Source organism: Pseudopipra pipra, chromosome 1, assembly GCF_036250125.1.
Source record: "Pseudopipra pipra isolate bDixPip1 chromosome 1, bDixPip1.hap1, whole genome shotgun sequence".
Taxonomy (NCBI): Eukaryota; Metazoa; Chordata; class Aves; order Passeriformes; family Pipridae; genus Pseudopipra; species Pseudopipra pipra.
Genome location: NC_087549.1, coordinates 60,194,473 through 60,338,651, shown reverse-complemented (window position 1 = coordinate 60,338,651; position 144,179 = coordinate 60,194,473). Strand labels below are relative to the sequence as shown.

At 40.8% G+C, this 144,179-nt stretch overlaps 1 protein-coding gene and 1 long non-coding RNA gene across 3 annotated transcripts; one reads left to right on the top strand and one right to left on the bottom strand.

Moving 5' to 3' along the window:
* The first annotated feature begins 31,776 nt into the window (after window positions 1-31,776).
* ZNF516 (zinc finger protein 516) lies at window positions 31,777-129,913 on the top strand. Of its 2 annotated transcripts, XR_010431291.1 has the most exons (7): window positions 31,777-31,903; window positions 74,024-76,037; window positions 115,854-117,323; window positions 122,079-122,183; window positions 123,074-123,141; window positions 123,506-123,736; window positions 129,626-129,725. XR_010431291.1 is itself a non-coding variant. In XM_064658231.1 (6 exons), exons 2-6 carry the CDS (start codon window positions 74,141-74,143, stop codon window positions 129,683-129,685), a joined length of 3,600 nt encoding a protein of 1,199 aa, XP_064514301.1. In that variant the 5' UTR covers window positions 31,777-31,903; window positions 74,024-74,140; the 3' UTR covers window positions 129,686-129,913. The 2 variants fall into 2 exon arrangements, 1 of the variants encoding a protein (XP_064514301.1); XM_064658231.1 differs by lacking the exon at window positions 123,506-123,736 and having other exon boundaries at window positions 129,626-129,913.
* On the bottom strand, window positions 73,948-75,884 carry LOC135415849 (uncharacterized). Its single transcript, XR_010431300.1, has 3 exons — window positions 75,800-75,884; window positions 74,208-74,368; window positions 73,948-74,080 (listed from the first exon to the last, which is right to left on the bottom strand). It is a non-coding gene; the product is annotated as an uncharacterized LOC135415849 (long non-coding RNA).
* Window positions 129,914-144,179: the final 14,266 nt, after the last annotated feature.

Genomic DNA, 144,179 nt, shown 5'->3' with positions numbered 1-144,179 from the left:
TTACATTTGTAAAATTAGTATCTGAGAAAGATTTTGGAATGTCTTCAAACTGGGAAACTAATAAGAGATTTTTTTTCTGGTTTGTTTTGGGGGTTTTTTTGAGTTAATACTTCTGGAAATGAATTATTCATAATTTCTTCAATGCTTGAAAAGATAAAGAATATCCTTTTAGCTTTGTAGATATGGGACAGCAAAATATCTACTAGTATGGAAACAAAAATTTACCTGCTTTCTTATTGTTTTCAGAATCTGTGTGACACCTGCATATCAGATAAAAATCCATTCAGATATGCAAAGATTATCTTCGTAGGAGATAATGTATCATTATGCAAGATATAATAGAAAATACAACACTTTTTACAGCATTTTAAAACTAACTGGAAAATGTAATAGTGAACTTAAGTGCAACTTTACATCAGATTATGTTTTTTCCTAACATCAATTGAAACACTAGGGAAAAGGTTTACTTTTTAATTGCTTTCTTTAGCTTTTTACAGTAATTTTCTGCAGAAGACTCATTTTCTGAGAGCTTATTTTTATAAAAAAATTATCTTGTGTTTTAACATTCATACTAACAATAAAATTAGGCTAAATTCAGATGGTTAATTTCTAATTATCATTACTTCAGACAGTATGAGGATGCAGATTTAGTACTCATAGCCTCAAAGAATGTGTGCAGCTGGTAAAAGGGAAAAAAAGAAGGCAATATACTGTGAAGGGTAATGCAAGAAACAGAAAAGGAACTGCATAATGACTGTGGTTTTACTTAGCAAAGATGTGTGCAAACAGTTGCTGTTGGCTTTTACTTTGAATACCTGTTCTGGGTGTGTTGGAAGCTTTGGATATTTCTCTAAAAATCAAAGCAAAACAAAGTTTATATTGGGTGTAGTTGAGTTATGGTCTCAGTTTTGCTCTGAAAAGCAAATTATCACACATTATGCATTATTTCAGTGTAAATATGCATTGGCTGAGATGAATCTGAGTGAATCTTACTATGTATCTATTCTGAATTTCAAGGTTATAGTGAAGAAACAAACCAAGGTACTCTGAAGCATCGTGACATCTCTGACCAAGGGAACTGCTTACCGTTGATGCTGAATATGCCCTTATCATATATACAAGTTATAAATCTTTCTGTATATGTGCAGCAGAGATAGAGATAAATATCATGCTTTCTATTTCTTAGAGGTATGGACTTTATTTGAATGCATATTGAGCTCTCTGGATGAAAGTCACTTCAGACATAAGGAGCAAAAGTCATTGAACAGAAGGCAAGACACACAAGTCTGGGATTCTGCTCCCATCCCTGCTTCTGATTCACTTCTGGCCCAAAATTAGTAATTTTGTATCCTAAGACATTTTTCTTAACTGTTTAATGAACATTTATGATATTTGACTACATATTAGAGGTACCTTAAGGCCACAGGATGGAAGCACTAAGTTTTATTTTAAGTGTAATTTATTAAATGTCAAGTCTTCTATTGAACATTAAACAGTGCTCAATGAACTCCTGGTAGAACAGGGCTAGCGAGCAAGGCTGGAATAGGACATCTGGAATACTAAATAGACATGATGAATTAAGAGGAAATCTAGATTAAAACTGAGGTAGACAAAAAGAAGGAAAAACATAGAAGAGACAGGGGAAAGGAACTGAGAAAAAAAAAATGCCTGGGGAGATGGGAATAGGAAATGAGAAACACACATCCTTGTAAAGTGTAATCCTTGCAGGATAGTGCTACCCATACATTAAGTTATTATTGTGGAATCACTTTTGAAAACAAGGTAGATCCTTATGGTAGGCACCTATCCAAAGAAAACCACAAGTGCCTCATCATCTTTCTGATGTTTCGCCATTAGCTTCAGCAGGTGAGATGCAGGTGAGACATTTCAGGTCACACACTAATGGGGCTGAAATCCCACCTAGACCAACAATGGGCAGCCAGTATGAAAAAGTTCACATTGTCATGGCCTATTTCTGTGGATCAGGTTTGAATGATGAATTTTTAAAAGTAGAATAGTAAATTTGGATTTCACTGTACATATTTGGATAGCTTTAAACTAATCTACTGGTTCATGCTAATTAGGTTCAGGTCTTTGCCTATATGATACTCTTCTTGTGGGTAAGATCAATAATAATTGATGAGAATATGAGAGTTAAAATTTACATATACTGACTCCAGAATTTTCTCCAGAGTGAAACAATAATATTATGCTTTACTACAGCCTAACCCAGACTATTATTTCCTATTCCACCAAATTATAAGGTTTATAGAGCTATCGTCAAGAAGGAGAAGTAGACATGAATATGTAAATTGGCTATCAGGCACAGAATAAACCATATTTTGTCTTCCAGTAAACACTTAAGCCTCAAACCATCCGATTATCACCAACAGGGAAAAATGTGAAGTTCTTGACAACTTAGTAAAAGCATCTGGCAAAGGATGGAGATTTTTAATTTTTAATTTAAAGACCAACTATCATTCTTACTAAAAATATCTCGAAACAATCAGGTGATCTTCAACACTCCAGATGGGTTAAAGTTTTCCACTGAAAGCTTTTACCAATCTGCAGTAATCTGTCATGACTCTGCTCAATATGAGTAGTGTGGATGAAAAATGTGTGGCTTATTGGTTCACACACAGAATGTGTAAATAAGGAAGCAGAGAGGAATGTGTGCGTATGTGTTTTTATCAAACTTTCCTTGTTCCATACAAAAAGATTATGGTCTTGAATATGGCATGCAGCCCTAGTGAAGTAAAATGCCTAGGGTTCATTTCCTAGGAACCCAATCACTTACTTATTTCCTACCTTTGTCTATGTAGGGTCCAAATCTGCCTCTTTGAGCAACACACTAAAAGTAAGTTTATATTTGCTACTTCCAGCAATCTCAGATGAAGGAGAATGTTATTGCTCCTCAGACTTTATTGTACACAAGTCAAGATCTGCTTTCATATAAATAACAGTGGCAAAACCATGGCCTCAGTCATTTTTTTCTCTTAGCGTCCCTTTCCTTTTCATAGAAATACTATAGAATAACTCAGGTTGGAAAGGACCCTTCTTTTTCTATCCTGAAGTTAAAACTGTGTGTCCATACATATACCTGAGAAACATTTCTTATTAAATCCTGTCCATCAAGTCACGGTTCATTTCCATTGTTTAAGACAATTTTGAAGACAATGCTTGTCTCTGCATTAATTTAATTGACAAATCATTAGAATGACATATGTTAATTTAAAAGTAAGGAATATGAACTAGATGTATTTTTAACTTAGCTTATACATCTAGAATGTGCCACATTAAGAAAGGCTTTTTTAGATCTCAGAGAGAATTTTTAAACCTAGATTAGATGCCAAAACCTGTATTTTGGCCCTGGAAGAAAAAGCTGAGGACCTATTTGTTCTGTTACTTCAATTCAGGATGACAAGTTCTCCTAAGATGTAGGATAATTCTGTTTGGGTATCCAACCACTGGTTTAGGATGTGAGCATTCAGCATCCTGGGCACAGTTGTGTTAGGAAGACCTGTAAACAATTTAAGGAGCACTGGGGTTTGTCTTACAGCTTTAGGGAAAAGCTGATGTATCATACCCTGCAGGAGGCCAGGGCACCAAGTACATGCTGGCGGGCTGGGTGTCAGTAGTAGAGGCTGAACTCTACTGTGTCAAGGATGAAGGCAATGAGCCTGGTGCAAATGCAGATTTTTGCTGGGTATAAGGGATGATTTCTGCCTTAACAAGAGCACCTCTTCATGATTATCAAGGGAGCTTATAAAGCCTTGATCGCAAGCTAAAAATCCGGGTGTCTTTCCCTTGTGAATCAGGTTCTTAGAAGGGAGAATTCACTACTCTGCCTAAATGCTTCATTCAGAATCATGTGTTCTTAGGGGTGCTTGTTCCCTGCCCATTCCCTGCTTGTTTCTTACTCTCCACACTTGATTTAAGGACACAGTGCTTACGCCCCTTAGGAGAGTAGGAATTAAGCACTGAGATACCTGTCAAAGCCTATCCTTCTGTCTCCTGACTTTCACAGGCACTCAGTGAGCGAAAATGCCCTTCCCTGCCACAAACGGTGCGATGCCAGGGAAGGCACGAGGGATGTTTTGAGAGTGGACTTTCCTTGGACTTTCCCATGGACTTGCCTTCACTAAAAGGCATCATTCTTCATGCCATTTCAGCAATGGGCAGGCTTTTCCTCCCTGTGAACTTCTGAATGTCTAGTCTTTACTTAACGATAAGGGACTAGTGCAGTAATCAAAGCATGGAAAAAGTAGAAGAGTTAAGGGAGAGGTATCATTAAAGCTCACTAGGAATTGAGATTTGAACTTTCTTTTTAATTTAAAAAACAAGCCAAAGAGTGTTTCAGAGAGTGAAAACAGTCTTATCCCTGAAGATGCTTGAAGAATGTACTAGAAAAATAGCCAAAAAAAGATCTTCCATTTCCAAGCTATGCCTTTCTGTGACCCTTACTTGAAATCTGTTTTCAGTCTCCGGGTCAAATCCCTGGTACTGACAGATAGACTTTCTTGGTGTACATCATGACTGACACCAGACAGAGGAGGTGGAGAGAGACAGGAAAACCTATGGTCACTGCCTGGGGCCTCTATCAATGCAGAAGAAAAAGTTATGGCCATAACCTTGGGAAAGTTTTGCTTCTGTTGTCCCAAAGGGCTAGGTATTTTGTTAAATAAATAGGAGTTAAGCACATGCATTTTTTAATATCCTGAGAATTCAGTACATGTTGCAATGACATGAAAGTGGGAATATTGGCAATTTTTTTTTGTACTAGAATTCCACCTGCACACAGAACAATAGCAAGTCCATATCCTCTAACATCTGCTCAGGACGGGTGATGATGTTATGAATCATGATGGATACTCAGTCTCTGTCTGCTAACTCACACTTTAAGCGGCTTTTCCACAGTCTGAAGAAGTGTCTACATAATGGATTGCATAATTTCTACTATTTCTTTTTTTCGTGTGACTAATACGACTTGGAAATCACCTTTGTTACACAATATACCAATCATAATGTTGACTCTATTGTTTCCTCGGTAAATATGAAATAAGAAGATCTAGTTTCCTCTGGTTGAAGTTGTGCACTATAGCTCTTAGGGACTAAGTTTCCTTCTATATTTTGTAAAGTGTCTTCTATAAGAGAAAAGAGATTGTAGCTGCAGATTGCAGATACTGCCATAATAGAAATAACTAAATGTAATTCTTAATGGGAATTCTACTCAAGGAAAATCTGAAAATGAGTAGTTTATGATCTAGACTGTATTAATGCTAAAGTTATAGATTAGAATATAAATATGTTGATAATATTTTTGTCATTAGACAAAGCAAATACATATATCTTCACCTTCACTTTTCAGTGAATTTTTAGGGAAAGAATCAAGTGTGAGAGACTTAAATTTTGTATTTCTTACATTAAAAAAAAACCCAACACAACAAACAAACAAGCTGTGTGGGATCAGTGAGGATTCTTCCTGTTGCTCCATCCATTTTCTTCACTTTCAGTGGTATAACAGTATGAGTTTGTAGGAATGTGCTTTGTAAGTGGAACATTTTTCTAATAGTTAAGTTCATGGAACTAGTTAAAAAGCATGAAATTCTGCTGCATAAATTATCATTGACAATGTGGTTTATTTTTATTTGGCAGTTGAAATTTTAATGTAGTGTTCTGCTGAAATTCTGAGATTCAGTCAAGTTTTAACAAGTTACTGCTAGGAGATTGCATTATTTTTTATGTACTTGTTATTAAAATTCTTGATAAATGTTGCAAAGGTTCTACCTGTGAGCTGTTTTTCACTTTCAAGCTGATATTAAATACTTGCCACCAGAGCTGCATTTTTGATGGCGATTTGTCACATGGTATTATTTTTGCTCCTAGAGCGAATGAATGCAACCTTCACCAGGTTCCTTATCTGAAGCCTTTTGAGAAGTACATTTCAAAACGAAAGTCATCAGTATGTATGTGCATAATATTTTCCATAAAGATATACTAGTAGTATTTTCTTGCATGAATGTTTTTGACAAGGGGATGCCAAGACTTTCAGTATGGGTAAAATGGATACATATTTTAATACTGAGCAAAATTTAATAGAAAAAGTTTTTGTTCATCCAACTGTGTTCTGTTTCAGTCAGCATTTATCCAAGAAAATCTACTCAGGAGCCTTAGAAAAGCCCACAGACAAGATTCCTATGACTCACAGTGGCTTTTGGCCAAGCCATCCAGGCTGGGAAGATGGGAAGATCAGACCCAGCCAGCATGGGTTTAGGAAGGGCAGGTCCTGTCTGACCAACCTGATCTCCTTTTATGATCAGGTGACCCACCTGGTGGATGAAGGGAAGGCAGTGGAAGTGGTCTACCTGCACTTCAGCAAAGCCTTTGACACTGTCTCCCACAGCATTCTCCTGAAAAAGCTGGCAGCCCACAGCTTGGTCAGGGGCACTCTCTGCTGGGTTAGGAACTGGCTGGAGGGCCGGGCCCAGAGAGTGGTGGTAAACAGTGCTGCATCCAGTTGGCAACTGGTCACTAGTGGTGTCCCCCAGGGATCAGTGTTGGGCCCAGTTCTGTTTAATATCTTTACTGATCATTTAGATGAGGGGATTGAGTCCACCATCAGCAAATTTGCAGATGACACTAAGTTAGGGGGGAGTGTTGATCTGCTGGAAGGCAGCAGGGCTCTGCAGAGGGACCTGGACAAGCTGGAGAGTTTGGCTGATTTCAACGGGATGAGGTTCAACAAGGCCAAGTGCCAGGTCCTGCACTTTGGCCACAACAACCCCCTGCAGCGCTACAGGCTGGGGACAGAGTGGCTGGAGAGCAGCCAGGCAGAAAGGGACCTGGGAGTTTGGATTGACAGGAAGCTGAACGTGAGCCAGCAGTGTGCCCAGGTGGCCAAGAAGGCCAATGGCATCCTGGCCTGGATCAGGAACAGTGTGGCCAACAGGTCCAGGGAAGTGATTCTTCCCCTGTACTCAGCGCTGGTGAGGCCACACCCGGAGTACTGTGTCCAGTTCTGGGCCCCTCAGTTCAGGGAGGATATTGAGGTGCTGGACCAGGTCCAGAGAAGAGCCACAAGGCTGGTGAGGGGACTTGAGCACAAGTCCTGTGAGGAGAGGCTGAGGGAGTTGGGGTTGTTCAGCCTGGAGAAGAGGAGGCTCAGAGGAGACCTCATCACTCTCTGCAACTACCTGAAAGGAGGTTGTAGGCAGAGGAGATAGGTCTCTTTTCCCAGGCAACTATCAGCAAGACAAGAAGCCATGGTCTTAAGCTGTGCCAGGGGAGGTTTAGGTCAGATATTAGGAAGAAATTCTTTACAGAAAGGGTGATCAGGCATTGGAATGGGCTGCCCAGGGAAGTGGTGGATTCTCCATCCCTGAAGGTTTTTAAGATGAGACTGGATGTGGCACTTAGTGCCATGGTCTAGTAACCATGGTGGTAGTGGATCAAGGGTTGGACTTGATGATCTCAGAGGTCCCTTCCAACCCAGCTGATTCTATGATTCTACGAGTCTATGATTCTAGGAATGCTGGGGGCTCTGAGATGCTTGTCCTCAGAGCATGTGAAGGTACAATTTTAAATCTGAAGGGGAAAAAGATGAATTTTTCTAACTTTTCTCTGGCATGCTTTCCCAAGTCTTAAGCTAACAATGTGCTTGCAATTCTGGTTGCAGTTGTTGTTTAGGGGTTATATGAACCCCAGTGCATTTCTTGCATGCAGTGCTGTTTGCTGTCTTTAAAACATCAAGAAGTCAGTATGGTGGCATTGTGCAGCCTCCATGTGTGCCAGTCTGACCCTAGGCCCTCCAGCCAACTGCTGTTATGGGAGATGCTTGCACACAGATGCTTGTGCACGCAGTTGTCCAAAATGAATGTAAAAAGGTGTTCAGTAATTCTATGAATATGGGCCTGACCCATCCCCTCTGCCGGTTCCTCTGAGCAGAGGAACATTTCTTCAAGCTTTTCTAGTGGTTCTGTGTAATCAACCTTAGGTCACTGCGCTCAACCCTCAGTAGGAATTTGCAGATGTAGATTAAAGGGTTTGGTGGTCAAACTTTTTGAAAGGGACTACCAAGAAAAGAAATCTCCCCAGTGGTTCTTCCCTGGTCACGTAAATGGTCATGCAATTTTAACCATCCTAAGAACCCAGAGGGAATATGATTGGTGCTCTCCATGACTCCAGTCACCCTTTCACACTGCGGTTTCCATGAAAAATCAACTTAAACAAAGATGGCTGTTCCCAGGACGGACTTCTGGGAGTGCAGACTGCAGTCATAGAAGTAGCTGCCCATGAGTCATTTCTCTTGCCTGTTATGCTGGCTGGACCCAGGGGCTTTCTGTGTTATTCTGGGAGGGTGGGCGGCTGGCCAGGGGAGTCTGACTGAGAGAGGAGCGTGAAAAAGCCTGCAGCATCTTTTTGCATGAGGATCTGCTGCTAATATCTGACCCATTCCTGTAAATTTTCTTAATATGTGAACACAGTTAAAGCTTCATCTATAGGTTTCGTATATGCGGCAGCTAGGAAAGGGTTGACTGTCAGGTTCGAGTTTGATTCGAGGGAGGAGTGGGATCTGAAAACTATAGATGCTGTTTTAAAGCTTTTCTCCAGTAATGATGATAATGAATGATGTAAGCCATTCCTTCGGACTGATGATTAATCCTAATGAATATGTTGCATATGTATGTTTCACAGCTGTCATTAAGCTTCCATTTTAACTACTCTTCCCCTTTCCCTACTCCCACCCATGCCTGCAATCTGCAAACTCTTATTCCCTGTAGGTATTTTGATAGAGAAACAGACAGGTAACGATCCCGATGTCAGACTGCAAGCCATGCAACTGTCAGTTCATATTGTGTCTGACAGCCATTGACAGCTTGCTTCTTCAATTTTACTAAGATTAATATTCTTCACATGTTTTATTTATATTTACTGATCTTGCTGCAGTGAATTTTTAAAGAGACGTTTTAATGTTAAAATCCCCTGTTAAAAATCAAATCTGCATTTTCTTCAAAATTTGGGTTTACATTTTCATCAACATTGCTTGTGGAATTTTCACACGTTGCTAATGGCATGATCACATGTATGATGCTTTATTCATGCAGTGGTCAATAAGGCTTATTCGGACAAACCCCCAGGATCATTACCCTGGGAACCCCCTCATCCTTGGAAACATATCCACATATGGTTAACTTGATGCAAGGCAGTAGTTCCACAGAAGACAACTGCTCGGATGCATAGAATTATTCACATGTGCAATCATTTGAAAGATTCAATTTCTATAAGAGTAACATTGTCATCAGAGTAGTGCTACTGAGCTTCAAAGTATTCATATGAGCAAATGATTATAAGATTAGACTTAGAGCTCTCTGTTAAAACTCTTGTACTGTTCCGCCTGTTTGAGGTGGCTCACTATGTCTCTAGATGCCTGAATTGAAATAGAAACACATTGGGATGCTGAAATTGTAAATACAATGGTGGAAATTTCACTTAGGCCAAAAGAATTTTAAACATGAAATATAGAAATAGTTGGAAATTTGGGAAAAAAAATTATGAACATTTTTATACATATTGCAATAGGCTATTTAATTTATATGAAAATAATGTTGGAAAAATGTAAAATTTGTATCTATGTCTATAAATATATAATTTTACATTCTTTAAATACAAAGACAAAAGCTGAAACTCAATTTCTATGGCACACCTGCTTTAAAAGGCACTTATCAAAATCCCCACCTCCTTACTCAAGGATTTTTATCATGTGTCCTGTCTGAGTGCAGGCTGACTAATTTGACCCAATTTAGGGAAATCCAGATCCCCATCCTGACATGTTTATGAATCAGAAACTTTCTACTTGGAAAATTTCAGGAATACTTTTAACCTCTCTGATCTTTCAAATTGCATGTCTTTTAACTTCATAAATTAGCCAATTCTGACCTCATCTAGCCATGAGATGACAGCGGTGGTTTATCTCTTTTTTCATTCCTTTCTCTCCAAATCTGCATCAACATGTTTTTCCTATTGCCATGGCAATAGAGCAGAGAAATGCAACAAGCCAACTGCATGTAAAAAAGTTTGCACAAAGACAGAATTGCGAACCAAACAAGAGGCATTGCTGATACATGGTTCTTGCAGGGATATTAGTGGTGGTGGAGAATCCCTTTTTATCTTCCCTCATTACCAATCAAAGTGAAAATACAAACGGGGAGAAATGAGACATATTAGGATTCCACAACAGTTATAGGAGGGAAAATCAGCATCAAGCAAGACTACAGGAGCATGGAAGTGTGACATTTCATTCAGATCATATGGACCTCCGGCAGCCTCTAATGGAAATATGGGTGATTTAGCACTTCTTCACTGAAAAGAACCCTGCCCTGGACCTTAGAGAGAGGGCATATTGTTAATGAAGAAACAGTGGCACAAACATTCAAGGGCACAGAAAAATCAATGAATCAGTGAAAAGCCCCTCCATTTAGCCTAATAATTCTCTTCATATGCTTACATGTGGAATGAAGGATAATTTGTCCTTCAGTGACAAATCAAGACCACTTTTTTCCCCAATAATAGTAATAAAGTAGTTAAAACAGAGATGGTTTTGATTTTTCCTGAAGTAAGTGGCAAAATTAGATGACCAAGCTGTAGCTTCTTACCTTTTTTGGCTTGGTTTCATTTACATTTAGTTCATTAATTATTTTTTAGGGAAAAAAGGTTTGTCTTATTTTCAGCAAAAGGAATGCTGATCGTTCTCCTAGGGATATTATAAGAATGTCAAGGAAAGCCATAAATATTTTATAAAGACTGATAATAGAGTTTTCTGTGCTAAGGAAAAGTCAATGATTTTTGAAAAGGGATACATAATGATTTTCTGACTAACTGCAAAAATGAGACGGCAGTAATTTTAATATTAGCTAATAAATATTGACATTAGTATTTCAATGAGTGTAATCAGGCTTTGGTTGGATATGGAAAGTCATTATTTTTTCATCAGTACTATTATAAAAGCTGGACTATTTCCACCATAGATATTAAACAATCTTTGCAGGAAGCCCCAGTAACTTCTCAGAATAAATCCAGTAAGACTATGCAAGAAAGAACATATGCTCTCTGCATCATATTGCAAGTTCATCTATTTTGCTGACTGAGTTAAAAACAACATTGTTCAACAGGCATCCTCATACAAAAGCAGTCTTTATGCAAAATGGTTTGGTTAAAATCACAGCATTGGGCATATAGGTAACCTTATGTCTTCAGCATACTTTACCTTGTTGTATTTCACAGCTATTCAAACTTACTGATTAGGGGCAAAAAAAGACCCATAAAATACCCAGGGGTCACCCAGAGTCTGAAATGTCAGCTGTTATTCGTGCTAGTAGCCTATTACTGCAGAGACAGTCAGAAAGTCACTATTCTGTGATGACTTTTGAGTTTTTCAAAAGCTTTTAGTCCAAAAGTTACCACCCCTCCATCAAAACCCAAATCCCAAATTGGTTTCAGAACTGCTGCATTTCTGGTGAAGGATACCCTTGGGATACCTGGTATTTGATGAATTAAAAATGACATCATTCTTGTGGCTTTAGGGCTGATAATTATGGTCTGCTGAGAACACACAGCAGTGAATGGTGGCAGAGGGGAGTGAGCTGAAACCAAGCTCTTAGGTTAGAAGTTCATTTATCTGTAACAAACAGACCAGATTTTAAAATTGACTTGTTTTTTCAGTGCATACAGTTTTCAAAAGTAGATTTTAGATCAGTGATACTATTTCCTCACAAAACAGCCCTACTTTCCAAGTAATGTATTTTTTAGGGCAGCACATCCCTTTCCTTGGTTGCCCACTCTTCAAAAGCCTCTCCTACTTGACCACAGCTGTCAAGCAAGCTGGACTGGGGAAGAGAACTGGCTGAAAAATAGCCCATTTGGGATAATCTTTATCTGGATTCATTTCTTGATCCAGGTGAAATTTTCTGAAATAAATCATGAGAGTGGGAAAACAGAAGGTGGCTGGTATAAGAAACACTGCTTGCTGATGGGCAGTGATGCCCCTTTCTCTGTGAGTGCTACCATGCCACCCTCACCTTGGACTTGATGACGTATTTCCAGACCTTGCCCTTTTGATGGCCCTGGTGCTCCCCTGACCTCTTAGTGACTTAATTTAAAGTCTCAAGCCAGCTGAAAAGTAACAGAGGAAAAAAAAAAAAAAGAAAAAGAAGGTAATTTGTTCAAATTGGCTCAATAACGGGTCGGATAAGCAGCAGTGCTAATGTACTTCTGTGCATCAGCAACATGTGGCATGGCCCAGGGAAGAGGGAGAACTCTCACTAGCTCGACTGATTTAAACTGTCTTGAAACTGCTCCCTGGATATTTTCCCAGGGGCTGTGTAATAGCAAGAGGAGCATTTCTGCATTGCAATGTTTAGTCCTGGCTAATTTTAAAACATAGTGTAAAAAGGCTTCCTTTCTTTAAAAGCATGGGTTTTGTGACCCTTTCTTTTATAAATATACATGCACACGCAAAGTATAAATTAATCCGGAAAATGTGTTGATTTATAAGTGGAGGGAACAGAGGGAAGAGGAAATCTAAATAACCTCTTTTAGTCTTGGCCATATCAAGAATGCCAAGTCTGGCTTTCCCCTTCTTGTGGATGAGGAGTTTGGAAGCTTTTGAGGGAGGGAATGGGATTTTCTTATGAGCTTTTTCACAGTTTAGATGAACTGAGATTGATACTGGAATTTTAAGGAAGGTTTTTTCCTCCTATATGATTTTGCATGCTGAAGTTTAACAGCTGTTGCAAGCAAGAAGAAAACATATTTTTCCCACTACATCTTTTCATTCCACCAGATGAACTGACTTTCTTTGGCATTATTTCTTTTTAAGAAAATTCAAAAATCCAGGCAGTTATATTTAACCCAGATAGAACTCTGCTGATTCAAAATTACATTAAAACAAAGGTCAGATTTGACCAAACCATTTAATTGCTCATGACCCCATTATTTCCTGTCTCCTTTTCCTCTCCCTGTTAACTAGTTGCCCATTGTTTCACTCGAGGTTGAAGTTAGATTTACTGACTGGCAAATACAAGGATTTCTCTTTTGCCCCTTTGCCCCATTCTCTGATTTAAAAAAAAAAAAACAGGAGAGGAGATGGAGGAAGAGAGAAGCCTCAGAAGGGTTTGTTTGTTTGTTTCTTTGTTTCCCAGTCTCCCTATAGGTTGCCGGTGTTATACCATGACTTTTTAGGAAAAATGTGAATACAAACCAATCGATTCCCTTCAGCTCCACAGGACTGCATTTTCCTGGGACAATACAAACATCCAATTGCCCTGTGAACTCTCCCATCTGATTTTATTATATTTTTTTCCCTGTGCTATCGCTTATCATAATTTTTATATATATTTTTCCTCATGTTTTATTTTTGCTGTCAGCTAGAGCAACAAACAGGCTTTTATTACCTGTGAGCCACACGCAGGGGAGCAGGAGTGGGCAGTGGGCAGCACCCGGCACGCAATCTCCCCTACTGTATTACCAGGCCCTCTATGCCACAATGGGATTCACTCCCTAAAGAGATAAAGTTCTCACTGGGTCATCCTCCCCCTTCAGACTTTGCACTGACGTGAGTGCAGGCATTTTCTTTAGTTTATGACTGTGCTAACAGAGACTGTGGGGGACATGCTGGGTCAGCACGTCCTGTAACTCCTCTGGCTGGCAGAGCCTATCTCAGGGGCTGCTGTCATCCCCAGAATGTCTCACTCAGCCACAGAGGGGCTATGGTTGGTTTTGGTTGTGGCAAATTCCTTTACCAAGAGATTTCCCACCGCAGAGGCCCCCTTTGTGGATTTATATCTTCATAAGATAGTACCAACTGGGATTGTGTCTGACCCATTATTTATATCCAAACATCAGTAACCCATGCTTGCACATCCTCTGCTATGTTGTGATTGCAGAAGTGGTGTCTGAACCCTGGTTTAGGGAATTTGAAATGCATCCATTAAATTGCAGCCTTTGCTGAACCTGTCAAGAAGGGTTTCTGCCCCAAATGGAAACTGTCCAAAAAATTATGCATGGCCATTTTAAAGTTATACAAGGTCAGAAAATACAAACAAAACAAAACAAAACAAAAGCAGGGCAATTGAATGGCCGCAGGACAAAACTGTGAGCTAGGAGAGACCATTCCCTTCAATTATGCCCACTTAGCCACATGAAATCAGGGCAGTGGTGAGTTGTGCAGGGTTGAGATGGGGGGTCATCCCCTGAGCCACAGAAGTTTAGATTCCAGTTTCCTAAGTGTTTTCAATCCTGACATCATTTTAGACTAATAGCTAGAGTTTAAATAAAATACTTCATTGAACTAGGTGGGTATGTGAAATGGTTCTTTTTTTTCCTGCTACTCTGGTGAAAAGCTGGGGGACAGGTGGGGGTTCAAAGCCATTCAGTGCTCACATTAGCCCATGCTGTTGCCTGCACTAGCAGGCAAGTGTCCCAATATCAAAGGCCATCCCTTTTGTTCTGCAAACACTAGCCACAACTGTGTTGAGGACAAAGTGAAATACCAAGCATCCTCTGATTAATAAGTGTTTTTTTTTAAGTTTCATGCACTAATGAATTATGGGGTTGGCTGGGAGAGGGTTACAATTGCAACCTTTGCTGGATCTGTTTTCTGGGATACTTCAAACGAATAAATCTCCAGAGCCAGCAGCAGCTTCTCACTCCTTGTAGCCCTGCTTTCCTCACTGCAGACCCCAAACCGGCCCTCTGACATATATTGAGGCTCTTAGTTCTAAGTGGTTTTCCCCTTCGTTAGTTGAATTCTAAGATCAGTTTATCTCTGCTCACTGGATTAGCAAAAATTTTTTTGTCTTGTTGTGAGCTGCACTTTTTCTGATTTGGAATTTTAAGTGCCCAACAAGCAATTTGGAAAAGAAATATTAAGGTTTATTGGCTCTGACTGTGAAATCAAAGCAATCATGAGGACAAAGTCTTATCGATGAAACTTGATAAACACAAGGTCTAATTTTTCATTTAAGTGAATTCTGAAAATGTTTTGCAGAAAGTTTAAAAATCCCTCATGTCTCTATCTAAAAACACGTCTCCAGAGAAAATTCTCTCAAACCACAGAAAATAGCCACATCATTTAGAACCTATGGTTTTAATTTCCACAAGGAATGACAACCATTTTGCAACCTGAAGGCATTTTGGAGCCACTGTAAACCAGAAACACCAAGATGTTAAAAATTAAGGCTCCAAGCCCCAGTACAAACTGCCTCTTTGTGTACCTATTGCAGCACAAACAATAGCTTGTGTTGGGAAAACATCACTCCCCCTCTGTCCAGGGAAGCCTGGAAGACATAGCTGCAGTAAGGCATGAAAAGAGTGGACTTTGGCTATAGTCCTATTGTTACCTCCCTGCTGCTTACGGAAGGTAACTCCCTGGCCAGGATTTAGAATATGCTGGTTTCTCCTGGTGTAACTTGATGAAAAACTTTTCAGGAAGGCTGCCAGCAACCTTCTTTCCCCTTTCCCTTGCCAATACTTTATCTTGGCCATGGTCTCTTACTGATTTGTCCTGCCATTCAGTGAAATGAGTGAGAGAGTTAAATCCCTGCGAAAATCATAATTTATTCTTGTATTTCCTATCGTTTTGTCTATTTTACCATTTCTGTGTGGTTTTTGTGTCCAGGGGATCATCCAGCCTCCTGCTCAACCAAGACAGTAGTGCAGGAGGGACACAGGAAGAACAAGTTGCTGGCAAGGGTAAGAAATGGCATAGGCTAGCTAAAGCATCCTTTGGACCACCAGGTGCCAGGTAACAGCTTTAGTCCATTTGGTGACCACAGCCTGCTATGGTTATTATATATATTCATATTTATCAGCATGTCTGCAAACACCAATTCTCTGCTGAACTGTCCCTAATTTACACCAAAGCAATACGAATGCAGTATGTCTGCCGAACGGAACGCTGCTGCCTGACTGCTGTTTTGACTTGCGTTGCACAGCTGTGAATACAAGGTAGAAGGCAGTGAAAAATTAGGAAGAGAATAGCTAAGGATGTTATTAACAGTGTCTGTGAAGTTAATTTAAATTTAGCTTATGTTTGTCAAGAGTCATTAATGATAGATTGCTTTGCATTCTTCAAAATGGGAAGGGGGGGGAATATTATCCAAGTAAATTGACACTGTTATCAAAACAACAAAAGAAATCCCTGGAGGCCATTTACAAGCTGTTGGAACCAGGTTTCCCAAATAACGTTAATATTCTTCCCTATTAGTGTGTTACAGCATGTATGCAAAGATAGAAGCAATAAAAATAGAAGACACAAAAGTCACTTATATGTGATGTGCTGTGTATTCCTCTTTCTCTTCTTCCTCTGCTGCTCGGAGTACTTATATACATGTGCTGCTCTGATGTGACTCCTTTCAAAGGAATAATTGCAGACAACAGACTTCACTCTTTGCTTTATTGGCAGCTTAAGGCACTCAAGCACTGTAAGGATTAAGTCTTATATCTTGAGGGACACCTTTCTGTTTCGTGTGCTTGGGAAAGCTAGTGGTTATTAGAGAAGTATGAGCAGGTGTGTGACTCCCTTAAATATGAAAGATTTTTCTGAATGACTTAGTGCTTATTTTATTTTTGTGTGTCTTGATTTTCTTTTAAGTTACTCTCAAAACCTTTTCCTCCCAGGTACTCTAAGAAAGGTGCAATGTTCTCCAAGTGTCACCTTAATTGAACGCCTCCTCCCCGTGCTCCGCTCCTTGGACGCAGTGCTGCCTATCACTGCAGAACATAATAGACAAATGCTTCTTTTTACACCATGTTTAAAGTGCATTTTCCATTTACATGAGTATATAAAATTTTCTAAACAAATAGTTTAGTTTTGTATAGATAGGATGCTGCAATTCAAAAAATTACCATACAATTCGTAAGGCCAAGTATCACAAGCATGTTATTAATCTCCTAATGAAAACATCTGATCTGCTCCATGCTTCACTGTAGAAATCCCTGTCTTTTTTCTCTTTTACTTTATACTAAGTGCAGGTAGCAGATTGTTTTGGCCTATTGGAAACAATTAAATCAAAGTCTGTGGGGCTTTCTACAGCTGTATTTAATAGACAAGGGCAGACTCCTTCCCGCTGGTTAAATCAGTTGCTGTGATGCACAGCTACTTTTATTTTTGTGTTAAAGTGAGATTTTGAAACCTTAAAAACAAATGATGGATTTGGTACAGGAAAAATACTTGCTTATAAATCAGCATGAATGTAGTGCCCTGTATTTACTTCATGGTGTGTATCTAAATTTCTATTTTGAGTCAGGGATTTACCCTGATATATTAATCTATGTTTAGTGAGAGAAGAAACTCATGCTACCTGTTTCAACAGTGAATTTGCATTAAATAAGATGGGTAAGAGGAAAGCTGAATACCCCATTTGCACATTAAAAGCTGATCATTAATCCTATATTTTAACTCTACAACTGTCAGAAGCTATTATTTCCCAAAGAGCCTGACAGTTCAAGGGATAAACTGGAGTGGGTCCCATTATAAAGGTCTATGAATAGACGTCAGAATAGTTTGCGCATCAAACCCCAAAGGCTATTAAATGTGATACTTTAAGAATCAATTTGTAGCTAAATTAAAATGAAGGGATGTGAATCCTAGGTCAGATTTTAATAAAGCAGAAAATTTAACATATAGAGAGGCATTTTAAATACAATTAGATAGATGCAAAGATTTTAAAAAAATATGTATTATAAAGCATAAAATAAGCCCCAGCATTGATTTTCAGCCTAGAGCTTGAAAAACTGTGCCACAGCAATGAGATCAAACAAGGAGAGGTGCTGAAATGCTGCTTTCAAAATTATGTTTTCAAGTGACTCTAGAGTCGATCAATAAGAGAGCTGATAGCTTATGAGCCTGTGAGACAAGTCAACAAACGCAATGCAAGAAAAGAGGACCAAAGAGCTGTCTTTGTACAAAAAAATTAGTTTCCAACAGGACATCCTGCTGAGTTTTATCTGAGTTCATTAGGCTTGAAGTCTGAGATCTGCTAATTCCACATGAAAAGTTCCAGACATTTGCAAAACCAAATCAAATGTGATGCTGTACTTAAGCTTGTTAAGAAGTTGAAGTTAACACTAAAACCTGCTTAAATAGGCGCTCAGGAAATAACGCTGCAAAAGCTGTGCCATACTCACCCTTTCAGCAAGCCAAAAGAAATCATGTAAGCTCTGTGCAATTCTTGTGAGGTTTTTAAGCACAGCACTAGATTGGCCCTCCAAAAAATAAACGCTGAGAGAAGAATATGATTCCCCAGTATGTTACTTCTGGTTTCCCCCTAGGGGTCTCAAATGAAGTCAGGGAATCAGGCCCAACATATACAATTACAAGGGCAAGAGTGCAGAAAGACTGACAGCCTCACTGTACTGGGAACAACTTTGTTATCTCTCATTTATTTCTACAATTTCTTGCTCTTAGGTAGTTTTTATCCTGAAGTCCTCGAAACAGGATGTGCCTTAAAAATTATGTCTTAAGCTATGCTCTGAAAGTTAATAGTTATTTATTATTCAAAGTAGGCTACTGAAACAAGATCTCATAAAAATGAAATGGTTCATTTCCATAGCTGAAAATGGAGCTCCTCGCATACTGAAGCTGGAAGAAGTGAAGACAAAGAGAAGTTTATTGTAGACAGTTCCCCTTGATTGTTCTGTTAAAAGCCTGCTGAGACATGAAGGAAACTCCAGAAAGTCCCTCACTTCGTACTTCACTGGTTATCACAGATTTTAATATTCCAGAGGGAATAGCTGAAAGCTCTATGCTGTGGGTTGACCATAATGTCTAGTAAATCATTGTCTCTGATAACTTCAGATTAGCTATTCCTGCCTCTTTTATATTAAATGCAATTAACTATTAACCACTGCAAGATCCACCATTATTTTATTATTTTGAATTGGAGGCAAGCTGCCTATAGACACTAGATGTGTGAATGAATAAATTAAAGGAACTAGGTTCTTTACTGTATTCTTAAGTTGTGTAGACAAAATAATGTAGAAAGTGCCAATACTGAGGATGTCTGTTCACTTAGACCCTTATGTGTGTGCTTTATGGTATCATCTTTAATTGCACAGCCACATAATAATTTTAGTCAAATGCTTCTCTCAAAAACGAATAATTAAATTTCTCGTGAGATTTTCTGTAGTGACCAGTTCTGCAATATTTGAACACTTCATGAGCATAAATTAATTTATCTCCCTCTTGGCAGTTGCTGTTGGAACTCATCCCAATGTTACTGCTCTGAGTTCTTAGTATAGTGAAATTTTGGCTTTGCCCCTGTAATGTATCCTAGAATAATATATTCAAGTATGGAATAGTGAGGACACTAGTCTATAACTGAGGACGTGGCATATGTAGTTCAGTTGGCGCTGCCAGCTGTGAGAAACCTGAGCATTCCCAGTTACAGCAGAATCTTCTTAGAATTTAGTGACTCCAATTGAAGAGGTAGTGATGGAGCATGTGCAAACTGTGATTTTTTCACAGACTTATAACACAGCCAAATGTATAATAAGAATAGCCCTAGCAAAGCCCTAGCATAGGGAGACTTCAAATTTTTCAGACTCTGGCTTCAAATTGTGGAGGTGCTAGAACAATTCCCAGAGAATATCCAGAATGTTTATTGATGGGTAAAACAACCAGGTTTCTGTTTCACAAAAAGCTAAACAGTTTTGGCTGAAATTTCCATTAGAATTTGAGCCTAAATTAGATGCTACATGAAATTACAGCAGAAATAGCTAAATACTAATAAAATTTAGCTGTCTGTGAAAGGCTTATAAAGGTAAAGTGTCAGGCAATTTTTCCTTTTCACATTGCATCTACACAAATGTAACAATCTCATTACACATAATGCTGTGCATGTGATATGAGTGTGTATGTGCCATGTGGGTGCAAACATACTTGTGCAAATGTATGCAAAGATCAAACGTTTTGTCATGTTCAAGATCATCACCTATAGATAGTCACCGTGTGTAATTCAGGATCAGTTATGCAAGCACACAAGCCTGCTGCTCGTGAGCCATTCAGCAACGCTACCTCCAACTGCAGTCAGAACAGGACAGTCAGGATTACAATCTTATTAAAGGAGAATAGATTCAGAAATCATGTCCTACTTTTGTTAAATGCACCACTAGTAGGTTACACGGCTTGTTCACGATTTGAAGTGCTAGTTATGTGTCTGGCTCGCAGAAATTATTTGCTTCATTTGAGAAATTCTAAATGTTACCATTAACAGAATTTTCTAGGTTAGGCCCATAAATCCAGATATATATTAAAAAAAACAAGCTTGTGTTTATCATCTGTAAGAAGTTCTTGTTGTCTTCTTTTACAAGTGTAACCATCACAAGAGGAAACAATCCAGTTCAGCAGCCGCCTCAGCAGGAAAGCTGACTGCCAGGTGCATGAAGTGTAAGGATATCTGCGTTAGCTATGTACGCACCAAAGGTTTGATTTGCATTAAAACAGTGCTGAGTTGGAGGAAAAAGAATGAGAGAGGATAGGTGGGCACCTACACCACCACCACTTCTCTGCCTGCTGAAAAGGTTTGGGTTTCATGGCAGAAGCACAAATACAGAATGGAGCTAAATAATTAAAGTCTGGCATTATTGGCCAAAGTAATTTCTTATTATCAGGAGAGTACTTTTTTTTTTTTGTGCTTAACAGACAAAGCTCATTTTGAAAATTTAGGTGCATTAAAGCATTCTAGCATTTTTTCTAGTCTTGGCAAAACTTATATTACCTTGAGAAAAAAAAATTACCCAACACCACTGAGCACATGGGCTTATCTGCAACCTAATACTGTTATTGTAAGGGTTTGTATAGCGCACTTCCTGCCTTTAGGCTTACACAACAGGATATTTAAATTACAAAGACAATGAAGAAACGAGGCAAAATGCTCTTGATATTAAAAATGTTCTAGTTGTTCTAATTCCCCATGAAATGACTCCCAGAATTAATGAGTAAATACAAGGTCACTCCTGGAGTCGCACTGCTTAACAAACTGCAGGCAAATTAAAGGCAGCAAGCAGGCAGGTTCAGGGTTTATCAGCTGTCCCACTATGCTGTGAAAAACGTATAACTTACAAGTATAATGGCAGCCACTACCCTTTACTACTGTTAACAGTCTGTCACTGTTTCCATTGTTAACTTGTTCTTCAGGGTTTAATATCTCACCTGTATCAAATTGCATCAGGTCAAAACTTGGCACACAGGTGTGTCTGGATGCTGGATGGTACTTTTTCTTTTTTTTTAAACAACAAAGTTATTTTATAACTCAGCTGGGCTGAGGAATAACCTCTTTTTTTAATTTTATTTTTTCCTTTCAGGCACTGTTTATTCACTTACTAAATCTGAACACAAACAAAAGTTTAATTTTTTACTGAAAAATCCCCTAAATATAATTCAATTGGCCCATTGAATCTTTTGGTTTGTATTCAGTTTGTGTTGATGGAGCTATTTTTATCTTAGAGGTCTTTAGCTGAGTGGGCGTTTCTTGTCTTATGCTTTCCTGATCTACCACCTCGGACTACTGGAAGAAAATGAATTAACCCATACTGGATTGCATCAGACCTTGTTTTTTTCTCTAGTTTGTCTTTGGGACAGACTATCTGTTCTATTCAAAGTATACTTACTCTCTTTTAGCTGTGCGACTGACTCACTCCGATTGCACAGTCAACTCAAGGAAGGTGCAAAAATGCTTTTAGGAGAGATTGATGAATTGATATAACCCTTGCTGTGCTCTGTGTTAGGTACAAATCACAGAATCACAGAAGCTCCTGAGCAGGAAGGGACCCATATGGATCATCAAGTCCATTTCCTGGCCCTGCACAGCACAGCCTCAGCAATCCCACAAGCTACCTGAGAGCGTTGTCCAAACTCCTTGAGCTCAGGTAGGTTTGAGGCCATGACCACTGCCCTGGGGAGCCTCTTCCAGTGTCCGACCGCCCTCTGGGAGAAGAACCTTTTCCTAATATCCAGCCTAAACCTCCTCTGACACAGCTCCATGCTGATTTTGCTGAATTCTTTTCACTGCATTCTGAGGCCAGTCAAAACACAATTCCAAACACAGGTACCAAGCATGACTTGTGCCATGGTTTGCTCTGCCAGGGTCAGCAAAAGACTCAGGGTATTTCGTTACGGCAGTAGTGAGTGCAGCTCTCTAAAAGTACTGACCCATTTTGCAGCTATGAGAAAATGAGGCTCAGAGAAAAAAACTGGCTTATGCAACAAGTGAGTAGTGTCCTTCCCAAACCCAGTATATACAGCTGCAATGGGGATCAGATCCAGCACAGTGCTTTGTGAGCATGGGAGAGATGTGTTAAACTAGCTCAGTTGGTTAGAGCATGGTGCTAATAACGCCAAGGGTGTGGGTTTGATCCCTGTATGAGCCATTCACTTAAGAGTTGGACTCAAGGGTACTTGTGTGTCCCTTCCAAATCAGAATATTCTGTGATATAATTCCTGCATCCCCTGCTGCAGCAGACTGCAGATGATACCCAGGGAGAGGGGACCATGGCACACATTGTCCTGCTGGCAGGTAGGTGCAGATGCAGCTGCGGTCAGCCAGTAATGCTTGGGACACAGCCACATCAGCTCTGCTGGGTGGTGCAGTTCTTCCTCTCTCCTCATTTACCTGCACGGTGATGGGCTCTTTGACCAGGTCTGCCCCTGTGCTGGGACCCAAGCTGCATGGGGTGAAAAGAGGACAAGTCTTACAAACCTTGGGTAAAGACTGAGTATCCACTCGTGAGCAGCTCGACTGAAATTCAACTTAGATTAATAGTAGGAGTTCTAAACCCTTTCTGCATTAGCGATGAAAAAAATGTTTTAGTACATGGATGAATGTAACTTATTCATGGGTTTATAAGCCCAAAGGTCAGGGAGTGGAGGACTCTGCAATAGCTGTGATGGTTACATTCTTCCATTCATATCTCTGATTAAGTTTAAGTGTAAAACTCATGGAATTTCCCATTAACTGTACATCTGAGGAAGCTGCTGAATGCACTTATGCAAGCCCAGATAAGAAATTTAAGTTATACAAACTAGTCACATATCGCCTCGCTTTTGATAAAGCAGGAGAAGGACAGAAGGATTGTATGTGTGCTAAATAAACGACATTAGATGAAGTAATGCCTTTTTTGGACATTTTCCACTTTGCATTTGGAAGTCATGAGCATCTGGAAAACCACATTTTTCTGAAATATAGTGGGAAGTGATTAAATAAGAATGTTGCTGTCAGTCTCTTGCGTGCAAATCTTGCAGGGTCTGGAAATTACCAGTGAACTTTGGAGAGAATTTTACCCTTAATATGGACTAAACACGTTCGGTAGTCAAGGAGAAAACACTTGGCTATCAACCAAGCAAATACTTCCCTTTAAAAATGTTCTAGTGAGCAAGTGAAAAATGAGGTCATTCATGCAAGTGTCACATTAACCAGCACTTTTTAATGACCAGATTATGGCTACTACGCCTGCTCTACAGCAGAACGGTGTGGACTCAGTAGAAAATACTTGAATATACAGTTAATGTAGTTATATAATCCTCGCAGAAGCACTTGTGAATGAAATAAGGAGTGTACTGTTAATACTCTGCCAAGTTGCTTCCTCCAAAAAGCAGAGGTGGGAATACAGTAGGCTTCAGGAACAGATGTTGGTGGCTAGGGGTCTGCAAATCTAGCCAGCTTTGTCCCAGGTCCTACAGCAGAGCTCCTGGCTGTGATCTCACAAGCCACTCATCTTTGGTTCCTACAGCTTAGGGCAGCAGTTCATGTTCAGCTGTTCACACCAGCTTCCAGTTGCTGGCCTTGCACGGACTTGGCACTGGGACCACCATAACATTTGTTGGGGTTACAAGGCAAGTAAGCACTGCCAGAATGCTCCTGGCCTCTCTTCACAGTCCATTGACCCCTTCTTCCAACTTATGCCTTATGCTGTCTCTCCTGTGGACTACAGACATAGAGATGCTTGTGTCATGTTAGTTCTAACTAGTGGAGCCTTCAGGGAGTTAATACCAAATGCTTAACCCAACTCTTTTCAATTCTGTAACAAAATCTAACAAAAAAACAAACACACATTTTAGGCTTAGTGACAGCAAATGCAGTTGACAGTACACACTTATATGCATTCTTCTTCTCTGGAGAGACAAAACGTTGGCTTGGACAATACCGACAGCGTCATTCTGCGAGCATTTTTGGCAGTGTTGTTACCACACTTATTTTGCAATCTCTTATTTTTATTACCCAAAGTCCTATTTAAATAAATAGGATCCTGGACTCGTTAGTGATAGAGGGATTTGGCATGAAATGTTCTCATGTCTTAGGGAAAAATATGTGGAGTATTACACAGCAACATACTTCATATCAATAAAAGTATGACAAGTGGTGCATCTTGCATTGCAAGAACATTGTCATACTAGTGACAATGTGAAATGCAGATCTGCTGCATTTGACTTTATAAAGCATAACCCTTTTATTATATGAAGCACCCAGGAGCAAACAGGGTGCTCGTGCCATTGATATTAATGCGATCCTTTGCAATAAAAACAGTACTCGGAATCTTTTGCACAGCAGAAGGAATCTGAGAGTTGCTGGCATATGCGATAACTTTTTTATTGAGTGAATACATCTCTGCTTTTGTCAGAGAGGCAAATGAAAATGCAAATAGAAGAAAAAAAAATAGACAGGTGTTCCTCCACAAGAACATTCAAAGTGAAGAAATATCTTCCAAATAGCCTGTTCTCTTCAGGAAGCTAGATAAGTGTTTTAGAATAAAAGTGCTGCTTATTCCTGAATGAGGCACCCACATAGGGAGCTGCTTTAGTTTGGTTATTCTGCAAACAATTCCGATAGCAAAAGCTCTGCCAGCCGGCTTCCTTGGAGAGGAGGGGGGAGGAGGTCTTCACTACATTAGGAGCCTTTTGTTGGTCTGATATGGCTATATTCCCTGTCACACTGGTGTTCAGCAGGGTTTCCGGGATAAAATAGAAATCCAAATAGAAATCCAAATACCCCTTTCTGTCTACTTGAAAGTTTGTTCTGATTTGAACAGAATTTGTGTACTTACCGGACAATTGAATAGTGTAGTTTAACACTCGACCTTTTCTGCGCTCGTTTTAAAACACCGAGGGGGGAAAAGCAAAGGGGATTATACTGTAGGAAACAGAGAAGCAAAAGTGTATTGCATATGACTAAAATATCTTCAAATCCTTGCCACAGAAGTTTCTCAAAACCTCTCCCTCTCTAAGTAAGGTCTTTGTTGACATGAGTGCCTTGCTTGTTACTGAATGCTCCAGGTTTATTGGCTTTGCAGTTTAACAGGGAAAAAGGCAAATGCCTCATAAAGTCTGTAGCGGACCAACTTCCCTACTCACTTCTCTCTTTCAAACCCAATGAAAACAACAAACTAGAAGCCTCCTGCAAATTTTTGTTAAAAGTTGGAATAATTTTATGCTGATAATTTTATGCTAATGATCTTGGGTGTTTGTTTCAGCCTCTTTCTCTCAGTAGTATGAGTTCATTTGGTTGATTTGGGGATCCAAATGTGAAAAAAAGAATCATGAATTTTGTGTGATTTATGGAGGAATTAGAAAAGTAGCCAATTTGGCATAAAATTGTTCAGGAGAGAAAAATGGTCTATCAGCAATGAAAGAAATAGTAGGAAGTTTTTGGAAGAGTTCCTGTTCTCAAAATAATTTTCCCCAAAATTGTGCACATTTATTATGAATTATACTGTTGCAAACTACTGCAGTTTCAGATGTAATCATTGTACTTTTACTCATCTTTTATTTATGCCGGTTCAGAAATACAGGCTGGCGTACAGAGTTTTAGTAGTAGCAGATACACAGCAACATCTTAGCTGCATACCCTGATCTAGTATTTCCTGATTTGACTTTAGGATGCAGGCACTAGTATGCTATAACTAGGCTAATGACACACATTTCAGATTTGAATGAGATCCAGAAGGTGGAAAAAAGGTTTGGGAGCTTCCGAATGCTGAGTTTTTGTCTGGCTCACTGAAGGCACTGGCAAACTTTTCCTCCAGCCTGTGTAGATGGACCTCAGTATAGGTTGGATCATCTCTGCAGTGAGGCAATTTAGCCTCTAAAGCATCTTTATTTCTTATCTACGAGTTCTCTCGTGCTTTCAGCAAAGCAAATATCTGGTGCTGGTTAACTTTTACTGTTTTTTCTGCTGCTGGTCATTGCAGATCCACATCCTAGTGCTTACGGCGTATTATGTTACAACCAACCAACTAACTTCCTCTCAAACATGTTACTTCTACTCTGTTGCTCATGATATTGATGGCTATTTTGACCTCTGCAGTTCTCTAATTACTGATGCCTTAAAATAGTACACATCAGGTAAAATATTCTCTTTTTGAAGTTCCTTTTTCCTCGCATGCCTGAGCTGAAAGACCACATAAACTAAGATTATTCAACCACTTTAGACTACTGCACAGAATGTCAAGGGAAATTTTGTTAGCGAAAACAAGTGACTGTTTTGTTCCACTTTTACTTTTGAGGTATTTTTTACTCAGCAGAAGATAGTACAACGATGTATTTACCGTGCCGTTCCAGAAATCATTTAAATTCTTCTCCTTACTAAACTCCAGAAACGAACATTTGTGAAACTATTTTTTTCTGTAGTCCTTTATTTCGAGTTTGTGGAACAACACCAAATAACATGTAATTTAGAGCTAGCAACCAGTTTCCCCAGTTTTATCAAGAGGCGCATTCGCTGTAACATCAGAGGTCATTTTTAGCTATTGTACCTCTTTGTCTGGTCCAGTTAGAAAAGCGCACAAGCACTCCAGTACTATCAGTTATGCTTGGAGGAACATAAGAAGGGCGAGGGGGAGGGGATGGAAGGCGACACAAACTCAGAAATAGCCCGTTTTTTTTGCTTTGAGAGAGCACAGCCTGCTAACAGCCAGGTCCAGCCTGTCAGAAAATCAGTATACTGAAGTATTACTATCAGTAGACAGCATGGAAAAACCCGGCCCACAGATATATGCCCTCCCAATGATCTCTGTCTCAAAGAAAAAAAAAAACAAACCTTAAAGTGGCATCCTTATAGAATTTGTCTTCCTTGAAATTGATTCTACATTGTGGCCTAGTTCTTTTTTATTTCTGAACCTATTATGGGCCACATCTGTGGAAGTCTGTATCAACTATTCTGAAACCAGCTGCTGCTGAGATTCTTTCAGTTAAGCTGAAATTAAGAACAGGTTTGTGGGCTCCCTACCTGCTGTGAAGCCGTGATGTAGTTTATAAAATTACATATGGGTGAGAAAATCTGACTGCCAGGGCTGGAAAAGTTGGTACATTTAGCAGAAACCTAAAATAACTGTGTACACTGAGGCTATACTTTGCAATATTAACTTTTTCTGCTCTCTTCCTCAGTGTCATTGTAAAAGCAATATTGAATAATTCAATGTATAAAAAACGTGGGTTTGATAGGATCAAAGCACAAATATCAAAATCAGGCTATATCCTAGCAACTGTGTTGATGGTGGGGGCAAATATGAAAGACATTAGAGTTAAAAATGTTGATTCTTCAAGAAAGGTCTCCAGATTATTTCTGCCATGAGGAAAAGCTTCTTACATACCATAAATGAGATGATGGAGACAAACACCAGTCATCTTTTGGCATTAATGCAATTGCATGATAGCAAGGGGACAACTTCTATGAATAGAAGGTAAAGAGGGTATGACCACATTCTGAAACCTGCCACAATTTGTCAACAGATGAAACAAAGTCACTTATTGTTGTTACACATTAATAGATATGTCAGATCATGAAATATGTGCATGTCTCCAAATGGAAAAATATTTTCAAATCCATTCGATAGATTTATGCCTGACTAAATGAACAGGGTGCAAGAGCTTGACCTCAATCTATGTAGACCCAGAGTATGCTGGTGTTAAAAACTTTGATAAGTTGGGGTGTGTTTTCATAGTACAAACTCTGGAAGCAGCCTGACATCACATAGCTACTGAGGCACGATTAGAAAGGGAGAAGAAACAGATTTTTGCAGTGCACATGAAAGGTCAATGTATTTAATCCAACAGTATATGCTTGTTATTGATTGAAACCATTTTGTTTCGCAGTGAAATTTGTGCCACCCACAGAAACTCTGAAAGCACATCAATGTTAGAATGGCCCATTTTAATTGGAGTCAGAAATGTTAGTTTCTTGTAAAAAAGCATCACGGGGAATGTTTCTGTGCGGTGATCTGCAGATGTACATGAGTATTAGAGTTGCCTATGCCTTCCAGTTTGTAACTTCTGCACATGCTCTTTGTATTTTCAGATACACCAAGAAAAGGTCTGGTTTAGAATGTGAAGATTACAAGATTATTTGTTGTTAGTTTGTGTGTGCTTTTTTCCTGACCCAAACACAGTTTGAAAGCAAAATCTCTAGCTTAGATTTAAATAGACACATATTGTTTTATTGGCAGAACTGGAGAACTAACTATAAAGCCAAGGGCTGTGTTTAGAAAGGGTTGTTGAGAGACAGATATGATGGGTGACAGGAAAAAGCTAGTCCAAATCTTGAGATGGGAGAAAGATTCCTTAAAAACAATCAGGAGTTTAAACTGTCCTGGATTAGCATTAGTTGGATACGTTCTCTGATCTTCAGATAGATTTGCAACAACAAAAAATATTCATCAGCACAAAACCTGAGTAACTGAGCAAGCATACATCAAAAGTTAAAGTGACTGGGTCCGCTAGATTACATTTCACTGACTGTATCTGTGTATGTGACATGTACACACACACACACACATATATATGAAATGTAATCCAAACTTGGCTTGTTTGCCTGCCTTGAAGTATTTATCTATGCTTTCAGCTTTGCTTTTAGAAAGACAGCCTTTTTTCCTTGCTATTCTACCATGGTGTTTCTCGGGAACCTTTTCTTATCTAAGCTTCTACCAATCACTCCTAAGGCTAAGTTATGCAGACAAGTCATCACACAGAATTTCATCAAACTGCCATTTTCCCAAACTTGAGGAAGCCTGGTCCCAAATGCTGAACAAATAATTTATTAGACCATAGCAAAAGTAAATAAATGCTTTTCTGCTCCAAGTATTTCATTAGCCAGAATTATTATACATACAAGTCTATAAATAGCAAAACACGTATTGAGCCATTAATATCACTGACATTCTCATACAAAATACTGTAATTTAAAGAATTTGAAACTGGAGGACATCTCCTGGAAGATTTCTGGCAAAGATAAAATGGGTAAACAGTGTCTGAAAACAGATTAATCATCCATGGAAATGGTATGTTACTAACAAATTGAAAATTAAGAACATCCTCTCTACCTAAAATTTCTAATGACATTGACGATATTATGCAAATACATTTTGCATATCTTTTAAGTCTATAAATTCTTACACCATTTCAGTTTTGCTTTTAAAACCCAGAAGTGCTGGACTCAGCAGAAGAAATGTGAGAAAATCTCCTATTTAAAATTACATGGACAGAGGAACTCTGCTGGTGACTTTCCGTGAAATTAATATACCGCTTGATTGTTTTTAAGGTCTCTGCATCTTCTGAATTTTTAATTGCCTTTCCATTAAAGTGGAATACCCCTCGCTTACTAAGCCTGAGATGGGTTCTCCAGTCCTTTCACCCCTGTAGCCTCCTATTTTCTTACGGGAAGAAGGAGTGCAAGACTGGCCCTGTGGAAGCAAATATGGAAAATATTAAGCATTTTAAGCATTACTCTATCAAGTAAAAGAGCAAGCACTGCGTTGTGTATTCTCATGTTTTACTGTCTAAGGGAAAGAATCTGTACACACTCTGAGAGAAAAGGAATAGGTCATAAAAATCACATTTTTAGGTAGAGGAGTTGGGAAGTCTCAGGCACCTTTCATTGCTCTGACTTGTCAATTTTCACCATATGGAAATTGTTAGCTTAATACTGTAGTTCTAAATAGTGCCCAGGAATGCTGATTTATAATGGATTTCTTACTCTTTGTGTAAAGAAATGCTAAACTACTATATAAACCATGATTAGAGAATCTACGCACTTGTATTATAGGTGTGTGCCTGGGGTGAATTCTTCAAGCTTAGAGAGGTGACATCTGGTCTGGTCCACTCGCAGGTAAATCTGGCATCAGCGAACTCGGAATTCCCACAAAATGCTGGAAGTCCAGAGTAACTGGGAACCTAATTTGGCCTGCAATTGAAAAAGTGCCCAGGAAAGATGCTGATGCATAAGGCACAAAATCCAGACATTCCAGATACGTTATTTACTATTGAGGCATTTAAAGACACCACCTTAATGTAATGAAGTTGCCTTTGAAGAATAGGCAATGTGCATTTTTTTAATGCACATCCTCTCTATATTTTGACCAGCTGCTATGCACGTCTGATTATTTTTTTTCTGTGAATTAGAATTAAATTTGATTGTCCCAAATACATCCCATTCAGGCATTCATGCTGAAAGCAGCAACAATTGTCAATGACCTTTAACACGCCTGCTATTCAAATTAGTGCAGATCATTAATCACACATAGCTTACATTTTATGATTCGTGTATCCTTCATTACCAACTTTCCCCTCCCGCTCGCTGCCCCCCACCCCCACCCTTTCCCTTTATTCCAAGGGAATAAGCACTGGAAAGGGCAGGATTTAAAGCCTCCCCCGCCCCAATTTTGTTTTTTTCTCATTGCCGAAGCAGTTGGCGTCCCAAGTGCAAGACGGAGGGAGGGCGGCGCGGGGCCGGTGCGCCCAGGAAGGGTCGGGCCAGGGGTGGGGGGGCAACTCCGGCGAGGAGCTCCTAGCCGGGGTGTCCGGGGGCAGTGGTGTTCTACCGTCCCGGGGCGTCGAGGTAACACCGACCCTCCGTCAAAAGTCCTCCGTGTCAATTGTACGTCATCGCACGTTACGAGACAAAGAAAGAGAGACAAAAAGAAAAAAAAAAAAAAAAGGCTTCATCCACACCCTTGATGTCTAGTACCAAGCGCTAAATTAGGCTTCCCAGCCATAGACTAAACACACTCCCCTCGCCTATGGCACACAGAGATTTGGCGTGATTAAACCGAGCTTCGTAAACAGACAGGAAAACAAGAATTGAACTTTTCAGCCATAGGAGTGGAGGGGCGGGAGGGGGGGAAGCTTTTTTGTTGCTTGTTTTTTTTTTTTTTTTTTTTTTTTCCTAAAGCCATATGGCAGATTGATTTGTTCGGAGGTCTTTCAACTTCCCCAGCGTGGCTGTTGAACAGTATTCCTCTTTGATCTTGATTGAGGACTTTAATGTTGTTGTTTCTGCGCATTTCAATAGATCCATAAATATTTTACCAGTGGAATTCGCCAAAAAAAAAAAAAAAAAGAAAAAAAAAAGGAAAAATAAAGTTTCTCATAGAAATGCATCTGGGGCAACTCCAACCCGCATCTTTCGCAGCGGAGGAGGTACGTGGGAACCGGGGCGGCGGTCGGCACAAGCGCCACGCCGCGCCCGGCACAACGCGGAGCCCGCCTTCCGCACCGCTCTCCGCCCCGCGCTCCTGCAGCGCCCGGGGGCGACCGGCACCCCGCGCCCCAACTTTGCTCCGCGGAGACAATAGTGGCCGGCGTGTGCGTGCGGGCCCCGCACCGGCCACACCACGGCGGCCGCCGGGGGACGCGCGGCGGCGTCGGCGGCGCTGGGGCGGGCGGGGCGCGGCGGGCGCGGGCGCGGCGGGGGCGGTGCGCGGGCGCGGGGCGCGGCGGGGGCCGGTGGGGCCGCCCCCGCCCGCGCCAGTGGAGCCGCTCGGCGGATCATGTGCAGCGCGGCGCCGCTCGCATGCGGCGCGTGGTTTCACCTTCAGGGCTGCTCGGCGCGCCCTTCCCCGAACGCCGCCGGCCGCGCAGGAGGTGAGGGGCGGCGGGGCGAGGGGGCATGGCCCGGGGGGGCGGGGGGTCCTCGGGATGCGTGCCTGTGGGGGGGGAAAAAGAAAAAAAAAGGAAAAAAACCCAAAAACTTCGCGCCTCCCTCCGAGTACGGGGACTGTCCCCCCCGGCCATCGGAGCGGCTCCAGAATGGTAACTTTGCGCTGTTTGGCGAGGAGGAGGAGGATGGTTTTACTGCAGTGGTGGTGCCGGGGGGTGGGGGAGCCCTGCGGGCTCCGGGAGCCCTTTGGCTTTGTACGCTCCGTCAGGGACGTTGAGGGGGGGCAGACTGCGATATTAATCCATTAAGAGACAAAGAACAAATTGCCTCACTTTAAAGTAAAATGCTTCGGCTAAAGAAGGTGGGTGATGGGTCTTCGAACACCGAGTAGCCACTTCAATTAATAAGAGTGGGTTGTTTCCCCCCGCCCCTCCCCGATAGTATTGATTCAGCGTGTGCGTGAAATGCCCGATGTGGGGCTGTGTCCGTGCGTCCCCCCCCCCCCCCCCCCTTGTTTTTTGAGTCGCTCTCGGTTCCGTGGTGAGTCGGTCGCTGCTTGATCCCCGTTAGAGAAGTACACAGTTTATCAAAGGAAGTTGGGGGTGGGCGGGCAGAGAAAACAATTATTCACATATAGACAGCGAGGAGGGCTCGGAGGACAATGTCTCCGTAGCGATTATTTCCAGAAGAGGAAAAATCGCTCGTTTGATGCGGGTGGAGTGGGGAGGGATGCAGGGAGTCTAATGTACGTGTTAAAAAAAAGGGTGTGTGGGGAGGTGTCGAGAGGAGGAAAGGAAGGAGAGAGAGAGGGAGAGAAAAGAAGAATAGAAATAATGCAGTTCCAGACATTTTGTGCTCTAAAAGCTTTCCTCCTCCTCGTCCCTCCCTCCCTCCCCCCGCTACTATCTTCGGTGATCATTAGCATAGCGCCGAGTCGCGATCCTAATGCGAATTAAGCACTTGGGCAAGTTGAGGAAAGTTTGGATGGGTAAACTTTGCTATGAGGGAAGAAGGTGGGGTGCTAAAACTGGCAGTACGTGTGGGGAGACGTGTGGAGCATGACAGCCGGCCGTTGTTTTTCCCCTCAAACCAGCTAACCTCTGCAATTAACTGCTGGAGACAAACCCTGCGTTTTAAGCCGAAAGGTGTCGGTTTGGAGTCAGCACCATTTATTAGGAGCGTTAATAAGCTCCCAGCAGCAGACAGGGATCTTCTGGGGAATGCGCATTGTGCGTGCCCACATCTTATCCTTTACATTACCCCTATAGATGCGGAGGCGCTCGGGCACTGGACGTGCAAATATCATTTTGCTGGGACTATTTTCGAAACATTAATTCTGTTCTTTATTTAATCCAAAAGCAGGGTTCCCCTCCCCCCCCCCCCCCCTTTGCTGCCTTATTGTTGGTTTACATTTTCTGAAAAGGCGACTGGTGTAACCTGTGGAATTTGAAATGCAAATAAAAGCCTGTGGGAGTTGAGGCAGAACAAATCAGCATTTATAAAGTGAAAAAGATTTAATGTCTTTGAAACCACTGCGAGATTTTTTTTTTAATAAGAACTGAATCGTGACGTCAAGTCGTTGGGGCAAGATTTTTTTTATTTTTTTTTTTTTAATGTCTGAAACGTGGGTATGCGAAGTGCTTACAGGAAAAACAGATTACAAGATTAACATCTGTTAACATGATCGTTTATCTCCAGCCAAAAATAGGTCAGTCCTTTCTTAAGGAAACACGATTGCTGGGCGCATGATTAAATAATGAAATTAGGCTGATGAGTTCATAAATTAGACGCTGTGTCGACGTGCGTTAGGATCCGACCTGTGACAAAAAAATGTAATTCGAGGTCCGCCGGAGAGCGATGCGGGGTCAAAGTCTCTTTTTGGGGAGAGGCGCAACTCTCTCGCCGCCTCTTCCTCCTCCCCTCGCTCCCCATCTCCGGGCGCTCCCCGCCGCCCCCCCGCTCGCACCCAGCGTCTCCCCGGCTGCGGAGCCGAACTCTTTCCCTGCGAGCGGAGAAGTTTCCTCGGCGGGGAGGGACGCGGGGGGTGCTGCGGTACGAAAGCGGCGGGAGGGGGCGGTGGAGGAGGTTGGGGAATGGGGCCGGACGGACGCCGAGCCCCCGCCCGCCGGCGTTCCCGCCCCGCCGGGGCGGCCCCAGCCCGCGGGCCCGCCCCCGCCACCGCCCGGCCCGGCCCGGCCCGGCCCCGCTCGGCCCCGGGGTGTTGGGGCGCGGCGAGGTGGGGCGGGGAGCCGCCGTGCCCCTGCCTTACCCCCTGCCCCCCCCCGCCCAGCCTCGGTGTTGATGTCCCCTCGCCGATCCCCCCTCAGCGGAGTGGTCGGGCTTATTTTGGAAGTGGGTGCCAAACTGCCTTGATGAAAAATCTCCTCGGGCCTGGCGGAGCCATCGATATTTTGATTTTTGTGTGTAATTTTTTTTTTTAAATTTTGGTTTTTTTGAGGAGGTTTCACAGATTTCTAGAGATTTTCTCCTCGAAACCGTGGGCTGGCCGCTGTGCTCGGGGCTGGCTCCTCGGCGGCCCGGGAGAGGTCCCAGAAGCCCGCCCGGCAAAGGGCCACTGCGCTTTGGCCCCGTGCCACGGACTTTATTTCATGCTTGCTGCACTAAATGAGTTAACAGCCAAAGGGTTTTTCATTAACTCGACTTGGCAACCGTGTATTTCGTTGCCTTCTCCCCCTAACCCAAAAAAAAAAAAAAAAAAGAGAAACGTGTAATTTTAAGCAAAAGCTGAATGGCATAACATGGGTTGATTTGAGAGGAGGAGTTTTTCTCAAGATGTGTCAGATTTCCCTTGTGTCCTCATCCCTGCGCGTGACGAGTGGGTTGGTTGATAGCCGAGAGTTTTATTTTGGAGGATGTGCGCGTCTTGATTTTTGACCATTGCTTTCCTGCGGGAATGTTAAGGCCCCTGCTTAGCCCTGGACCAAGCAAGAGGATGCTGACGCTGAGGGAGGGCAGTGACCGACAGCTGCCCCCCGTCAGCCTTGCAAGTAGATGGGACAGGGGGAACTGTGTATGTACACGTTGGGGAGCACGCTGTTGCATGCGGGGCAGGTGCACGCAGGGCAGGGAAGGGTGTTGTGGCAAGCAGGGTGTGTGCACACATGCAGGGCAGGGATGGGGTATGTTGCATTGCTTGCACGTGAGCCAGACGAGTGTGCCTGTAGGTCCTGCTGGGTATGTGTGTGCACAGCAGAACCGGGGTCCCGTGGGTGCCGCAGTGTGAGGTTGCTTCACTGAGGCAGGTGCACGTGTGTGTGGCGTGGGGTTTGTGTCCCACAGGCAGGTGCGGGTGGTAATGTGCCTTGGGTGCTGGGACAACCCCCCTGTGCTTGCCCACCAGGCTGGCTGCTGCTAGTGGGCCAAAAATAACTGTATTGTAAGAGGTGTTTGGTATTTTGGGGGAAGCAGTGCCAGGGAGGGTAGTGGTGATGGGAGCAGAAGTTTCATCGAGATAGGGAGTATTTTGGTAATTTTGCTCAGGTAGTTTTGTCTGCGGCAGCCAGGCAGGATGTGTTGTCTTTCAGTGGATGCTGCTGCTTTGTTTCCCACCAGTGTGTCCTTTGCTTCAGTCACGCGAACCCATAGTCGGCCTGGTCATGTGCTGCTCTGTGCACCCCATTGTGTCCCACCTAGGTGGGCCGCAGTGGTTTTTGGAGCTTCCTCCCTGGTGAAACTGGAAGCTGGTTGCATAGGAGCACCAGTGGTGTAATTAGTATCATGGTGCGGTTATTGCAGGAGACGTCTTTAGTTTTACAAGAGTAGCTGCCATAGCTATCTTGAATGCGCTCTGTACAATAAAGTAATTTGTGTGAGGCTCTGTGTTACTGGTACGTGCACACCTTTACTAGCTACTGGTGTAAAGTGGTTTTTAGATATCTCTAAAAATTCTTGCCTGGGGTTTGCTTTCAAGCCTTTAGTTCATATAAAACTGAGTGGTGTTGAAGTGACATCTAGTTAGTGATAAGTGCTATGTGATCTGTGTGAAAAACAGGGCATTTATAACCCCCCTCTAAATTGTTCAGTTTAATATGCAAAGGTAATGCCTACAGGGGGAAAAAAAAAAATAAAGCATCAGTGAGAATAAGAATTGTATAAAGAATGATCTTAAACGTGTTTAAAGAGAGGAGTGGTCTTTGTTAGCACGGCCCCTGTCTAACTGTGTCTGCCTGGAATGGAGCAACAGGAGTGACATTCAACTTTTGTAGATTAAAGTTTCCCTGTGACAGTGACTAATGTCTTTGCTTTAAAAATTAGGTTAATCATATGATTTTATAGTTGGTCATAGTATTGTGCTGTCACCAAGATTTAACAATAGCAATTATCAGTACAGAACTAGTCACTGAAGGGATTGAAAATGATTGTGTCACCATTCTGAATCTATACCTATTGAATTGATCCCTCATTTTAGCAAAGGAGGGTTTTTATGTCTTAACACTTTACAGATCACCTTAAGAAGCTGTGTCCTTGGCTTCAGTTGACTGAAAAATGAGTTATCTTTAAAATGCACCCTGCTGTGGGTGTTTGCACAAGAAGAGTATCCTCACAGAAATTATGTAGTCACCAACTCTTGCAAACTTTGGGCAGTCTGTTTATTTGGATTTCTTTGTTAAGGCCTTTGTGTGCAAGTGACTTCAACAGTTATCTGTAGTTATCTGTGATCCTGACTGGTGAATTTTATGCTGAGGTCCCATCTAATGAAGGGTATCTATATTTAGTGTGATCCAAAACCTGTCAGCTTTGAAGGCCTCACTTCTGTGAAGACTTAAATTTGTACCAAGAAATTCCAGGATTTCTCTGGGATTACATACAGTATGCAAAATGATCCAATGCCTAAGATTTTGTGAGACTAATGATGAAGTCTGTATATGTGTACTTAAATTGGAAATCTGGATTTGACTATACTGTTTCTTAAAGTCATCAAAATAGAAAGCTGAAATGCAGAGTGCTTGCATTTTGCAGGAAGCAACTTGTCCAAGCTTGCAAATTTTACAAGAAAATGTGCCCGTTTAAGTTTTTGAGACACAAGTATGAATTTGTAGATACATACCTTTTAAGCCTGAATAGGCATTCGATTTCTGCAGTGAAGAGGGAAATGGACTTAGTGCTGTTTTTCACATAAGTATGATGTTCCTCAGTTGGGTAAAAGCGTCTACAACTACCCTGTAAATTGACTTGTTGCTTGTGAACCTAGTGCTGCCCCCTAATAAGCACACTTGCCACTCCCATTGCATACTGGGAGTTGTGTGAAGGTGATGCTGTGTGGAATTACAGTTTCTGTATGCAAATCTGAAATCCTTAGTTATATCAGCAGTTAATCAGCTAAAACTTACTATAGTCATTTGTTTTTTTTCTGTAGCCATAAACTTAATTCAGATACCTCATCACAGTGTGGCAAAAAAAAAAAAAAGGAAAAAAAAGTCTCATTTATTTGATTAGTTATTTGCAATACAGATATTTGAAACTTGGAGCAACATTGTTTTTTCAAAGCAGATATCTTACATGCTGCAAATATTTATACACCAGTGCTAGGATAAAGCTGTTCTGATTCAGACACTGAAGGCAAAATTCTGTTGTTCAGTTACTCACTATAACTGCACAGAAACTCTCTGGGTGTCCCCAGTACAGTACTTGGGAGTTAGAACAGCTTAACAGATAGCAGTATTTCTTGATTGTCACTTTTACGTTAGAAGTAAATGAAACTTCCTTTCCTTTTCCAGCTGGAGTGATTCTAGTAAATATTATGTTAGTGAGCCTGCATTAAAACCTGCTAGTGGATTATGGTCTAGGTAGTTAACACTACCATGGCTTTCATTAGGATGATGACTTCATTGCAAATGTTTACTTTCATTACCTAACTGTTAGTCAGCAAATGTTCGTTCTCTTGATCTGCTGAACCTGCTTAGCCATTTGAGCTAGTGAGATGTGTTTGTTTTTTTTTTTTTTTTAATGTGATGATTACTCAATGCTGGTTGTTCATTTTTTGATGTTGTTTACATCTTGGTTATCTATAGAGGCCCATCAGCGTTGTTACACACTTCGTGTTAGCAGTTTCTCCTTGTGTTCCTGAAACTGTATTACAGCAACAGCACTTATGCAAACGGACTCAGGGCATTAAGCATGTGTTCTGAGATTAAATTAGTGTGTGGATGGACAATACTTGCATCTCTTAAGTTGCTACCAAACTATTTATTGCCTAATATATTCTAGCAGGTATAATAGGAGTAGCACACAGCTGCTCTAAAGTAAGTTGTTTGATTACCGCTCCCGAGTTGTGAGCTAACATTGCACACAGTGCCCGTTGCAGGGACACTGGAACAGGGGCTGCTGAAGACTCTGGTCTAAACTGTTTTGAGTCATGGAGGAACAGAGGCTCTTTGCTCTTGAAGATTCAAGACTGCTTACCTTCTGATGACTACTTAAAATTAATTTTTGCTAACCTTTCATTTAAGTCATTGCTTATGGGAAAGAACTTAATTTGTATCAGCAGGATATTGCGTAGCTTAATGCTTGTTTAACAAAATCCACGTTTCATTAAGGGCTGTTGCAGAAGCTGTGTAGGCCATGCATTGCTGTTGTACTTGTCGTAAACCCAAGGTAACTTAGTAGGGTGACTTTGAATTTACAGTGGTGTGTGTGGGGATGAATTTAGCACACAGCACTTAGCTCCTAATTAAAGCTTATAGTATTACATCCTAATCAGGGCACTCTTAGAATCTCTAAGAAATTACTTTTTTCTTTGTCTGCTCTTCTCCCTTTTCTTTCTTGCCTTCTCACTGTATGGTGTTGGGAGCTGGCTACTCCATGTTGGGGCTGTCATATTTATGTCCCAAAGGACATGTTTTCCAGCAGCGTGCTCCAAATTGCAAAGTAGAAGAATTTTGTGGCTCTCCAAATCTTTAAGGCCAGTTTCTAAAATGATCTAGCTTTTAATCTTCTTTTCAAAGCATAACAGAAACTACAAAGCATATGTAATTACAATTTGTAGCTATTTTTAGACTCCTGACATGTTTCATTTGTAGTATAATGATAAAAACAAATACTCAGCACAGAGGCTAGATAGACAATTTTCAAACCAACAGCATCCGCTCCAGCTACACTGTGTGTATTTCATACGTGTTTCCTTTGGTCCTTTTTTTGTTTTTCTTTTTTGGCTGGGAGTGTACCGAAACTGCATGTCTCAGTACATGCTGGGGGGTGCAGAGAAAACGAGAGCTCTCTCTGTCGGGCAGGTCCTGTTGGGAGTGTGTGCTGAAAACCGGATCGTATGTCAGTGAGTTTTAACGTATTGCACAGACACACACACACACACACACATGCACGCATGCTTTGCTTTTCTGGCAGGTATAATAAAGGAAGAACGGTGAGTTGGCTTGTCACTATTTTTACACTGCATAGAAATGCCTGTGATATTACGGGGATGAAGCTGACTGAATAGTAATTTTTCCTTGTCTTTTAAAAAAAAGATGGTGAGCAATGAAGTGGTGTTAGTTTTCAGTAAAGAAAGAGGGAGAAGGGCTGGTGAAAACTGAGGTGTTTTAATCACAATTGTAGCCTAATTTTAAAATAATCGTGTTTATTTATTTAAAAATAGATTTGGGAATGAGATTAGCCATGTTCTTTGTTTTTAAAAGGGTAACGTGTGTGCACTCACCATATGGTAGCATTTAACCCATATTGTATGAGCTGACAGCAAGTCACATTTATACTCTGATTTATTTCAGTGTTTCAGAATGTTCTTTTTCTGAAATCTAGTACAATAAATGATGCATTTAGGATTGTGCAATGTAATTGTCTTTAGCTGTTTTGCTTCATTGTTACAATGATACCAGGTTCATGAGTAAGCAATATTTTTCCCTTCTGAAATAATTTCCTTAAGACATAGTTGGTCTCTGAATGTTGAAATGATTTTCGGGAAGAGTTATGAACAATAGCCGGTGACACAGTGTGTTGTAAAGGGTTGCGGGGCGAGGTGTTACAGTCTCTGCTGGCTGAAACTAGAGCTGCTCCTTTGATGGTTGACTATGTGCTTGCAAAGACTTTCTCTCCTCCCCCCTCCCCCCCACTCCCTTCACACAGAGGTTGCTTAGTTGTTTATTTTAATGGATGCTTTCTGGCTCCCTTCGTGGTAGACTGGGAGGCACCTGTATTGGTGAGCTGGTGCCATTATTGGCAGCCACAAGTATGATAAAACCATGAATCAAGTAGTTTAAGGATTGACTTAAACTATGCAATTAGGGAAATAAGATATCTTATTTTCCCTTTGGATTTGGAGCCCCTGGGAGTTTTATTTTTAGGCTCTTTTTCCCCTGTGCCATTCTAGCTATGCATATCTTCAGCATTTTAGGAGGTAAGGCTCTACTCTGAGGTCCTGAGGTGCGCAGTAAATAGGAGTTAGCCCCATACGGTTCTCGCGTGAGAACTTTCAAAAGTCAGCGGCGCTCCTCAGTGAGGTACCAGTTGCTCACCATCTGTCTCTTAAAGTTGTTTCTTTTAACCTTGAAATTCTAAAATATTTCAACAAGGTTATTCATGTGTTTGTGTGAAGTGTCTATAAGTGTACTGAAAAACTGCTAAGCTTCTAATTTTAACGTAGTGTTTGAATGCTAATGTATACCAATTAGGAATGGCTGACGTTGTAATTTATAGAAGTTGAAAGAAGCATTAAACACCACCCTTCCGACACTAAATACAGCCTTTCCTCCTGTGTGTAACAGTGTACGTGAATCCAAGGGTCTGTCTTCCAGATTGTTGTGCTAGCACATTGATACTTCCTTGGATAAACTACTGGTCTTGTGTATTATCACGTCAGTCCCTTTGCAACATTCTGTGTGTAACTGTACCTTTGGCTGATTAACACAATGCTTTCTTGGTACTGTTTTTGATGGCTCTGTGAATGCTTATTTTAAGACCGTTTTTAGAGGAGTGTTTTCATCACTGTAGAAAAAAGCTGTACAAAATGTATAAATACTTACTTTAATTAGATTTGCTCTGCTTGTCTCTTTTTTTCTTTCCCTCCAGGTAAATTTTACCTCTGTAATGAATGCTGTTATCTTCAATGCATAATTTATATTGACATTAATAATGATAGTTGGAGAATGTTTTAATGCCAGTTTGAGAAAACAAGACAATTTATGTTGATAACCTCGGTCCCATTGAATTGGAACAGATTTTAGTTGAGAGCTGTGACTATTGGTGGTATGGTGAAATAACCCACTTCTTCTTCTTGTGGCAAGCATATTGGAGAGTTCATCTTATCATGAGTGGTACATACCAGGTGTCAAGTGACATGCCAGACACACAGCTTTGCTTCTGAATGACTCCTTCCAATTAGAAAGTAATGGCTTTAACGGGATCAGCCGAGTAATCGGAGTCTCTCAGTTCTCCAGTGCCAGGAGGTGTATATTTGCAAATGTTATTTATTTATCTGCTTTATAATGAGTTGCAAAATTGTTGGTAAATTTGAGGGGTGGTGGAAATACTATGTGGAAATTGTGGGATTAATGGTTTAGCAGTTGGGATTAAAAATAGTCTCAGCAAATTACCCTGTTGATACTGAAGCCAGAATCTGTTAATGGGGTTACAAGCAGATTGGTTTATCGGTCATTTATTTTCTAGGTTGATTAGGGATTATAGGTCGCCATCACAAAAGTAAGCAGTGAAAAAGGCAAGGATTGCTAATGTTTCACTTCAAAGTTTCATGCACTTAAAAGGAGTGTGTCTAGAGCTGAGAAGTTGTTTCTAGACTGTGGGCAGCCTTTCCCCCCCACATTTTTATACTCTGGAATAGACGTCTAAGGAGACTTAGTATTGTAAAAGGGTGGGTTGGCTTGTTAAAAGTCTGAAAAATGGAGCAAAAGCAGTAAAATTATCTGTGAAATTTGTGCAGGCCACTAAACACAAAATTTTAAAAGCCTGTTGCTGAGTTGCCTGTTGTGTCTTCCGTTCCAGTGCAGAACCTAGGGCATTTTTTAGTCATGACAATGTATATGATGTGCAGTCTATACAGTAGACTGGTGGCTTCAGTGTGTCCTATTCTAACTTGCAAACAAACTGTGTGTACCTCTTCATAACAAAATCTTTTTAACTGCCACCTGTATATCGCAGGTCATATGTTCGTCTCCGAATTAGGGATAGACTTGCAAATTGGGGCATCCCTTCTGAGTTCTCATAAAAAGATGAGAGCCATGATGGAGCCCTTTAGATATTACTCTTGTTTTCTGCTGTCTAGCTCAGGAGATGCTGTGACTTTCACACTCTTGTACTGGTGTACAGCTTGAGATAACCTAGTGATGTTTATTTGGCTTTTCAACACTTGCCAAGTGAAATGCAATGAAATGGCAGGTGAAGACTTCTGCAGCTTTTTAGCTAGATTTGGAGCACTGCACAAATTGGTGGAAAGACTCATAACTGTTTTTGTGTCCTTGGCTCTGACAGAAAATAAGGGGGAGAACAAGAAGTTTTAAGAAGAGAAATGCTGACTTGGTTTGATAGAGGAATGGAAGATACTAGATAAAGAGGAATCCACTGGAGACTGACCAGTTTGGCAGGCTGGTGAAAGGGAAGAAAATGGGTTCTTAAGATAGAAGAGATCAGGCCAGTTCCATACCCTTCTAAAGACAAAGTCCTCTTCTGCCCTTACAGAAAGCTTGTCCAAACCTCCTGCGGGCTCTGGGACTGGTATCCAAGGATCAAGACTTGTGTTACTGGACTGGAGAGTAAGACACATGTTTACCTGCTTAACGTGGCTCTCCTGTGAGTTTTGTGCTCCTGGAGGACGAGAGAGAGAGCGTAATGGACTTGGTTGCAGTTCATTGTGCAGACCCAGTGCAGGTTGCTCTGCAGTGTGTTGGGAGCCTTCAGCAGTCCTGCTGGCTCAGTAGGGTTGGGAACACTGCTCTGAGTTGGTACTTCCTCTGTGTAGGAAAAAAAAAACCCATTGCTCAGGAGAAAGAAAAATAATTTTGTGGAGAAGTAATAAAGATGCTCTTCACACATCATCTTCCCTGCTTTCCTTCCATGCTGTTAGGGTCTGATGGATTTTGACTAGGATGACTCAAGTTTTCTTGTGGAGTCTTACAGCAGCTCTGTGAAGTTTATTGAAGACCAGATAACCAGAATTACTCCTTGTGTAATTCCACCCACGAGTAAGGTAATTACAGCTTGCGTTTGGGATAGCGGAGCTATGCCAATAGGAGGTGGTTCACTTGTAAAGGTCTCTCAGCTGTTTCATGGCTGCCATCAGCATCGATCTCTTCACTTTGAGGCAGTGAAGAGCTGGTACAGGCAGAAGCTGTAGTAAAAGCTGGAGGAGAGGAAGACAGGGAGTGAGGAGCTGAACATAGCGTTAAAGGAAAATAGAATAAGATCATGCAGAAATAAGGAGGAGAAAATGGGTATTTGGAGAAGCTATGGATGTCCAGGAAGACCGTTGAAGGCAGAGAACCAGTTTCCCCTATACCCAGAGACTGAGTTTCTGTAGGTAGGTGTCTTTATACTTCGTTTCATCAGAAATTACCATGGCAGGAATCTGTAGTTATCTGTGTTAAGGTATTAAAAGAATAATTTGCTCTTGGTGATGGTCTCTGCCATCCCACAGCAGCATGAGAACGAGATGAGAGTGTGCAGAGCAGCATAGGACCAGGGTATCAGAGATACCTGGTGTTTTGTCTGGTGTCTAGCATGTGTGGTCCTGCTTCATCACCAGGGGTCCTGGGAAATATTAGAGTGGTAGTGGGGTTTGTGGAGAGACGTTAAGCATAGAAGAGGAGATAGGCTGAGCACATGTTTGCATGTGCATGAGGCAAATTAATTTTTCTTCTGTGTAGTTACTTTGTAACAGAGTTAAGACTTGGTTTCTACTGCACAAATCATCATTCGTTGAAGACCCTTTTCCTGTCTCCTGTCCCTCAGATGTGCTTGGCTCTGCAGTCCCCTTTTATCAACTGCTGCACACTTCTGAACTTGAGCTGGTGTCAACATTCAAAACCTGAAGGTGGCAGAGACTTGGGATGAGTGGGTGGATATGGCATGCTGAGCATGAGAGTTTTTGGAGGAGGAATATGAAGTGGAGCAGGTTTGCGTTCAGGATGAAAATGGGAGCACTCTGAGTGTTGCAAGGGCCCTGTGAGAAGGACAAAGCTATGCTGAGAAACCAGGCTGTTGGCACAGAAGGGTTGGGAGTATATCAGGGGGGATGCTAGCAGCCACCTAAGGCTGATTAATTTTTAGCATTGGTAGCAAACTTCCTTAAAAAAGGAAACAAAGAAATTGCTGTGAATGAATGGGATTTGTTAGGACTAGCTAGGTTTGTGAAAGATGTGTGTCAGCAAAACCAACCATTAAAAAAAAAGCACTTGGGAAGTCTGTTATTCATCCTCTGTCTTTTCTGTGAATGCTGTGATGAATCTGTCCTGAAAGCACATTTTCTAGACTTTTACTGCTACAGCCTTAACTCTGATTAGTTTTACGAAGAATGTGCTGGGTATAACATTTCTGGTCTCTTGAAAAGAAGTAGTGACTTTATGTTTTTAGCATTATAAAGGAGATAAAATGAGGACTTGCAGCACTTCCTTTTTCCAGGCTTCTTTGGTTTTGATAACTTCCTTTTGCTAACAGTCATCCTCTAAATCTAACCACATGATGGTCAGGTAAAGGCGTATGGGAACACAGCAGGCATCTGTTTTTATCTGACACAAAGTCAGTGGTTTAGGTTTACAGAAGATTACGATTTATCAAGAGAGTATAATTATAAACTGTTGTCATACGGTGGCACCCAGTAGCAATGATGATCTGTTGCTGCTGTTCTGGGATGTGTACAAACACATTTAAGAATAAGTCCCAGGACTTGATTTTATCTTCTCTGTGTACATGTGGTTGTATGGATCCATTAATGGGGTCATTAAAGTTCTCCAAAGCATATCTGCTGTCAAATTAAATGCTAATAAATGTCTGTTAATTATCACAGCCCTCTTCACAATAATAAGCTATTAGAATTGAATTTACTGTGCCTTTTACTAGAGTGGGGGGAAGCCAACCTCAGCATTTGATCCTCATCTGGTGTTTGAATGGGTATACACAATACAAGGCAAAAAATTTGGACACAGTCTTCCTGGTGCTGATGGCTACCTGTGTGGTGATGCCGTGGAAATGTTTTCTGCTCTCCTCCAAACTCAGCTGATTTCTGTGCAGGAATTAGTCCTGCCCCAGGGTTGCAGGAAAACAGCACCATGGGGCTCTGGGTCTGCATCACTTTGTGGGTGCCTAGAAATGTGGTCAATGCCAATATCCTTGGGTCATCCCAGAAGTTAACCTGCCAGCTACCTAGAAAAAATGAGGGTAGTTCTTTAGCCCTCCCTCTTTGTGTCAGTTATAGAGAGGTAGTAGTGAAAAGATGACAGTGATAAGTCACACAGGAGATGAGAGTGACCAACGAGGAAAACATTTGGCATGCCATGTAGTATGTGTATACCCATGCAAGTTCAGCTCTGGCCCTCGGGGTAAAGTATTGTTTATGGAATTTACTTTCACTTCAAAAATATTGTGCTTTTGCAAACAGCAGCAGCAACTTTTTGGTTTTGGTAATTCAGCCTATTAGTAAGAGCTACGTGGCATATGCGCAGATACAAAGCTTAGTTTTATGTACTTTTTGACCAGTGCAGCTGGGAGTGAAGCGGTGCTACATCCCGTGGACGTGTAAGTGGCATTGTAGTTTCTTCTAGGCAGTGGTCAGAAAATGATACAAATTCTACCACTTTAGGACATTACATCAGTGTGACCCCAGAGACTAAGCCTTGCTCAGTTGCTCTGCATTTCGGTAGTGTTGCTCCAGTGACTTCAGTCACGTTAATTTAAATTTACATCAGCATATGTGAGACTAGAGCTTGGCTTTAGGTATGCTGAATATGCACTGTGGCATAGAAAGTGTAGCAGGATGGCAGGGAACTGGGCTAGCAGAAGGAGATACACTCATGGCATTTGTCTTGTGCCTCTCTGTACTTACTTCAGCCTTGTACTCCCTGAGTCATTTTAATCCTGGTATTGGTAGGTACAGCCTACACTGAGGTTATTCCTACCTTGAGGTCATGGCATAGGATCATGTATCTCACTTTCTGACAACTTTTTCAGTAACCCATACTGCCTTGTAGGTTGATGATGAATTCATGGCTTTTAGGGAGTCATGTCTGTTCCTGTGCATGTGCACATGCACACACCAGTACAAAATAACACCTTCAAAGCCCTCACTGGATAATCTTTACTGACATCAATGAGCACTTCTTACTCATCTGAGGAATCTCGCTGACTTGAGAGGCACTTTCTTGAGAGTAGAAGTTTGCCAGTGTTAGCAATGGTTGCCCAGCCTGGCCAAATAGGGTGGTATTATGACTTAGTCATCCTAAGCTTGGCATTGCCTGGGCAAACACACATACAAAAATTAAATAAAAGGTTGGTGTTATCAGGCCAGGACTTGAAAAATATGAAATTGTTGGTTCCATATCTGTTATTGATGCTGGCCACCTGTTTAAAGTCATGCAAACAGAATACCTACAGCCTTGTAGGTACAAGTGCCTCTCTGGCCACACATAATGATGTAGAACGTTTTGTATTTATGACAGTGCACTTCTGTCCCCTTACCTCCTTCATGACATTGTGGGCTTGAATTCTCCTCAACTCTCTGTCATCTCTACCCACTGACATGGAGAATTCAGGGGTGTAGTTCAGGCCAGTTTGGTCCTCTGTACATACAGGATATAAACCTGCACGCTTTGAATGTATTTGTTTAAACAAGAGGTCAGCTGTTAACAGAAAATGGTACATGACTTGTTGGGTAATGGGAAAACGAAGGCAATATTGTCATAACTGCTTTAGAAACAGATTGTTTCCTGTAGTTCCTCAAATACAACAGAAGACATCTAGCTAAGCACTATTAAAAAAAGGTTCTTGCTAGCTGGAATAGCAGTAAGTGTAGATGAACTTAATACCAAACATAAGAATGTAGTTTAATGGAGTGACTTCAGAATCCTGTAGTTGTTCAGTATTTCTGCTTCTTTTATCTTGGTAAAGAGCAGATTTCAGGGTTTTTTTTTCTTTTTTTTCCTTCTCCTAGTTTTGCAGAAGTAGGTTATTTGTAGTCCTCTATAGTTTTGAGGTTATGCGTTAGCAAGCCTCGTATTATTAACCCTTGCAAGTAACTGTTGATTTTTTTTTTTTTTTGCGTAGTATAAACATAGTATATGCCTATACATGTGGAAACAAAAGTCAGAGATTTATTTTAAAGCTACAGAGGTGGATATGTGGTGTTGGCAAGAACCAGAGTGTACCCTAAGGCATCCTTATGTTGCCAGTTGGGATTTAAGCTCTTATACTAGTAAATTTTATTGTCTAGGTTAAAAGCCAAATTCATTCAACCAAATTAATCTCTGGTTCTTTTCCAGTGTTGGCAGAGTTTAACCAGGGACAAATGTAGCTGTTTGGTTAAACATTAAAGGATGCTATTGATATTTTTAACTAATATTAGAGTGAGTTTAAAATGAAAATAGGTTTTGAAGTTTTTGCATGGGGTTACCATGCTGCCAATAACAAAATTGATCTTTATTTATTTATTTATTTATTTATTTAATCAACATACTTGCCATGAGTACAAAGCTTGTAATTTAACACTCATCCTTGCTCTTGCAAGCTAATCCACGTAGGCAGATGCTAATGGCCCCTTGGAAGTCTATTGAACTGACTGCAAAGATTCGCTCATGTGGGTCAGCCTGTACAACTGGGGGTTTAGTTTCAGAGGCAATTAACGATTCACTGTTGCCTAATTTTGGAGCTCAAATAATTGCTTTGCAATCGGTACTTCTGTTTGAAATGTTTCTAACTAGGATGTTAAAAGCAGGTAGTTTATAGTAAGTGGCAGGAGAAACAGTTTGTCTACTGCTTAAAACTGCTGTATTTATGTATTGGCATAATGTGTGTCATCCATCCATAAGTATATGGATTTAAAGTCCTCCTGGAAGTGTCACAGATCTGCAGTGCCCCCAAGCACTAGATTTAGCACTTGATGCTCAGATGTAGTTTTCATATCTATAAAGTGTCAGTATCCTTACAGCTCCCCACTGGCTGTGTTTTTCAAGACCTTGAGGCACTTGGTACTCTTCCCAAGTCAACTGTGATTTATTATGCTCAGTCAGAGAGGTCTGAGGTAGCCCAAATGATAGCATTGAGGTTATCCTAAGGGAGGCTGTCACCATCAGGATGATTTAAAAGCCTCGTTGGGTATATAATGCAATACCAGTGTGCAGGATATCCCTGCTGCACGCTGCTGCAGTTCGGGGGCTCAGGCCCCAGCTGATGCTTTCACCCAGGTACCTGAAGGACAGCAGAGCTGCAGGTGCAAAGTCAGGAACTGAAGGAGCAGGTGGGAACATTTGTTCCTGTGGATTTTTCTCAAAGCAGTGAAGAGAACGTGAAACAAGGTTTACGAAAGCTAAAATACCAACTTGCATAAATGAAAAACAACCTAATAAATGCTGTCATAGCATAGGTGAGATATTCTTGCCTGGTTGCTCCACGTGCCCCATTGTGACAGCTGGAGCAGTTGAGCAGGGTAGCATGTTGCCGCTCCCCTCCCCAAGTTTTCATGTTGCACCTCTTATACGGATGTCTTCTGGCCAAAAACTTCTCTCAGGCATCACTTCAGGAAGCATGTTTTGACACTGCCTGCTTGCATATATGCTTAGAGGGAGTCACTGCAGGTGTCACTGCAAAGATGACTCTTCTCTGGTGTGTGGCTGTAAGGTTCGAAGGCAAAGAAATCAGTGAGAATTACTCTTCTGGAAAAAAAAAAAACCCAAACTAACTCTTCCTCATTAAAATGGCATAAATTTTACAAAATGTGTATCAACATTGTGTTTATCTGGGGGAAGGTGATTAAGTTTAGTATGAAACATTGGGTTTAGAATGTTCCTGGTCAAGGACATCATATTGCATGTTTAAAATGTTTAGGGTAAACCAAAATGGTATTTTAGCATTTTCAAGGAAGTGCTCACTGCAATGTTGGGTATACCCATTTTATCTGAAACTTGCTACTTTGAGCAGTTTTACTTAGTTGTGTGGTCTCATTAGGAATGTGCAAATATTAAGCTTGTAAGCAAGACTGATGTATTCAGTTGATCCTGTTATCAGTATCTGGAGACACAAATGGACATGGAATCTTCCCCACTGTGTAAAAGGAGAATAACTTTGAGAGGCTTCGAAAGCAAAGTTCAAAATCCAAGGTCATTTTCAGAGAGCAAAAAATATACCTTCTTGCCCAGACAAAAGTAGAGGTGCAGGAGTTTTCTTCTTTTTTTTTTTTTTTTTTTGAAGCACAACAGTGTATGCACTTGGGTATGGAGATGGGCCTTCATAATGACTGTGACCTTAAGAAGAGATGCTGGGCCAGGTGAGTTCCTCAGCCTGCTGTACCCCTCCTTTCAGGGAAGGTTTGGTATGGAACGGCTGAGTCAATTTTGAGAAATGTGGGTTTTCGGTTTTGTTTGGTTTTAATCCATGTGCATTGTTTGTGGTTTTTTTTTTTTTTTTTGGTGGTGAAAACCAGGTCAGCTGAGATACATCATTAACACGCTACATGTCGTATCAAACTCTTCAAGGGTGAGGAGGAAGGGATTTGGTTGGGATGTAGCAATGGGCAAGTATGCTAAAATGTGGTAAGACCAAGTTGATGCAGTCACCAGGGTGCAGTCAGATCTGATTGTCCTGTGCTTAGTTACTTGTCCTGTGGTTACTGACAGGTGAGGCATCCAGCAGTGTAGCAGGCATCGGTGTGTTTGAGCTAGGTCATACAGTACCTGATCTTACTGATTTAATAACCTGGAGAGGTTTTGCAGCATAATAAACAGTTTGCATACTACTTAAGATGAATAAGATCTGTCTCACAAAGTAGGGGGGGTTAAGATGTAATTACTCTGTATTTATATAACAGTCACTGTAGTGTAAGCTAGGTAGATTATATAAACTTTTCTTTAGGATTGTTTTTTATTACTTCATTTTTAAAAGCTATTAGGTGAATGAGAATTTGTTTTATTTTTTTAAATAAAATTTGAAGATAAAATCAGGCTATATTTTTTGCCCTGTGCATAGGATGTAACCATTGTAGTGGTACAAACTGCAATGAAAGCATAGTTCGCTTTATGCTGATGCAACGTGGAAGTTCTACCTCATTCTGTATGGGTCTCTTATCCTTTCAAGCCCAATGGGGCAGACTTCTTAAGCAACCAAATCCCATAAGAAAGAGCTCCTGTCCCTAATGGCATGGTGTCTGTCTTTGTTGTAGTGGCCATACAGTAGAGGACAGAGCCCAGGTGGAGGGACAGGGTGGAAGAAGTGGAGACATGAGATCAGGGATATAGCCTGGAGGTGGTGGCTCACCTCCGCTGGAATCGTTGAGACATTTTTGTTTGAGCTGGGGAGTGCTTTCAAGTCCTGTAGTGGAAAGCCTGCCTCCTAACCTGTCTTTACTTTCAGATGGGTAGGTTTTTCTACCTACGCTTTACCAGAAGTGTAAGTCTAGCTGCCTCTTCTCTACAAGAACAAAATGTTTCCTGTGGCAAATAGAAATCATGTACAGAAACCCATTTTGAGTTCTCAATTCTGAGTCTCTCTGTTCTTTCAAAAGAATAGGTTTGATGCACATTTTTGTTCCACTCATTAAGTTTTAAAGGAAAAGATTCCAATTGTGCTATTCAAGACCACGTAAAGTATTTAAGCCACCTTGGCCAGCAGAGAAGGCCTGAGGGAGTTGGAAGGTAGAAAGGAAAAAAAGTACTTGTCTAGTTAAAAATACTAGTGTCATGAAGTTAAGGAACCTGTAACATTTTTATGACAAAACTCAAATAGCAGTTTCATTCCAACTGTTGATTGACACAGTCGTTCCTCCTGTTGCTGCATCTGACTAACTGTGAGGAAATACTTGAGTATCTCCTGGTTGCTGATGGTGTCTTGGTGACCTAATGCAGTGATGTGTGTTTTTTCCCACTGCTGCCACTGGAAAGCGTGTTGCTGCCTGTGCTTTTCTCCACTCATGGGTAGAGAGGAGCGAACATCAGGCTTCATCTCTGGGCTGCAGCCTATTCTTGATTAAAGCTGGTTTTGCCTTCTCGGTGAATGGAAGCACATTTCTGGATGTTGAATGCTAGTGTCTTAGACTTCAGTTAGAAGTGTAGGCAACCCTGTCAACCTTGGGCTTGTGAAAATTGCTACCCCAGTGGGTTTTATGGGCTTTATTTCTTCTGTTTCTTTTTTCAGCACTTGAAACTTGCTGCTGTTTGAATTTTGAGCATGAAATTTTAGTTGCTAAATAAAACTTAAGTTATTCGTATAAATTATGAGGAAATCAATTAACAGCTTTGTGTTTCTTACTCTTCTGGTTATGCCTACTAGGAAACTTTAAAGGAATATATGAAGCTGTCAAGGATATAAAAGCAAGAGTCTTGTTCTTGAAGAGAAGAGACTTGGATAGCTGATGAAATCACAGCCCTTGGGTGCTGTGGAGAAGTAAATTGAAGTCATTATGACATTATGGCAGAGAGCGTCTGATCTGCCAAACTGTCAGTGTTTGATGGACGTGGTATCTACTGACATGATGTTGTGCGAGCGCCAGCCAGTTTCTCTTTCTGTCAGCGCAGTGTTGATACTGCCAAGTGCCTGTTATTCCCTCAAACTATTGCACGTGTAAAAAAAGCTGCTGATCAATACTATAAATGGGCAGTTTATGTTTGGTGATTATCAGGCGCGTATTGATCTGTCTTTTGGTTATGGGTGTGTTACGTTAGGAAATCCGTGATTGAGACAGTTGAAGTATTGGTAACAGATAATTTCTCTAAATTACAACATAAACATTTGCAACACTTAATAACTTGCAAGATATAAATAGTTTCCTGACAGCTTTTCAGCATCAGTTTCATTTGGGAGCTGAGTCACTAACACCCTAAAATTTAGGAGAAAAAAAATCAGGAAGTGACTTTTTTTTTTTTTAATATGTTTGTTGTGCTTTTGTTTGTTTGTTTGTTTGTTTAACATAGCACAAAGTGAACATTCCAAGGAAGTCACCTTACCAGTCTGCTATGACTAAATGCCTCCAAAATGAGTTTGGAAGCAGGTTCTGAAAATGGAGATGCAGCAGAAACAAAGGCAAAAGTTGAAAGAGCAAACACCAACGTTATGCAAGATAGCAGATGAGAAATGATTCAGTAATGGTTACAAGCATTCATACAAGGGGAAGAAAACCCACCCAGATTGCCACTTCAGAATATTGATTCTACACTTGAAAAATGAACTGCAGTTTATTGCATCCAAGTTGTAGAGAATGCTATCCGCAGATCCAGGGAGAAGTACAACAGGAAGGTTTTTGCTATGTGCTTAGACAACAAAATAATACACAAAGGATTAAAGGACTTCTCATGTGAAGTCATCCTCTATTTAATGCTCGTTGAGAAAGCACTGGCATCTTGTAGTGTTGGCTGAATATATTATGGAGGGTTAAGGATATTTCTACCACTGTATGAGTAATTGTTCAAAAGAAGATCAAAGCTCCAGTCTTTTATTAGCATTTTCAGAAAGGGCGTGTGCTTTGTGTCATAATTTCTAAGGGTTTGGTTCTGTTTGGTTGTTTTTGGTTTTGGTATGTGATAGTGTATCATCTCTAGAACAATGCCACAATTCAGGTAGAAACTGTAAAATCTGGATGACCTAATTAGAGATTTCTTTATTTGCACTCCTGTGTCCTGGTATTAAGTATTCCCTTACTCAGAAGAGCTGAGTACTTGGAAATCCCATTGCAGTCAACGGGAAATGCAGTAATAAGCACTTTGAAAAGCAAGCTTTCCTTGTTAAGCACTTAAACATATGATGGTTTGTAGAGATACCTGAGGTGTGAAAAGTGTTTGCCAAAATCAGTAACCTAGTTAGTATCTCCAGAGCCAGGTAACTGTTTTAAAAATATTTGCACATCATTTGTGAAATTTCAGGTTTGGTCTCAAATAATTCTAAATATTGTAAGTATTTTTGCTTAGAGCAGATGAGTAGAATTTGACAAAATGTTTTGAGTACTGCCTTTTTGGAATAAGTTTTCCAGCTTCCCAGTGAAATCTCTTGATTACATTTTTTGTTAAATCTATTGTGCCACAATTCTACTCACACTTAATAAGTATGAGTAGTTTTGAAAATAAGAGTAGCCCCACTGGACTTGGGCAGATTATTTATGTGTGTGAAGTTACTCAGTTGCGTAAGTGTTTGCAGAATTGGGTCTTGTGTAAAGTTTCCGTTAATGACTTAAATTTTTCTTTGTTCCATTCTTAATAACTTTTTTTTTAAGATGTCTGAAAAGCCTGTATTTACAGCACAGCCCACTTTCTGCATTTGATTTCAGAAAGGAAAATCATTTTAGGTCAGCTTCTGTTCCTGTAGAAGGAAAAAAGGTAATGTGGAAATAGAACAGATTTTAGCTTTATGCATGTTTCATCAGTGATACAATGGATTCATTCATAAACTTTTAGTAAGATGTATTTTGATATTTTTCCTTTCATTGTAAAACATAGGTGCGAGTTTTCCTGGAGAATTAACAACACAGAAGCCTTAATTTAGAGTTATCATTACAAAAGGATGACTTAACCATTCAGAGCAGTTTAATGGTTTTATGTGAAATGAGGAGATGGATGAGGCTTTCTCTAATGCAGGCCACTTTAGAACACTGTGAATAATGTGCACCAGACAGTTTTGTTCCAGAAGCACACCAAAACATGGAAGTGCTAAGACTACATGTTTTAGGAAAGTGTATTCATGAATGAGCAGTTTTAAATACATCCTGAAATAGTTCCATACAGTATGGGCAAGCTGTGAGGCTCAAGACATTCTAGATTTCCTAGATTTCCAGACAATATAAAATACTTCTTGTTATTAAATTTTAAGGAGGATTCACTATGCGTACTTTTAAGTAGTTGTTCTGGGTAATACCTGGAAGTTTAATGGTTTCGGACACCTTTTGGTTTGCTCTGCAGACAAACTAGGGTGTTTTCAAAGTAGCAATTAAAGCATACTGAACTCCCGTACACTAAAGGGTAGACCAAAAAGTACTTCCCTCCAAAACTCAAACTATAACCTCCCTCCCTCTGTCTTTCCCCACTTCCTTCTGTATGCAAGAGACTTTTTTTTTTCCCTTTCTAGGTATGCATTATTTGAGTACTTATCACTAAGCTATCTGATTAACCCTTATAGAAAAAAGCAAATGAGGAGACTTGCAAAAAGCATAGCTGAAGTTTTCAAAGGAACCTCCATAATACCATTTCTAAGACTTGTCGGCTACTTTGAAAATTTTAGTTTATGCCTCTCTCATTGTCTGCCTGTATTGTGTGTTTGTGCATGTGCAAGGATAAAAAATGTACTGTACGGTAAAACTGGCTTAACATCTCTTTCAAATTAAATGTAATCATTGAGGAAAGATTGCTTTAGGCTCAGGTTATTTTACCAATATTCTACGTTGAGCGTATATTCAAACCCCATATTGCCTGTTAACAGTCTGGAGTTGGAGTGATGCTTGAGTGAAGAAAAAGTCTTTGTGTGGCTGGGTGTAAGAGTGAGCTGACCTCCCAAAGACATTTGACCTGTGGAACTTACTATACCAAGATATTATCAGAGTAAAACATTACAGCTCAGGCTAACTAGAGAGGGTATGACATATGACTTCTGGCATAAGAGGGCTACTCAAAACATGAGGTCAAGAAGACACCTTTTCAAAGAAGGATGCTGCTGCGTACTTCTGAATTATTTTGCACCTTCTGAAGTTGAGGTACTGGTCTCATTTCTTACTGCTTTTCTTAGATGAAGTATGGCTCTGGTTTTAGAAAAAGTATTTTTTCCTCTGACTCACTGCCATAGTGGCTCAGATTTTAAGGAAATGTCCTCATGATTATGTATGCTCTGTTATTTCAATACCGAATATGAACAGTGTCTGTCACAAAAATAAAATTGATTTTTTTAAAAAACGGTGCAGCAGTTAAGTTCTAAATCATCAGTAAAACCACACAGTGTTTGCAATCTCACCAAGACTACGCTAAATTGTATGACAATGAATGGTGACCTGGCAGCAGTTGGCACTTGATTATTCTCAGAATTTCTGTACAAGAGACTCCAGTTCATATTAGAAACCAACTCTGTAGTATTAGGAAAGCAACACACTACTCTGGTCTGCAATTTACATATCACATGCTTCCTTGAAGAATAGGTTTATTAAACCAGGCACTGCTTGCAGATGATCTTCAGCAAGACCAAATCTAAGGCTTTTTAAAAAAATTTTTTCCTCCCGTCAGTGATGAAACAAGCAGAAGCAGACAGACTTGCTGCATGTTGCTTCTCCATTCATGGAAAAGATGAATTCAGAACTGTCAAGCCAGTTTCCTGTTTAAATTGCTGGATTTTTTTGTTGCCCAGAACTGGAATTCAGATGAAGCAAGAACCAGCTATTTCTCTCTGACCTTGACACATACTTGCTTTTCTTGGCCAGCTGGAAAAATGTTAGAAAAAACTTCATGGCAAGACACTAAGAGAATAATTAAAACCTTGCATGTAGGTTTTCAGTTGTTGGTTGTGTTTCTTTAGAGAAGTGATTCCAATATTTATAAATAAAAAGAATTGTAACACTAGCAGGAGTGCTGTGAGTGCTAGAATTGATGGGTGAAAAGCTGTGGTTTTGCACACATTTGATGACTGATTTTTGATCATTATGGAGACTCTCCCTGGAAAGATCTTATTGTGCTGAATGAATGAGACCAACTTTTGGCTTCACCCTTTGTTCTTGTAAGGTACTTTAAATGAGGAGTGTCTCCAGTGCTCGGCAACTGCGTTTCTTCCTTTAGAGCTTTCACCAGTGGAGATCAAGAACAATAATGTGGAGATAACTTAATAAAAATGCATAGATGTTGTTTCACTTATTTGCTCAATAGACTAGAGACATGGGAATACGAACCAGTGAAGCAATAAGCATTCTTCTAATAAAGAAGCAGTTACAAATGAAATAGCACTTAAATTCAGTATTTCTGTGCTGTGCTAAAGATATGCTGTGTTTTTGTGCCTTGGAGATCAGTATGTTTATGTCAAAGGGTTATCAGAGTAGTTTAAATATTTTTCAGTTGCAGATCCTTATAAGGAAGTGTAAAGTGATACAAAGTGGTGGTTCAGTTGCGCTCTCCGGTTATTTGATGTATACAGAAACATAGTTCACTTCAGCTCTGTGAAAAATACCAATCTAATAATATCAGTACAAAATGTGCGCCTTTTCTCTAAGATGGACTATGAATTGCTCTTTTTTTGCAATACAAGCATGAGCTCTATATTGGCATAGCTCACCCCCGTAATTAGCTGCTACTGCACAGGTGTGGTGGCCAAGGGTGCGAACTATTGCAAATGCGTCCCTGGATCTGCATGTGTTGTTTTGGTTTGCAATGTTGATGCAGATGACAAACATTATTAATGTAGGGTAATTAAAGTGCGCATCTATAGCTTTCTGACATCTCTGCAGTTTATTTTATTTTAGGCTGCAGGAAGCATTATGAACTCTGAAAAAGCTGCAAAGAGAGGTTAATAGAAGTTACTGAAAACAATTTGAGATTTAAATGGGAAAGTCTGTAATACTATAGCTATTTCTCTTATTTAGATACTTGTGTATATTTCATGATTTCTGAACTACTTTTTTCAAGGGTTTATATAGATTCTGGGTTAGGAGAAATGCTTTAAAATAACTGTTGGGATGAATGTTGATAGTAGATGAGTCCAATTCTTTTTAATGATTTAAAGTTGTTATTCATTTAAGTTAGACCTTGCTGCACTGGTACACTTCTGGTCATTACTTTCTTTTGGCAGGATTTCCCGAACAGTTTGCCTTCATTAACAGCTACCAAGTGACTCTTAGAAAATAATTAAAATTTCATTTGATGGCATTTGTAATACGATGGCTGTATTGTTGCTGGAAAGTGAAATCAAATGCTTGTTAGCCGCAAAATCTCTACAGATGAGCTTGGTTGTGTCAAACAGAGAGCTATTGGTTTTACAGTGGAAGCTGTGAAATCTGCTGTATGTGCAAGTACACTGATAATGTCCACTCTTCATGGTAGCATGCCATTCACTCAAGAAATATGTGTACTGAATGGCCTTTAAATATTACTGTCATCTTTTTATATGTCATTGCCTAAGATAAAAAGAAAAAATCCCCGTCGTTAGTTAAGTTTTTTAATTTGATTTTTGTTCCTTCCCTTTGGCTGCAAGATAACTGGTGTGAGTTTGTCACTTGAGTTCGATGGAGTCACAAGGAGCATGTCTCTGAAGCCTCTTATAGGCAGCCATGGCAGTATCTGGTTTGTAGTAAGGAAGGTGTCTGTGTTCCTGACAGCCTGTGCAGTGGGAAGTTGTGACACAGAAACTGAGCAGATAGCAGAGTGTGTGTTTTTAGAGCTTTTTTTTTTTTTTTTTTAATGTTTTGAGGAATCAGCACTATTCCCAACTTGAAAGTTGTGTTGTCAGCTTTTTTGGAGACTGTTGACCTCTCACATATGTTCATAAAAAGGCAGGGAAGGGAGTCATCTTTACCTTGGCAAGGCATGTTCCTACTGCTCTGCCGGAGATGGTGGCTGTGCGCTGGGTGGCTGCAGCACCAGCTGTTTTGCAGCTTTCCGTGAAAGATAAGACTTGCTCTGAAATTCTGCGGCCACGTAAAAGCAATTCCCCACCCTTCAATGGGAGGTGGCTGAGCTGTAAGATCTGAATGCAGAGAGGCCTTCACCTTTTTCTTGTACAGTAGGAGTTGGCTTGAGATTTGTTATTAATAGTCATGGGAACATAAGAGGGTCTGAACTGGATCAGGCTGAAGGTTCATGTACTCCATCCTGTATCTTACCTCTGACGGTGCTTGATGGCAGCTGCACTTGGGGAAGGAGCATGAGAAGTGGGGCAAGCCTTTGGTGGTAACTCCTGCTAGGGGACTCTCCCAGTTTGATCAGTTTGCAGCTCAGTGGCTAAGCTAGAGGTCATCTCTGTCTTTTTGGTTTCTTAGCCCTGCATGGGCTTTTCATTCAGGAGTATGTCCATTTGCAAATATTGATCCTCATTTGAATCCGTTAGATGGTGGTGAGGTGCTAGGTGAATTGGGAACTTGCTTAAAATTTTGGGTGCCTTGGTTTCCAGTTGATCCTTGTAGGCTCAGGCAGGGTTTAAAAAGAATTAAAAAGAATTCTGGTGCAAAAGGAAATAATTCCAAATGTGTGAGAAAGCTAAATGTCAGCCTTGCACTTAACAAAAACTGAAGGGCTGGTGTCTCCCTTCTTGTGTGGGTGTAGGTGTGCAGTGATTGTGGTAGGTCAGGAGGGACACCTGCCTGACTCAGAATTTGACTCACAATTTGTAAGCAAAGCCTTGAGTGTTCTAAACTTCTGGTAAGCTGACAGTCTTTCTGCAAGCCCTGAGATGAGAGAAGCTTGCTGATTAAATGAGCTGTATTAAACTGCCATAACAGGGTTCCCAAAGAACAGTTTTCTTGTGCAAAAGATAGCGTGTTGACTGATGATGGGGCCCCATGGTGGCAAAACACCACTTCAGAGTCTTGACCGGCCTCTGTTGTTGGTGCAGTCATCTAGAAGGCAGCACGAGGAAGCATCTAGGTAGCAGGGTGAGACCACCCTTTAGACCTTCGTTTTGTTGTCTGAAGCATATGGAGGAATGTTGTCTTCACAAGTTGCAAGCTGATAATATGCTAGAGAATAAATGGTGAAACAGATGCTATTCTAGACCTTATTTTTCAGCATTATTGCTGTGTCTCAAAGGGCTGGTCTGTTGACTTATGTGATACGTAATAGTTCGTGTTGAAACAGCCTAATCTTTTCTTCTTACTGGTTTTGGTGTTAGCAGATGCTGCAGCTGCCTTTAGCTGTACCCAAGACAGACACAGTTTTGCAAATGACAAACCTAGTGAGACACAATGAGTTTTGTCTGCTCCCTCAGAGCTGTCTTGTCTTACAATGGTGGTATCACCATTTATTCTACCTATATGCAGGGTTATACTAGAAACATTCTGGCAGAAGATCAAGGTATTTTAATGCCATTCAGAGATTTTGCAATATTTGTACCACATTCGCACCAGAAGGCACCTGGCAGATTTAGCTAAGAACTTGAGTCCTGCAGGAGAGAAGTAGCTGGCCCAAGAAGTATATGGATGTCTATCAGTAGGTATCTAGATGCATGTCTATCAGTAGGTATCTAGATTTTTATATAGGCTCAACAAATTAACCTTTTTTTTAACATTGTATTTTATGTTTAGTGTTCTTAATTTTGTTACATTTAGTCAAAAACATTACAGAAAATACTTATGAACCTAGATCTCAGATGTTATATACCTGAATAAAATATTACTTTTTTCCAAACAAAATAAAATAGTTTTCTTTCTTTTGCCTAATTTTTTGATTACCTGTAAATGCCGGTGGAGTGAGTGGAGACTGTGTGTGGTCTGTAAATCTGACTGGCCATCCACTGAATGCATATGTGGAGGGATTTTTCTGTCCCCCTGTATTGTATTTTTATAGGTAAGCTATTGTAGCCTTCTGAGGAGTATTTTCTGAGTGAAGCAGCAGAGCAAAGGAATACCACATCTGTTTTCTTCAGTTATGATGTTCCCACTTCACAATTTTGTCAGTGAAGACCATAAGGGATCATTTCCCAAAGCCTCTTTTTCTGCAGTCCAGTGCAAAACAGAAGATGTAAGCCTCAGAAAACAGAAATTTCCTTGATTTTGTTGTCGTTGGAAGAAGCTTGAGATATGACTGAGTGTACTGTAAAAGCTCAAAAGACAAATAAGAAAATCCACAGCTATGTTCAAAAACCTCATTGAAGTTTATGGATGTATCATGATATTTTAGTGCTGACCCATGAGATTTAGTGCTCTGGGTTGGCAGCACTAAAATAATAATTTTTATTGTTTTTTTCTGTGCAAGTTTTATCCAAACCTGGTTTTGGATATTGTTTTTAATTAACACCTTGACTTGTTAATTGAATAAATCACACGTGGGAGACACTTGAAAGCTTGTCAGTAGAGAAGTGTAACAGAATGAGGAATGATACATTTGGTTGTAAAGCTGTATTTTCAGAGTTGTGATGTTGAAAGGAGTTGTCCTACTTGATTACAAGCCTGATACAAGGGTTTAATGAAAGAAGTTTCCTTATGTTTAGAAAATGCTTGATTATAGATAAGGTGGTGTACTTTTGACCCCATACCCACTAGTAATAACGCTATGTGTGTTTTTCCTCCAAGATTATGTTTTTTACTGCTAGTCAGGTTGTGAGGCTGTTTGTTTTTTTTTTTTTTTATTTTATATATGTATGTATGTCAAGTTTTTTCTTGTGAGAAAATCTTCTCTTCAGGTTATAAACAGTGGCTTTGATAAATGTACCCATTACCTAAGGAAGTAAATACAAGTGTGCTTATCTAAACCTGTTTAAAAAAAAAAAATCCCAAATCCTCTAAAGTATTAGCAAACGTTGTAGCTGACTATTGTAAACCTGACAAAATTAGATTACACTTGCCTAAAAATGTGCTTTTAGTCAGACATTTTCTATAACTTTTGCTTGATAGTTCTACTGAAACATAAACCTCCCAGCATAGATTGCTTCTTTTTATTTATATGTTCTCTGTTTAGTGCTGCAAGTGGAGTAGCCATGGAGTACTAAAGATAATATATAGATATAATTGGTTTGTTTTGCTAGTAAGAAGTGTCAAGTAACTGTAGTGCGATCTGTTGTTTAGATACAGAGGAAGTGTAATACTGTGGTGTTCTATCATGATTATTTAGCACTGTCTAAAATGTAAAAGTATATTAAATAGGGAGTAGGTGAGTAATAAATGGGTGAGATGCAGAGAAGTGAAAGCGATGATAAAGATGTGTAACAAAAAATAGGAGAATGGTCTTTATGTGTGTGGCCAAGACAAATGGTGTTTGTGTGTTAGGAATAGCATCACAAAACATCCCATAATGAACCAGCCATGCTGTAATCCATGCTTATTTGTTGTGTAACAGGTTTAAGGATTTAGCAGCGTGGCTCAAATTCTGCTCTTGGAGTTAAAGAGTCACAGTTACGTTGTGCTTCTCTGTTGGAAAATCCACTTGCTTCAGCATTGCCCTGAGGGGTAAAGGAGTAGATTTCTATTTGCAGAATGGTAGAATGTGTGATATAAAGCAGCATGCATGTTCTGGAGGAAAGTGAGTTTGGAAAGCTTTCAAATCATACTTACAGTCCCAGGTGTAGAAAGAGACTAACCCCTGTAAGAGGAGTACCTCACCATTAAGGATCTTACACTTTAATTTGATGTTCTGCATAACCCACAGTTTTTCTAATTGCTTGTGAAGAAATGGAGAGAAATGTGGCACTTGAATTTTATTTGTCATTATGCTTCTTGTTTGTTATTAATATCCTGTAAATGCATAACATTGGGTGGAAATCTGGTTTCAGAGAGGCTAGAGGTTAGTTATGTGTGATTTATGCCTTGTTAGCTTCTTTACTATTTGATGGTCCTTTTGATTAACCAAGAGATGAACTCTGGCTAGGCAGAAGAGGGGATCAGTTTACTTTTAGATCTTATGGGAAAGAAGCTATTTCTCAACTTCTCTCTGTGTCTCTGATGAAAAGAGGGACTTTGACTCTTTGAAAAGGTGAATCTTGACTTTATAATGATAATTTGCTCTTAGAAATTATTTGAAGTTGGAATATTTGGCACTGTATAAAAGTACATAAAAGAATACGTATAAAGGATCCCAAGTCCCTGCCTTGAGGAATATACATACCAATTAGAACATAGCAATACATAGTACACATATTATGCATTAGGGGGAAAAACCCAGCAAAACTGAGTGATGGGTTTAATTTTGGAAAATAATTTTGAGTCACGTGTGGAAAATATGCTTTTAAGAATGAATGAAAAATATAATGAAATATAACGAAATACAATGAAAAAACAGTTCTAAACGCAGTGTCAGAAGGCAAGGTGGAAAGTGGGAAACCGGTATAAAAGATGTCTTAGGGAGAGTGAATCACTGCCCACACAAAAGAGGTGAGCAGAGGGTGGAACTGTGTGGGTCCTTGAAGAAGAAAATGCTGCTTGAACACGTAAGGCATTTGACACAGGTGTTGACATCCTTTGATTTTTAGGAGAGCGGCAGTTATTGAATAGACAGAGGGAAACAAGTTCCAAACTTGGTGGCTGCAAATGCCTCTGTTGTAACTGATGATATAAAAGCCTGAAGAGTAGGCATCTTCTAGGGAAGAGGACAGAAAGGGGAAGGAGGAGGCAGTTGAGATTGTGCTGAAATGTCCTGGCAAGCAAGGAGCCAGTGAGCAGGGACTGAAACCATGCTAACGAGGGAGGGCCCAAATGGAAGAATTAGTCATGAAGGGCCCAAACAGGTTTGGGAGAGAGAGAAGACAAATGTGCTTATGGAAGAAGCAGAAGTGTTGGGGAGAACTGAGAAAGCAGGTCTGAAGAGCAGGTGGACGGAAAGGGAAGAGTGGGGAAAAGAAGTGGCCTTTAAACTGCATCTGTGGAATAGCAGTGGCTGGGGAAGGGATTGTGCACCTGGCAGCTGGCTGCAGGTGATCCAGAAGGGATCTGACAGGCAGGCAGTGTGCGTGGACAGCTGGGGCTTGGAGACATGGTGGTGACAGAGCTGGGGTGGAGCCAGGTAGGAGAGTAGCAGTAAGGAGGTCAGTGCCACTGAAGTGCTGTGGGTGCAAGTGGGAAGCACAGGGACATGGGCTGTGGTGGAAGTGAATTGACATGTGGATAGTAATGAGGGCGTGTTGAGTTCTCTTTGTGAAAAGTGTGAGAGGAGAGGGTGGGTCTTGGTGTGTACATGTGGTACATAGACTCATTTCTTTGAGAGAAGTAGTAAAGTTTAACTATAGTATTTTGTGATGCAAACAGATTTGTGTTCTTGGTGTATGTAGTTCATGTTTTTCCTACCAGTTGATAGATTTGTCTTGCAAGTTGTAGTTGTATGGAAAAATAAATAAACTGGCAACAGCCTGTGCAACAGACCTTTCTTCCTTGCAGACTTGCCTGCTTGCTATCCTATGAGTGATAATTTCAGAGGTTTTGTTTTGTTTTGAAGTAGTTGCTCAGCATTTGTGTGCTGAGGCTGTTAACAAGAGTATTGAAGTAGGGGTGGGTTTTGTTCCTTTGCTTTTTTTCTGCTCTTAATTCTACCTTCCTGTTCCCAAAGCCAGCAATGAGCTTGTGAATGGTTTTGGGGGACAGATGTCTATCCAGGCCTTTCTTTTTCACAGAGGATGTAACAACAGAATAATTTTCTGCACTTCTGTAAATTTCTGTCTTTGGAGTTCTGGGAAAATATACACTGTAGGTGAGGGAGGGGCCTAAAGACTCAAAGTCTTTGATTAAATGGCAAGGATAGGGGAAGTACATGTTCAGAGTAGTTCAGAACAGAGTTATCAGGGTTTATCTTGTGATTCCACAATGTCCTGACCTGCGAAATTCTGAAGCACGCTTTCCATTGTGCCACAGTAAGAGCAAGGTTAACAGGATTGGTAAAATGTGCCTTGAAATTTTGTTTATAAGGACTGGATGGAATGTTTGTGTCTTTGGATGATACATTGCAGTGACGTTCCACATAGATAGTTCGGCACTTCATACCAAAATAAGTCAGACCAACTGACAGCTGAAAGATGATTTTAAGTTTAGTTTCTTTTCTTCTGACTGGAAGCTTTGAAATCCAGAAAAAGTCATCTTGTGCTTTGTATTCATTTGATATACAAGGCTATTGGTTTCTTCCCTTTGTGTTTAAAAAAGTAGATAAATAAAAAGAGGAGAAAAGTAGTTACTTTAGTGTGCAAGTCAACTCATGCTTTATGGTTATGTCACTTTTATTGTACTGGCTATATCTGTTTGCTTTTCTATGCTGACAGTGACAGGCCAGTACACAATTCAATATATTTCAAAGCTGGATTTGTACTGGAAATAGCTTTTAAGGATCACATCTGCAGAAAACTCCAAAATGAATTGTTGAAGTAATGAAGCAACAGCTGACATCATCTCATCTTTAAAATTGCTGGTGAATTTAGGAACTTGTGATCCTTCTTTTAAACTACTAGCAGTCAGGTGTTTTATTAAGTGCTCATCATCACAAATTACGCTTGTGGATGAATCAAACTTGAGAGGTACTGTGTACCTTAGTGTAAAGAAAGTGAAATGAAGGTATTTCTGAGACACTGGCTATCCACAGATTGGCCTTTAGCAGTGTCCTCTGCCAGTTTGGGACTGGTGTCACAGAGCCAAAGCTGTGTGCAGTTTAAGCAACGCAGCAGCTCCTGAGTCTCAGGTGGTGTAGAGCAAGCTTCAGCTTGGCTGGTTTGGGATTTCTGAAGCGCAGTGTCTTCGCTTGGGCCTGGGCATAGTCTGCATACTTGACATTCAGAAATGTTGCAGAGAGTGGAAAAAGTGTGATTGAAAGTCTTAATGAATTACCTGCTTAAGTTCTTAAACGTTTAAGAAAGCTTCCTAAAATAGAACTCTTCCATCCTGTTTTCTGCTTTATAAGAGCTTACATTTATATTTTGACAGCTATATCTCTCTATATACATACATATATACACACACAAAAAAGTAACCCAACATCTGCAAATGAGGTTTTGGTGGTGTGTGTTTTGTGAGTTTTGTGTTGCTTCTCACTGTTAAGCAGTGCTATCTCAGAAGGTAATGTTTAATAGAATGCTTTTATGGCTTATTTCATATGATTATACCTTCCTGTATTACAGGGCACAGTTCCTCTACATTTTCCCTCCGCTCTTTCTCCCTCTGTCTCACTCCTCCCCCACCTCCCCAACCCTCCCCTTTTTTTTTAAATGCAGTCTTTTTGCTCTTGTCTCACTGCTTTACAATTCCTTTATAGTACTGTGGAGGGGTAAAAAGTAAGAAAACAACTTGCTGGTGTTGCTTCAAAAATAACTTTTTGTTACAGTAAGACATTAGTAGTTAATCAAAGCACAGTGCTGTAATTCTAAGTCCGTTAACAGGTTAACGCTTGGCAACACTTACATTTATAAGGTAATGATTTTACTGTAGCAATTTAAGCAGTAGGATATATTAGGTATGAGTGAAATTAATTTATTACCTTGAATTTCTTAATTCTCCACACAGCTTATTTTGTAGCAGTGTCCCATAGAAATAATATTTACCTTCCATTGACCTGGCGAACACATAGCTGTAGCTAGTAAACTTGCTTGGTATTAAACATACAGCTTTTTGCATTTGAGGTCTGCCATGGACAAGTTGTTACAGCGCTGTATGAATCTACTAAAGCACTGAAGTTTGTTCCTTAATGGTGTAATTGTTAGTTGTCACAGAGTGGAATTTGGGCACTTAGGACAAGGCTGCTATGTAACTTTTGCTGGGGTAGGAAATCAACAATTCAAAATGTTTACTTTTAATTATGCTTGTGTTTTTCTTGCATTCAGGTCTTGATTTACACAGCACGAAGGCATTCCAGTTTTAGCTAGTGGTACAGCTTCTGAATTGATACAAATTGATTTCATGGCACTGTGCGCACTTATGGCAGCTAAGGATGTGGTTTGTGTGTAGGTTGCATTGATGGGACAGATGAAAGAGGCAGCAAGAAGGGGTATGTGTCTGGGTGTGCGGTGTGCTGCACTCCTGCATGTTGCCGTTTTAAGATACAAACTGAGCCCATAACAGAACATACTGGGAGGAAAATACCCTGCCCATACAGTTTGAAATCAGCCCCCACACTGAAGATTTAAAATGGCCGTGTTACAACTCCGTGCAAATCGGTCTGCAGTGGAAACCCTAACAAGATCATTAAATATAAAAGCACTATTGGGTGCTGGGAAAATACTGTGCTGCCCATATATATATGCATCTCCATAGACATGCATGAATAGACAGCATCAATGCCATCGATTTGAATAAGGAGGTAATACACAGTATTGAGGTGACTTTGCTTGTAACTGACTTAGTGTTTGATTTGAAACTATCAGAACTGTAAGCGTTTCTTCAATTTTTAATTCTTAGTCTTGGGGAATAGTAAGCCACTAAAGTAACTCCCATGGTGGGTGTGGCCAAATAGGAAAAGATTACTGTTATATGAAGAAAAGTGGAGGCTTTTTTTTTTTGGTTGTGTTTTTGGTTTTTGATTGTTTGGGATTTTTTTATTTTATTTTATTGGTTTATAATTTTTTTTTTATTTTAAGTGTTTGGGTTTTTTTTTTTTGAACCTAAAATGAAGCTTATTTTCAGAATTAATGATACTGTTACAGTGTGTCAAAATAAGAGCTTTTGACTTGCCAATATATATCATTAATGACCCTAGGAAAAGAAAAATCACATCTGCACTAGTGCAGTTCTTGGCTTTTCTAGGACTGATCAATAATCACATTGTGCATTCATTCCTGCTAGCCCCCCACCCCGCAAGGTCAACTTTAACTACTAGTCTTTACATTTCAGAAAAAGGACATAGACTGCCTTATGCATTAGTAATATCGGTCTCACTGTTTCCTTTGAGTCTAATTTATAGTTACCCATACAAAAAAAATCAGTAACTTTTTTTCTCTGTCTCTCTTTTTTTTTTTTTTTTTTTTTTTTTATTTAGGTACTTTATATGTAATTTTTCAGGGGAACTTTTCTCCTCTGTTGCCTTCTGGTGTTGTGTTGAGAGGTCTAGGTAGGAACTGGACTGAGGATGCTGAGCTTTGCTATGGTTGTGCTGCTTAAATGGATCCTCTCTTAATTGTATTGTAGCATGTGACAATGACAATGGGAGAACAACAGTTTCAGGGCCTCATGTCTGGATGGTAATGCAGCTGCTGCAATAAAGTCTTGTTATGGTTGACCAGTCACATTTGGACAGTTATTTCTAATTAGAAGTTCTTTTTTATGTTGCATTAGAAAATAGTTTGAAGCAAGCTGGTAGATGTTTGGGTGAAGTTAGTTCATTTTCTCCTCCTTGCCTTGAAAGATTAATGTTGCTTTTTGCTTTTTGTTTTGTCCTGCAGCCAGAAGAAGTAGCCTTGAAAAAATCTTGCCTTTAAAATAAACTTTTTTTTTTTTTAATATAATGTAGTGGTCTCCAGCCACTGCTGTAAAATAAAGGATTACTGTCAGTAGTTCTGTCTAGTTTTAAGTCTTGTGATGGTATTTTGTGATTTCTGCATTGTTGTTGTTTTGGTTTTTTTTTTTCCATGAAAGTACTAGTGTTACTGGGTCCCTTTTATTCATTTCTTCATATTAGAGGGGAAATGTAGTTTGTTCATAATGGATTATTGATTGGTCTGTGAACAGCAGAAGCCCCAAGGCCTTGTCATCAATGGTACTTACTCTCCCAATAGTGAATGCGTTGCTTCATGCAGCCATTCGCAACCTCAGTCTGTAGAATATAAGCCTGTAATTGTTACTCTTGTGTAGCACAGTTTTTAGGGAGAGGAACTCTTCATTGTCATTATGGGATTTTCCCCCTCAATTTGTTCAGAGAATAGTCCCTTTGTTTTGGTAGCAAGATAAAGCTTGTCCTGGATGTTAATGATACATTTCAATTCATTGCTTAGAATACTACAGTGTAACTGGTAAAGTACATTTCTTTGTCTCTCAGAAGACAAACACGCACAGTATACTAAAACACAAAATATGTACTGAGTGGGTGACAGCTTTGTGTTTCCCAACATATCTCATAGCAGTGTGAAAGCAAACTCCCACCCTGCCTTGCTCCTGAACTGTTTCTTGAGGAGCCACCAAAAAATCTGGGTTACAGAGGTTTTGTTGATTTTTGTTTTGAGAGCGATCACCTCGCTGCAAATGCCTACCTCCAGCTTCTCCAGTATTAGTGTTTTTACCTTTATTTCAGTGTATTCTCTCCCTTGTTAAGGGTGCGGCATCGGTTGAGAAAGGCCTGACTCTGCTTTCCCAGCCCTGGCTGCTGCTCAGAAGCCTGCTGCAAAATGTTATTAGCTCATGGAGGGAGAAAGACACAAAAACATATGATGTATTGGGAGAAGCTCAAAACAATATCTCATGGTTCAGACAGCAAACTTTGCAAATGGGAAGAGCTTCACCAGCTGCAGGGGAAGGCTGGTAGAAAATAATGAAACAAAAAAGTATTGCAAAATGCTACTGAAGGATTTTATAAAGCCTGAGTGGAAATAGACTAATAGAAATTTCTTGTTTGTTTTTCCAGGAGCTTTTTATTTTTCTTTTTCAGTCTTGTGTCAGTTTTGGCAGGCTTAAACAGACTTTAGGAGGTCTGTTGTCAAGATTGCCGCTTTTAATAACTGAAAGTGTTTGAAAATTTGACAGTCTTCTACAACTGCCTTGGGATTTTTAGATAGGTTTTTACTGGGTTAGTTGGGATTACTCTAAGAAAATCAGTTCAGAGTTATGCTGCCTTTACCTTTATAGGTTGCGGAATGCCAGAATTGCCTACAAATTCAGCTATAGGCTTACAGTTTAAGAGATAAGCTCTCTCTTCTGTGCTGTGGTGTAGTCTGAAGGATGCTATCAGCTCAAGGCATAAATGGTCTAGTGACGTGGTCTAGAAGAGGCATTTCAGTTGGACTGGTGCCTAAATAAGGATGGTGGGATCAAGCTTTCAGTCAGGGTGATGGACTAATGACCCCCATGGGATCCGGATGTCCAGAAGAAGCCATGTCCCCTCACAAAGTGAGGAGGAGGGCATGCAGGCAGGGCAAGGCTGGTGTGTGTGGAGGATGGAGTCTGTAGCCTGGGGAGAAGACATGGAAGGGGAGAAAGGTCTCTGTGGTTCAGTGAGCTTGAAGGCTGGTGGGGCAGTTCTCTGTCCTTTGTCCCTTCTCTTGCTGCTGCACTTAGCTCTCTTCTGGTCTCTTTACTCTGAATGGCAAAGCCTGTTTGGTTCTGGGGCAACCTGAGCCTCCTCAAATCAGGAGAGATCCTCTCTCCAGGTTGTTCTTGAAATATGCAATTTCCTCAAATTCACCTAGATATTTGCATGCTATATCCTATCATTTCATCATTTGAAAGAAATTTCAGTAAAGTATTTTTCCACAAGATCACGCCTCACAGTTGTTTGTTTTTTGTCTTTTTTTTTTAAGTCCTTGTTGATTTTTGCAGAGGAACATGGTGGAGTGGTTGCAGTGTATGTTCAAATCTCTTGGAGATTAAAAGAGCGATATCTCTCCAGTGCATTTTTCCTTCAGATGGGACCCAGCCTGAAAGCAGTTTGTTTTAAAAGATACGCTGTGCTTTTTGAATAGGTTTCTGTACCTTCCCAGAGTGTATGTTCTTCTTTATTACTTACACAGCTTATGCAATGTGATTTTTAAAGTCATGTTTAATTGAAGAGAAATTTTAAAAAAAATGTATAGTCTGCTGTATGTTGGAACAGGAATAATTTTCTTGTATGTATTCCTCCGTCTTCACTGCACAGGATATTTGTATGTAAGAAATCAATTTGCAATTATTTTTCCAGTGTGGTATCTTTGCATAATTTTTTTCTTCTTTCCCCCCCAGTTTTTCTGTGTTGTTTATTTTCAATTTTTCTTTTTATTAGTTGTTTTCCAAGAGGCACAAAAGGTCCTTAAGAGGATCTGTCTCACCCTGTGGGCAGTCCTCACATACCTAGTTCTCTTTCAGAATGTGAGGGTGGCATGAAGAGAAGAGTAATAGGTATTTAGGGTGCTCCTGTGTTACATAAAGTGCTGTTTCCCTGTACTTTTATGCATACTTCATGTCAAGACTAAGTGAGGGTCTCGCAGAAGTTGCGAGGACGATGCAGCCATGCACCAGCGTACCTGCTGAGCTGCTGGGAGGGCCAGGCTACCACAGTCTCACTGGGGAAGCCAAGGCTGATCTTGGAAAAGACTCTGGGGCTCTGTAGGGAGGGCAAGTCTCTTTGGTCAAATGTGTTTTCTCTCAAACCAAGAGCTCTATCCAAGTTAGTTTTAAAAACTAGAGAAGTTTGGATGCCTAAATGTTTGAATTAGTGTAGATTCTGAGAAGTTCTTGGTTTAAGCATGTAGGAAAGCTTGTTTTCCTTTTCAGGGGAACTAGGAATAAAAAAAAGTGTGTATTTATTCCCATATGGGTCAAGGCAAAGAATCTCTGTGAGGCAATGGTGCAGGAACAAGCATTATAACTAAAATATTTGGCGGTGCAAAGGCATTTCACAGCACACCACCCCTCCTGTTTTTGGGTTTTTGTTCACGTTTCTCTTCGATGTTGCTTTATATTCCAAACTTGCGTGTAAACAGTGAAGATAAGTGCCTTAGTGTATTTTAAAGGGGCTGAAAATGTCTCGTGGATACTGGCCAGCTGCTTCTTACATGAACTGCTGATTCTTAATTCAACAAAATAAACTTAATCTAGTTCATATGCCCCTTACAACAGAATATCACACCCCCACCCCCAAGAAGTTGTATGGCATTTGGCATAGACTGCAGTGCCATTAAAACACACACAGTATTTTTAAAGACTACATATTAATTTGCAGTTTACATTCACTTGCGTTTCCTTATGGCTTGCCTCTCTGCTAGTGGGGATTTCTGTGCTGTGACAGTCTGGGAGAAATCTGCAGGCTGGATGGAACTCCGCTATGGATTCTGTGTGACAAACCAGTGCTGTGGAACTGCAGAGTGATCTTGGACCAAAGCACTGAAAGGTTACTGGTTACCACCTGAAATTGCTGAGAGGTGAAACACTTTTGGTAGCCTGGGGGTAGCTGGAGGTGGCTGCATTCCATGTGTGCTGAAAGAGACTTACTTCAGAATACTTTCAAAGTTGGAATTATTTCAAAATACAACTATTTTTATCATCACAGTCATCCAGAAAGAAACAAAAATAGCTATGGCAAGAGTCTACTCGCAATGGAAGAGTAATTGGTGTAATTTTATTTTACCAGTTGACATCTTCCATCCCTTGTGCCATCTTTGATGTTTACTAATTAATATTGAGGTAAAAATTATTAAGCCAGAATGTTATTTTCTATTTGTAGGATTTTTTACAAGTGGCTTTTTTCTCATTGTTATGTTCAGTCTTCTGAATTGAAGCTTTTTTGAAAGTTGTAATTTTATTTGCTGCTTTCCAATGAACAACTGGCTTTGCTGTTCTGCAAAGAGCTCCTCTAGAAGAATTGCTTTTAAGTGACACTCAAATGATATGAAGGGGGAATCGTGAGTTGTTCATATACGTTTGTGTCAATCGATTTATCAAAGCCTAGGGTAGACCTCCATAAACTGTGTAAAGCAAGCTCAGGTTGGTTGAACACCCTTACTCTCAGTGGAATTTTTGTCTGTGGAAGATCAGACTTGAAATTTTGTGGGTGTTAAATGTGTATGAATTCGAATAATTAAAACCTAGGAATAATTTATTTACACTTCTAAAGTTATAAATTGCAGTGCATTGGCCAAGATAAAGTAAAAAAGACAAAACAATTATTTTTTAATATTTTGGTGAAGACAATAACACTTCCATTAAGTATTTTAGACTAATAAAATAATTCATTAATTTTTTAACTCTTTTTTCCCCCCCTCAGGCCTAATTTAATATAGGACTGGGGGGGGTCTCCTGTGAGTGGCTAATACCCTTCCTATAAGTAATGCTTTCTTCATAGCCTCATTTTCATAACTAAGTTTCATTAATGAAAATGCTATAAATAATTAAAGTGAAATATGTCAAGACTAAGCCCAGGGAATCTGTGGCCAAGTAAACAAAGAGACTGAAGCTTTGGATTTATATGTGCTCGAACTGCTGCATATAGCATTCTTGTCTAAGTTTGGCTCTTAGAGCTCTTTTGAACTTTCAGACAGGAAGCACTGTAGAAAGTTGAGTTAAAAAGGGACCTACATTTAAAAATAAATTAAAAAAAAGTCAATAGTCTAAAAGTTGGCTTACCAATAAAAGCAGTATTCTCACTGGTGAAAACTGTAGAATATTAAGAATGTAGAAAACATTGTATAAAATATCTGAAAAAATCTGTCCCCAAAGTTTTCTATTTTTTATCCCTGAAATTATGTGGATCATTTCGGAAGAAGCTGTTGCTTGCATTTAGCATGATAGTATACTTGATCAAGAAGTTACCTGGTGTATGATTTAATGAGTTCTAGATTAAGTCTTTGATTATAAGGCAACACGGGTTGTTACTTGGCAGAGTTAGATTATGGGTCAAATAAATAAGATGCTACTCTGAATTGTTTCATCTATCAATGTGCAGTGTAAACCTCATTTGTATTTGCTTTTTGGCATGTTTGTACCTTCTGGTACAGCTACAACTTCAGTGGCTGCCATCCTTTATAGAGCCAGGAAATTTCTTCCGAGGCTGTTCCTGAATTTACTTTTAAATAGCTAATTTTAGAAATTAATTTAGGTACTCTAGTTTGTAAACTTCCTGCTCATTTAGACTTCTGAATTTATGAAATTTATTTTTTTTTTCAGCAATAATAAAAAATTGATTTGTTCAAGAAATGAAATTGTTTTTGTAACTCATCCCTTAAATATCGTTGAATGCTCTCTGAGGAACACGTAGTTTGGGTTGATGCTGTTTGATAACTCTTAACATGCTGAATGGATACTAGATATGCAGAAAATCAAACCCAGAAATGAATGGTCTTGTAGCAAATAAGAAGGCTAAATTAACTTAAATGTAATAAAGTTGTTCTCTAGTGTGTAACCAAGACGATAATTGTGACAGCCTTACCTTGCTTTTTATTAAGCTCGTGCTTGTGATGTGGTTAGACCATTTATGTACGTATTGAAGAGACTCAGAGGTGAATACAGTGAGAAATCTTAAAATTTACAATTGCAAATCTGTAGCTCTTTGTTGAGTCATAGATATTAAGTGATGGATATGCGAATAGAGGGTCTTGTTAATGCTCTGCATATTTTTAGCTACATTTTAAGAAGCTGCTGTTAATGTGGCAATAGATCAGTTCTCTTCATTAGAGAATGCTGTGTTCTTTGATCTTAGTCATGTGGTGTTTGTAGCCCTTAACGAGGGGGGTGGGGGGCGGGAAGATTGTTTCTTTTCCAATTACTGCAGTGTAAAACAATCTATGGGGATCTTGACCATTGGTTTTTGCTGTATATAAGGGGGAGAATTGCTGGGGTGTGTTTCATCTTCCACTGAGGCGGATGCTGACTCTTGCATTTAATCATGACAAGATAAAAAAACATTTAAACTTTTATTACTCTGTTAATCAGAGTTGTTTCTTGTTTTGTTTGTTTGTTTATGGTTAAGATTCTGTTTCATTGAGGTGGGTGGTGCTGTGATTTCCTGTATGTCCTGTTGACATAAATCACTGACTTTTAAGGTAATTTGATAGCTACACACATAATCAGTTTCTTGTTAGTTTTAGACTAAATTTTACCCTTGGAGGGTTTTTTTTCCCTTCATTGTCCCTCAGGAAGTAACTTTTAGTTTTCATGAATGCTTCGTCTGTCTCTGGGTTCTTGTTTGCTCTCTAATCAAAGTAGTGAGCATCCTCAGCCTCTGCGCCTGCTCTGTGCATGCCACATCAAGCACAGCAGAGCTGTCTTAGGTGCAAAGTAATGTAGTTGCCAGTAGGAATATGATACTTGCTAAAGTTTCTAGGAACGCCTTTTATCTTTGGCAAGTAAGTATTTTACATGAAATTACACATGATGGTAAAGCCACAGATTTAGAGTGTAATAACCCCCTCAAGAAATGTTTTCTTCATTTAAGGTGTATTTTTAGCCACTTCTCCTGGTTTTAAAACAAAAAAATATTTTTAAAGGTTGCACTTCATTCAAGACACTGTGATGTCAGTGTATGTAAATGAATGTTTCCTGTTTTATGCATTTTACTTATTTAGTAATTACGCTTGTCATTGAAGTCTAGAATATCAGCAGAAGGAGAAACTGCTGCTTTTTGGTGCAGTAAATTGTCGTATGGTGTGCTTCTGAGTACGGGGCGAGTGATGGAATTGTTGAAACACGAATATATTTTAATATATTTAAGAATCTGTACATTCGTATGATTTTGTTCTTGTTTCAGGTGACCTATGCCATCTTCTTACAGAAGGAAATTTTCACTTTGGACTCTCCTGAGCAGCTGAAAGGAGAAACGTTACCCTGAGACTGAAGCAATAAAAACACTTCTCTGCAGAACCGTATGATTGAAAATGCAGTCCAGCCCTCCTCTGCTGCCAGACATGCTTCTGTGCTCCTGCCCCGCTTACCTGTTGTTGCAGTAATACTGATGGATCGTAGAAGAGAGGCAGAAATGGAGTTACGGAGATCCTCCAGCCCTGGCAAGCTAAGCAAGAACGATATGGATGCTGACAAGACCATGTGCCACAGCTGTTGCATCTGCGGTAAAAGTTTTCCTTTTCAGAGCTCCCTGTCACAACACATGAGGAAGCACACGGGTGAGAAGCCCTACAAATGCCCTTACTGTGATCATAGAGCTTCCCAAAAGGGCAACCTGAAGATTCACATCCGTAGTCACAGGACAGGCACTTTAAGTCAGGGACATGAGGTGGAGATGGGAGAGGCACAGCTGGGGGAGATGGGCGTTTCAGAGGGCCTTGGCGGGTGCACCAGCCCCACTAAAAGTACATCTGCCTGCAACAAGATCTTGAATGGTACTGCTCAGGTCGATAGCAGCAAGATCTTGTTGAGAAGCAGCAAGAAGGAGGTCACAGAGACGGCGCCAGCCGAGGAGGATAGCAAGCTGACCTCTTACCAGTGCACCTTCTGCAAAAACAAATTTGAAAGGAAGAAGGACCTGGAGCAGCATCTGCACCAGGTCCACAAACCGTTCAAGTGCAGGTTGTGCAGCTACATGACCTTGAGGGAGGAGACGCTGTTAAACCACATAGAGAAGGACCATATAACAGCTCAGGTCCCCAATGGGGAGGCCTACACTGAGAACTGCAAGAGCGAGCTGAGTGCAGGCGAGTTTCCATGCGAAGTCTGCGGTCAGGCCTTTAGTCAAACCTGGTTCCTGAAAGCTCACATGAAAAAGCATAGGGGCTCATTTGATCACGGATGCCATATTTGTGGCAGGAGATTCAAAGAGCCCTGGTTTCTCAAAAACCACATGAAGTCGCATGGCCCCAGGTCTGGGAGCAAAAACAAACCAAAAAATGATTTGGAGCTCATAGCCACTATCAATGACGTGATACAAGAGGAGACAATTGTGACAGGCCTATCTCTGTATGAAGTTTGTACCAAGTGTGGAAATCTGTTTACAAATATGGAAAGCCTGAAAGCGCATAATGTTGTTCACTACCGGGTGCAGCCGGGCAGCACCGGGGATAAAGCTGAGGGCTTGACCGATGGGAGCCTGAGCTCCTCGGTAACGAAGCAGTTTTTCTTGCAGTGTCTCAATCTACGGCCATCTGTAGCACTGGATAGAGTTACAAGAGGGCAACCTGGGAAAAGAGTAGCCGAGCTGGATCCGGTCAGTAGCTACCAAGCTTGGCAGCTGGCCACCAAAGGAAAAGTGGTGGAGCCCTCGGAGTATGTGAAGTATGTGGGATGGGATGAGGCCCTGGCAGATGCGGACGTGACGTACGACAAGGATAAGAGGGAGTATATCCTTGTCAACCAGGAGAAGCGCAAGCGGGACCAGGACTCGCCCAGCAACCCCAAGAAGAAGAGCTGCACCAGTGGGCGCCCAGAGAAAACCAGCAATGCCCCGCCAGGGGAGAGCTGCCCGCTTGCCCAGGGGGATCTGGACTACCGCCCTGCCTCACGGCAGAGCCGGCGGGCCGCCCAGAACAAGTCCACCGAGTGCTTTGAGTGTGGAAAGATCTTCCGCACCTACCACCAAATGGTGCTGCACTCCCGGGTGCACCGCAAGGAGCGGAGGAGCTGCAGTGAGGGCGGGATGGCTACCCAGCCTGACCGCTACGGCTCCAGCAGTGAGGAAGGTGACTTGGGGTCCGTCAGCGGGCCTAGCACCCCTGGCTCTGCATCCGCCCCAGAGGACTCGGCCACCTCCGGCTTGGGGGAGGAGGGGGCTGAGGAGAGCTCAGAGGAGGGAGCAGCCAACCCCTTGCTAGGTAAGATCACTTCCAGCCTTTCCTTGCTAATGTTACTGGTCCCTGTGTCTCCTGGTGTGGGACACAGCAATGAGCAGGTGAAGAAATATGTGAAAGCATGTGAGAGGTTTAAAGGCAGTGTGGATGGGGTCTTTTGCCTCCTGCTCGTCTCAGCATGGTGGCTCGTTTCTGATGCAGGTAATAAAGTGAGATCAGGTGATGTCTTCATAATATGCCAGTGAAGGACACCTGAGAAGTATCTTAGTTGCCTATAGCAACACTGTAGGGTAGGGTAGTGTTTTCCCTGGATATCCTGGGGGCTGTTCTTCCTCAGTTCATGGGTACCCTGTGCAGTGTTCTGCCTGCAGTGTACAGGTGTAGCAGGGTCACAGCCTGTGTAATCTAGGCCCAAAGCACATAAACTTGTTAATCGCCAACATGAGAGGAGTCTCTCTCCTCTTCTCTGCTTCACTTCCCAAATTGTGTTTATAACTCCAAAGGCTATAATTAATCTCTCTGGATTAAAGCGGTCCTTTGAGCCCAATGCTACTAAATGGAACAAATTATTCTCCAAATAGCAGCAAAGTAAATATTTAAAAGAACGCCATTAAGCACTTTTGTATCTTCTTTTTTTTTTTTTAATCTTTTATTTTTGTTGTTCACCATGCTTTGTTTATAATACCCTTTTAGAAATGTGAGATTAACCATTCTTTCTTTGCTAGCCCTTCTGCTGGTTTTTGTTTGGTTTCTGTTTGGTGAACAATAATGCCTTCCTCTCATTTTCATTCCTTTTGTTGTGAAGAACGTAGTTATCTATAGAGTTAAACTCATTTTCAAGACCATCGTGGATGAAGTAATCTGCACCATTGTAAAAGAGGGTGGGTTTATTCAATTACCTTGTTCTTTCAGGATATTATGTATGTTGCCCTTTTTCCTGGCTTCAGACCCTGCAGCAACAAAACGACTTTTTCCAGAATTGTGTATTGTTACATGTTTTTCATAAATTTTTGAAGCAATGTGGGATACATTTATTTTGTCATTAAGTTTCTTTCATGCATGTTTCATGATTTTAGGACAACTAAAGTTATGACTGACACTGCTTGGCAATATAACTTCCAAATGTAAGGTGTAGAGGGAAGAGAGCTCCAAAGGGTTGAAATTCTAAAAAGTTAAACCCATCTTTTTGTCCTTAAACTTACAGAGACAGTCATAAACTTCATTTTGCTTTTGGATCAAGTCCCCAATGGACAAATTGAGTGCACACTAGAACAGAAAAGTAAATTAATCCAAGAGCTCCACTTTTTTTTTTTTTTTATGCTTTCTTGCCCTTTCTGTAAACAACTCCAGAAAGTCCTAGCAAAAAGCTGACAAATACTTTCAGTATAATTACTTGCTCATTTAAAAGACTCAGACTTTGGCTTTTCCATCTGCAGTTGGATTCTTGAACACTAAAACAAAGTTCCTTATGTGAGTGTGCATAGTTATTTTGTGAAAATCCATCAGCTGCCACCTGAAACACTTCGGTACAGTTGACACAAGATGCGGCAATAAAACTGTAGCTTTGTCTAGAGTTAAGTAGGGTGCCATGTTTTACAGCTGTAATGTTCAGTGCCCTTATCAAAACAGCTGTGATGTAAAACCATCTCTCTGGAGATGGGGTGAAAACACCATAACACTTTTTCGCATTATGTTCAAATAGGAAAACTGTTTTTACACACTTTCCATATTAAACACTTTATTTATAGCAAGAAGAGTTGTCTCATATCTTTGCTTGTTCTGGTTCTTGCTTCAACTCAAGCTTTGAGCCCTTGTTGCAGGAGTGAAAGGGAAGAATTAGAGTCACACAGCAGTTTCCTCTCAGGAATTAAAGTTACTGGGTTAACTGTTGTTACTAGCCAACACCTGAAAACTTGTTTCTGTGGATATCAAATTGGTCCTCATCTTCTTTAACTGTAAAGAAGCAGCAAACTAATGGGCCTAAATAAAGGTGCATCTTTGAAATGGGATTTGTTTGCAGTGATGGGTGAGGAGGGTGGCTGCTTCACTTTATCTTTGCTAACATCACAGGTGAAGAGCTATCAGGTGCTTAATTGGCTAATAAGAAATGTTTTAATCCAAGAAGAATATTACCCTTGCTCTTTAGTAGAGTTTATTTAACTCAAATCACTGCCTCAATGAAGTGAATTTTTTTTTACAGGTGACAAAGATTTTTTTTTGATTTTGAAAGAAAGGTGGAGAGGTTTTTTGGGGGTTTTTTGTTACTTTGTTTAGAGGACGTTTCATAGGTCAGTGTTCAGGACTTAAGTTTCTCAGTTGTCTCTTTTTGATATGCACATTTACTGTCACGGCCCTTATATTGTGTTCTGCCTCAGGGTGTTTTCAATAGTACATTTCTGCTGAAGTGCCCTTCTGTCCAGCAAGCTGTAGAATTAGTTTTAATCTCAAAATTTTAAACTCAAGAGGCTTTCTTTCCCTCCCCTGTGAACAGTAATTTAAGGTGTAAGGAATATAGGCCAAATTCTGCCCTCATGTATGTGCCTGTTAAAATCAGGTGTTCTGGTATGGCCTTGAAGCACATTTTGTCCTAGAAGTGCTGTAGTTTGCTATCCTTTTCTGCAGCTTTTTTTAGTTATTCTTCCAGGTGAAGCTCTTCCATCAAGAGCAGCTCTCCAGCCCCATGGACAGCCTCCCTCCCCAGTGGAGGCAGGCAAGCAGTGCTCTTGGTTCCTGTTCCTGAAATTATTTCTGCGGTATTATTTTTACTCAGGCTGTGGTCAGGAAAATCTTGTGCTATTCATAAGGTTATATAGTATCTGTTGGGTTTTTTTTCACTTTCCTATCTTTAATGTTTTTTCCCCCTTTGACGCATTACTATGTTATCCTGTGTCAGAAAAAGGCCTTGAGACTGCCAAGTATTGAATGCTGTGGCCTTGACACAGCTGAAAGTACTTCTTTGTGCCTTTAATTCTTAATAATCTGAGCAGTCCTGTTGACGCACAGTGTCTTGCAACAGGGAAGCTGGCAGTGGACCTGTATGGTCCTGGGCCAACAGGTGTTGAGGCTGAGGGTGACAGGGACTGTGAAGTACTGGTAGGGCTTACTGGGAGAAGAGCAAGAACTGCACCTTGCATGTGAAATGGGGTTTAAAGCCCCCAGGGTAGGCACTTCTTTTTTCCTAACACATCTGCCTTTGGGGAGTAACATCATGATTTCTCAGGCACAAGGGAGGGGGATGGGGGGAACATAGTATTTGCAAACCCAGTTTATCAACTGCCGGGGATAAGACTACAAAGTGTATTTCATCTGATTGGAAGGAGAGTAAAAATGTGTTTTCTAGAGTTTTCTAGAATTAGATGTAGTATACTGTGTGATACCTGTCATGCAAAGATCATGCAAGAAGTAGGTGTGCTTTGCATGACAGCCATGTGGGAAGAGGTGACTCAAAGCACATTTGCTTTGTTGACAGCAGACTTTGAATATTTTTGATATCTTCCTGCCCCAGCTGAGTCTTTGTTTTTATTTATCATTCAAGCCACTACCCAACTGTATCTGAATTTTCTCTGAGTTGCATCCAAAGCTGTCTGAACCATCCAAAGTTGTCTTCTCCAACTTGAGATTGTTGATTGGGCTTTTTTGTGATTTTTATTTTTCCCTAAAAAGAGCCACAGAGCTATGACTGAGAGAGTAGAGAGGGATTATGTATGTGTTGATAAAAGTGAAGGGAAAACACCATTTTTATAATCTTTCAGCTTCTCGGCTGAAATGTAGTTTTAGATATGTCAGTGAATTTGGTGTTTAGTATTTTTAAGGCGTGAGCCTCTTCATTGCCATGGTGTGTTTAGCAGTGAAGGTGTTACAGTTTGTTACATTAGGCTCTATGAACTATTTCCGTCCTGCAGTGAAGAAGGAAGTATAATTTTTGAGGCTGTTACTGCTGTTGGTAGGTGGGAAGATGAAGAAAAGAAGTGAAAACAATTTTAATACCTCTTGGTGCTCAGCAGACTTAGTAAAAGCACAGACTTGTCTTAGCCCAGTCAGTAAGGGAGTGCCATAAAGGTGGTACTACTTCTTGCATGTAAGTGTCAGACTGGTGTGGAAGTAAATGTTAAAAGTAATCTAAGAAGGGAAAAAAAAACAAAAGAAAAAGAGTGTGACATAGGAAGGAAGGAGAGGTATGCTGCTCCTAGCCTGACCTTGTTGGGGAAGGACATCAGGGAAAGGGGAGGATGTTGCACCTCAGAATGCTGCTTCCAGGGAAAACCATCTTGTCCATTTTCTTTTTTGTTATTTCCTGCCTCTTCTCTCCCTTCTCCTTGCCTTTCTTTCTGCTTTCGTCAGACTCCTCTGAATTTTTGAAATGCTTCAAGGCGAGGCCGATTCACTCATACTGCACACATGCTGTTTTTATTACACTGGCTAATGCAGGAAGGGGCTGATTGTGAGTGAGGACTGTTGTGCTGGGCCCTGTACCATCACTGCTTTCAGCCCAAGAAGCTCGTGGGTGGACACAAGTTGCTATACTGCACAGAATATAAAAAAAACCCCAACAATGAATACAAAACAGTGGTGCGTGGCTGTACTTGGTTGGAAGTTACTGGTGGCATGGTGGGACTTGCTCAGGAACGTGAATGCTGTGAAGGGGCAAGACAAGAGGTGGGAGTAAGGTGCAGGGGGGAGAGAAAGGACAATTGGAAGCTAGAGAGAAGCAGGACCTTGTTGAAAGGAGCTGTGCTGTGCAGTGAGGTTTCAAAGAGGATGGGAGCTGAAGATAGGTGTGGAATGGCACTGGGTTTCAAACCCTCCAAGGCAGTGCCAGCATGCTGGGTAGGTCAGGAAGGAGAGTAGGAGAGATTTGTGAAGCATAAATTTGGACTTTGTTTTGCTGAGATATAAATTATAACAAATCCAAGACCTGGAACTTTAATGGAAAGTGCATAATTTCAAAAGTCTTTTTATTTAAAATAATTTAAAAGTAAAAATCGCCTGGATTTGCTTTAATATTTTAGTAAAGTGGCAAGGCTGTAATTTTGAGGAGGAAGGGAACAGTAAGAATAAAACAGTATAAACAAATTAAATCAGAAAAATAAAAATGTACAGTAATTCCAGAGAACAGAAAAAGATAGTCCTAGGAGATGTTTTCTGTTGCTAACATAAGTGCATGAAACAGCTGCCAATATGCAGTACCAGGACTTCATTGTTCTTACATGAAAAAATGTGCAAGGGAAGTTCTCTCTACTGTTTGAAAATCAAACATTTTTACTATATATCTTGAATAATCACACTTTAAATACTTCTCATGCCAGACTCTATAAATCCCACAGTGTTGTTCCACTGAAGGCAGTGCTCTTTGGGCATTTTATGCCAAATGATATCTTGTTCTATATATACAGTCTTAAGTATGTTTAAGTTATTTAACATATTTGGTTTGCTGAAGGAGCATATAATGAATTGGACAATGTTTTGGTGCTGGACGATTGGTAACTATTGCCCCAGGCTTCCAAGAAGTGAGTTAGTTTCAAGAAGGAACAGTGTCTTAGAACTGAAGACAAAAGTGTTATGCTGTGATTACACATTCACCAGTTAATTTTGGCATTGCTGAGGAGTGGTTGTTGGAATATAAAACCCCATCAACTGTACAAGCCTAACTGATTGTTTTGATTGTTAATGCCAGTGAGATCAATGAAACTCTGGGACTTCAAAATACAGCAAATTGATGATTCAGATTATAGGGGAATCTGGGCAGAGGCAAGGACCCTGTGCCAGCAGTAAGATCCATTAGATGTTGTTTGGGACTTTGCAAGGTTCCAGCTGTGCCTTAAAGCAAATTTGGTGGATCAGGACTACATCAATTACCAGTTTGAACACATCTAATAATACCATTGAGAAATTTCTCTTCTTGCCTTAGTCCAATCCTGATGGCACGTTAGCAAAGCCACGTGCAGTGTGGTACTTTCTCGTGATCTGAAGTTTCTCTGCAAAGCACTGCAGCTTGAAGCATCATTTTTCACCAGTACAGGCCTGTGTGTATCTCCACAGCAGCACTTACCTCTTTCCTACCCTTTGGACTCTTGTACACTCTTCAGGGTTGCAGAGGATATCTCCTGTGTGAGTATATATTTACCTGTGGTGCTGCTATCAGCGATAGTTTTTGCTTTTATTTCTCTTTAACTGTGGGTTGATGTGAATGGGAAGAACTACTGAGGAAACAGAGCAAAATAGAAATTAAGCTGATTGTCCCAAGAAAATGAATAACAAGAAAAATTCTGGCAGCCAGAATCATTCCAGTGTGTATCAAGAGGAGAGGAATAGAGAAAAGTCACAGGTATGGTTAAAACCTTCCTTGGCAGGGTACCTCACACACATGAAGTTGCCTGCCCCTTCTGTATTTTAGGCTTGTGATGGGAGCTGTGTTTTAAGAAACTCATGCAAAAAGTTTTTTACTGGAATGGGGCAGGAGTGCTTTGGGATACTAAAGTCTGTACCCTTTAATGCTGTACATTACCCTGACATCATACCAACTAAGGAAGGTTTAACAAATGCCCTGTAGACATCTTGGGTAAATTCCACTGTATTCCTGATTACCACACTTTGTTCTGTGTTACTAGGTCGTGTTTTACTTAGTCGCATGTAATGTGGGTGGCCAGCAAGACTATTAAACAATAATAATTCAAGTTCTTCTCGAAATGGAGCAGAGGGATGAGGAACAGATAACACACAGCTCAAGTCAGAACTAAGGATCGCTGGCTGAGCTTGAGATGCTTCAGTAGATTAATGACTTCTCACAATAGAGGTTGCCTTTGTGGTGGCTCAGAGACAACTTCTTTTGCAGCATTTTGAAATTATTAGTCCAAGCGTTGCGCTGCTTTTATTCCTTGCAAACGTTTCAGTGGGGGTCTTGTTTAAGTACTGAAGAACTTCATTCATGTCAAAGATACTTCTACTGTATTTAGCTTTAATTGTTAGTGTTCCTTTTTTGCAGGTTACCATATACAGTAACAAGAGACACAGTTAGACAGGTGTGTTGTTTAGGTAGTTTATTGTAGCTGTAGTTGTGTGATACGAGCAACCAAAAACATAGCTCAGCTTGGAAGAAAATTTGTACCAGATGCTAAGGGAGAGATAGGTTTACCCAGCCTTTATTTTATCTGTTAGGAAACAAGGAAGCAAATGTGGTTTCTTAAAGGTAGGTGATAGTAGGATAAACCTTGCCCTGAAGCATATGTAAGATGTCCAAGATGAGTTTTTCATGCTGCTACTTCCACAGTTTTTAGAAATGTTGTCCAAAGAGCTGCTTCAAAGGATTGCTTGTGTCTTCATTTAAAAGTCCTTCCTGAGTCATCATTCTCCATTCCATGCTTACCATACATTGGCATTTAAAAAAAAAATATTTCCAAGAATGTGGAAAGCTATTAGCCATCTTGATTTCAGTTTGTGCATACAAAAATGCCCCTTTTTGTTTAAGTCAGTTGCACAGGGGTTCCAGTTTTCATAGTAGGCTTTTAGCTCTTCTTCAGCAAGTGTTGTAAATGTCTGCATATAGGGATGTGCAGTTGGAAATCCAGCTGCATAGAAACTCAGCTTTGACAAAACCCTCACTTCTTGACACCTACCCTGGCCTTGCTGCCTTGTAAAAGTCAGTTTAACATCTCTGGTAATTCTTAATACTGGATGTTTCTATTACATGTAAAATACTGCTTTGTGACATATATGGTCATAAGATCTCATTGTGTAGTGCTTTTATTTTCGAGGAGTTTCTGATCAGAGAGCAAGGACTCCCTTCCCCCGGCTAGTAAAGCAAGATTCAGGAATGAAAAGTGAAATGGAAATGTTTTTAATCTGATTCCCAAATATTTCAGTAGTGCCATGACTCTGTTCAGTGGGATTATACTGATCTGTAAATGGCTGCTAACGAGGGGCTTGTTTAAATGCCTTTAATGTTAAATCTTTTTGCTGTTCTTAACATTATGGTTCACAGTTTGCCTTCATCAGTCTTAAACTGAGTCAGGTTTTCTTTGTTAATGCATTAGGTTTGACAATAGATGCTCTCGGTGGATGTGGTGGATTAAATTCCGTGGGAGCTCAAACATGAGTGAGTTCCAGCACTGTACAGGTTTTAGAAGTAATGCGTGGTTTGGCCTAGCATTGGTAGATAATATGTTTTCTGCAGGTGCATTTTACAAATACAAGTTTTACTATGTCTCACTTGACTTCACTTTATTACTTTTTAACCCAGTAGTCTTGTTCAAGCACTGGATTGCTTTACAGTGAATGGGCAAGACTGTAGAAGTCAAGAGCAGCTTAGCTGCAGTTAAGGGAACCCTTTACAATGGGAGGATCAATAACTTTTTCTTATTCTCAGTTTTCTTTTGACTGCCTGCAAGATTTATCAGCATCAAGTCTGTATGTTTTTATGGAGGTGAAAAACATATAGTGAATTTTATTGAAACTATGGAGAAAAACTTCTGAGTTTTTCATTATAATTTTCAGTGAATCTCTTGAATGAGACTTTTGGATCTTTGTACTTGGTGTGTGATTGCTATGCCCTATTTTGTGACTGATATCTAGACATTATTTCCAGTGACCTGAATGGATTTGTAAATGTGTAAGGAACTTACTTTCATAGTGAATTTGTTTTCCTTGTTTATAGACAGCATGGGTTTGAACTGGCAAATAACAGAATACTTTGGCCCTGATCCAACAAAACTTATAACTGCTGGCTTGATTTTAAGCGTACAAGCAGTCAGATTGGAATCATTGTTAATTGCTTTGTTGAACCACTTGGCCACTAATGGCTTGAGGTTAGAGAAGAATAGAGAAATCTTTCTTTTCTGTAATCAGTGCCAGTATAAATTGCATATCCTGAAATGTATCATAGCATGCAGACTTTACAGGGTATAAGACTAGGGGAGAAGCAAGTCTCAGAATTGTCTTTTGTGGATACTCTTTTAATGGATTTGGTTACACTTTAGTGGTGGTGAGGGCAAAAATCCAACCCTTCATCCTTTTAAAGTGCAGAATCTCTATTGAGAAAGTGTCCATGTGAAAGAAAAAAGTGCTCTCTCGATTGATGATATTGTAACTTGGATACAGCTGCTTACTTAACGTGGATTTAGAGCATGAGATACTCTTCCTTGTACAGGACCCACGGGGGAAGATTTGCCCTCCTACTTTTAGAACTTTATTTTCCAGATTGGTAATCTCAAACCTCAGTTATTACTTCATTATCTCTGTTACTTCAAACAACAGCAAAATAGCCATTAAAATGATTGTTTTTGTCATATCACAGATATAAAGCTGAAATTGTAGTCTTGTGTGGGAGTCAGAAGTTAGGGTTTACTCCAAGTCAGATGTTTTCTCCTTTTTTTTTTTTTAAAGGATGCAAAATCACAGATTTTATTTATTTATTTATTTAAAGACTAAATTTGGGTTTAGTTTAAAATATAAGGCATTCCCAAACCTTGTGTTTCTTTGAGATAACAAATTCATCAGGCAGTTGAAGGTATCAGTTACACCTAACAGCACTTCAGAGGTGTGTGTTATCTTAGGATAGCATATGTCTTGTGATGTCTTTTTGCTTAAATAGCATTTGAGGCAAGCTGTTGTCAGCAAAACCTAAATATTTGGGGGGAGGGGGAAAACATAACCACAAGGGAAATATATGAGTTCTTTTGGAAATGTGAACCTCAGGTCTAAAGGACTTCCCCTTTCTCTGTGAAACATTTTCTGGGTGTTTCAACAGTAGAGGTTGCACACCAGTGTAATGACGGTGAAAGACTGAGTGCAATGAATTGGGATGATAATGGGACATAAAAGACTTCATCTCTTCCCATGCCCGCTGTACCCCAAGATAGTGGAGCAGATGCTGTATTTAGTCATTGCTGTTTGCATGGTCTGCTAGGTGTCTAGCACCATTGAACCAAAGGTGCATGCAGTTTTCTGTGACTTAGCCTTTATTTGGTAGGTAGTAAAGCCTTTTTTTACTAGATAATGAAACAAACAGATCTGTCTCTTCCCTTAAAAGAGAATTCAGGAAGTACAGCTTACACTGCACATGGAACAAATTAATCCTAAACCTCTTATAATACTTTGCAGAAGTTTCTTTTCCTTGCACATGCCTGTATCCACAGGCACAACAGTTTCCCAGAAACGTTTTAACGTGTACTGTTGAAGCCTGGAGAAGCCCTAAAAAATACTCAAACACGGAATGACAAGTAAAGTTGTAACAGGAAAAAGTTAATCTTTACTTGGATTGTTCTGGGACAACAAAATGGGTGCACATAAGTTGAGGATTGCTTACTTGCTACTGTAGTGCTAAATGTGTTTTTGACAGGGAAGCCTCAATGCTGTTAATTTGTATGGAAATAGTGTTGTTCTTTTAGTAGTTTATACACACAGACATAACACATTAGTTATAATTCAAACATAATCACTTTATTTTGCAAATGAAGTTATTAGAGTTTTTTATCTTTGGTGTTATCAGTATGCAAGTGCCTAATACTAAGGCTCATAATGGAAATGAAGTGTTATTAATTCAGGATGCAGTTTTTTTGTGCAGTAAGATTTTCTACTATACTTACCTTTCCTGGTCAGTTATATTAGAGAAAGATTTTGTTAAAAAAAAAGGAAAAAAAATCTTAGAATATATTCAGTAAGTTGAAATACTGATTTCACTCAACCAAGGCATCATGGAAAGTACTCTTCATAAAGTATTTACTCAAATTCCAGTTTTGCAACTTTCTTTGAGGCCTTTGGAAACAAAAGGGAAAGAAACATGATACATAGGGAGGTGAAGGTTGGAATGGGCCGAAAACATACTGTAATTAAAAAGTCCATCAAGCTGAAAAAGGTTTGAGAAAGGAAAGGCAGAAATTTAGAAAGCATGTGAGTTTATGTAACAAGTATAGCTTAATAGATCTAAATGGGAAAGGGCTGATGTATTACTACTAGAGGTGCATCCAAATGATGTAAACAACTTCTTCTGGAAGCTCATTCATAGTTCAGCAGATTACTGCTGCTGACAGCCCTCCAGAGATTCCTGTAGTGAGGGCCATGCAAAAGCGTTGAGTCAAAAATGTGGTTTTCTGCAGTAACTGCCCTATCTGTGAATCTGCTTTCTAACATGAGCATGTTTCATCTGATGAACAGTATCAAAAGTGTCTCATAACATATAGATTGTAAGACAACCAATCTCTATATCTTTTGTAGAGGGTCTGAATTTAGGCTAAGTCCAAGTGCCATTTCATGATGTATCTAAATGTTGCTATGGGTGAATGGGGCACTCAGGCTGGTGCTGCCGAGAGCTGGGTGCTGTGGGGTGATGGATGTGACCTGGCTGGGGGTGTTTCTCTGTGATCCGGCTCGTTGTGACTGTCATGTGGTTGTGAACCAAAAGAACTGATAGAAGAGTTTGTCTTGAAGGGACTGATGTGGATTCAGGCTCTTGTCAGCTGCAAACCATAGGTGGTTTATGTAGGAGTGGCAGCAAATGGGAGCCTAAGGAGCAGCCTTGGAAAAAAGCTGAATCAGCGGCACAAGGAAGTAAGCTGGGGGTCAAAGCATGCTGTGATTGCATAAGTGATGTCATGGTGTTAGCTTACTAATGGGAGAAGGGCCATGAGGATAGCCAAGGCCTGGAGCAGCATGTGCCAGGGAGATTGGCACACTGTGGGGAGTCTTCCTATTTGGGCACAATTGGCACTTGAAAACAGAGCATTGTTTAAAGGAAGGAAATGAGTGACCATGGACAGAAAGTGGAGCACCAAGGAAGAAGGTGCTGTAGCTCAGTGTCATCCTGTTCACATTAGGGTGTGGGAGTGCATTGTGGAAGGAGGTCACACAGTGCCCCTGCCACAACCCTGCATGAGCAGGCCCAGCGCCCGAAGCCATGCATGGTGGCAGAGCAGGTAAAAGAAAAACAGGTAAAAATTTCCTTCTAGAGAACAGTGGAAACTGAAAAGAGAAGGTGTGATAACAGCAAAACATACAAATGAGAGATTTCATTTTGATACCTCACATGTTCTAGTGTTTCACCTGGCAAATCATAAGAATGACTAAATGTATCTCTTTTATCTCTTCATCTGAGTGCTTGAGTGTCAGGAGGTAATTTTTATATTTGGAGAAATGCTTTGAAAGAAAACACTGTAACTCTACATCTGTTTCACTTTCCTTGTGTGTGGGGAAAAAGTGTCATTGAATGGGAAGAGTCAGAATGATAAAGTCCTGGACTTTGAAAACATGACTCTTAAAACTGGTGTGACTGGACTTCTTAGCTTAAATGTAGCATGTCGTTTCAAAGGCACTAAAATCAGACAGATAACTTGCCCCAGATGTTTAGATTCAGTGGAGCAGTCACACATGGTGTTTTGAACAAAGTTGCGTATACCCTAGTAATGATTTTTTGTGAATAATAGTGTAATTTCAGACACCTTTCTTTGCCTGTATTTTTCACACAAATAAATTGGCACCCGTGGCAAGCACAGTGTTTGTCAAACTAGCTTCAAAATCTTAATGTGTTGTTTTCTTGAAAGTACTTGCTGTATTTCTTTAGTGAAATTAACAGCTTGTTGAGAGCTAAGGTCGCACACTGGATTCATAATCAGTTTTGCTTATACAGAATATTTTATTTTTTGCCTTTCTTTCATTTTGGGGGTGCATTTATATTAACAGAACATCCATTAACTCCTGCTGTTTATTCTTTACCCTTAAGCTACAGCCCTTTGTTGTAGCATCACAGTGTTGACCCTGGAACCAATTACTGTGCATAACAACCAGAAGATGATGAGGCTTATTCTGCAGCCATTGTTTTCCAGTAGTCTTGGTGTACATTATTCTCATAGTGCAGTAGGATAACACTGTTTAAGAACTTTGTAACACTGTCTGGCCAAAAACAACAGTAAAAGCAATAAAAAATAGGCTCCTTTGCCGATCTCTTGTTTTACAGTCCCAAGAGCGCAGCTGGGAAAACTGCAGCATTCTTCCTACATTTAGAGAGTTGGGATGTTCTCCATTAGTTTTGATGTCTGTCACTTCCCTAGAAGTTGAGTGCATGTGTAAATGTGATACAGATGTTGTATGAAAGCTTAATTATGCCTCTCTTTACTTTAAGCTGTGGTGCTGTTCTGTTTTGACCCCCACCCTCCCACTCCAAAAGGCTTTCCCTGAGAAGAGAAGGGAAACCATTTTCCCATTCTTCCCTTATTTGGGGGTTAATTATATTCTGAAATGTGACTGTACCGCAGCAAAAGCTGAGTGGGCAAAGAAGACTCTTGACAAAAAGGCAGAAGTTTTTAGGCTAGCTTAAATTTTCTGTTCTTTCTTAGAGTGTAGAAGTCCTTACCAATTTCAGCCAAAAGAAGGAATCCCATCCTGAGGTTACATTTCATCCACAAACTTGGCTTCTGAGGGAGCTTAAATCCTCATGTTTGGTTTCAGGTCGTTGACAGCTAACTCAGTTAAGTTGTCACAGGTGCAACTGTAAGCAGCTAGCAGGAACTGAAGAAACACTGGTAATCCCACTTAGGAAATCCCCTAGTAGCTTGGTGCTCACTTGAAGCAGAAGACCAGAAATTCAGTTAGAGGCAGTTAGGAAAAAAAGGAAGAAAAAAAAAATTTTGCTCATGAATCAAAATTAAGGGGATATACGCTTCTCTAGTTTCTGGGGTTACCATGTTATCACTGCTCTTCTTACAGAGTCTTCTGTATCTAAACTCCTGAAACCAGTGAAGAAATCGCTTGATTATTCTCTTAAACTAATGCCATACTGTGATTCTGGGATGCCAGATATGCAGTCAGACTGGATGAACCCGTTTATTTTTATTTTACTGTATTTATTTTTGTGTATGCCTTTGTGCCTGTTGAGTTTTCGTGCTTTCACAATCACCAGTGTAATCTTTTCCCTCTTTGTGACCCCTCGGATACAACAAAATGAAACAAACCATCCTTTCAAGATGTTGGAGACCCAACTTGTTTAAATTTTCAGATGAGAAATAACAAGAATACTCTCATAGATTTTGGGAATAAATGTCGCCTTTTTTTTTTTTTTAGTTACCTGAATCATAAGGGAATGGGATTGTCAAAATCAGCTTCTAAGCTAACATGGTTTGTAACTTATGTTTGTGGAAGAAAATTAATTGACCAAATCTGAAACAATTTTGGTGTTCGTTATTTTTAGTTGTTTTTTTTTTTCCCCAGAAGGGGAGCTTCCTGTCTCTTTCTAGAAAAATTGTCAGCTTTCCTGGGAAGGAAGAAGTGTGTGAAATGCACTATTTCATATGTCACTGTAAAGAAAAGAAAATAGCAAACTTATCTCGTACATCAGCTCTGTTGGTCAAAAATACTATTTTTCTTTTCTTTTCATTGGTTCTCTTAAGGACACTGCTTCCATTTTCACAGAATTATATATGTGATTTTTTTCTATTAGAAGGAGGCAGAGTGACAATGTCACAGAGTCGTTTTGGAGTGGAAACCTTGGCAAAGTTCCCAAGGGAAAAGTAAAAGAAAACTTTAAACAGGGATCAAAACAGAGAATTAACGAGTAGATAATAGTATATCTTGAAAAGTGTTAATGACCAAAGTCTTCCAGCAGGATTTCCCACTGCGTGTTACCATTTTCAAATGTACAGCTGTGTCTAATTATCTAAAGCTGGTGTACAATGCAATTAATGCAGTGCATCTGAAGAGCCAGGTAACAGGGCAGCTGACCACATATGTGAACAAATAAACCAATGTGTGTGCAATCTGTGCATGCAAATGCGTGAGGAGTAGATTCAGATGTTTGCAAACCTTTGCAGGCCCAGCTTGTGGGCCAGTGTCATCCCCTGCCCTCAGTATGGACATAGATACATGGAAGTCAAGTGAGAAAACAGCAGAGAGAAAGCCAGTTAGTCAGGAGCATAGTGTTTAAAGTTCAGGGAAAACATTCCTAAATTCAGTTTCAAGCCATAAATAAAAATAATCCAGCAAATAGTTACTGCAAAAATAGATGCAATCTGACTTTTTAAAATTTCTGAACAGCTGATATCATGACCCTGTATTCTTTGTTATTTATGGAAATGTGTTACTTGCCAGACTGTGAAAATGGCTGCCTGCTTGTATATATATTATTCTTTAATTGCTTATAAGCCAGCAGCTGCATTTTCACTAAAAGCTTAATAAAAGTATGAAAGATGGAAAAGACAACATCTCTTTATTAATAGCTAGATATGAAATTATTCCAGTACTTTAAACTTTCAAATCATTTGTGTGAGACAAAAAGACTGGAAAAGCTTTCCCAAATAAATGACTGTCATCAAAGCTTCTTTCCATATAAGGTTCGTATTTCAGATCCAAGACTAACTAAAAAGAACAGAAATACATGATCATCACATATTAATAAATTATCCCATCTAATTGTGCAATAATTTTACTAGGCTTTCTTTAAAGTGCAATTAGTTATTTTCCTAAATTATGAAATTCATTTGAGCTTTAGATCTTGTATTTTGCTCAGATGTTGTAAGGCAAAGCCAATTTTCATAACTGATTTACTGAATGTTGCTGTTTGTATTTGCCTGTCCATGTCAAATATTGTATGGGCCTTTTGACTTTTTAACTAGCTAAGAAATTATGTGGAAGAAACAGAGTTAAATTAGTGATAAATTACTTGTGTGCAGTCAAATCTATTTCCCTCTTTGTCTTTCTTTCACCTCACCCTGCCACCATAGCAAAGGCTGTACCAATTCAGCTGTAAATTTCTTAGCGAAAACTGTTCAACTTCCCTGTTGCCAAAATGATGTTTCAAACCGAACTCACCCATTTGCCTGTAAGTCTGTATCCGTAAGCCTCGGGAGTGGAACAGCTGAAAGGCTGACCCATCAAAAGCAATGACTGTCTGTATGTGTGCAAGGTGTCTGCAGCCTGACCACTACACACAAGCTGTTATACAAGAGCTTGGTCTGAGAAAAATATTTTAAAGGGAAGGTGGGAGTGGGATTGAGCTTTACTGTTTACAGAAAGCATGAGGGGAGAGGCTCTACTGTAATGTTCAGGCAGGATATTAATTAGTTTCTGGTCGAAAAGTGGCACCAGTGAGTTGGTGGAAAAGATGAGTTGTATGTTGTAAGAAGTCAAATACAAAACCAGTATTACTGTTCTTGGAGTCTAAAAGTCCAAAGTATGCAGGCTCCAAAACTGAGTCAAAATAAACAAAATTTATCTCCTGGTAGGAAGAGGTGGAGATTTGAACAAAGCCTTCTTCAGGTTGGTTTCCTAACAGTTGGAGAGAGGATGGCTTTTGGCAGGGAAAGTTTGAGTTTGTCAAAAAGACTGTAGCATTTTTTTGCTTCTGTCGGACAGAAGCCTAAGAACTGTGCTGTCTACAGAATGTGTACTACTAATTTGCCAAAGCCCAAACAGGTTTTTTGACAATCCTTATGCTTCCAGTATACCCTGGCCTGCCTTATATGCAAAGAGAGTGCCTTAAGGCTGGTGTCTAGACAGAGCCTTGTGTTTCAGCAAAGGGAATTAAAAGCAGGCTCTGATATCCCTAAATTTGCAGAGAAAGCTGTATTTTGTCTACCTGCCTCTCGTATTTATTGGAAAAAATGTTACATTTTTATTGGTTCCTAGGATGTGCAAAGGTAAGGAGGCATTTCAGGTGTTGCTTCTCAAAGGATGTAACTATACTGAACTGCTGCTGTAAAGATTAAAAAGTGGGGCTGCTGTTCGTAGGCAATCCTATTCCATGTCTCGGGCATCATTGTAGTAAAGGATTATTCTGACATTATAAACCATACAAAGGCAGCTCAGTGAGCCTGACCTTCTTAAATCTAAGATGAAATAATGATCTGTTTTGCACCCTGCAGTATGGACTGACAGAGTCAAAATGGTGAGTCTTCAGTTCAGTTCAGTTCAGTCATGGTGAATTGTAAATAAATAAACAAGGCACTGGTTAGTAGGACTGTTTTTAGTTAGTAGATTCTTATTTGATGCATTAACCTTGCTCCAAATTTCAAAGGTGTGCTGCCATTTGCTGGAATTAATACCATCATGGAGTAAGTTACTTGGGTAATGTCTGCGTCAGGGTTAATACAGTGTAGGTCATGTTGCAGGTCTTAGTTCCTCAGGCCTCCAGTGTATTTGTAAATATAGCTATTCCTGGTTTGGTATTTACTTATTTTAAAAGTAACATGAAAACTTTGGTCCATAACAGAAAGGGTGTTTATTCTTTGATTTTAGTTCAAAGTCACTTTATCAGGAAGATATCTAGTAGATGCTCAGTGTGAAATACATAAGGGAATGTGAGGCAAATGCACTTCCCAGCCTTCAACTCAAACACCAGGCTTTTAACAGATTTAAGACTGAAACCTCAAGTTCAGATTTGGCTGATGTATTTTATTCTTGACAATAAATTGTGCAAAATAGGTATACACGAAATGCTGTTCACAAAGGGTAGTGTCTTGGGTCTCAGAAAAATTCAGTGTTTGTTTTCAGATAATCTGCATTCCCTCATAACTGCTTGCATCATTGAAAATAGTTCCCTGTAGTGCCCCTCCATCCTTCATCTGCAGTACTCTGCTCTTGGTGAACAGCAGGTTTAGAGTTTTGACTAATAGGCTGGGACTCAAATGGATAACCTCTATCAATTATTCATGACAGATCTGAGTAGCCAGTGTACAACACTGACAACATTCATACCTTTCTACTGTAATATGAACTGTAAACGATATAGTGATTGATAGACTACAGATGACCTTTGGTCATTTTTATTAATTCCTGTTGCTGAGTTCTGTAACCTGTTTTTCATTGCTTATACTATGGAGCCACTGGGTTTTTAAAAACTCCAGCTGTCCAGCTGGGAGAGGCTCTGAATTTACTGGTTTTTTCCTATTTATATTCGTTGGTCTAGTTCTCCTCCTTTTGGGGTTAGTAGTTGTATCATCAGGGATTTCAGTGGGATCACAACAGGCTTCCTGTACATATTTAGAATAGTATTAGGTGACTGAAATAAAACATGGGTGGGAGATTCTGTGCTGTGGCTGATGGTGAGTAGATGTGAGTAGAGCTATAGGTAGGTGAATTCTCAAAAAAGGCAGAGAAGAGGAGTGTTGCTTGCCCTTTGCTCAGGGACTGTTTCTGTTTGCCTGATAGATTAATACAAAAAAGCAGGTTGAAACAATAGCAGGGGTTGAGGTGTTTTGCTTCCCATCTACATGCATAAGGGAGTTCCATTGTATAATCGTAGTTTACATATCCTGTGCTGTGAAGATGCAAATTTAGCGTTACAGAATAAGCTGAAATTTTAAGAGCATTTAAATCAGTTTACTCAGGGTCCTGATGGAGAAGCGTTTTCTGAAGTCCAAAAGGAGAAAAGTGGAGTACGTAAGCACAGTAATTGGATGTTTGCTAATTCATTTGAGAAGTGCTATAGGTACAGCTCTACAGAAACGTAGTTCTGCATTTAAATGTGCTGCTTACCAGGAGTTCATAGACAGGGCCTATTTAGAAAGTCAGAGTAAAATTGAGCCAAACTTGGGAGTAATCAACACTGGCCCCGGTGCTGGAAGGCGTAAAGGGATGGAGGGGAGTCCTAGTTTGTGACATCTGAAAATAACCCAAAATTGGAAAACAAGCAAGAAATATCTCTTTCACAGGACAACCTAGATGCACACTGTGTTGCAGGCTCTGCCAGCAGAATTGTATGTGTTAGGCTTACAGCAGTGTTACCCTCCTGACCCATATAGGTCTGGTGGAAGGGACCTCTGGTGCAGGTGCAACAATGTCAGCCAAGTGGACTTTTAGCTGAGTTTTGTGTAGAGGGAAGGGGGTTAGAGGAAGGGCTATAACAACACAAATAGCAGCCTTGCCAGGATATCTGCATTTATGCTGACAATTCCATGTGTGTGTGGTTTTGGTTCCTGGCATGGATGTAACCGTGGTACTCTCGGTGTGAGGATCCATGCATTGACACCACGGCTGCTCTCCCCATCAGACCTGTGAGGCAGGGTTTGGTGAGGGATGACAGGGGTGGTGGTGGTTTGCACTGTGGTAGCAGCTACACCATGACTCTGTTGTGGGTGAGGGAGCTGTTGTGGGGTTTGTGTAAGCAGGGAACAAAAAGTGTTTGGAAACCCTGCCACCTGTGCTCACAAGGTCGCTTCAGTCACAGGCATTAAACCAGGAAATCTCTCACCTTCAGCTTCATCCTGGGGAAAGGGCTGTGGCAGGCTTTTGCCTTATATACTGCAGGAGTTCAGGAGAGTGTACCCAATGTGTTAGATTACCGAGTGGTCTTGCCAGCACACCTAAGCCCTGATCTGTGTGCCTTGCCTCCCCCAGCAGCCCCTGAGTGCCAGGCAGTGCTCCCCAAGGAACACTAGTCCTCATGCTCTGCTCCCTTGTATTTGCCTTGGGTCTTTAGTGTAGCTGAAAGTAGGGCTGTTCTCCACTCATCAGTCCACCTTAACAGAGCATTACTAGCCAACATATTTTGTTGATCAGTGTGATTCCAACTCTGCAGCAATATGTAGACTAACCAGATGGAGGCTTGTACCTCTTGTGATTGTAAAATTAACCAGAATCATTGATAGTTACGAGAGTGATGACGGAGACCCAGGCGCTGTCAGAACAATGTGCTTTGAGGCATGCTTAAATCTGTTAAGACAATATTTCGTGTTACCGCATGCTCAGTACACAATTCTACGGCACAGCAAGGGCGCATACGCCTCACTCAGCTGTGAGGGTGGATAAAGGATGAAGATTATTCACTACTGGATTTGACTCAGCAAAGAAGGTGCAGGTCCCGCTGCATTCAGAGGCATAGCCAAGAAATTTTAGTCAGAGGTCCAGGTGACTGGATTTGTGGGGTTGGTTTGTTTTATTTTTTTAATAGCTCAGAATAGGGTTTTCTAACTTTCTGAATAAAACAAAGTTTTTTAATTTGAACCTAGTGTGAGAAATTCCAGAGAATCAGCAAGAAATTTGTGAGAAACAGGTGGAAATAAAGTGGAGAAGGCAGTGCTGTCTCTATTCTCTTCCTGCCACACAGCCCACAGATGTACTGTAGTTCCCTGTTCATTTGCATCAGTGACTAAAGGACCTATTTAAATGAACGAAGTTAATGAATTAATAAATGCAGGACAGGGAAGAAACCTGCATTACAAAAGGTACTTTGTTCTTAGATGTCGAGAGTAAGGGTTTGGTTTGATATTTCATAACATAGCACCGACTGCTGTTTGCTACATTTTGTAATACATCCCTGGTAACATGAGATCGCACCACAGATTCCTGCTGTTAAATAGTTATTCAGATGTGTTGTGTTACCGGCAGCTTTTTGCTTGCATATGAATTATTGGGTGTTTGAATTAGCAAAATGTGGATTAGCAGAGTTTTTGCTTCGTTAGTGGTACAGCAGACACTTTAGCCATTTGGTCGTCAGATACAGTCGTTCTGTGTTTGAGCTTCTCAAAATAATGCCTGCTAGTGCCTCTGTAATTAAACATCTGTCAGGGTTTCAGAAATGCCCTGTGGGTTTTGTTTTTTGGGGGAGGGGGGAAAGAAGCCCCTGCTCTTAGGGGAAAGAATGCTGTAACAGCAAAATATATTTTGGCCATTTTTGAAGGAGGGCAAACTTAGGAGATCAGCATCTTTCTTCTCCATTTTGGCTGATGTAAATAAGCAGTAAATTTATTGAGACATCCGGTGCAAAACTGGTGTGAGAACAGAACTTTGGGTCTCGTGTGGCAGCTTGAGCAGATGGGTGCTTCTTACTATTTCTTAAAAACTGAAATGACAGGGAGATTAGGGTTTAAAAATCACAGCTTCTGTCGCATGCATTAATTAAAGGGTTTTAGTGTAATAATTCTATCTTATTGTTCCAGAGCATACGCTCAGCTACTTTCAATTTTTAAAAGTACTCGGCCCTTCTCTGGGAGCCACGGCTGTTTGTTCAGTTAAATTCCTTCTGATTAAAACTCCCTGAATAGTCATTGCCTTCATATACCGAGACCAGCTCTGTTTTCTCTATGCTACACTGATAATGGGGTCACTGGGAGATTTCTGAATTACAAGTTCTAACCGAAGTTATAGCGCTTCAGGGATGCTTCGCTGCTCAGCACAGTCTGATGCGCCTCAAAGTACTGTTGGAGCACTTGGGGCAGTGGCTTATACATTTCTATTTCTGACTCATTTTGCTCACAGGGGAAGCACTGTAGCAATTTTGGTTATTTCCCATCAAGTCCAAAATATCACCATACTTTTTAATATGGAAAAAAGTTTGAACCCAGTGTCTGCAGTGATCCAGCAGTACTAGCATTTTTCTTTTTTTTTAGATATGCCTCCAGTACCCTGTCTTTTACTACTTTTTCCCTGCAAAATAGAAACCTGCAGATTTTTCAAATGTGAAAACGGCATATATCAAGAGTACAGATGTAGCAGCAGTGTAGGTGGTCCTCCTCTGGGGTCCCAAACTGATAGGTTGTGACAAGATTGCTTAAAGAAAAAGGTCCTTAAAGTAACTGTCATGCAAGTTTTATTTAAAAATGCCAGTCCTGTGAACACTGTGGATTTGTTACTGGTTTTGCTTCTTCCAGCAAAGCTTGACATTCCCTGAAAGAGCAGATGTTCACGGAACGAACTCCTTCTGGGGAATTAACTAATTAAGAAGGTCGAGCTTCTGCGTTCTTCCAAACCGTGTATCCTGAGGCTGCATTGTGGTGTCGGGGCTCTTCCTTGGCAGTGCTTGATAGAACACGTAGGTTGAGAATGGGTCAAGACCTGTAACTTTCTGCCAAGCTGGTGATCCTTGTGGGTCGCTTCCAGTTCAGAATGTGATTCTGATTCTGATCTGGTGCTGGAGTTCAGTAAGGGAAGAGGAAAGAGCTGCCAGTCCAACAGCTTTCCTTTTCCCATGATCGAATGTGATGGAGGTGGCATCCGTTTCCAGCAGTTTGCTGGGGAGCCTGTCCTGCTACCAGTTCAGTGAGTGAGTAGGCAGACTTGTTTTATTCTATCTCTGGCCAGCATCACCTGAAAGACACGATCTTTGCATCTGGGTTATGCAGATACTCTCATTAGCTCTGAGATGGACTTAGTGATGAGTAGTAAAATGATGAAGATCACAAGTTGTGTGTCTCTCTCTTTCTTTCTGGTTTGTGTTTTGTTTTTCTTTTTAATTTATTTTTTGGCCAAGCTTGGGAAATGCCACTCCCAGGAGTTGGTAGCAGAACCTCACAGGAGCTGAGTTGTTGTTCTTTGCCTCATTAAGTGCTACAGCTCCCTGTAACGAGCTATAAGCTGTTAGAGCAGGCTGATCTATCTTTAGACTGTATTGACCCATTATCACCCTGAGTCTTCATGTCTTAGAGGACAGGCCATACCAAGTAAGGGATTTCTTAGATCCTCTTAGATGCAAGAAGAAGCTTGGTTAGAAGAGGTATGTTGGCACCCACCTGCAGCAAGACAACCTTGGTAAAAGGGGCTATTAATCTGTTTCTGGCTCTGGCTGAATGGAAAACCTCCTCAGAGGGAATTTCAAAGAGACGCGAGACTTGTTCAGTGGTGGATCTCCATTTTGAGGCTGCAGCCATCTCTTGCAGAGAGAGTCTGCGGAACAGAGAAAACTAAATTGGCAAGGATGTGAGTTTGAGGTGACTGGCAGTGGGATAGAGAAACTCCTCACAACCCCTCCAGATGCCTTTCAACTTGGATTATAGAGCCCGTCAGCCTAGAATTTGAAGGCAACTTTAACTGAGCTTATTCTGATACTTCAAATTTCTTGTACTTAGTTTTAAAATGAAGGTTAGAAAAAGTTTCATGAAAGCTACTTAAAATGAGTCTAAGATCTAAATATGCTTATTTTGAAAGTACTGTTTGTAGCAGTGTGATACTGTAATGTTTAAACCACTGCTCTCCACAGAAAAGAATTAATTTATTGTGATTCATTAATGTTGTTAGACAAAATATTGCCTTGTTTTTCTGGGTTTTTTTTCAGCCTAGTAACAAGATGACTCAGATAGTAACCTGGATAATTGGGTTACATAGAAACACTTCTATTAAAAATATAGGTTTATGTTCTTAACATTACAGCTTGAATTTGCTACCAGTAGCAGTGGATCAATTTTGAACCAAAATAGGATATGCACAGAAACTTCAACTCCATTTTAAAAGGCACTTCTCATTGTAAATACAGGAGTAAAACACTTCAGTAACAATGCATTTTTTAGGTAAACCAAATTAAGAGATTTTTAGAAGAGCAGCTATAGTACTTGCACATTTGATTTGTTTGAAAACAAGGATTGTATTTTGCCACAATATTAAAAGTACTCCATAATCTTAAAAGTTTTAAGTTGTTTCTGTTGAGAGGATTTCCAAGGTAAAACTGTACTTCACTTTGAAGTCCAATACTTAGCATCAAGAACACTTAGCACAATGCAAGTGCCAGTAATATTCAGCTCTGTGAAATTCTTGGTAGTTTAATTGAAGTCTGAATTTTATGTTTAGGTTGAGGGAGCATGAATTTCTTGGGCAAGAATTACTGCCTAAAGGAAATGTTTCGACTTTCCATAAACACAAATATAATGCACTGAAAGTATAAAAATTGAGAAGAACCAAAGAGTGGAATTCAGAGTTGTTGGGGGAAGGAGAAAGGCAAGGAGAATGTCAAGTGCTGTTTGTTTATTTTAAATTTACCTTTTTTCATAATGATTGGGACTTTTTTTTTGCCTTACACAATTACTAAGAGCTTCACTGCCACTAGTTAACTAGAGTGAAAGGAAGGAATAACCAGGCTACAAACTCTGATCTAAATACTCAGCATTAGTGAATGACAAAGACTAGATATGGTGAGGAGTTATAATCTGTATGACTGTTTTCAGTGTGTTATATCTTCAAAAACTGGCAGTGTACGTTAAGTTTCCTGTCCTGGCCAGGGCAGGTGATCAAGGAACCACAACTGAAATTAAGACAGAGACTTTTATGTGGAGTTGGGTCAGGTGGAGGACAAATCTTCTCAGTTAGTTGGAGCTAAGAGACACACTCATTTCTGGGTAACTGCTCCTCCTCCAGAGGATAGAGAACTTTAATCTCAGAGGGATTGAGCAACTTTCTCATGGTTGTTTATGGGACTAAAGTATGTAGTAAACCCAAAAGCTGTAACTTGGAATGTCTTTGGTTGCCTTTAACTGTAAAACCATCCACCCTCTGAGATACTGTTTTTTGTTTTTTTTTCTGGTGAAGCAGAGAATAGAGCAAGACAAAAGAACAGAGAAAGAGTACTGATGACTAGCAAGAAGGATAAGTTCACAAGATACTTTAAGGGTGTGGCAGAAAAAAAGTCCAGAAGGCATCTTTGTAGTTTTGATAAAGGTAAAAGGTATTACACCTATGTAATGAGCTTTTCCACAGGCTAGGTAAAACAGAAAGGTAGACAGGAAGATTCAAATAGGAAAGGCAAAGAAGAAAAGTGTTGGGGTAAAGTCCTTTAGTGGGAACTTGGAGGAGATTGAAAGGTTGACTTGGCTTTGTAGTTGGTGGAAAGTGCTTGCTGCTGAAATCTGCATGCTACTGTGGAGGGTGGCTTTTGCACCTGAGACTTTAAACACAGACCAGGGCAATCCAGACACCATGCTAAGGATTCCCTTCTCATGGGAAGCCTTCTTGCAAACCCCAAACAAGATGAAAAGGGATATCTCATAACTTAGAATTTGTTAATTATAGACAAAAGAAAACTTTAAAGGCTGCTTAAAAAGAAAAAAAAAAGAGGAGGGCGGGGGAATTGTCAACAGTGAGCTTGGGAAAGCCAGTATTTCATCAACAAATATACAAAATTAAGACAGAGCCTAGGAAAGTCCCTAGTAAAACTCTTTTCTCATTTATTTTGCTGGAAACTTTCATTCTGAAATAATAAATTATGTGAACTAAGTCTAAATCTTTAAACCAGGCAATTTTTTTTTAGAATTTACTTTGAAAATGCCACTTTTTATTAAACTTTACTAAAACATCCTTAAACTGCATGTTCTGACTTTGCTGCTGTTGCTTTCCATTCCTAAACAGTCAAATGAAAAAGTGCAGCATCATGGAAGAGTCCGTGGTTTGTTCTTGATAGACTGCAAGTGAAAATAGGTGCCAGAGAACCAAGTGCACCTAGCTGCCCAGTGATAAGTAGAGTTTCCCTGTGAGGCAGAACATGATGAAATGTGTTTGTCTTCTGAAAACTGTGCCTTGTGAATGAAAGCATATGAAATATGTTTTAATGCCATAAAATAGGAGTACCCAAAATCTTTCATTGCTTCAAAAGACCTAGGCCTTTGTATCAGGACTTCCTCCCCTAAATATTTGATTTTTTTTTCCCCCCTTAGAATTGAGTTGGCTCCGTTTATCTTTTTCCTAGTCTTCATCTTGAATTCAGAACATAAAAATGTACTTTTTCTCTCTTCCTTGCTACATCGGGCAAAATCTGAAGTTTTTATTCATGTTCCCTCTCCACACATTTTGAATTTAATAATGTGTTGTTACAGCATCTTAGTTTGTTCTCCTATGACCATAAACCAGCAGTCTGGAGAAGTGACGTGGTTGCAAATGTTGGCTACCATCTCCTGGTAGCCTGTTTTCTTGTACAAGTTACTGCTCGTTGGTTTACTTTCCTGATAGCTGTGTGTAAGTGAAGCTTCTCTCACTCGTAGAGCATTTTTTTAATTGGCGAGAATGTTCTCTCAATTAGCACTTGGCAGGCAAAGGTTTTTGCATTTGTGAGGTCTTTGTATTTTCTTCTCCATGTTTCTGTATTTTTCCCCAGTGGCTGCACTAGGAAAGTTCAAGCAATCCTTTCCTGCCCGAGAGGAGCATGTGGGCTAACTGATTACCATACATTAAGAAGGACACTGAAAATAAAGACAGAGATTGGCATTACCTCATCCTACTGCTGAAAGCCCAAACTTTGTCCTGTTTTGACAGAGATTTTTCTACGTAATAGGGATAGTGAACAAAAGTCAAAACCTCTCTGTTAGAGGTTTTGTTTTCCTTAAAATGGATGCTTTTTTATCATCTGCAAACATGGTGCTTACTGTAAAGTCGCCTGTATAAACCTCTTGGGGGCTATTTATTGCAATGAAGTTTTGGTTTAAAAAAAGAAGAAGAAAAAGAAAAATGCTATAATACAGTTCATTATGTAGAAAACCCGTAGTCTTTCTGTAATTACACCCCAAATTACTGGACCAGACACAGCTTTATTTTCATCATGGCGGCAAACACTTTGACCTAGGGTGTCGTGATCAAACATGTCAGCACACCTCAGTCCTGCGGGGAACATTTAAATTCAGAGGATGGAGCCTCTCTTTGCCCACAGCACACTGACAGGTGCCCTGTACTTGGTCACCAAATGACTTGTGTCCACATAACACAGAATCATAACAGCATGTCTGGGTTTGGTTATGGATGTCAGGAGAGATAAACTCAGAGTGAGGACCACGTTTCCCAAATTCACAGCTGGTGCAAGATGTAGTGGGAAGAGCTGTGGGATGCTGGCTGCCCTTTCCCAGTCTCATGGCTCTTTCGGCTCTGCAAGGTGGTTCTGTCTCCGTCCTTCGGAAATGTGGTGGTAGGTGCTCACACCTGTGGCAGTGACTCCATCTGCACAGTCCGTGTAAATGAGCTCACATTCAGTGCAGGGATGGGGCTGCCCCGAGTGGGTGGTGAAGCAGGGAGGAATCCCTCTGAAGATTGCCTCTGTGGGGAACTGTGTCCCCTGTAGCACTGTTTGTTGCCTGGAGATGCTTCTGTGGGGTAAGTCTCTTTTTTTGATTGTGCTTGTTTAGTGACTTTTTGTTTTGTTTTTGAATATTTTATTGTATTTTTTCCCCAACTTGGTGGTGTTCCCCAGAGCAGAGGACTCAGCTGAGCCCACAGGTGCCGATAGTGAGGAGGAGTTCGTGGACACGGAGGGGAGGTTTCTTCCTGTGCTGGGTCAGTGATGCTTAGAGCCAGTGGTCCTGAACAGCAGCTATGGGAGCACTCTCACCTCTGGGCTTTTTGTACTGGGGATTTTTTGTTCTTTTGTTTTGCTTTTGTTTTTTTTTTTTGTTTTCGGTTTGGTTTTTTGTGTTTGTTTTTTTTTATTCGTTTGGGGGCGGTGAGACCCGGGCAACAACCGGACTAGCCCAACTCCAGCACACCCAGACGGTGCCGGTGGGTTGGGAAGCGGCTCCAGGGCTCATCCGCTGAGCGGCGGCGCCACCTGGCGGCAGTGGGCGGAGCTGCCGGCGCCGAGACCTCCCCCCTCCCCTTCCTCCTCCTCTTCCTCCTCCTCCCTCTCCTCCTCCTGCCCGGCCTGCTCCCCGGCTCAGCATTCCGCGGCTGCCTGGTGCCAGCTTGCTGCCGAGCCAGAGGCTGACGTCGGCATCCAGGGAAAATAACTGCGCCTTTAGTGACAGTGAAAATACCAGAGCTTTCTTGTAGGCGACGTCCTGTGCAAATCTGATTTACCTGGGCTCTTTAAGGACCTGCGGTGGGGAGTGGTCGAATATGCTGCCCGTGGTGATAAGCCCGTGGGGTGGGACTTTAACTGAGCGCAGGCGAAGGTGCCAAGGTGAAGAGCACCTCAGCAGTGCTGAAAGCGCATGACTGAACTCCCGGAGATGGGTAGCTCCGTTGGCTACGTAACCTCCCTTGCAATGGCTTTGGAAGCTGTGTGTTTCTTATGATTAAAGAACTAAAGCTGAAATCTGCTCGATGTGATGTCTGTGCCGTAAGGACTAGTTATCACCTGGACCTTGTGTGTAGTCAGGTGTGTGGGTGGATTAAGTCATGGATTAAATGCCTCTTAGTAAATAGATTTAAAATGACTCTGACTTTGAGGAGGATTTTCAAAACACTTTTATTTTCATGACATGGGCCTAATCTGTATCTTTGTCAGAGTAGCTGTATTAGTAAGTACTTCTTTGTGTGGCACTACTGGGGACACACACGTGCATGCACACACAGTCTTTCTGTAAATATCTGGGCAGACATCTGTTTTTCTACCTTTTAAGAATCTGAATTAACCAGATTAATTTCTCAAGCCCATTCTTTTTTAGGAAAGTTTTATTTCTGTCTGGAAGCAGTCTTAAGGAGCCAACTATGGCTAGGATGGGGAGTGGGTGTCCTACCTTGTAACAGGAGAGTGTGGATAAATGGCAAGTAAGTGATATAAGCGATCTGAGGAGCTCACTCTTTATCGGTAATGTAATCTTTTTTTTTTTTTCTTTTTTCCCTCTCACTCTGTGGAGTCTCATATGGGTAAAAACAGACCCCAGCAACTGATTCACAGCTCAGGCAGTGGGGTGGGGGGTGGTTTGGTTACCTCAGTTCCCCTCATCTCTCCCCAGTGTGTTCACTCCCCAGTAGAGTTGCTCTGACCAGACCCATCGTGCACTGCTGGGAAAGCAGATGGCCTTCCTGAGTTTCCAAAAAAATCAGGCCCCTGTAAGTCCTGAACACTGGGGAATAATTAACACTTAAACTCCTCAGGACAAGAAGTGTCAGTACTGCTCCTTGCAAAATTACACCAAGCCACAGCCCTTGCCCAAGAACCCGTGGAGTTTGTTCCTTGTTCCCAGTGCGATGCTCTTCCATCCTGCCAGGTTTGCGTATCTGAGCAGACAGGCTTTGCACTGAAGTGGCAGACACCTTTCTGTTTAAGGACACCTCATAAATAACTGATCACTGACATTTTAAAGTCTTCCCTCGTTTAATCCCATGGCAGGTGCAGGGATCTTTCATGCTGCTTTCTAGGGGCTTGGTCTCAATATGGAGACAAGAGATGTCCGTGAGGTTAACAGAGCTTTTGGCACAAAGTGGTGTTTGCAAGATGCTGCAGGTACATGTGTAGAAGTTTGGGGTTTTTTTATCAAACCAAGTTTGTAAGTTGCCCTTAATTTACTTTCCTTTTCGCTTGTAAAGAATGTAATAAAATGAGTGCTGGGGAAAAGAAAGAAATCTGAAGTACTTTTCAGCTTTTCTGAATGTAGGTATTTGGTTGTTTGGTTTTCTATTTTTAATCCTTTTGAAAAGGAGAAATTCCAAATTAAACCAGCCTGTGGCAGTGTTTTTCAGCATTTCTTTTGCTTCTGCTGCGTTTAAAGCTTAAGCCTCAGTGCTAATTGGAAAAGTGGAGAAGCTTCCTATGCAGTACGTGCAGTAGTTAGTTTCAGATTTAATAATGTTTTAGCATTTTCACACAACTGTTATTAAAATGAGTGGGTGATATAAATAATCATGGCTCACAGGTGCAGAATTACTGTTTTGTTGTCTGTGAAGCTTATTTTAAAAGTGATGTGTTTCTGTTGCCATTTTTCAAATGGATTTGATTTCTCTTCCCCATCCTCCTTTAGCATAACAAAGTTTCTATTATTTGAAAGATTCATTAAAACACGTTTACAGCTGGTTTTTCTTTTTTCAATACCGTCTTTGAGACATCCTCTTGTCTCCTGACCTTTCTGAGTTACATCACACACCCTGGGATGACTCTCATCTGACTTCCTTCCCAAACAGAAGACTTCCTCTGTCTCTTCCACCAGAGATTAATAGATGCTTTTATTTATTTATTTTATCTTTTAAATGACATCTTGAAAGTTACTTCCCCCGCCACACTCATTTTTCAGATTAGTAGGACTTTAAAAAGTAAGAATTTAAGCGAGCCCAGAACTTTGGTGTTTTCTCGAGCTCTCAAATTTATCTCTCGCTATAAAAGGAAAAGTGTCAGGAAAAATGCTAAAGCTCCAAATCCCTTTTAGAGCGCATTTTGCCTGAAGACAGCTGCCCTTTCTGCTGCTGTGCTGGTGGCAGTATGTTCCAGCTTGCTTTGTCTATTAGCTCTTCAAGGGGATTATGGAAGTTGCCAGTAAATGGCTGATGTCTTTAGTGATCTGCATAAGGCTGTCACAGAGTTGTTTCAAGCCAGGTCTGAAAGGCTGTTTACTTTGCTGGAAGTGCCTTCTGTAGTTATTGTTAACTTAAGGGAGGACACTGGAAAGAAAGGGAAGGCGAAAGGAAAGGCTGCTTACCTAGCAATTAACCAACTTGCGAATACCCCTGTCCTGTCCAGTCAATAGGAGCAAACGCTGCCAGTGGTGAGCCAGAGGGTGGTTGCAGGGGAGCTATGTCTGGCAGGAAGGACCTCCAGCCTCTTCTCTTGAGGCCTTTGGCTCAGAACTGCAGGTTGTGTGTCACAGTCACAGCCTGCAGTCACATCTTTCTCAGGAGCTCCGCTTCCCTTTGGTCCATCCAGAGCAGAGCTGTTCAAATCAACTTTTGATCTGTCAGTAGCTTAGAGCCTTCTGCAGAGTTTCCTCAAGGTAGCAGGGCTCAGCCCCTCATCTCCTGCTGCTTCCTTGCAGCACCGTGTAACAGTGCTAATGATGATACAGCAGTGCCACCCCTTACCAAGGGCATCCAGTTTTCAGTGATGGTCGTATAATCATAATTCAGTCTATCTAGCCTGTGTCCTGGATTTGATATAGTTTGCTTCTTTTCTTATTCCAGCCCTATTTTCTTCCATTCTCTTTTCAAAGTCCTATTTCCAATGAAGGACTGAATAAACATTTGCACAACAAAGCAGATTTTCTGTCCAAGTACTGTATAACTAATGAATCTTAAAATTCTTGTAATACTTAGAATCCAAGTTCCCCTTTCTGTCATGTGCTACTGTATTTTATGTGGTGGGCATGCACAGTAGAGATTCTTGACTGCCTTAAGTCTGTTAACAGAGCCACCAGCCATGGTAGCGTGGCCTTCAGCAGGAGAAACAAGGTAAATTAGGTCATGCAGAGCTCCTTATTTCCGTAACTGTTACCTCTGTTACCACGCTGGGCTTGCCGGCTGTAGCTTAGGTATTTCTTCAGAATGCTAGCTGACAGCACAGCTGTACCCTCTGTTTTTAGACTGAGTAGCTGTAGTAAAGGACTTTATGATGTATGGCAATATGCTACCCATGCTTAACAAATGATAGGAGAAATGAAATATCGGATGAGGAATGTTAAGCTGTATGGGATGGCTGCCAGTCCACAGTCTTGGCATGCAAAGCCTTTCTCCTTAATGCACTTGAAGGAGGAGGAACAGGTGGTGGTCAAGAAGACGCTGTGGAGCAGACATTGTGGCAAATATCACTATCGGAATGAAAGGGAAAATCTCCGGGAAGATTTACAACTGTTTGGGTCTATGTTTGGAGGGGCTATACAGGCAGGCTGCCACTTGCTTAAAAAAACCTGAGTCATAATTTTCCATCTCCTCTACAAGTATTTTTGATGCATCAAAGCCAATTGCACTTCTCTTTCTGTGCCTTAAACAAAAAAAAGAACCAATATCCAAAGAAACACAACAGCCCTTACCCAAATCCAACCCTCTCGAATTTAATTATGTATCCTGCTGTGTTAATGGTCTTATACCCTTTCTTTTTCCTCCTTCTACCTGCACCAAACTTCACAGGCAGGGCCACACATGGAGAAATGCCTAGCAGCTACAGAGCATACTGGAGGTACTCTGCCTAGCTTTTGGACCAGTTCATACTGTATTGTATTAACTGGGAATTACGACAAAGCTGTGTTAGAGTCAAATTGGTATCATCTGGCCTAATCACTTCCTAATTTTGCAGAGCATTCCAGGGGTTTTATATCCCATAATTTTCTTTAAGTATATTATGAGCAGCAACATTTAAGGCAATGCCAAATTGTATGGTTTTCATTTTGGCAAGCCGTCTCTGCAATGTGTTTTTGTAGTGGTTCTGTGTATGTACTCCTCTCTCTCCCTTCATTTTACCCACAGTTTTTAGATAAGTAGTTACTGTTCCCGCACTGCTTTCCAGGAGCCAGACTTTTCCATGTCCAGTGATGTGGAATTGTGAAGGTGCTTAAAATGGTGTACATTTTAAGCCAGTGTAGTGTCTTTGCTCTGGTTTAGTCCATGAGTGGGAGTTACGGACCCTTTCTTCTGCTTCAACTTACGTGCTTGGGCTTTACATTTCCTAAAGGAAGAGAAGCTGGTTTGAAGTTTTGTGAGCTGGGGACAAGGTTGCAAAAGCTGTGCATAGTGTGGACCACTTGTTGAAGAGACAACATCATTATCACCGATAATAAAACTGTCCTAAGACTATATGTGCCTTCTGTATTTCTAAAAGTGCTGTTGTCTCGGTGCTGTGGTTTGCCTGGCTGTAGTGGGCGCAGCCCTGTGTGAGATAGGAAGACATCCGGATGCTCTTGAAGCTCAGAGGGCAAAGAGGGGCTGTGGGCCCTCACTGGGAAATCCAGTCCCATGTCCCAGAAGGGGCTGTGCTGGAGATGCGAGCAGGATGTGGCATCAGCATGGGGATCCAATGTGTTGGTTGCAGCCTTGCTTTGTGAGACTTGTCAGACTGGTCACCTGCCTTCAGCTCTTTAGATAAAAGACAAGCCTTCTTCTCAAGCAGCAAAAACCCCACTGAGTTCTTCATTACCCTTGGGTCAATCTAGTGTGGATGAAGGGAGAAAAAGGCACTTGGAAATGCTGTGATAACAGAATCTACAGCTTCACCTGCAGATAAGTACATGTTATTTCATGGGGCTTTTCTCCCGCTTCTGGGCAGAGAATACCTTCATGGACCTCTGTGAGAAATACACAGGTGAAAGGATTAGTAAGTCATTACAAGCTCTGCCACTGCCCAGAATTCCTGTATACCAGGAGGAGATGCAGAGAGATGTGGTGAACACTGGAAACGTCTGTGGCAAGCTGCCAGCAGTAGCCATTTTACCCACATTTACACTTTCACTTCATTATGTGCTCTGCTGTGGATGCTTTCCTTCCTTCACCTGAAAGTCTGTGTTGACTCTGGAGGGGCTGATACCTGGGAGACATCGCAAAGCACCTGCCTTAGAAGAGGGTTTGTGTTTGGGCTTCAGCACAAAGCTTTTTGGACTTGATGTGCACTGGTGTGAAGCTGAGGGTGATGAAAAGATCCTGTGCGAGGGGATACTGGAATAATTTGTACATGGAGCTGATCTTTCAGCCAGTTGGCCTCTGGGAGGCTTGTAGCATCAGTACCCTAGATAACAACAAAACCAAATATTCTTCAAGAAAACATTGTATGCAAGTAGCTGAAGAGAAAAAGTTCACTGTGAACTTTCAGGCTTGTTCTTCAGTACGTAACAGCATGCACTTCAGTCTGACAGATTTTGGACTTGACACTCTTTCCAGCCTATTCCTTAGTTACTTTGTTGGTGTCTATTCTCTTGATTGTGCTTGAAATTCCAATAACATTGCTGGCATTTGCATCTGTGGCTGTGCGGATGGTTTCAGGCCTCCATTTTCTTTTGGGGGAAAAAAAGAAAATCTTTGAAGTGTGACATAACTGAAGCATTTCTCCTGTGCAAAGGAATTTGTGATTTTACTGAGCTAGGGAATACCTTGTAGAAAGGGGTCTTTTATGTGCTATACTATTACTGTTCTCAGATTCAGATTTCACTCATCTTGAAAGGTTAAGTTTCAAATTTAATCAACTAAAAATTTTGTGCTTTTTTTTGAGTTACTTTGGTGACATTTCAGATTCTTTCTGAAATGCAAAACCTAATGCAGTATCTTTAATGATAATAACACTAATATTCTAAAATAATTAAAAATCCCCAATATGTGCAGTCCAGAATTGAATAAACTTTATTAAATTAGTTTGATGATTGTCTATTCATGTTTTTTGCTGTCTGGATTGTAAGAGCTCTTTGGGTTTTGTTTTCGTAAGTAGCAGGTGTCCTCCTGGACAATGCTGTAGAGATTAGTCAAATGGAGACTGGGGCGCATTAGAAGCATTTTGAAATTCAAAAGTCAATGAGAAGTCATTTTAGGAACTATGAAAATGAACATGTAGAAAAGGATAATGAAGATCATGAAAATGAACATGTAGAAAAGGATAATGAAGACCGTGAATGCAAACTGTACCAGAGGGGTGCTGTGTGGAATGGCTTTACTCCCCTTTCCACCTCACATAGCCAAAGGGAAACCTCTGTGGGGTGGGGTGTGCTGGCTGACTGATAAACCACCTGTATCAGCCAGCATCAAGAGCTGTGTTGGGTTTCTGCCCTGTTTAAAAACCTCAAACCTCAGCCAAAACCACTCACTGTCAATTCTAAAATTAGTCCAAGAGAAAGCAAGGATATTAGTTGATTGTGTGCTTTCTGCCCTTCCGTATCACTCTCATACCTGCTAACTTATATCATCCTGCGGTACTGAGTACTCCAGTGTAATCCTTGGTCATCTCTTTTTTCTGAATTATTGGGGAACTGGTGTAGGAGCCTGTGAAAACATCTAACAACAACACGTAAAGCAAGATGAGCTTTGCAGATGAGAAGCTGCATCTCCTAAAAAAACAGCATAACATTTTCTTCCTAGTATCTCCCTGGGGCAAATGGCCTTGTGCTGCAGGAAAACCTAACAGGGTTTGTAGGGGTTGTCTCTCACCTCACGCCCACTTTGCCATCACATTGGGGATCTGCTGAGTGGTGCAACTGGAGCAGAAAGCAGGGGAGGTGACGGATAGCATGTGGAGTATAAAAACTAGGCACACAGGCAGTTAGAACAGGGGCCATGGCTTTTTTAAGAGACGTCCTCTGCAAAACAGATACCAGGTCTCTTTGAACAGCCTGACCCTATGCTAAGAGGATAAACCTACTGCTAAGGAGGGTTGTGGGCTCACTGTTGAATGCTCCAGGAGTCCTTTTCTGAGATAACCACATAGGGAATTAGTATGAAAGGAAGGCTGTTTTTGGCATATGTCTTATGCTTATAAGGGGTTTTGCTTTGCTCTGCTGATAGAGCACGGGAAGGAGTAAGTCATGTTTTGTGCCTCCCTGTGAAAAGGAGGGGTTTTTATGCATTGATAATCCATGTTTTGTCCGTATAGGTTCTACAGACCAAGTGGTGTTTCACCTCTTCCTTTGACATTTATTCTGCAAGCTGGAAATGTATATAATCAGGCTGGTTTTTTTTTTTCTGTTCATCATGAGTTTTTCTGCATGCAGGTGTATTTGATTGTTGTTGATAGACTCCAGTGCTCAGGATGACATAATTCTTCTGGAGCTTGGCACTCCTGGGGAGGCTGCAAACGTTGACCTGTCACCCTTCCATCTTCCCTCAGCAATGTGAGGGACACTTAACTCTTTGTCTTTATTTTCTGGTGGGTTACTTTTCTGTGGCAGTTCTCTGAACTCCTTCTGACTTACCTGTCATTGCAGATCTGCATAGATATTCTCGGGGCATAGACTGTTTTTTGTTGGACCTTCCTTTCACAGGATAAAAGACCTGATTTTCTGCTGCAATACTGCTTTTTCCTTTTTTCCTCTGCCATTTCCCACTGTTTTGTGTTTACTGTGGACTTTTACATAGTACCCATTGCTATGGTGTGTATATGTTTGTATAGATATTTTTTATATGTATATATATATGTATACAAAACAATGTGACCAGCAAGGCTATCATGTGTCTTCTTCAGAGGGGTAGTTTTATTTTTATAGTGCTACTTTTATTTGTGAAAGCTGAGTTGAAGAACTTCATCTAGTACACTCATATTTAACTTACCATCTACTGTAACATCTGTTTTTTTCAACATTACTGCTTCCCAGATTTTTCCCTCCCACTGCATGGGGTTTTTTGGATCATTTCCCTTCACTTATCTTAACCTGCTTTTTTTCCCAGAATGAATCTCATTTGATTATTTTGAGACTGCATTTCTATTCTTTCTGAGTCCCTGTGCATTATTTCCTTGTCCCCATTTTTGCAGCTTCTCCAAATGTGATGTTTCCTGGAGATTCAAGTTAGCATGCTGACTAGAGTCTCTTCTGGATCATTAAAGAAAGTATCAAGTGAAATAGAACCCATTACAGGTCTTAGCAATATTGCAGCTTCTTCCAGTGTTATCCTTTGCTTTTATCATGATTTATTTGCAGCCGGTTTTCAAATCAAGCCAAAGCATTCATCTCAAAGTGCAAATCACTATCAAATGTTTACTAAATTTCAAGGACATCACATCTGCTCCTTTTCCTTAGATTCCTAGTGCTATAACACTAGCCAGAAAAGGGGCCTATTTCTAGCCAGTTTTGCTCTTCTGAATAGAAATCACGGTTTCATTGTCCTCAGGCTTGTAGCCTGGTTTACTTTATAGGAAGCCTCATGAATTAAAACAGCTGTGCAGCCCATTGTGAAATTCGGTTTTGTGGAGAAACAGGGCTGGGAAGAAAACAAGGGGAGTTTACACATGTAAGGGGGAGAAAGAGAGAAGAGGGATATGTGTGTGCCAGGAGGAGGGGAGAAACTTTTATCTGCATGTGTAAAGTCAAGTCACTGAGGGATGGCATTTAGGAATATTTCCGAAGAACTTCTCAAATCCCTGAATGCTCTTGTGTTTCTAGACAATGACTTTCATATAGTTAAGTGCTTTGCACTGTCCCGCTTTGCTTTCCTGTAGCATTCAGTGCTGTTGATATTTGAAGCTATGGCCAAGACGTGAGATAACATCAGCAGCCACTACCTCCTAACTGGGCACCTTGGAATGTTCCCCTGCTTTAGCTCTTATCCAGGTATCTCTGACACAGAAAAGCCATAACACTTCAGACTTATGGTAAAAGGACCTTTGTCACTCATAAGTACAACAGATAAACAGCTGTTCTGGGTAAGAAACAAAGGAATTGAGGCAAATACGAGGAGATGACAGGGACCGTAGGATAAAAAGTGAGAGGATGCTTAGCCAAGAACTCTTTCAATGGGTAATGTGAATTATAGTCTCTGGAGATCAAGCAGAAGGCATCTCATTCATGGCTTTTTGCTTTGACCTGGCCATAATAAAATCTCAAAAGTTTCTGGTAACAGTAGTACCTGCACTGCGCTGGTTAGAACAATATTTTATACCAGTGATTTAAAAGGATCGTTAATACACCTTTTCAACTGGGGCAATTGGCTGGAAGCAGACAGAAATAAATTTAATCTATTTTTCTAAAAAGGCTTTACCTATATTATTGGGTTGCATACCATCTTCTCTTCTCTTGCCTGCATCCCCTCCTCCACCTGGCTTTTGCTACCTTCTCACTGCTCAGCCTGGACCACCTGCCATGATGGGAAGGATGGCACGTGGCAGTCTGGTTGTTGGTATCTGTAGTATCAGGTCCCTGGTGGAGAGCAGGATGGGGCTAGGGGAAAAGCATAGGGTGTGTTTTGCACTGATGACGAAGTCTGAGTTGGCCTGCAGGTGAAAATTGTTTCTCTTTTGGTTTTGGGTTTTCTTGCAAGAAGTGCAGCTTGAGCAATTAGCACAAATACTGCTATTGAGGCTCCTGATCTAAGCTTTAAGATTATTCCTAGTATGTTTAGTACTGTTCTAGTGGAATTGAATCAGAGGAATTGAATCTAGCAAGACATTATGAAGAGATGTTAGAAACTATGTTTTGTAATAACCTTACAAATTTTCATATAATGTACTGACAGCTGCCTTCAGCATTGTGGCAACTGCAGGCCTAGATATACCTCAGAAATGCCTTTCTTGTTTTCCTGCTTTGTGTTACATTTTTCACCTGGAAAATCCCTTTTTCTTTGTTGGCTGCACTAAAGAAATAGGGCCAAAAAGACTGTAACCACCTCAAAGTTTGCAGTCCCAGCTTTATTTGGGCACATAGGACTGTGATCTCTCCCTCTGCTTTCTCCTCCTCCCTCCTCTCCCAAGTACCTAAATCAAAGAGTCCAGACCTAAAGACCAAGCCCAGACCTAACACATGCCACCTATCACAATCTGTTTGACCTTGCTCTCTGCTGAAACAGCGCAGTACATGGATTTTGACCGAGTCAGAAAGTATCAAGGAGTATCTGAGATATGCAGAGCAACCTGGGAGTTGCACGTGTCTGCTGATGCTCCCCTTCATCATGGCTGCACAGGTGGACCAAGGAGTAGGGGGAGCCTTCCAGCTCTGCAGTCCCAGGAACAGGACTAGCAGTGGTCTCCCATTTCCCTCCTCTGCCCGCTCTGCTCAGTGTAGCCAGCAGGTCGGTTCACTGTCCACTGAGTACTGCTACAACCAAAGGATTTGTTTTTGCTTTGCTTTATTATTTAATACAATGATAAAAGGAACCACTCCTTGTGATCATAAAGAGAAGCCTTAAAATCTTATTTAAGAGCACAGATATTTTGGGTTTTGACAGATATGGTTTGAAAATAACACAGATGTGCGGTGTCAGATTTCACCACTGCATGCAGTGTCTTTGTTTCAAACTGTAATTTTGGTAAATTTCGTTAATAGTGCTGGGCATGTGCTTTCCCAAAACCTTGCCCCCTGCAACCCAGGAAAAAAAAGTTTCTGGGTTGTGGGTTTTTTTCCCCCCTGAATATACCCCCTTAGAGAATTTGAAAGGAAAATGATCTTCGCAGAGTGAGCATTCAGCCCTGAAAGGCTACAAACCTATGGGTTATTTTTAACCTAATTACCTCGAATTAAACAAAAACTTAAAGATTTTTTTGCTTGAGTTGAAGATGAGGGCAAAGAAGGCTTTATTTGCAGAGCAACTCTAGCCAAGAACATGCTTCTTCCATTGCACTGTGCAGAATAATGCCTGTGGCAGTGCACTGCGGTAGTGAATGGCGCTTGATTTTCTGAAATACTGGCTTTTATGAGTTGATGTGAGAGGATGCACAGCTCTAGAGCAGTTCACTCCTTTCCCCTTCTCACCCCTCCTATGGATGCAGTGATCACTTTGGACTGGTGATGTTTTAGATGGAGCACGGTCTCCTTACACTTGCCTGGCAGTGGCTCATTAACTGCATGTTAATTGAAACTGAAAGTTTGTCAGATGATTCAATTCAGTTACATGTTAAATGGATTCAGTGCAGTAAGCATTACTGCTGTGATGAAAATCTCTGTGGAATTGATTTGTGAACTGATTTGGAGGGATTCATTGGCTTCATCAGCAGCTCTGAGAGATCGGAATCAGGAGAGCGAGCAGACATAGCCATGCTCCCAGCAAAACAAATCCTACTCTTCTCTTTCACCCTAAACAGTTTTAATTACTGCCCAGTGTGTTCCCTTTCCAGGACATGTGTTAGATAAATTTACTCTGGAGAGCTGAGAAGTGAAGAAGAAAATGAGAAGAATTGAAAGTCTGTTTTGAATTCTGTAATCTAAATGGCTGAAATGTCTAATTCCTTATCTTTCAGTGGATCAAGCAGTCACAAAATTTTCCTAAAGTTTGTTTCAAACATGAGCATATGTTACCAAAAAAAACCAAGGGAAAAAAAAATCTGCTTTAAACTGAAGGACTGAAAAATCAAAATTTACATCCTCCATATCTCATCTTTTATACTTGGCCACTGCGAAAGTCCCTCTTAAGTTAGGAATTTATTCTGTGTGCTGTACCTGCTTATGTGCTTGGTTTCTGTGTGGAGCCAATTTTTATTGCTGAGTTATAAACCCTTTGAAAATAGGGGCTTGTAATGGAAGCGCTGACAGACCTTTAACTAGGTCAGTTTTATCTGGCTCCATTATCTTTGCTTTTGTTAAAGCATTAAATGGTTGCAGATTTGTTTATTTTTCTCGTAGTCCCAGAATTTTAACATGGGTATGTTATTGAATTGTTTTTTCTTCAAAATGTCATGAACACGCAGCATTAGAGAGTTTATCCAGACTCTGCAGTCATCTTTAAAAGTAAATTGAACTGTTGTGTCTTATTTCAAGATTTTCTTGCTTATAAAGTACATTTAGTCTGTAACATGTCATTGCAAAACTAATACCAAAATTTCCTTTTTCTCTTGCTATCTTATTCTAATATTGAATTCTGCTCTGTCTTCTGAGCTCCTTTCTGTGTAAAATGACAATGATTTTTTTTGTTTGTCCCATTCAGATGAAAAGCCATACCACTGCAACTTTCCTGAAGAAGAAACACCAATGATAACATCTCAGTTGGATGAACTCCCGAAGCTGGGAAGCCGCAACGCCAGAGAAAATGAGGCCAGGGAATCTAAACCAGAGATTCCTGCCCTGATGTCAGCACTGGAGAGTGTCATCAAGGAACCCTTTTCGAAATACCAAGGTTCTGCAGACATGAAGGTGCCAGCATTTCATCACAGCCAGGGGCTTCCTTACTCCAGTCACATCGCTAGCTTTGCTTCGGGTGTGGGCCAGACATCTTCAGACGTGGTCATGGACTTGAAAACATCACTTGAAGTGCAGGCTAGTCGTGCTAGAAAAACTTTGCTAGACTTGCACAGGGAGCATCCTCTGATAGAAAAAGGTGCTGAAGCTCTAGAGGTAGCTCCACTCGATTTGAGTGAAAAATCAACAAGGGATAATTCATGCAATAAATATCTGAATACATCCTTCCAGGCTGCTTTAATTGTCTACCCATGTCCTTTCTGCAGTCACAAGACCTACTACCCAGAAGTCCTGTGGATGCACAAAAGAATTTTGCACAAAATCAGCTGTAACTCGATGGTACCGCCTTGGGTTCAACAGAATGGATTCAAGAGTATTAAAAACAACCTGGTCTTTCTGGCAAGGAGTGGGCGCACTGGCCCCCCTCCTGTTCTTGGTGGTAAGGAATGCCAGCCTTTGCCCATTGCCAGATTTACACGTACTCAAGTGCCAAGTGCATTGCCAGGTTCCAAAACCAGCTCTCTCTCTGTTGGGATGACTGCAAAGTCTGGTAGTACGCATCAGTCAAAGGACAGTCATGCCTTCAGCCACTGTGGTCCGCGCTTATCGGGTCTGGATGGATACAGACAGCCCAAGTTAAACCATTCCCAGGAGCAGTACAGCATAGCAGCACAACAAAAAAGTAAATATGAAGCAAATTCCAAACTTATGCAAATGGGAACCTATAGTAGAAGCATAACGCCTACACAAACAGTCATATCCAGGCCTAGCACACAGCCTACAAACAGTAAGCAAGTGGAGAAGTATGTGGTTCCCCAGGGAAGTACCGGTTTTGCCCCTCCAGGTAAGCACTGTGCATCCGACTCCGTGAAGGCCAAATACAACCCACCACTGCAGTATCATCCTCTGTGTAAAAGTGAGCAGTACACTAAACATGAAGAGCCAGCAGTGCCTCAGAGAGAGTCTCACATGAAGGCTGGGAATGAGATGAGGACATTGGCGAACTGCACAGCGGTAGCGCGAGCAAGCCCGGTACTGCAGCCCCAGCCTAGTACCGTGGGAGTTTCTCCAGCTTTACACTCCAGCAAACAGGATGTGGGATCAGATGTGCATGAGAAACATTTGGACATTTTAAATATCTTTAAAACATACATTCCAAAGGACCTTGCTTCATTGTACCAAACCTGTGGTGCCAACAGCCCTGCCCTGGATCACACAGGTAAGATTTTTACAAGCCCTTCCACAGCTGAGGACATAGGCTTGCTTGTTCCTGCTTCATTCAGAGCCACGACATACTGTTTCCCAGTTTTTCCCTTCTCTGCCTTAACAGTTGGGATTACAAGTTCATTGTTTTTATCATTGCTGGATAGGCTTGAATAGGTTTGTTTACTGCTCTCTTAACACTGCAGCATCCCCCCTTGTGCACTGTGTGACATTTCTGTCACACAGTGCACAAGGTTAAATGTATCTGGTTCCACCTGGAGTACTGCTGTTCCTTTGTCCTCTTGCTTAAAGCAGGCTAGAGTTACACAGATGTGCTGTCACTGGAAGATCTCCCTGATATGCTGGTGCTGGCACACATCATCATCTTTTTGCTTCAGGCAAAATAAACATCCTCTGGGGCTTATCTGTGATGTTATTTTGGAGGTTTTGTTCAATTTTGTCTGCAAACAAGTCTTGCAACAACAGAGAGGAATAATCACTTGTCGTTGTCCTTTGTCTTCCTTGACAAAAGTCTTAAGATCTTCCTTGTCCATGTCAAAGATTGCAACCTATTTTTTAAATGAGTCTTTTGATCTGTTTGTATGTTTATAATTAAAAGGAGGTAGGGCTGAATACATGCCTGCTAATTCACATAAGCAGAAAAGTCAGTTGTGCAAATAGCCAGTTTAAAAGTTCAGGGACTAAAAAAGTTCAACTGCCATGTTAAAAAAAAAAAGAAATCTATGTATTTACATTTGAAACCATACTCTTCTGATGATCTGCCAGAATTAGTTTGTCTGAGTGGAAACTGAAAATCATGCTGATTGACTACACTTGAGGTGGAGGTGTGTCTGTAGGAGAGGAGAATGGGAGCCAAAGTCTCACCTCTCACCATTTATAAACCATCCCAGTTTTTTATACCTTTCTTCTCTTTGTAGAAGTTGTGCAAATAAACTCCCAGACTGGTGTTCTAGTGTCCTTACCAGACATAATGCCCTCTGGTTTGTCAAAAGTATGTGTGAAATGGAGCTTGTGACCCCATTTTGCAAGTGGCACGAAGTCCAGGACATTTGGAAGCTGGTAGTCTAAGGACAGCTATGGTGTCTAAGGACACCCAGAAGGTGTGTGAAAGTTGACCACTCTGGTAGCTGTAAGGCAAGGAAGGAGCCATAATGTTTGATCAGATCTTGGTGGAAGGACCTTTTGGAGAAGACAGGAAGACAAGATCTATCTAACATAGCCCATGAGATGCACCTTTAAGCCACTCTGTTGTCAGCTTTGCTCAGTCATTTAACAAGTAATGCTGTGTAGGGGGCAGCTGTTACTTATTGAGCAGATCATTTTGCAGTGGTTAGGGGCTACCTGATGATTGTAACGAACCCCAGGCTCCTGGTTGTTGTTAACAAAGCAGGAGAGGATATGCTCAGTTTCTAAAACTGCAGGGTTTTTTTTTCCCAGTGCCTAGGAATGTTGTCTAAAGTTTCTCCCTGCTCACTTCCTGCTCTAAATACCAATGAATTCACCACCAACTTGGGGTACCTTCATATGGGTGCCTACCTTGATGTTATTTAATATTACGTTGTGTCAACCTGCTCAGCAAAATCTTACTGATACAGTGAGCTCCCAGCCGTGTTAGGAGGGATAGAGAAAAACAGTAAAAGCTAGGAACTAGAAGCTGACTTATTGAATGCAGGCATCAGAAAATTCATTATGACTGTTGGAACAAAGTAAAATAGGGGAAGGGTTTCCAAAGAGGTCTCTCTTTACCTGCTTTTTAAAAGAGGGATTTTATTGGCAAAACGTTTTTGCTGTGCAGTGGTTTCCAGAGACACTTTAACTGGAAGTTATTTAGTGCCCATCTCTGCTTTGAAACCTCTTCGTTCATTCCAAGTGTTTTACAGCAATCAAGTTTTCAAAATTTGAAGCCTCTTTTTTTTTTTAATGTAGCTTGTCTTCATTTTATATACAACTTCCAGGTTGTTGATGTTTCTCCAAACCATTTGGCATGATGGCTGTTTTTCATAGCACTCAAATAAAAAGTTGCTTCAGGCAAAAGGAACAAGATCCTACCAAAAAAAAAAAAAAGAGGAGGGTAATTGAACTTTGTCTGAAATAACATGTGGCCCTAGATAGGCTGAGCCCTGTGAGTCAGTATGCATCATACAATTTAGCCTTAATCTCATAATGTGAATATGGCAATCATGACATGAAGGACAACCAAAAATCCTGCTTAGGTATACTGTTTGTCATGTTTTTCCCTCAATGGAGTGTTTGTCCTTGGAAGAGAGTTGTTGTATGTACTGTTGTGATACAGCTGCAAACACAAAGCTAGCTGTACTTAGGTTAGTTTGTTTCACACTGCCCAATCTTCCCAAATGCTTGTAGGGAGAATCTTACTGTTATCTTTAATAGTGGTTATTTATTTTGTTCATGATACTTACAGGAATTGCCATATTAGTAAAGGCTGGGTTATGGCAGCAGATGCACTCTTTCTCTGGGTCTCCTTTGAGACCAGCTTTGAGCATAGATTTCTCAGGAACTCCCATTCAGATAGTCATGTTCGTTTACCTGTAATTTGCTAAGACCTGTAGTCATCCAGCCTCTTTTGTTCACGTATAGGATAACCTGAGTGATGACTCAGGGGGGTATTGCCTTGTGGCAGTGATGCCCATGGCTCAAAGCTCTAAACTATCAAAAGCCTTATGGTGCTGCTTAGGAAATACAACAATGGCAAATATACCTGGAAGTGACGCATTTTTTCCACCTGCTTTTTGAATAACTACCTTAAAGTGAGAGCTAGGGAGGGGTTAGATGAAAGTCTTACACCCACTCATCTTCGGCATTCATACAGGGTATGTTGGCTTACAACAGCATCCTCAACCTTCCCTCACGCACGACTCAGGTGGGAGCAGTGCTTCCATGAAGGCTGTTGGATTGGGTCCGTAATGGCTGCTGAGACAAGTGTATTCACCTTCCACAGAGGGAGACGTGGGTTGTAGAGGGATTGAATCTCTTTCCAGAGGTGTCAGAATGATGACCTGAGGAAGCTCTCCTGGGCTTCATAGGAGCTGCTCTGCCAGTCTCTGCCTGTCCAGTAGTTGGCATGGGGCAGTCCAGCAAAGGCTACACCTGGTTTCTCAGGGCAGCTCCTTCAGCTTTTTGCTTTCAAGTTTTCAGCTACAGTTCTGGCCAGTGAGGGGAAAATGCTAGTAATAGATCAGAAAACCTGCTTTAATCTTGGCTGCCTTACAAGGCAAATCTGTCTCATTATAGTACAGTAAGGCTCTCATTGATGTGTGATTCTTTTTTTTTAATATTATTTTTTTGAGATTTTTGTTTGTTTGTGTTGCTGGGTATACCTGAGGGGGATTTTCTCCAAAATCACAATCTTCTATTTGATTCCCAGAAACTTAATTCTTGGGAGCAGGAGTGTTCAAGTATATTATACAGACTGTGCTGCCATCTGCAGGAGGTGCTATTATAAAAGAAAAGAACAGTTTGTGATTGGGGCATTTGTTTGGGGTTTTTTGTGGTTTTGTTTTTGTGGAGGTTTTTTTGGTGTTTTTTTTTTTTTTTGCAAGACATTTCTTTCCAATATATGGTCTGGTGAAAACCATGACAGGACGCTTGGTGTCATAACAGCAGAGTAAATGGCAGCTGTCTTCTTTTCCATTCATCTTTAGGTGCAGCATCCATATTTTGGATGAGTCCTCTGGCATCCTGCAGTTGATTTTTCAGTTGTGTGGAGGGTTTTGGTTGCCACTTTTTTGTTCATAATTTTATTCTTTTTAAATGCTGTAACAGGGAGGGAAATATGAAAGAAAAGCTGAAACTTCACTTCTGTTGACAACCCTCTCAGAATTTCTTTAAAAGCCAAAGTATTCCAGTGGCAACTGGAAACATCAACTCTTTCCTTCCGAAGAGGGCGTTTTACCAAAATAGAAAAGATGATGTTCAAACATAATTTTTTTTTAATAGTAAAAAAGCCCAATAAAAGTCAAATGTGTCTTTTTTGATCAGCAGCAAAAAGACAAAGACCAGCCCTTTAAGTCAGATGCTGTAAACTGACCTTTGGAGAAAAAGGAGAGGTTTGAGCGGTTTTCCACAAATGCTAATGGCCTAGAAAACATGTTTACCCAGGGCTGGGGGAAGGCTGCTGCGCTGCTACCAGCTCAAAATGTCCGGAATGACACTTTCATTCACAGATGTCTTTCGTCTGTGCCTCAGAGGTCCAGGGTCAAAGCAGCACCGGCAGGCAGGTAGGCAGGGGCGAAAGGTTTGATCAGTCTGCGATGGCTCCGCTCACTCTGCATTTGTCTCTGAGGTATTGCCGCCTGGGGGGGACAGTCGGGCTCTGGTCCTACTCACTTCCTATTATCCATGTGACTTGTCTCCGCCACGCTGGAGTCACTTTGATTTGCCTGATGTACTGCTTGACAAAGCTGGGTGATGGCTGAGAAGTGGATCCAGCTGCTCTGAAAAGCGCACACCTGACATGCCAGTCCTGGTGCGGGCACATCATGGGGAGCATTTTTTAATTCAATGTAATTTATGCATTCTTGCAGTCCTGTGTGTGCCTGGCCTGTCAGCCAGTGCCTAGATGAAGGCTGACAGTTGTCATCCAGGGCCTGAAGGTAGCCTCACATAATGACACATTAGACATACTAATGATGTTTTCTTCTGGCATAATGTTTTCTTCTCAACTTTCCTCTCTCCTCTTTCCCCCCCCCCAACCCCCCCTTCCTCTCCCCCCCCTCTCTCCTGACTACAGGGATGCTCAGGACACAAACACGCCAAGGAGACTGTGTCTGCAGAGAATGTGGAAAATGCTTTACCCAACCCAGTCACCTCAGGACTCATCAGAGGTCCCACACAGGTACCTTTTCACACTTGCTCTTTCTTTCTCCCTTTCCCGCTTGCCTGCTTTCAGATTCTGCTAACAAAATACCAAGAATTACATTTCACATCCCATGTTAACCTGAGTAATTCCAATACCTAAATCTAATAGACAGGGGGTTTTTTTTATGACTTTTGTTCTTGTTCTCCAGATATTGCTTACCTGATCCCTGCCCAAACTCCATAAAATTGCAATGCATTTAAGATAACTCTGTTTGCAAATGTTTTATTTTAATTAGAGAGTAGGGTACTCAGAAATGAATATGCTAATGAATTCTGTTGCCACCAGCACAAATTGAAATCAAAGTACCCCTTTCAGCACAACATAAGGCTTTGTTTTGCCTCATCGTTGCTGTTGACAGGAACATTTTTGTGGGAAACAAGATTTTTCCTCAGACTGGTCAGCCCTAGCAGCCATTTTTAACCTGACACAATCTGTGGTTGAGGCTGGAGGAGCCTAAAGCCACTGGTGCCTTGAGACCTCCTGAGCATTGCATGAGATAGTGAGACTAGCGGGTTCCTCCCCAAAAGTGTGAATGATGCATACATAAGCCAGTCTGATGCAAAATGACAGAAGCCAAATGGTAAGTAATGCAAGAAGAGGGTCCCTTTACACATATACTGATAATTAATGTTGTCAGTGATTGCTTTCTTCAGCGCTGAAGTCTGAATTAAAAAGGGCAGTGGCCCTAGGCTGCCATTAGCACACTCTCTTACAGTAAGTGTTACGGTAAATTGGTATTTTCCGGCCACAGGCTAGTAGCTGGTGTCTTTTTTTGAACGTGGTTAATCTGTAATGGTCTCAAATAATATACACACACTAACGAAGCTTGAATGTTCATCTGTTAACAAGCCCCCTTGTTCCCACAGTGGTATTTGAGTCTAATGGACTCCGAGGTACTGAAGTTCACACCACCTCTGCAGATGCTCCAAAACAAGTATGTTTTACAATTAATTGGATGTTTGGTTTTTAGTGTGGTAGCTGGGAAAAAGTTGCACAGTAATACTCATCACTAAAGTACTGACTGTTTTATAACATGTATAAATAATAATGGTATTGCTTAATTTTTAACTCTTAAATTTTTTAAGCATTTTAACAGAATCTGTTATATAGAGAGTCAGTTAATTGTAAAGCAGGTAGTTAGTGTTTAAGTAAACATGTTACTGGCTTACTGGGGACTGGGTGGGATAGGTAACTCTGTAATGTGCGGTGACATGTAATCGTGAGATAGAAATTTGATTTTACAACTAACACATTTTCTGCTGCCACTAGACAATTAACGTTTAGTCTGTATTTTTCAGATTATTTGTACCCTGATATGCAGTACCTGGCCTTTGAAAGGCTCTCATCCACCAGTTTCTGTGGACTCTGTGTTGGTGTGCTTTCCTGTTTCTACTATACAGTTTCCTGTCTTAACAAACACTTCTCAGTTACAGAGAAAATCATTAAACTGAATTTGTTTCATGTATCTTACATCTTTGGAGACTAGTGTCTTAACCTGGACCTTTCTACTCCATCTTGTAGCTTGGCAGGTGGGTTTCAGGGCACACCTCCTCATGGACAGTTTTCTTTAATTGTGAAACTGCCTCCAGCATCACTCACTTTCCCTTTCATCTGCATTTTTAGCTTTACTTTTCATTACAGCAGCCCCCGTCCTCCTGTCTCTTACTAAACTATTGCAGGTGGTTTTGGCCATGCTTAGATGGTTTTGGCCGTTGGTTTCTACTTTCTGAATAAACATCCTCACTGGGCACCACCACATCACCTAGTTCATATGCTGCACCCTTCATGGAAGCTTTTAGGACCTTCTCAGTTGCAGTTGCATCTTTCTGGCCCAAAGGTTGTGTAGGGAACCCAGCCTCTGCCACAGGAGCATCTTGTTAACATCAAGCCATAGGAGTGGCCAGCAATTCTCATAAAGTTTTCAAGATGGCATAGCACTTCCTTGTTGTGGGCAATGTTTGCTTTGCTTTGCGTTAATGGGACAGTAACGGCAAAGTTATTCTATAGTGCCCTCCTCATGATGCTAGATAAGCATAAAATTGTGCAAGGACACATCTCTCAATAACAGAGACGGAGTGAATGGCAGAGACACAGACATGGTAAAAGTGACAGTGAAACACTGCAGCTCTGCCAACCAGCTCAGCTAGTCTTTGGTTTCCACCAATTTAGTAATGTAGATTTATTAAACTTAAGCATCTTTTAAAATGCTCTTTCATCTTTTCATGTTTGTGGTTTTCTCTCATGTGTAGTTGAGATCGGATTCTGAGGGCATCTGGGCTTCTTTCTTCTAGAAGACAATAAAAGGTCAAAGTTGGAAATACATTTCCAAAAAATTCTGAAATAGCCGTATCTATCCAAAAGGAAATGTGGCAGCTCAGACCACATCTGGACTCTTTTTGTAATTCAGGTTATATTACTGCACGATAAATTTACTCACAATCTTGTCTTTGTAGACTACTGTCATGCCAGAATTTATTGACTAACTCCTTCCATGGCAAATGTAGCTTGCTCTTGCAGTCTAAGTCCTTGTCAATCTGTCTTCAGAGCATTTGATTAAATTACAGCATGTCTCAATATAGCAGAATTCTGAGGAGGGGTTAGCTTCACGAGTCACTTCATCTCTTGCCAGTTGGTATTGCTACCACAGAAAATGCAGTATGATCACTTCTCCAGGAGATAGTTTCCTTTCTTTTGTCTTGTTTGTTCCTCAGTATCAGCCTTTGTCTCAGTTTGTCAGCATCTGTGTCGGGTAGGATTATTCAGTTGTCTGCTGTTTTGCTTGTTCTCATTGCAAGCAGGCATTGTGCTCCCCCAGAAGACTCCACCTGCACAGTCCCTGGGCATTACAGAGGGAATACTCTCATTTCTACCTGCAGCTGTAGGGGCCTTCAGAAGCACAGAAATGAGCTCGCACTGAGGACGGTGCCTGCAGCATTCCGTTAACATTACCATTTCCCACTTTAAACGTTGTCACTCCGTGTCTTCATTTCATTTCTTAATTGGGGACAGATCTATTCATGAGAGTTTATGGTGTAAAGTCATTTCAAGTTACAGAAGTGCCGTGCACATGCTCCAAGCAAGAAACAATAGTTACCATGTACGATAGCCTGAGAAGGAAAGGGTGGGTTTTTTTAATGTCAAGTGGAAATGATTCACTTTACATAATGTTTCCTCCTCACAGGTAAAATATCTTCCCCTGAGTAGTCTGCTGAAGAGTAAAAATATTAACATTAGTATTTCACGGTTCCCCCATTCCCTTCTGTAGTCAACCAGAAGATCATCTCTAAAGGTTTCCTTTATGAAGGAATGTTAGCTAGGGCTTTTAAAATCCCCCAACATGGTAGCTTACAACTGTGCTTCATTATATTGCAGTTTTATCACAGAATAATTCTAATTGTGCATGTTAAAAATAGGGTCTACAGCCAGGCTTTTTCAAAAATGATCCAGGTAAATCTATATTTAGATGTCTAAATAAGAACCCTGCATTAGAGTAGTGAACCACCAGCAGGACACGCAGGCATTCGGCATCAGTGAAAAGTAGATCACCTGTAGGAGTGTTTAAAAAAGATCAAACACACATGGTTTTAATACTGTTAGCACTGGGCTGTGTTTCATGCTTTGTTGTCAGCACCAATGAAATATAAATAAAACGTAGGAAACAAAGGGTTCATTTGTAATGTTATTTACTGTAGTTTCTTATTTTTACTTGAATGCTTTTAAAAAAAAGGACATTTTTACATAAAGTGAGTTTCCCATGAACTGTGGAATATTTCCTACTCTTCTTTATCTAAAGGACAAAAAATGCTCATTACATACCCCAAGTCAATACAATCTGTGCAGAGTCATGTAGATTCTGTTGAAATGCTGCCATGTTAAACATACTGAATATTCTGAATATTTTTATAAATGCTAAATATCCCAATGTATACATAATTACACTTGCTTATCCACAATGAATATGTATCTTAATTTGGAATACACTAAGCAACATCCAAAGATATGATTTAGTAGGCATGAATTGGGGGAGCACACTCCAATTGCATGTACATGGCAAGACAAAAACTGGCTCCCCTTTGGAAGGGTCCTTGCAAGAGCGCGTGCCTCAAAGCAGCTGTGGGTATCTTAAAGCAAAGCTCTCCTAAAGCATGGGGTCGTTTCAGAGACACTGCCTGGTGCTGCAGCGTTGCAGCCAGAAGCCCAATTCCCTGTGGCACAGGAGTCAGTCTTGAGCCTGCTTTTGCAAAATGGCGACAGCAGTGATAGCAGTTTCTAATACGTATGCTGTGCATTTAATTTCTGCTTCTGCATTTTTAAAGCCATATAAAAGCTTGGCCCACTGTAGGAATATAGTCTGTCCTCTATCAGTGTCAGTCAGTATGCTCTAAAAATTTTAAGGGACAAGTAATTGGGTGTTCAAAAGGCATGATTTACTAGTTATCAATGAGGAAGAGTTCTGTTTAATTGAAAGCGTGTGTGTATATAAATATGTATATATGTGAAGCATATTTGCAGCACTGGAGCCAGAGACACCAAGTTCTCTGCTTTCTCTGCAAGTGAAACAAGCAAAACCCCCAAAACCCCAACCTTTGTCCTCTGCAGAAAAACACCCTTTTATTCACAGAAAATCAATTAGAAGCTACAGCCTAGGACAAAAAAAAAAATAAACTGCTGGTATCATGAATACTTCTGGCTGAAGCTTTCCCCATGCCAGAAGGCACTGAGGTCCTTTTCTGTGAAACAGCAGTGGGCACCACAGTTCTTGGGCCTCATTCACTGAAAAGAGAAGTGTGCAGTATGTCCTGTGTGACAGGGGTAAAACACCTTCATAAGGGATTCATAAGCCTTAATTTTCTCCCCTAAAAGTATTTTAAAATATTTCTTGCAGTGTTCAGTACTTGAGTTAGCATGAATGTGAACAGTCAGAATTTGGGGGATACAGATTGGAAAGAACCATCAAGACAACACTGTGCATATATGTGTATTTGTATTGTAAAGGAGCTTGGGGAAAAAGCTGGGGACATCTGTTACCTGTAATGTTTTTTTAATCCAGCAGTACTACAGCTGTGCTTGTCCTAAAGCAACTTTGGTGAGAAGGGAAGGAGGGAAAAAACCCCAACCCAGATAAAAAAGTTTAAACTATTGGTTTCTGAGTCTGGCTGGTTTTAGTTTTCTTGTATTCGAAATTTTAGTGCTGTCTGTTAAAAGTCTTATTTATGACATTTGTTCTTATGAAATGTCTTGCCCCAGTTCCTTGCAGAGCTTCTTCCAAAGATCATGATTAATAGTTCAGTCCTCATTATTGCAAATGTTATTTTTAAATAGTTATTCTGAGAACAAGAATTCCATTAATCAAAATAATAGATAATGAACAAATAAATGGCAACCTAATTTGTCTCGTTCATACATATGGAGATTATAATGCAAACAATCAAGGAACCATAGAGGCTGCTGTAGTGGCATTTGAGTAATGTGCATGTACTGTATGTCTGTTACTTTGTGAGCATTAGAGACAGGATTAGCAGCTGTAGTTCTTGTCTCAACACTTTCCCCTTGCCAGCAACAGGAGTGGTATCTGTGCTCCAAACTGGTCATTGCAATTTATTTCAATGCCATGCAATAATCTGTCCTTCAGTATATTAACAGGTACACAAACTATTCTTTTCCTGTTAACTAGTGAAAAGCCCTAGAAGTTGGTATGAAAGCAGCTTTGGCATGGAAGCTCTAGGTTTTATGTAAAGATCTGCCAGTTTTTACTGAAAGTGAAGAAAGGTTCCTTTTAAAAAGGGAAAACATTTCACTTCAGGAAGAATTCTATCCAACTATGTATCAGCCAGTTCAAAATCTGACTGTATCCTTGGGCCTGTGGGAGTACAAGGGGTTGAGCCACTGGGTGGGGTTTGGCACACATGAATCTCAGGTGCTGTTTCTTGGTGAAACTGGCAGCACAGATATGCTTCAGCCACCCACCCACCACCTCCAGCCCCTCTGCACTGTCCTTACAGGTGTGGGGGGATGGATTATTCTTTTTACAGGTCCCCTGTGCTGTGTGGTCCATGGCATGCTTTCACCACCCCGCAGGCTATCCATCCCAAAAGAGCACCCCTAAATTACAGCCCTTTTTTCAGTTCTTACCCAGGGAAACTGGGACAAGGTGCCTTCCATCCCCTTGCCTCTCTCCATCCCTCCTCCCCTATCCTGGTGAAGCCCTGCTGTGCTCCCCCATGTGTGTAGAGGCAGTTCGATACGAGACGTTTTAATGATGAATGCCTCCTCCTGGAATTGTGGCTGTGTCTCTCAGGCGTGATGCAGCCACGCAAAAATGTAAAGCATCTTTCTTAGTTTACTGCAGGAAATTCAGCATCCAACTAAGGAAGTTTTATCACATCTCTCATTCAGTTACTGTTTCCTACATTTCAAATATACTGCAGTCTGTACAGCAGCTTTTTTTTTCTTTAATTTTGTTGCAAATCTTTCCGACTTAAACCAAACTTTGACTGGTAAATGTCATGAATCTCAGGCCAGGTTTAATTAGGAATTTTCTAAATCTATTAACAAAAGAGATGCACTTAATACATTATGTCAACCAGAGCTGAGCTTTCTTTAGCTATTTCGAGGGCTGCCATAGGCACAGCTTGAAACTTGCTTGGATTTTACATGGGTGCTGTATTTTATGTTGCATTAATTTAAAATGGTCTGTTTCACTTCATCAAGACTTTAGCTTAAGGATAATGCATTTATGTAAGATTAATCTTGCCATGTTGTTTTAGGATCAGGATTGTAAACTGCATTGTTCCGACAGTGATGTTCTAAATGTCATTTTAAAGCTTTTCTTAGGAGCTGCAGGCTTCCACTTATTCATGATGTTATCTTTAATTTCACTTGATTTTAGAATATTCCTGCTATTTTTTCCAACATGATAATTAATCATGAAAATTGGCTAAGAAAATAGAAGAAAGATGACAAGGGGGGGGCGAGTGGAAAGCCGCCTTAGCATTTGACAGACCTGCCCAAGGATTCAGTTTTTCTTCATTCAGCTACCTCTGTGACCTCAAACTTCAGCCTTTTTAAAGCGCTGATCTAGTTATGAATCCTTTTTGGCTAGCACAAAATTCCACTTTTTGGAGACCTCTTCTTTCCCTCCTTGTTCTCAGCCTTTTCTGAAGTGCTCCATCAGACACTATGACTTGCTGTTGTAGTTGAAAAGGGACTTTATATGAGCCTGACACACTTTGCTCTTGGTGGAGATGTTTTTAAAAAAACAAAACCCAAAACAAACTAAAGAACTTCTCATGTGGTGGGTCAAGATGAATGTACGTGATGCTAATAAAGGTTAACAAACACCAGCAGGACTTGCTGGAGGGTCATGCCTGGGAGCAGAGGCGAGAATGAGCTTTTTCCCCATGTTGTCCTTCTTGCAGGGGAGAGACCACGTCGGTGCGGAGATCACCCACACGCTGCATCTCCGAAAGGGAACCTAGAGCCTTGGCAGAGGAGCCCCGAGGCCAGCAGCCCCCAGCCCGAGGGGCAGCGCCAGCAGCCCCCCACGCAGAGCAGAGCAGCCCCCCTGCAGCCATCGCCTCGCCCGGAGCTGCTGCGCGAGACTGAAACCAGCGCTCTGCCAGGAGGGGGGGTGCCTCTGCGCTGTTAATCATTTTAAAATAAATGAAGATGCTACACAAGATATATATAAATTGACGTACTAATCAGTCCCAAGGTTCCTTATTTCCTTTATAATAAACAGTGGAGTTGGCAAGCACTGTGGCAGCACGAGGCATCTATATTAATCAAGAGAAGTTTGAGACACTGGAAAAATTAAACTTTATGTGATTTGGACAGCATGAAGAAGTTAAGCACTGTAACAAAAACCTCCCTGATGCTCACAATGACTATTTGATACATTTGAAAAACAACAGTGGATTTGAGGGCTGGAGAAGTATTAATTAATGAAACTGCCACTGCCTGTCATGCTGAAAAGCAAATTAAAAAAAAAAAAAACAACAACAGAGAGAGGAAGAATGAGGGGTGCGGGGGGGAAAGGTGGCATTCGGTGCTGAGAAAGCAATGTTTGATGAAGGATTAAAGGGACTAAAGAGAAAGACCGTCATTCTGCAATGGTTTGTTTCATTACAGTTTGGGGACCACTTGCATTTCTAGTGCTCTTGCTCTTGACTGCGCACCATTAATAGTATGTGAATATGGAAATTGAAACACTTCCAGAGAAAAGCTTCTATTCTGCTTTGGAACAGAAAAGCTGGTCGAACACTAAGAAAAAAAACAGGCTTCTGTGTTTTACTCTCAGGACCTTTTTTTTTTGTAACAGGGCTACTTTCTTCAACCTGATCACAAAGGAAGTCTTCACTTAGAAAAAAAAAAAGGAAATAATAAAACATTCAGCTGTCTAATGCTGGTGATCTCTCTGTTTAGAAGAGAAAAGGTGTCACTGAATGAATTCAGGCAGCCCTGGGGCTGTAAGGTGCTCTCTGCTCTTTCGTTTGGTTCAGCAGGCCAGCTACTGCTCCTCTTTGGGCCCAGTGATGTTCTGGAAAGACGAGGAAACTTCTTTTGTGGTGGCAGGTTAATGTTCATATAAATGTGTCATGTCTTGTACTTGGTGATCACTGGTGGTGTTAGGAAAAAAAAAGAAAAAAAAAAGCTTTATATACCTCTTCTACAGTAACTCTTTAACTGCAAGTTTTCTAGGTGGGGTTGTGGCACATAACAGGTTGTTAAACCATGCAGTGTAAGCAATTAAAAATGTATTCCACCGATTTAAATATTTTCTTTTCTTATTGCTGTGACACTATGTGTGATGGTAATATTTCTGAGAGTTTCAGATTTTGCACATATAATTTTATGCATTATCAAAAGTTACTGCTGCCTTGAAAGAAAATGTTCTGTGAAAATTTTTGCAAAAGCTTTACTAGTTTGTTTTTTTTTAAATTGTAACATTTTGTAAAGGCAGGAAATGGAGTTAAAAACCTAGCATGCTAAATATATTTTTCAAAAAAGCAATAATTTTACATGTACAGAAATGATGCTAACCTTTAATACAGGTGAGACCACAGTTTACTTAATACAGTAATGGAATAGTACTGTTTTTGTAGAAACGGGCTTCTGACAAAGATTTGTTAAAAAAAAAAAAAAGGCAGAAAAAACCTTAAAGCGTGATCTTTCTATTCTAACAGTTTTGGTGGGCGGGGGTTGCTTTTTTAAAAAAATCTAGTCAGTAATTTGGTCTGGACTACTTGTTACTTGTTTGAAATTACTTGACAGGTTTTGTTACTTTGCAACACTTGCAACAATGCAAATTAACTTCCTTATGTGTTTTTTTTTAAATTAGATTTTCCTTAGGCTATTACACAAGATGTATACCAGAATCCTCTGTAAGTCTCGGTGTGGTTAGGAATGTCTGTGCAAATACTTAAAAGTGACTGTAATTAACTGTTCTGTGAAGTTATTTTGAGGGAGGTTGCATAGACACATTCCATTGTACACCAAAAAAAAAAAAAAAAAGAAAAAAAAACAAGAAAAGGAGAAGAATGAAAAAGTGGAAATATTTTGCTGTGTTGCTTAATGATTATCATTTTGGGTTTGCACTAGCTTTCTCAGTTTGTCAGTTTGTTTTGGTTTTGGTTTTTGGGTGGGGGGTTTTTTGTTTGGTTTTTTGTTCTGTTTTGTTATTTGTTTGTTTGTTTTGTTTTGTTGCTTTTCTGAGTCATATTTTCCATGAAAGAAAGTAATGGTGACAGTTCAGGAATGCACAAAAGCTAGTTGCCTAATCTATTTGTTTGTGGTTTAGTTATTAAAAACTCTTCTACACCCAAAATGGCACAAAAGTGTAGTGTACATTTGTAATTTCTCTCCTTTTTTTAATTGTATTTTTTTGGCAAGCTGAACTAGAAAATCTGAGTTAATATTTAGAGCCAAAACCTTCTTTCTGGAACTTTTCTTCCAGAATCCATGACAGAGAAGCTAGTGCTGCCACTGCCATTACCAGGGTACTAATCAGCAAAGTTTACAATCATAATTTAGCTTCATGAAGAACAACAGTAGGGGAAATCAGTTTAAATAATTATATGCTGTGTATAGCAGAGAAATGAGATTTTCACTTAATTAAACAAGAAACAAGAGTGGGTGGAGGAAAGCCAACCTTAAAGACCATCTGTTTTCACAAGAGAATCCCACGATTTTTGTTTTCTTCTATATCATTGTATTGTATTGATTTGTTATTTTAGTTAGGCCATAGTATTTAAAATGAGTTATGTTCCATATTTATTTAGTCAATGGGCTTTCACCAGCTCTTTTAAGCAATGTGATAAGTTTTTTTGGCATGACACACTCCTGTAAAGCCCTTTTATGACTGTTACAGGGACTTTCTACTACCTCTACCAATCTACTGTTTCTTCTTCTTAACAGGTTTTTATGGTGTTGCAAGTCTAATGTAACTTAGACAATAAAGGGTTTGATTATCTACACTGCAGATTCTCAGTGTATCTGCCATCTCTCTCTCTCTTTCCCTCTTTCTCTCTTTTTTTGTGTGTGGATTATTACAGCTAAAGTGTAGAAGATCTCTTTTATTATAGCTGAAGTGAAAGACAGACCAACTTCACCAGGGTATTTTTGTGTCCTGAATATTGTACACTGACCAAAAGTTGAACTTGGAGAAACTTTGTCCACAGACCTAATCAGCTACTACATTGCCATTGTGCTGCTTGCATTCTTGAAATTCCTTCTGTCACAAATGCTATGTATAAATCGGTGCATTCTACAAAATGTAAAGCCAATTGGAAAGCCCAGATGGTTTTTAGGCTTGTATTTTAAAACCACTTAGAGTCCTTAGTGGAAAGCCTTAGCATAAATTTCTGCCTCTGTCGTATCAAAAACTCGGCTTTAATGAAAGCAAGTGGTTTTTATCCTTTGGAAAATACCTTCTGCTTGTTGGTGCAAAATTTGTTATACTGTTAACTGTAAGATAAAAATCTGTCGCTGGAAGGATTTCCAGGTGTTGACATCATGCACATTTCATGGTAATCCCTGTAAACGTGTTGTTGCCTTCTATCCTTTGGGGTACTGTGTTGTGGAGCACATGTTCATTTGTCCTACTCGATGCATCAGAACATGTATGATGTTTTGAGCCATTTTACAAAATTGTATTATTCAAGTGGTAGTGCATCCCCCTGCTGTTCACTCGCTTTCATGCGCAAAGGGTTTGTGACCAGGCCTGTGTTTGATTTTGTTCTTCTTTGCTGTATTCCCGTGCTGGGCTACCTCAAGTGTATCTGAGCAGCTTCACCAGGAGTGCTGGAATTCACTGACACAGGTGGGGATTTGTCCTTGAAATACTGATCTGTCACAAAGATGTGGAACAAAGCAAGGTGTAACATCTTTATTAGGTTCTTACTTTATAAAGTGTGTTGGATTAAAAGTGGAAAAGGTTGCATTTTATGACAAGTCAACTTTCCCATTGTCCCTGCAAGCCGGTAGTTTTAAGCTAGCAATTCTGTGCAAAGCACTGAATTGCAGTCCTCTTTGCTTATGCTCTCTCCTTTCTCTTTTGGTGTGTTAAACAACCCCCACACTTCAGGGCAATCCAATGTCTAGAGGCGCATTGGATTCACTGAGAGCTTGTAGGCAAGGAATGCTTGATTGGTCACAGTATTTAGAGGGTAGCACAAGTGAAATGGAGTACATTAATATATATAAGAACTTCCACTTTAGTTTTTTAATTATAAATTATGAAACGTTTGTTTCTGGAGCAGCAAGTGGTGTAAAGCAGTTGAAGATAATTGCAAGGATAGACATACTCCCCTATTAACTGCTTTCCATGGAGCTCTGTGAATGATGGCATTTTTGAGAAGGACTGTAACCACATGTTGACATCATTAGCTAGCTAAAGGTAGACAATAGTATTACAAAGGTATTTTTGCTTGTATTTTTTCCTTCGGATTCATTAGGATTGCTTTTGGGAGAAAGAAAACCAAAACCAACTCTAAACCACAGAAAAAATTGCCTTTCATTCAAGACTGGTAGTCAAAGAGCAGATGGTACATGGGAGGAAAAAAAAATCCGTATGTGTTGGATATAAGCAAGTGTTTCTAAGTTACTAGCCAAAGTGAGGGATGCTTTTGCTAGTTAGAAGAGGATATGTTGTGATTAGGAGTCAGGTAGAGACCAGGAGTTTGTTTTGTTGTGGCCTAGGTAATGGCATCAAGAGCATTAACGTGACCCATTTCTCTGGGTCTGAATACTTAGGTGGATGTTGCTCCTAGGCCATAAGCAAGAGAGATGAAAAAAATCACATGAAATATCAGTAAGGGGCTAAGTTTTGGCCCTCTGAAATTGAAGTAGATGGAAAGCAGTGTCTGAGAAAGGCCGAAGCTGAAGATAGGACCAAGGAGAAACCAGGAGCAGAGTAAGAGGTTCAGAGGAGAACCACCATAGAGTAAAAAAGTTGCCAAAAAAGGCAAAGTCAACAGTCTGAGAGATCAAAAGAATCTGGAAATGGAGCAGAAACTGCAAAACCTAGCCAGAAGAGGTGTATGCCCGTTGCAAAGGGCTTCCGTTCTCTGAAAGGGAGGAAGGATGTCCAGGTAGCTTCTGGAGAGACGGATTAGAAACTTCTGAAAATAAGCACATAATTTAAACTCAGTGAAGCATCTTATTCTCCAGAAATGTTCTTAGCCTAAATGATGTTCTGACAAGGGAATGCCTTTTTTGATCTTTACTCTCTTGACTGATGGGTAAACCAGAGGTAGAACTATAATTATCAGTAGTTGAGGCTGGACTGAAGGGTCTGTCCAATACCTAAGGGGTTTTGAGAAGCATATTGCTCTTTTAGAGAAACAAGCAGACTGATTAGCCCCAAGCAGCATGAGGAAAAAAGGAAAAAAAACCAAGGCAGACAAGAAGGCATTGTGTTTTAAGCAGATGCTGAACTGGAGTAATCCTTTGAGGATGCTAGAGGGTATATTCAGATAGCATACCTAATACACAGTATTTTAAGATGCCTCATAGTATGTTGGATAAAAGAGCTGGAGATGCTTAAAGCTGTTAAGAAAAGATGTACAATGTTAAAATGGCTTCAGACCCTTGACTCTCTCCTTCATGAAATCCTTTGTATCTCAAATTCAAGTTGTGGTTCATGTGAGACTGATACAAATGGCTTGATTTGTTTGTCCCTGTGTCACCAGGTGAGTTACTTGTCAAGAGTTTAGAAAATGTGAGTTACCCATGTTTCCTTTCTGTAAGTGAAAATCTGTGCATGTCATCTTTCATCATCATCAACCAACCCAAGTACCACAGAAATCTTGGAAGGTTTTTTTAAGAAAAGAAAAATGATTTATTTATCTTCTAAGTATTCATTGTTATGGTATGACATAAAATAAAAGGGACACTGACCGTCCAGTTCATCTCACTCCCAGAATTCAACTTACTTTTCTGAGACAGTGCAGTGTCATGCTTTGCCTGGGACAATTAACAGGCCTCTGGTGGTTTCTGAGACCTACAAGTTGCCACCGGGTGCTGGAGCAGTGCTCTGATAAACATGCTTCTGTGAGGGATTTCCCTTGGGGAAGGTAGGTCGCAAACCGAACCATTTCTTGCTTTTACCTTGAGTTTTCATCAGAGTTATGCTCATGCTGCAGAGACACTGGGTCTGCTCTTCCACATAGGAGCCAGCAGTGGAGGTCACTTCAGTCTGCTCATCCACAGAAGACCATGATCTTAAAATGGTAACCAGTTTCCTAGCTACTGCTATCCTAAACTTCTCTTCCTCATGTGTTCCTCTCCTCCTTCAGAGAGGTTGCTTGCACCACGGGGGAGGTAACATCTCCAGAGCAGTGGTGGAAACAGGCAGCTGGGAAGAGTTTTCTGTTTGCAAGAAGTCCACATCAGGAGCTTGCCTAGTCCCATTCCCTCTGCTGCGGTTTCCCTACCTGATTGTCCCATCAGTTGTGTGGCCATGCTTCTGGTAACATGGAAAAGCCTGCTGAGGATATGTGAATGACTGACTTTTCCTAAGGGTTTTGTTGTTTTGTTTTTGGTTTTTTTTCCCCAAATATTTTTCTTTTCAAATATCGACAGAGTAAAGAGTATCCTTGGACTGCATTGTTAGACAGGAGGGAGCTTAGTGCAGATGTGACATGAAGCACATTTTATACCTGTAGGAATGGTAGGTCTACTGGTATGTTCTAGGGAGTGACATTTGGAAATTTGCTAACTGGAAGGTGGAATTATGTGGACATTTGCTCAGGTGCTAAGTCTCTGGTTGGTCACCATCCCTGTGCCTTGAGAGTGCAAGGCCTCCTGATGCCACTGGCCCTGGGGTGACACTGGGGTGGTGAAGGGGAATGTGTACTTGATGTTTCCCCAGCAGTGACACACATGCATGGCTCTTCCTTGGGCTCCTTTCCCTGACCTGATCACTTCCTTGGTTCACAGCCAGCAAGCAGGGGGAAGCTCTGGTCTCTCATGTTCCAGGAGCCGCATCCACCAGGACAGAGCTGTGAAGGGAACTGGTGCTGGTCTGACCCCTGCCATGGAGGAGGGTGGCTCTGCCTTGGCACAGCTGTGCTTTGGGTTTTTTTGTTTTGCACCAACCATGCAATGGGAGCAACACAGGATCCAGCAGCCCTGTGCTTCTTTAGCTGGGGAGATGTTCCCCCTCCCTGGGGGACCCTGTGTGATGAACAGCTGAGAGTCTTCTGGGCAGTGACTTCAGGAAAGGTACACTGCGACTCTGTGTTCATCTTCTGCAAGTAAGGGCTTCCTTGCATTTGGTACAGTCACCATCTGTGAGTAGAATGAGAACTGCAGGAACTTCCTGAGCTAAGTTGAGTGCAAGTGCTAGGGTTAAATCCAGGCAGACCAAGCAAAATTCCAGTGACTTCACCATTTGTGGTTGCAAAAATAGGTGATTTTATAGATCTTTGCTCAGTGTTGTGTGTGGTGTTTGACAAAGCAATTTGGCTGGTAGAGTGTTGGGGGTAGGTGGAAGGATAAGTAGCGAGCAAGTGTCAAAAATGACATAGGCCTTTCACTGGCTGCTGGTGAGGCTGATGATTTACTTCATAGCACTCTTGTTTATGGGCTACTCCATTTCCTACATTGCCCCTGAAAGGTCTAGTGCTTTCAGGGTTAGAAACATCTAATGAATCCCCTGCAAAGTTACATGAGTTACTTTCATTTTGTCTCCTCTGACACCACATGATATGAGAAATTCCATTGCTTTTAGGGGGAGGCAAGTAGAAGGGGAATAGTCCAAGTGGCAACAGTGTTATGGCCTTAAACTGCTACTTTTTCAGACCATGACATTAAATATTTGGTAACTGAGTTCATTCTCCTTTGCATCGATTCTGTTGAATAAACAGTGAATTTAAAATGAGGCACAGCTGGAGGCACCCATTAAACCCACCTGAATTTTACTTCTCAAGCTGTGTTTTCTGAGTATTTTGCAGAAAATGAGTTTAGAGAAATCATTTTGACTGTAGCTGGAATTACAATGCTTCTGGAATCTGAACTTGCAAGAAACAGGTGGCAGAGGAAGAAGCACCAAAACTGTAAACTTATCTAAACGTTGTCCATGTTATTACTGAGGCTGGTTTGGTAAATGTGACTCCAGGGAGTCCAGGTGCCTCCTCTGATCATTTTTTATGCCACTTTTGGCAGAATAATGTGTAAGATTACAGTTTCCTTCATTATATAAAGGACCTCTTAGGTAGGTGTCTGTCTGTGAGGTCACTGTATGGTAAGAGACATTTCCTGATGCTAAAGCTGAATGTGGGCTGCTATGCAGAAGTGACTCTGAGCTGGCCTCGAGGGCATATTCACCCTCTGCCCACCTCACTTACCTGCTTGAATGCGTTTAAGCTGCCTGTGAGGCAAACTAGTTGCTGCTTTGAGAAGTGAGATGCAGTGCACAAGGGACACATGCAGTGCTCTAAAGGCATTACCTGCTATGGGGATGGGCCCTGGCACTCCTGGTTTCGGTCAATCTGCCTGAACCTCTGCTCAATCTGCCTGAACTGCAGCCAAGATATGAAACAAATAATGCTGGCTGAGCGGTGGATGTTGTCTTCCACAAAGGCAGGTGCAGTGTGTAGGCAGTCTGGCTTAAGGCTGAGTCCAGGCTGCCTACCAGGACAAGTTAGATGAGAGCGGGATTTCAGAGCTCAGATAAACGCTAGGTGTCTGGGAAGGCTACAGAGTAGCCTCACCTTGCACAGCTCCTTGCATAGTACAGTATGCTGAGCCATGGACAGCGAGGCTGTGGTGACAATCTCTCCACTGAGCTGACACAAAGGGAGAGTAGCTGCTCATGCCCTATAGCCTTCTGTAAAGAAAGATGTTGTGTCCTTTTTAGGCTTCCAAAGAAAGCTCTCACGGGAAGACAACGAGCTGAGGGTCTTTGGAGACAAGAAATTGGCAGTCTTAACCTGCCCAGGTAATGATGAGGAAAGTTTGATACTTAGCTGTTTCTTGGAACCTTTAATTGGTTTTGATTATTCTGCCTATCTGTGGGTCTGTGTCACTTTTGTACCATCGGAGGGAGTCAAGCTGTGTCTCGGAGGAGACTGAAAGCATTTGAAGTTTTCCGAGTATTTTGCCAACGTGGAAAAAGGGCAAGCTATCTTCTTGTTACTTGTATGTATTTGAAGCAACTGCATTAGTGTCGGTGGGTTTTTTGCATAGATGCACGTGGCTGACTGCAAGGACAAATTTGACCTCTGGTCAGTGATGCATGGGAACTTAATATATGCCTATTTGTACAGTTACTTTATGCAGGCAAGGGGTTAGAACAGGGTTTGCAGGATGATGGCAAAATGGTTCCGTTCCTTACACACGTCTGGGAAAGCTGTGACATTAGTCCTAAAGCCAAGCTCTAGTTAAGAGATTAACGTGAAGCTGATGTCATACATGAGCTCATAATGTTTTAACTGAAGTTTCTTCTTTTGGCAAGAAACCCATCTTCAAAAAAAAGAGGGGCCAAAAAAACCCAACAAAAAACTTGCAATAAAGTAGTCTCAGAAGATGGAGGTAAACAGATGTAGTTGTCTCAGTGAATCAATTGCGAATAAGCAATGAAAATGATACTTAATATACTTTAAAAGATTTGGCTTTAGTATGGAAATGATACCACTTGAAGTGAAAGCAATACTATCTACGTGGGAAAGTGGCATTGAAATATTCTTTCTTTCTGCCGCCTTTTGTCAATAAGAGAGGCTTGAATTATGCATTAGCAAGCTATAGAGTTATGGAAGATAATACAGCAAGGTTATGAACCCAGAACAAAAGAAGGGGAAACTAGGTTCAACTCAGTAATATATCACTTGGAACATATATAAATGGTTATAATGCTTTGCACATTATAAAGAGAGTAGTCACATATTTAAATGAGAACAGAGCCATCGCTTCAAGATTTTCTTCAAATATTAATTTGGACATTGTAATTAGTTCTTCTTGGGAAGGCTTGCAATGTTCAGTATGTTTAGAGTTTTGTGGAATATTCTAGAAAATGACTATCAGATGTACTTGATGTGTAGGATTTTATATAGATATCAATTTGTATTCACATAAATGAAATTTTGAATCGCTGGCTGGGAATAGTCATCTTTTGAAATGGGAGCGTTCTTAGGACAGAGATGGTCAAAGCAATACTAATTCTAAATACCAAATATTTGGAGGAGAAACCATAAGCGAAGAATTATTCACAGCATTTTTTTCATCATTAATGTTTTTATAATGTGCTTTGCTCCCTAAATTGACAAAGAGAGGGAAGCAAAATCCATCGGCTACTCTATTTGCTGTCTGCTGGTAGTTCTGAAATGGCTTTGTTTCTTCAAAGCCTCTCCTCTGAGTGACATCCCAGAGCTGTTACCCGTCAGGTGCTAGTGCTTCTTCTGACCTTGGTGTCGCCCCCAGGCCACCAGGCCATGTCCACCCCTGCCAGTGTAGGGTACTTGTCTGCAGCAGCAGGGGAAAGTGAGAAGCCCACACATAGGCCTGACTTTAGCCCCAGGTTTATTTATGTTGCTTTGTACATATATAGGAGGTGTACTGTCCCCAGGTCAGTTTTTGTTTGGAGCTGGAGCACTCACTTTCTAGTTCTCAAAGATGGAGCAGAATGGGGTGAAGGGTTGTATCATGGAACAGAGCTGCTATTGAAACATCGTGTTTCCCAGGGATCAGTGGGATGATTCAACTTTGGTACTTCTTTGGCCCCAGGGGCACAGGATAACTGTGGGAGTTACTGCAGTGGCAGTAGCATTGGCTTTGAGGTCCTTGGCTGCCCCACCAGGAGTACCACTTGGGCTTGGGCAGATGTTGGAGCCAGGTTCACTCAAGTCTTTCTTTGTACACACATGAAGCAGATTTGCTTCACGGCTGATGTGGAGCCCGGAGGCTGCCATAAGCCTGTTGAGACATGGTCTTTTCCTGTTTTGCTCGGCTTTGGAGGCAGCCTGGCTCCTTTGGTCCTCCGTTCCAGGCTGTGGCCACCACCTGCCCTCGCTGCCCACATGTGGCCACCTCCTGCTCCCAGAGGTCCTCTGCTGGTGAGCTTCTCACCTCCTGCAGTGTCAGCAAAAACAGTCCATGTTTTTTTTGCTCTTGCTAATAAAGAAGTTAAGATTTAAATTTTTTTTCTAATAGGATATTGGGCAGTGATCAAGTAGAGAAAAGTTAACTACAACAGTTTAGGGTTTTTTTGTTGTGTTTGTTTGTTTGTTTGGAGTTTTGTTTATTTTTAAGAGAATTATGGACTTTGAAAACAAGGTCTTCTGATGGCTGAAGCTGTTTACTAAATCAGTGAGGCATCTGAGATACACTTACAGTTCCCTGAGCTGTATCATTAAGCAAGTGTAAGTTAACCAACCTTCAGACCACTGTTATTTGCTTTTAATCATAGCTGAGGAGCTACTTAAGAAAACTCTTTGGAAAATCAAACCATTTCTTGAAGAGAGGAATAGGGAGTCCAAGGTAAGCATTTACCAGTTGCCAAGAAACTTTAGATCCATTTAGTGTCTCATTATTTGGTGAATAAACCACCTGGCATTGCTTAGAAAAACATCAGTAAAATTCCTTTCCAAGACAGACCTAATTGTATAGCAGTGTGTGGCCGTTATTTTCTTCTACTCCCAATCTGAAACTGGGAGCACATGCCATATAATTTCATTCTCTTTTCATTTCAAAAACAATGACCTTAAAAAATGAATAATTGTGGAGAAACGGTACTATGTTTGGCTACTCACGCTAACTGCCTTGCTCAAGAAAGATGCCAGCTGAACCCTTACAAAAGAAGTAAAAATACACATGCTTGCCCCAGCATTATTGTGCTCTACAGTGAATGGTTATGATGAGAAAAACAGAGGAGACTTCGGATTTGTCCTTTGTGCGGTTACTCTTTGGGCTCATAGATGAGGGCTCCATTGTTTTGAATTGGCCATCAGAAGACTGATTTCTTCTTCCTTGTTACACAGTCAAAGACTCCGATGAACATAAGCATGGATTTTGCGGCTTTTGGTTATGAGAAGAGGGGTGATTCTGACGTTTGGTTGTTCTAACTGCTTGCAGGTTTTGAAAACCAGTTCCGACAAGGGTTAGGTGGGAGCAGGTTGGGACGTTGCAGATATATATGTACAGCTTCTTAATTTTATTTACTTGAGGAACTGCTGCATATTGCACAAGGCATGAAGGCTTTTTAAATTTGAGGTTCAATCCTGAACATGTGGTGCATTGCCAATAATTAAGGCTGACTGTCACGGATGCACAGGTCCCTTCAAGTAAGTGATTTCCACTTGGAAGAAACAACATATAGGGGTCCCCTAGAGAAAGAGGTAAATGCATGCTTACCGATATTGTTGTTCACCCAATACCAGTGAAAAGTGTAGCAGAGCTGAATTTTCAAGTACTGGTGTCCTGCAGGTGTGAAGGTCACAACTTCATTCAGCTGTTTGTCTCTGCTTGTGCTTATCTCCTTGTCGCTGAGGTGTAGCTCCCACCAGTTGCTTTTTACTGAGTTTCTGGTTTCAGACAGGCTCTTGGAGAACTGCGAAATTGTGACCTGTGGAGGATTGATGGCATTTTCCTGACTATTGTTAGCTGCTGTGGTAAGCAATGTCCTCTGGAGCACGGAATGGGTATGGAATAGAAAACATGAGAACATACAGCCTGTGGAACCTCAGGGAGCACTGTCTTTGGTGCCAGTGCCATCCAGGAGAGGCTAATGCTAATTTTATTCTATACAGCCCAAATAATTTCATGATTTTCAGAAGATTTTTAGAATTTTCCCACTCTCGGAAATTTACCAGAAGTAATGTTTGGTTCACAAAACATAACAACTTGGGGGAAAAAAAGGTAGAGAGGATACAGACAGTTTCTAGGTAGAAAGTAATTCACAACCTGGGTGGTTTCAGGTCAATTTTGGGTCTCCTGTAGGCTGAGAAAAAAAGCTGCTGCTGCTTTCCATAAAAGTAAGAGCCTGTCCTTGCTCTCCATTTCCAGTACTTATTATTTTTACTGCATTCATGTATTTATATTTTGCATTTGGAAGACACAGGGACAGAATGATACTCCCTTCCCCCTGATCTCACTGTGATTATCAAGCATAAATCTCCCCATATAATCTTATCACTGGGCAATTCAGTTATTTTAAATGTGAGCCTTCTTGACCACTAATCAGTTCATCTTCAGGTTTTTAAAAGCCCTATTTCATAATTCTGCACATTCCAATTGCTCCTGAGTGTCCAGCCCAGCTCTGCCGTCACTTATCCCCTCTCCTTCCTTTCTGACAAGGCAGGCTCTTTCTCTTGCTCATAGTCCTTGCGTTCCTTCCAAGTTGATGCACATAGTCATTTGTAATCAAGGCTGTAAATTGTATTTAAAGCTGTACTGCACTATCCATGGATATTTGAATCATAAATGAGAGTATTGTCCTGCCTGTACTCTCACTTATTCTTTCAGCCATAATAGATCCTTTCATTTGTGCTCAATTAGCTTTTCCACTCCTACATTCAGACCCTGAAAGTTTCCAGTCTTTTCTTCACGTCTTGAATGCTGATGGTGTGGCCACGTTTGCCTCTACCCCATAATTTGTTTAGTTCTTTTGTGCCACAGATTTCCCTGAATATGGTTTGTTTGTTTTGACAAGCACAAACACTGTGACTATATTATGCCAAAGTATAAAAATGTTCCCTTTAATTATTGCTGGGGTGCTACAGCTCTGGGATGGACCTCTTGGGTGTTTGGGATTTTATGGGTTGCTGTATTGTTTGTTTGGGGGTTTTTTGGTTTTGTTTTGTGTGTATTCGTCTGGCTATGGTTTTATTTGTAGTTTGGTTGGGGTTTTTTTAAATTTTTTATTCTGATAGAGCAGCGAGCCAAATCACAGCAATCATGTGTCAGGAAGAGTCATTTTTAGAACAGCACCCCACAGTGTGCAAGTACACAGAGTCCTCTTCTTTTTGCTGCAGTGCCCTGATGCCAAGATTGCCCTGATGCCGAGATGGTCAATCCAGCCCGGTGCTGGCCCCAGCCCCTTCCAGAGGTCACTCTGCCCTCCTGCCCCCAGGCAGGAAAGCCTTAGGGGTGCCACCAGCTGCTCCTGGTTAGGGGTTACAGCTCCTCTGGGACTTTAATCTGGTGCAAAATATGTGGCTCCTAATATTTGTAACGACCTGTCCCACTGCTGGCGCAGCTTTTTATGTTTGCTGACATCTCCGAAGGTGGAATTAGAGAGAACCTTCTTGTGAGCGAATCTTTCCTTTTCCCTTCACATTTTCACCTGTGCTTTTCGCTTCCTTTTTTTTGTGTCTTTGTTTTCTGAGAAGAAAAAAAGCAAAACTCAGAGAAAATAAGCTAGCCTCACTTCCTTTCTTTGTACTACAAAATGTGAACTTCTGCAGTGTGATCAGACAGGTTTTATTTCTCTTCTTGTTTCATAAATATGGGCTGATTTTTTTTTTTTTATTTGATGCT

Excerpts from the sequence above, each read along its gene's own strand:
- ZNF516 (XM_064658231.1), top strand. The coding sequence starts at position 74,141 with ATGATTGAAAATGCAGTCCAGCCCTCCTCTGCTGCCAGACATGCTTCT. Across the intron at positions 76,038-115,853 it reads AGCAGCCAACCCCTTGCTAG|ATGAAAAGCCATACCACTGC; the intron begins GTAAGATCACTT and ends TGTCCCATTCAG. Across the intron at positions 123,142-129,625 it reads CTGCAGATGCTCCAAAACAA|GGGAGAGACCACGTCGGTGC; the intron begins GTATGTTTTACA and ends TCCTTCTTGCAG.